We start from the raw sequence: 144179 nt of genomic DNA, 5'->3' as shown, positions 1-144179 counted from the left end.
CTTCTCCTCCTGGCTTTGCTTCTTGACTTCTACCTCCACTCCTCTCTCTCATCTCTACTTGTTTCACTCTTTTCTTATCTCCCATCCTTTCTTATCCACTCTCTCTTTTATGCAGTGGAATAATGAAGTCAAACATTTAATGCCCCCAAAGAGCAGGTGAGCTTTACAAAACGCAAACATTCTCACTACTCAGGAAACTCTCGGGATTTGCATAAGCAAACTGTTAACTGAACCAACAGATAAGTCCTTGGGGCCTCTCACACCTAATATGGGCCTCACCAGAGCCCTTCAAAGTCAAGGGAAGTTCTGAACTGATTTTGAGGAATTTCAACTGAAGCCATTTGTGAACAGCGTTTGCTTTAGTTGCAGTATCTGTATTATGATAACTCTGCATACAGAGTTACATTTTTTTCCTGTATGTATATAAACTGAGAGGATGGAAGGATTCCATCGGATTTATAGCTACTGATAAAATATTTTCCCATCTAAAGAAAGTAGAAACCAAGTCCAAGTTGGATTCATTCATGGAACAATTTCTGTTTGCACAGTATATGTTTGTGCCAGTCTTGCCATGGCCACATGTAACAGCCACATTTAGGCTGTGCCCTAAACATAGCAGCGTGGGAATGAATAGGTAGGTAAGCCTCTCTTTTCCAGTTACGAAGAGCACTAAAACCAGACCTGGCCTGTACATAAACAGAAGCTTACTGAATTTCAGCAGTCTCCTTGTTAGTCAGTATATGACCCCTGTGAAAGGTGGAAGGGAAGGAAAAGTATCCTAATTTTAGACTATAATAGGCATGTTTGTTTTGAGAGACAAAGATAATAGCTGGTTCCAGTCTGGCTCTAGGAGGGAAGGTGCAGGTGCGTGCACGTCATGCGATGAGCAGGGCAAGGAAGCTGATAGGCATAGTTTTTGACTACTAAACTTGCTGGGTAAAATACAGACCAAGCAGTCTGCCCCTTCTCATGGCTTTAGGTAATGCATCACTAGAGCAATAGCATCTTCTTCCTCAAAAGAGCAGTCCTTTTGCCTTGCTGGACCTGCAGACATCAGCAGCAAGAGAATATTCTTACCCCAAATAGCATATTCCATACCCCAAAATAAGAAATCTTAAACCCTGTTAGTTCTGCAGGTTAAACATAACCAGCAATAAATGAACTTGGCTCCTCCTGGTACAACAGCAGCAGCTTGTTTACTCAGATTCGATCCTTGCCACCTGGGCATACTCAGCCACAGTCTGGGCAACTGTCTCCATGAGCTCCAGCTGGCAAACAGGGAGCCCGAGGCCCAAACAGCACTAAGTGCCCCTCCAAGGATGGAGAAGGCAGGAACCCCCCCCAACTTACTCACTGGAGCTCACTCAGAGCATGCAGAAGTGTCAGTTAGGAAAGTAGTTTTCACTTCTGGTCTCTACATAATTTATGTAGGAATTGTCAAGGAAAATAAATGATGACTTCTGAGGAAAATTGCTTTCTGTATATAAATAAGCAAAAAAAAAAAAAAAAGTAATTCTGGGTGTCTGCAAGCAGGATTTTTGTGTGAGGCTGGGACAGTACATAAAATAGATTTCATAAAATTAGCAAGACAGGAAATTCTGTTTTTGCACATTTCCGTGTTCCTGAATTTCTGGTAGAGAAATAGATAAGGGAAGAACTGAATGCTATTATAACACAGTAAAAATTAATCTTAGAATTGGAAATTGTCGCACTAGACCATACATCCATTGCCTACTTCATAATCTGGCTTAACAATAAAAGACAGTATTTTAGAAATGGAAACAACAACACCACCAACAAAAAAATACAAAACAAAAAACATACACTCATTTGGAATATTATGACATAATTGGTAAGAGTTCATTTATATATTGAAGTTTCTTTCTTTCTTTCCTTCTTTCTTTCTTTCTTTGTATACCTAGCATAACACAGCTGTGTCTGAGTGCATGTTTCTTACTGACCAAAGACTGATATTACTGGTGTTCTACTTAATCTGTCTTTCCTTTAGTAATATTGAGTGACAATAATTTGGCTTTGTTTTGGACCTCAATAACGTCTGTCCCTTAAGAGGAAGTAATAGTGTAAAGTAATACAGTAAACAGAGATCCAGGGCTACTCCCACTCTGAGTAGCAGTTAATGCTACAGCTTTGGGTCAGTCACATCTTTCTGTCTCTGTTCTCTCCATCCATCAGCAGCCTAATAATGGCAGAGCAAAGGGAAAAAAAATTACCTTAAATATGATTTTGAAAATATTCTTGCATTCAATTGCAGTCTTTTCAAGTTGGCTTTTGAGAGACATTTGAGTTGACAGGGTCTTTCAGTAGGAGAAATTTCCCCAGTAGAAATTCTATACGTAAAAAATGAAATTCAGTGTTTAATGCAATTTAAATTACAAAATTTGCACCATGTTGGTAAACTATATAAATGGACTAAACATCAAATAACACATGATTATCATTGCCAACCAACCCCCTATAATTTTTTTGGTTCCTGAACAATCTTTTTCATTAATTTGTGACTCATTGGTAAAGAAAACATTTGCTCAGAAATTTACTAGATTCTTCTGAATAATACATGTCTAAGATATTTGCACTGTTCACAACCTTTTAATTTGTAGAAATGTACAATTGGTAATAAATAAAGTATTATGAGTTATTTGTTCACCTCCAAAACACTACTTATGTATGCTAAATGTTTTATTGAAGTGTTGGAAGGATTAAGCAGGACATGTCTGAACAGCATTTTGAACACGTCAGATCTGGAAAGCTATTAGGACTCCTTGAGATGTCGAAGTTTCAGCCAACTTGCACTGAATTTACAAGAAATGATCCATGTCTGAGTCATCCGAGATTTCAAAGATACGATATGAGAGCAAATTTGGTGACATACAAATGGATATGAGAACAAGTAAGAGTGTTCATTTTATCTGCTGTCCATTGTACCTGGAAGTTCTACCTGTAAAAAGACCCTCTTCCTGTCTTTTGAAAGATATATTAAGATAAAGACGTTTATACACATAAGGATTTATCTAAGATTCACACTCCACAAAGTCTGCTTTCTATAACCATATTGTGAACTCTTTAATTATTACAAGAATTTAGTGAAAAGTTTTTCTAGAGTAATGGGTAGGAGAGGCAGAGAGAATAGAAGGGAGAAAAAGCCAGATGAGTCCGGTACTATCATAAAATCTGCACACCACTATCTAGCAAGCAGAAAATGCTAGCCAATACCATAAAAAGAGTATCACACTAAACAGATTGTTTAAAATCTTGGGACAAAATGGAATGCATTGAGAGAACTCCTGTAAAGCTTCTTTCCCTTATACAGGCGGAAATCTGTTTGATATTAGCTAGCCCAGGAAGGACAGATCTACAACATGTCAATTCTTACAAATGTATTACTCCCTAAGTGATGAATTATACAAGGCATATCCCAAGGGGCATAGATGTGAGATAGACAGGCTATGAATGTTCAACAGTCTGTTTCAAATAAAGATATAAGGATACTAGAGCTTATCTCAACTATTTAAGGATTCCTTTTTAACTTCTCCCTCCCATATTCAAATTCAGTTCTTCAATCCCAGTCTAGCTAGTTTTTCCTCTCTTCTTAATCACACTTTTCTTTACAGACAGATATCTGAAAGTCAGTTTGCATGGCCCAGTCTTTGCTGAACTTAGCAATTCGAAAATACTTTTTTTTTCCCAAGCTTAGTCCATTTGAGAATTAATTGAAGCAATGAAAGCATAGAAAGCAAACAAAAAAATAAATTGTTGAGAAATAAAAGGTAAAAATAGACCATACACTGCTAGTCACATGCAGACAGAAACTCTTACTGACTGTCTGAGGAGGCCCAGACTGCACCTCTCAAGAGATTACTCACTTCCTTCCAAGATATGAGTGCATCATGTACAGAGCACAGTAGCTCCTTTGCACAATATCGTTAAGTAAGAGAATTTCAGAGAACAGAAATATCCGTTTAACTGTAAATATAGGTTACAATCTTAATTATTCACATTGTGATTATCTGAATTAGAATGCAGTCAAGACTGTAGTACTAAATACACATTTATTAGTGAATAAGACCAGAGTATTTGGTTGAAATTTATTTATTTTTTAATGGATGTGGAAGACAGGTTTAAGTCCTTCACCTGCTATGACCATTTCAACCACAGCTGCTGTCCTGACAATGTGTGTTAGCTAGCAAACTGTTTGGGCCTCTTGAGCTGGGAGTCTCTCAAGCATTCCTGTTGAAGTTACTCTGTTTAGCCTAGACTGTTAGGGGAATGTTGAAGCAGAGAAAGAAACTGAACCTATGGCTGGATGGCCTTGTTAGACTCCCTTGTGGGAGAATCAGGGTCCTCTTCCTTTCCCTGGGAGGAGGCAGCTTAGCAAGTATATGCATGTCTGCATAGCTTAGAAAGCCCTAACCATCTGTCAGCTGAGTCTGCTTCAGAGCTGAAAATGTAGCCACAGTTGTATGGCATTGCATATGAGATAATTAGACTTGCAGATACAGCTAACTAGCTCCATCTTGGTAATGATCTACGGCTTTCAGGAACTGATGCCTCTACATAACTCTGCATTACATCATGTGGATATGACAGCTGAATATATCTCTTTGCTCTCATCGACTGTATGCTGAAGTCCTGTTCCTAGCCCGTAGCCGTGAGATAACCTAAAGAACACAGCACATTGCAGGATTTAGTCATAAACTACTGGTAATGCTGTCTGTGGGCTTTCAGGTAGGAAAGGGGGTATCTTCCACAGAAGTCTGGGGCAGCCCATCTCTCCTTCACCTCCCTTCTTTTTTCTTCTGCAAGTTTCAGCAGGATTTCAGATTTTGCTGGATTTAGGCTGAAGCAGTAGCCTATTCACTAACAGATTTTGGCCTTGCCATGTAAGAAGCTATTTGCCAAAGAAGCAACTCTTCCCAAGCAAGACAAGGAGAAACTCCTCCAGAGACTCAATTGATGTAAAGGATAAAATTTGGAGTGGAAATATTAAGCTGAATATTAGGAAGGTCCTGCTGTGATACCAGTTACATAGTGGAATAGCTTCTGAGAACACTCTCACCCTTGCTAAATGATGGATGAGATGACTATTCATTTTAAACTATGAGGCTATGATTCACTTAAGAGCAACCCACATCTCCAGTACAACACTACTGAAACTTGTAACACCTGAACAGTCACTGAAACCAGACCTAGGGGTTAATCACACCATGGTGGGATATGTCACTCCTTGGAGACTTTGTTGTACACAAGAGGTGCTTTCAGTCACACAGCCACCAGGCTGAAACTCAACTAGAAGTTTCCTCTCTTTCCTGGAACACAGGTATACTTGATTACTTTGTGTGAAAGGACTTTTGTATTTTAACCTGTATAATATTGATGTTATTGATCATCTCATAGACATCCTGGATTTTACACTCCTCAAGAATTCATTTCAACATCCCTGAAGGACAAGAGATTACCACCAGATGGCCAATTACTAGGTGAAAAATAAGGAATACTTTGAATATGAGGTTCATTCTTAACAGTCACTTTGTGCTCCAAAAGAAACATCAACTTATCTATACTTTCCTTCACTCTGTGCCTTTGTCGTGGAAAGATGGTGCCATGTTCTGGGTTGTGCAATGCAGTTACACAATTGCACAATCCTCACAAGATCAAGATCTTAGAATAATTTCTACTGCTTTGTATACTGCCTCGCAGACTCAGTAGCTGCTTTTAACACACAAAAAAAGAGAAAATATAAGGTTTGATGCCTGACTGAATTCGCCCTTCAGTCACAGGCATTGTAAGCAAATCTATACAAAACAGCTTTAAAGAGTCATATAGTGATCTGCTACCTTAAGTACAATCTTGTTGTCATGTTATTACACATAATAATCACTTTTTAGGATGGCATGCAGTACTAAAAATATTGGAAATGACTATGTGGTTCTGACTTGTTTCTTAAATTCTTATGACCCAAATGGTACTGTGGGGAAGAAATCATAGAAATAAGGGCCACAGGATTTGAAACATGAATATTAGGATTGACCTAAACACATTCTTTTCTGGTTGCCACTACTTTAATATCATGGATGAATAATTTTGTGCCTATTGAAGCTCAGAACCATGAAATATATAACACCTTTTCTTTTAAGTATGATAGTATGGTAGTACAGTAAGGAACAGGTATAAGGTATATCAAGAGTTATGTTCATCACTGAAATATTAACTCTAAAGAGATCTCAAGCAAAATGTACTTACAGTCCTTTGGATGACCCTTCATAATGCTCACTCATGTGCACAGGTTTAGCCATGCAATATTGACCATACAAGCAACACTAAAATACCTTCATGAATCTGAGAGCCACAAGATGAATCATAGGAAGCTGAGGGAAAAGAGGGGAGTTCCACAAGAGGTTCACATGATAATGGCTCCTTCTCCTTTTTGGGGCAGAGCTGAGCTGGGCTGGACACACAGGGCAACTCAGCAAGATTGACCTCAGCCATTCTTTCCTACTGGCAGAGACTCAAATTCATCAGAAGCTTTGGTACCAACAGAGGCTTCCTCATTCGCCATTGCTAAGCAGTCCCAGACTAAAGTCTCATAAGGATCATGAACTACAGTTTGATCCTGTGTATCCTTATGTTTTGAGCCCTGGTCCTGAATGTAAAAACTCAACGCTGGAGTTATCCTCTTAGAGGAAAAAAATCAATTTCTTGATTTCAGTAGAGATTCTTTTTCAATATGAGTGGAAAAATGCATTTTCCCAAGATAAATTTGGTGCAGAAATCAGTGCAAAGCAACAAAAAATAAAACATGAAAATGGCAAACATAAATGAAGTATTCATTTTTGACAGCTTGAACCCTTTCACTTTTTCAAGGTCCGAATACTATTTATCAGGCAGTCTGAGAACTTGTGCAGAAAGCAGTCTGTACTTGGATGTTCAGCCAATCTTTGGAAGATCTATGATCAACATACAACTCAAATGGCATTCAGATGTATCTGTCAGTGACTTCACACTTAATGTTAAAATAAAAGGAGAATAGGATACAAAGTGAAATGACAGAAATTTGGTCTATTCTGTGCTTGAAGTTTTAAAGTTAAGGAGCTTGATTTCCCCCTTTTGGTTATAAAGTTTAGCTTTGTTTAAGAATCAAAACCTATCCCGAACACTTACAAATGTAGGTCTATTTCCAGTAAACCAATATGCATCACTAATCCAAATACTATATTGCCTTTTCTTCCTACCTATACCCCCAAACCGAACAGATTCTAGTAGGGAGAAGAAACTCCAAAGTCTCAAGAATTTCCATAAACCTCAGCTTATCTTCTCTGTTAAATCAAAGACATAACAGAATTTGCATCTCTGGTGATTGCTATGAGGTGGAAAGAGGTGCAAACAGTAGAGAAAAGGTGAGCCTGGAGAGAATTCAGAAACCTGCTTTAAGACATATTCTCAAGTCAGATACGAGTCTGAGAAAGGACGCGAGCCATGATATGGACAGAGAACTCTTTTCTACCCAGCAATTAAAACTGCGTTGTCTCAATCAGTAATCATTTGCTCTTAATCACCACCTACTCACACTCATTCTGGATAAACAGAAATTCACTTCTTAAATTTATTTTTTAATTCAGCATCAAACACATTTGTTTAATTATTTTCAAAAGCTTTTGAAATGGAATCAGAAGCCATCTGTGGGGTTTATAAATAAACTCCAGTTTCCAAATGAACAAACAGATTTTTCTCAACATTCACCTTAGTCCAATCATTTCTTTCCTCTGCATGTGGCTACATGATGAGTGAAGGAAAGAAATAAATAACCATGCCAAGCATTTGGCAATGAACTCGCTCTATTATAGTCAAGAAATTGCACATCAGATGAGAAGCTGCAGAACTTAATTAAAAGGAAACACAGTTACAGTTTGTTACTTTTCTTTTCTTTTCTTTTCTTTTCTTTTCTTTTCTTTTCTTTTCTTTTCTTTTCTTTTCTTTTCTTTTCTTTCTTTCTTTTTTTTTTTTTTTGAGTTACAATTTATTTTAAGCTTTCAGAAATCCTCAACATTCTCTTAAAGGAAACAAAGATCTCAGCAATGCAAACAGATTATAGAAAGTACGAAAATGGCATTCAAGGATTGCTTGGTTTAAATATTCCTCTGTATTTCTGCACAGTTACCCTACTGTCTGGGTTCCCTTACAACTATTGTTATTGTTAGCTTTAGTTAGTGGAGACATTCTTTTAAAGGAGAAAAACTGTGGCAGAAATATAAATGTAAATGCCTGTCATGTTAGGTTTGCCTAAGTATGCTTTTAAAAGGGAAGAAAGAGAGAGAGAGAGACAAAAAACAAAACAAAACAAAAAAAAAAAACACTGAGTTACTGAGTTGTGGTACAACAGGTTTCTTTGTATTTATTTTCATTTTGACATGCAAATGAAGGCTGAAATCTCCACTGTAGCATATATCATAGAAGGACACAAGTACATATATTGAGATTTTTACACTTTACATTTTTCTGTGTGCATGTAAAATAAGCAACTTTATGAATCACCCACCACATATCTGAAGAACAAAACTACAAGAATATGTGATGAGGGGATTCCTGAAGGACTTCATAAGAATTCAGCTATGGCATTACCCAAATTAAGGTACCACTTCTCAGTATCTCTGTGTAACTTGATTCTGAACTCTGTGATTTTTTTGAGGATCTTCATCCTGATCTGATTTACATAAGGAAGGGGCTAAAACTGATCAGCTCTTTTAAGACAAGGGAAATTCCAGACATGCAAAAAGTCACTACGGCTACTACTGACTACATTTTGAAAGAGAACATCCCAGTTTGCTCTCTCTGGTGTGGGGGAGTAGGTATTTGTTCTTTCAGATACTGCTTTACATAGGTAAATATTTATTTACTCTTATGCCTAGCATCTACTTCCAAGTGACTGTTCAGGGATGTGATGTTGTGTGAATGGAAACAGACAGCTATAAAACTGAGAAATTAATCTAAACTTCAGAGGAATGTGAGATTTCAGAAATAGCCCTATTCCTCTCAACATTTCCTGCAATAACTCTAGGAAATGCTTTTTATAGATCCCATTTGGAGACACCTGACTTTCCTTGTCCACTCTATAGGAAACTCTAGGTGAGGTTCTGACTTCTGCTTGGGGAACCAAAGGCCTGACACACTGAGTTATTAGGTATTCAAGTGCTTTACAGGATCTAGCTTAAAAAGTATGTTCATCAGAAATTATGTCAGTGATTCCGACTGGTCTCAATGGGATTATTCTTGGACTTAAATTTGTGAATGAGTTTAGGTATTTTCCTGAATGAGAGATTTCATGTTGCTAACTGATTAATGATTGCCACTGAGGCATTATTATACACAGACTTCCTTCATTCTGCTATTTATAACTGGGCAAAACTAATGTGAACTGTTGTCATTTTATTTGCAGATCACAGTAAACCGCTTTTCAATCTCCCAGATTGGCTACTTAGGAAGGGAGGCAATGGCAGAGCAAGTTTTCTTTTTGTTTGTTGTTGTTGTTTTATTATGAGCTCTGTAATCTAAATTCTGCCCAAACAAATTGCAGTTTTAACTAGTAAGATATGGAAGACTGATATGCAAGATAGGAATTTATGAATTAAAACAAGGTTAGGTTTCGTTGATGTTTTGCTGGATCTTTTTTTTTTTTTTTTTTTTAATATATATATATATACCCAAACAAATCTAGGAAAAACATGAATGTGTATTACAGGGAGCACCAAGCAAAGAAACATCAGTCCTACAAGTCCAGGGTATGAAAAAACTAAAGCCTTTATCATTTTGAACGTGTATTGCAATTGCTTTATACAATCCTAAATTGTCCTTAGGGAACCTGGAGTATGTTTTGAAATGTAGAGTTATTTGACCAAATCATTATAATATTCTTTGATTCCTGATATCTTGGAAGCAGAATGAAAAGTTCATGCTTAGAACACTTTTCAGATCTGTATAACTCAAAAGTGTGCTCAAGTAATCAGACCTCCTTATTTCTTCCAGTGACTCAGAATATGGTAAAATAAGTTTTCCTCTACAACACCACATTACTGCATTTTCCTGCAGTCAGAAATGGAGTGTTTAGAGCTGTGGGAGGCATGAAGAACACCCTGTTTTGCTTAGGAAATATCAGATAGACTGGAGCAATGCAGAGGTGAGGAGCTGAACTGGGAGGGAACAAAGTAAACTGGCAATTAAAGGAAACAGGGAAAGCAATTGTAAATAAGGAAAGTCGACTTAAAATTTGATTTCAGGTGAACATTTCAAATGGTAGATTTACCTGCCAGCCTACAAAGAAGTAAGAGTTGAATTTGTAAAAGGGATTCAGATATCTTGCAGTCTTGTCTCTGTCCCACCAGAGTCTAAAATGCCACAGTAATGATATTAACCCCAACGGAAGTATGTTTGGTGTTTCGCTTGTTTGTTTGTTTTCTTTTCTTTTTGTGTAAGACTTAAAATCTGCATCCTTGTGCACTGTCTAAATAACATAGCAAGGAATCTTCTGACATCACATTATTTTACTGTTTCAACTTCCTTTTTCTATAGTTCCCCCAAATTCCTGTTTCCCCTCTACTACCTACCAGTAATCACACCTCTTCCATCATAAAAAATACCCAAAGTTCTTACCTAAATTGAAAAGGAGGTTCATATTTTTTCAGTCTGTAATTAGGTTTTTAAAAATTCTTGTTAAGTCAATTTTTCTCTAGCTGGATGTTAGGTTAAATTTTGAGTCCTTACAAATTTTCTCTGAAAGATTATTTAGAATTTTAAATTGTGAGACAGTGAGTTACCCCTATTTTCTGGTATTTCCACACATTAAGCAGGCTAGCTTCAGCTTTTGATAATTCTCAGGATACCTCTAATTACTGATAGACCAGAGCTGAAGATAGGTTCTTGTATCGTTGTATGGTCATTAATGGCTCATGATACTGGCTCATCAAGTATCTGCTTCATACTCCAGTCAGCTTCAATTATTCTTAACCACTGCTTAAAAACTACTGATGATTGCACATTTTATTCAGACAGAAATTCTTAGGACAAAAAGAAATTAAAAGAAAAAGAATTAAAGAAATTCCTCTCCCATTGCATATGTTCTTTCCTTTGTTTGATCATTATTGATCACATTTATTATTGATCCTATCAATTTTTATCTGTTTTTTATTGATCCTATGCAATTATTGACCCTATCATTGTTTATTTGATCTCTTCCCCAATCCTCCTGTCCTAAAACATAGAAACTTGGCATATTTTTTTCTATTTCCCACAGCATTTTAAGAAAAGTGGTCATCATCCCTCCTAAATGTCGTTAGAACACTTTCTTTTATATAACTCTGCAATTCTGACTTAGAAATTGAATTGATTCTGTGTTTATAAGAATATGTATTCTCATTTATATTCTCATTTATACATATTCGGATCTTAATGGAAGAAATTATTAGATTAAGCAAGAAAGTAAAGCAGTTCTAATCTGTGCAGATATGTTTGTGTTGAGCCTGACAGTTTCTCCTTCAAAGAGTCAGACTGGATATTCATTTGTGCAATACAAACCAAACAATTCCTCCAAAATGGACTTTCTTGTTGGAAGAGATTAAATTAAAATATTTACCCATCTGTTCTTCCTTATTATTTTGGCCATAGAAAGTCACTGGTATTCTACTACAATTAGAAGTAAATAGATAGGTCAGAGTTGCAAAAATCCTTCACAGCTCTCCTTGTGACAGCACTTTTAAAAAGAGGTGAACTGATACATTTTTTGTCCTCTGTATTGATATAAGTGATACCATTGGCTTGAAAGAGAGTGCACATAAGGAAAGTGATCAGAATTTTACAGTGAGAAAAAGTTCTTAACAATGAGGCCTATACATTCTGTATACCTATACAGGTATACAGTCACCTTCCAAGGGAAATGATAATTGTAATAGAGTCCAGCAAAGCAGTGGGTATACAGAATATTGAAAATATTCTTCTTTGCCAACATCAACAGATTAATTTTTATGTTTATTACACATTGCTTTGGACATCTGCAGATGTGTACATTTCAAAAATGAACTTAAATAAATACACTATTTTACTGAGAATTTGAGATAGGAATTTTGCATGGCTTATGCATGATTACCTCCATGGTAGTTACAAAAAACATTTGTACAGGGACAGTGAAGATCAGGGGTTTATAAACAGACAACGCTATCTAAATAAATACTAATGCAGGATAATTTTGACAATCTTCATGCATGTTTCCTGCCAGTCTACATTCAGCAAAGACCTAAATTATTTCAGTGACCAAGAACATAGACATTATTTAGAAAAAAAAATCTCAGGAACTAACCTGGTATTTCCACAGTAAGAAATCCTTGGAGTTTGTTGCTATTGTTTCTAAATAACAACAGAGTCTGTAATGATTCAAAAATTTAGTAGTTTGTCCACTGGTGCCCTTGATAGCCTTTCAAATATTCACTTCAAGAAGAACAAACAGGTTGACAAAATTTTGAACTTATGTCCAATTTAAGCAAGTTTTACAGGGAAATCTGATGCTTGCTCCAATTCCATCACATTTGGTGATCTCAGAAAGAAAGTGATTACCATACAGAACAACTCATTTTTAATAAACAAAACCACCTGGTCTCTTGAATCCCAGAATCAAAGCTTCACATGGTTTTAACCACAAGACACTTAAGTTACCCAGAAAGGCAGGAGCAACATAATTACTGCCTCAAATTATCTCTTCTAGTCTATATGGCCATATCTTTGCTTTTCTGTTATGTCCATTTAGCATTCTTGTATTTGACCACATAATACTTGTCAATGGTACTCACACATTCATTTTCCCAGAAAATTATTAAAGTTACAAGTTTAGTCAATTGCAGTAATTACATCCTTTTTGCTTTCAATAAGGTGTACTGAAGTATTTTTAAGGAACATATTAACAGTAATTAAACGAGATACTGCATAAAGTTTTCTTCGGTCATTTTAACATTAGGTCTCTAAGCAGGGTTAAGTTCTACCTCCTTCAGCTTAAAAACAATACCAATGAAAATAATGTCTACTTACATGTTTGATTTCAGGGTTTCTGTATTTCTTCTTCAGAGTACTGTATGCTACCTTAGGCATTATTTCAACATCACTTGGTACAAACTGGATGCATAATGTATTGCTCCTTGGTCTTGATAAATAGATGCTGATTTTCAGTCCATCATTAATTATATCTGCTGATCTGGGAAAATATATTATGTTAGCTTACAAAAACTGTTCAGCTTTAATTGGCACTGAATTAAATGCTGGGGCAAGGGAATACTTTTTCATAAAACCAAGACCACTAACAGCAGTTGCTCTAATGGTCTTTTTACATGACGAGATGAAAACTTCTTTGCAAAAGCAATAAAACATCTTCTTCTAATTTTTATCAACCATCATGGAATTGACTGAGAACAAAATTGGCTAAAATTCAGTAAATGCAAAAATGAATCTGTGCTATTTTCCTTCTCTATCCTAAGTAAAATCCAAAAATCAAATAAGCAAAAGCAACTGCAAAAGACAAAATTATTTTTCCCCTCTGACCATCTTCTGTTGTGTAATACCTGAAAGCTGATATCTATCATAAAGTTGCAGACTTTTCATTTTGCATATAAAATACAGATATCCTGTATTTTCAGTCACAAGCTCCATTAATAATGGGACATATTTGCACACGCTGAATAAATGAGTGTGACACTCATTATGAACTTAACTGAAATTCACACTGATGGAATCACCAGCCAGGATGGAAAAAGTGAGGCATCATGGCTTCTCAGATGGGCCTGAGGAAGAAATGCTTTTGAAAGGAAGCAGTTCAGGGAGACTATTGTATATTACTGAGCCTTATTGCAAGATCAGTCAGTTTAATTAATGAACCCCAAATCATTCCCTTGGTTCTGGGAGCACAGGCTGAAAAAAAAAAAAAAAAAAAAAAAAGCCCACATCAGAACTATTTGTTGCTCTCAGTAAGTTACATGAAGAAATAAAGCCCTACTGAGGCCTGTGTTTAATCAGCTTGAGTGAAGAAACATCCTTGTTGGGATGTGTGTGCACAAGGCCCAGGGTTCAATAGTGCTACAGCTACTGAAATAGCTTGGCTGTGGCAGCAGTGCTCAGCATGTCTGAAGCTGTGTAAAGGTTCAGGTAAGATTTTAGCCACTTGCTTCAGTCTGTACTGTCATGGCTGAACCCCCGTCAGTTCCCATACTCCATATGATACATCTAACTTTGGAACATCTACATAGCTTTTTAGCCGTTCTTTATATAATAGCATAATCTTGGGCTTTTCCATCACACTGGGTATTTATTGCACAAGTTTTGGAAGAAAACAGCTGGTGACTTTGCAGAGAAGAGATGTAGACTCCTTGCAAGGAGGTTCAGAAAGTCTAACTCAGTGTCTGACATGCTCATCTAGATCATATTTCACTGCTGTAGTTATATTATAAAGTGCAGCAGCTGGTGAGTGTAAACTCAACAATGCCTTCTAACAGACAAAATAACGTTCAAATGGAGATTCCAAACACTGTGCCAGGACTCTTGAATTAAGCCCTGAGTTTGCCTTTGAAAATAATAACGTTTTTCCTATTTTGTAGCTAGGATAAATGGACCCTCCCACTGACCTAGACAGTCAGACTGGTCGGCATTTTCAGTTTGCCTTTTCTTTTGTAATTAGCATAGAAAATATTATGTGGTTAAAAGGTCAGCTTAATCCCATCTGTACTGTCAAACAGCACATCAAGTGTCTACAATAATTATTAGCAGACAGTCTTTAAAAGCAACTGAGATTTTGGTGCTGCTTCTATGCAGGCCATCAGGGAAAAAAAAAAAAAAAAAAACAATTTTAATGACTCAGTCCTAATAATGAGAAGTTGTAGCCTCATTTCCAATGAAGTGCTGAATTTGCTTTGGAAGCAAAGATAATGCTTAATTGAACAAGACATTGAGCAAAATGAAACAGTTGAATTAGTTTGGAGCAATGCAATTGTTGAAACACGATGGAAAAAAAATTAAAAATATTTACATTTGGAAGGGAGAAACAGAACATAAATGTTAGTGTGTAAATTTTTATTTTAGCAGTTCATATTATTAATTAAAAGAAGCAAATTAAAGAAGGAAAAAAAAATAAAAAAGAGAAAAACATTTCAGACATAAGTTTGGTCTAAGGCACAGATAATAGTACATGCATACCAAAATCTCCTTGCCAGTTAGTTACCAATCTTAAAAAACAAATGCACATTGCTGTTTGTTCTTCGTGGGATTCAGTTTCCTGCCTAGTAAATTTTTCTCTGCTCTCAGTTGTAAAATATTACATGCAGCTGTACTAAAATACAAGGTACAGGCCAACTATGTGAACTAGACTGCTGTGTCTAACTGAACTGTCTGGCCATTTTTATCACTGCACCATGTTTTACATAAACTTTCTCTTTCTCTCCTACTGAGATTAAGAGGAAGATTTTAAATAGTGGGCCAAGAAAACATAGACTTCTCTAGATACATTTCCATTTGCTAATGATGCCCTGTTTACAGTCAGTTTTTCTGATCAGTCAGATTTTGTTTAATTTTCTGGTGTAACACTGACAGAACATGTACAATTTCAGTTATATAAATATACATATGTTGGATTTAAGTGTGCAAGCTCTTCTATTCATTTTCTCCTTTATGCTCCCAAAATTCACTGAAGTGATTCCTACAGATTCTCAACTCTATATGTTTTTAAGCTGTTCCTAATATTACCAAAACTCATTAACAGCTGCTAATATAAGATCAGCTAGACAGACTTTGATCTCCCCCAGCAAACTTAGCACATATCCATGGAAGATGTGGCAGAGTCTTCACTGTAAAAGCCAACGGAGGGCAAAGCAAGAGTCTAGCAAAGACTGTATTAGAATTTCATCAAAGGGGTTGGGAAATTGGTCTGAAAATCAACACCGGCATTGTATTAAAACATCATGATAGTAGAGATGGAAAACAGTTTCAAAACATTCTTGGCTTTCTTATGCTTCTAGGCATTCAGCAAGTTCTTAATGAAACTGTCCTTATCTACTGTTTATGGTAAAGTAATGTAGATCAACATTTTCCTTCCAGCTATTCAAGAAAGCCTACTTTATTCATATAATTCATCTATTCAACTGCAACAGAGATTGTTTAACTAAAACGTTTCCCCTTTGAGTGATTTTTATGTTTCAGTTCCCCTCCCTTTCCTTCCCCTTTTCTTATTTGTTCTCTTTACTTGTTGCATCCACTGAAAATTTCTTGCAAGAAATGTCAAACTTAATATGTTATGCATTTGAGGAGATAATATGGTTCGTTTTACAGTGTGTTTATGTTTAATATGATCTCACAAAGACTCTCTTATCTTGTACAAAGAGCTCTCAGATTTTGGACTTCCCATTTGTTCAGCTGAAGACTTCTGTAGTGTGTAAGGCTGGACAGAAAGAACCAAGCCACAATAAATTAAATTACATAAGAATGATTTATTTCCATTGTAAAGAAATCCAAGATACAGAGGAAAACCAAACCAACCAAACAAAAACACAAACCCATGAATTTTCCTCTGAAGAGTCTACCTCACTGTAGTAACCAAATGCTTTTTAGAGCTAACCGTTGAAAAGGTCAATAATCCTTGATTCTTGTAAATCTGGGGCTTAGTTCCAATCAACCTTCTCATGCCACCACACCAAAGCAGCCCTAGAATTCATGTTTCTATTTGATTCAAATGCTTAACAGGAGCTTAGAAATAATTACAGCAGACAGAACAATACTGACATTTCTACATTTCCATGTAGAAATGTGTAGATGTGTAGTAGATGTGTAGTCAGAATTATATCACTGCAATCTTTCCCATACTAAGAACTAACAAGCCTCTTCTCAACAAAGCACTATTAGAGAGATAAAACAAAACAAAACAAAACAAAACAAACAGCAGCTGAGATTTAAATAATGGTTAAATAATGGTAGACAGTGATCCAAAGGAAGACAGAGAATGCCCCGGCATTCTGTCAGTAGCCTCTTTAGTTTTATTTAGCAAATTCATGAAAGAGCTGTTCATTATTTGAGGTGTCAAAGAAGAACACAACACACGTTTTTGGCCTTCAGTGATCTAGAACCATCTTACTCATGCTAAATCTGTCCTTCACCACACCTCTTGCTTCCCATGCACAACCTTGAAAGCACTACATTTTCTACCTGTATTTTCCTGTTTCGTTCAGGGAAAATGTATCTCCCGAAGAGAAAAATACTGCAGAAGTGGATCCTAGTCAGAAATAGCAAGTGGAAAGTGTCACTGACTCTGTCAGTTCTGATTAAATGAGATTAGATGACTAAGGAGCTGACAAAGGAAAAATGAAGCTTTATGCTGAACTTTTATATGTGCAGTACAATCTATGTTACCTTCTGTAGCCAGAAGTTGCTTTGGCCTCATGTTAAAATTGGTGAATATTAGCCAGATTTTAATGGCTTTTGAACTTTTACTGCTATGAACTGTTTGTCCAAAACTATATTAAGCTGTATAAGCTAAAGTATAACTATCCCAGAGAGGAACACATTATAAAGTTTTGTCAATAGATCAGAGCTTCTTTACCCCAGACACATTGAAGAAAAAATAGTAAATAAATAAACAAATAAATAAAAATTTGTACAACACCCTACCCAGAAAAAATTCAGAAACTTCTGAATTGTTAACATATAATAATTGTTTACTGAATCTGTTAGACTAGTGGGAAAAGGTACAAAATTCACATATGCCTTAGAGATTGCAATTAATAATATTCCAAACATTATTCTATAGTATCCAACAATATTCCAAGAAGTTATTTTAAAAACTATTGCAACTATCAAAAAGCAACAACCTAGGCATGCCAGTTACCAAAGTCTGCATATAAAACACTTTCAAATAAACATTATTATAAACTGGGTATGAATCAAGACTACAAGTTGTCTCTCATTTAGCAACTATGCAGTCTGGAAACTGGAAAACACTCTCACTTCTGGCTCAGATCCATTGCTGAATCTCTTGAGTTATTCCAGGCTGATCTGACTGGTGAGCAGCAAGAGCTAGCACTAGCTTTTAGGTTTTACTGTCTCTTCTGCTTTAAGCTGGGGATATCTACACTGCCAGTTTCTTTCAAGAGTTCTGTTGCCTTTACCTTCCACATTGCACATACGTTGCACGTATCAGATCCATGCCCAACAGAGAATTCTTTTCAACAGGCCCAACAGAGACTTCTTTTCAATATGCAGTATGAGTGAAGATCAAGATATGATCATCACCAGCTCCATTCTCAACTATTAATACACCATACCTTGTGACTATCTCTTCACGCCATCTCTATGTGAGAACACACACCATTGTATTATGAAAGCACAGATAAGGTGGGTAGCAAAGTGGCCCCTTGGTTTCTTGTAAAGAAATATTAAAGGCTGCTTGAAGAATCTTCACAAATATTAAAATGTCTCAACATCAAAAGTAGGTCAGAGGGAGCCAAAGATTTTCAAAACCCCACTGGAGGCTGTCCTAGGGAACCTGTTCTAGCTGACCCTGCCTGAACAGAAGAGTTGGACTAGATGATTTCAAGAGGGCCCTTTCAACCTCATCAGTTCTGTGAGCTGGGCTCTTGAGGCATTGTACTGGGGTAGGGTAGCGACTTTACACTGGCAGCTTACACTGACACAGCACAGCTCTTCCTATTGCATTTCAATCCCAAATTGAAGTTTAGGCCTATTTTAAGGACAAGGTGATATCCAGCACTGTAACACAGCAATGATGGAGTAAATATTGAGCATAGCATGCGTAACTTTCTACAAAGGATTGAAAGTGCAAGAGCTTGTAGGATACCACGTCAGAGATGAGCCCAAGTGTGAGTTGTGCCTGATTGTCCTAGGTCGAATGACCGGGAGAACAGGCACAGGCCCATGAAGCAGTCGAAAGGTATACAGACAATCAGTGATAAGACTGCTTTTAGCCAAAGCAAGTTTAAACCTAAATTTAGGAATAGGTTCATGTGATGTAGATAGGCCAGAATGGAGATGAGGTAAAATCTATCAGAAAAATATGATTAAAAAATTCCATCAAATCTCCTGTACCTAAGAGAGTGACTAAGGGTCACTTCAAAACTTTTTTAATTTGACTACAGAGAACTGAAGCAACCACTTTTAAAACAAAACTAACAATCATTGTCTTGTCTGACTGCAGCAGCTGTAAGTATGATCAAATCTTCCTGCTATGCAGATTCATGAAAAGAATTTAGGCACTATTTATAAATATAAAACCACTGAAATTCCCATTGTAGCAACTCATATGTTCATAAGAATGCCTAATTTATTTTTGTGCTCCTCTCACTCATGGTTCAACTGCTTGCTCTCGATGAAACTAACTTGTTTAACTATTAAAAGTAACTGAATCGATGAAGTTTTCCAGAAGAGGAAGTGATTTTTTTAATGAAGAGTAATATAAAATGAACAAACTGTTTTTTTCTTTTTTTTCTTATTGCTTCAAATCTTCACTTAGAAAAGTCTGAGAGACGCAGATACGTGCATCTGCAGGCATTTCATTTTCCACTCCTAACTGCTGCCACACCTCTATAGAATCACCATCTGGTCCTACTGCTAGGCTGCTTACTAGGATGGCAAACAGGGCCAAAAAATGGAAACACTATTTTTTGTTACTGCCTGAACTACTACTTTTTCTTTTTCCTCCCAAGTTCATATATCACTGGTTCCTTAGGAATATTATATCAAAACAATGTGCAAAAAATTATTTTCTACAATTTACATGTAGACATGGACATGCTCCTTCCAGACAAGAACTATAGTGTTTTAGCTGATATGCGTGATTCCTATGAGAAAGTTTCCCATGTACAGAAATTTGATAGCTATGTTTTATTATTCAAAACCTCTAAAATGGTCACATTTTGTGAACAGTCTCCAGTGCTTTCCAGAAAATTTTCAGTATCTACATAAAAAAGATCAAATCTTCAATATAGCTTTTCTGTTTTCATTCATGTAAATGTACATATTCCTTCTATATGAAATTTATTGTAGTGAAACCTAAGGAATTTCAGATTTTTCACTTTAAAAAAAAAAAAAAGTTCTGTGGCAAGCTTTTTTTTTAACGGTAATTCATAAGCTTTATGAAATGATCAAAAAATGAAACTGCAAAATGTTTTGCAAAACGTATTCTGTTGTTAGTTTTACAGAAATACAAGGCCTTGTAACAGTGGAGCAGCTTCCTCTCTTACTAACATGGAGTTTGAACACTGCTCTGAAGAAACCAGCACTGATTTGGAACAATCGCTCCCTGTATTAGGGTACATTCAGTGAAATATCAAAGCACGTGAGTCTGAATACAATGTTTTGTATTCCCTCCTGAATCTATCCTGCTTACTTCAAGCCTATTCACAACCATCCTAGATTATCTCCTTTTGCATACCTTGATTATACTTTTCTTCATCGAAGAGACTAGACCACTTTCTTATTTTATGTCATTCACATACTCTCCCCTATTCAGCACTCCCCACAGCAAAACTCAACTGTGGCTAATAATGCGTGTCTCCTTTATGACAATATAATGCACTGATAATCTGGAATCTTCTACAAGCATTTTTCCTAAGTGGACTGCAAGGCAGTAATGAAGATAAGATATTTTCTTGGAGCAATAGAGTACATATTGTAATATTTTCTTTATAACACATCTCAGTAAACAGTATTTGCACATCAAAATTCCAGGCAGACTTGGCCGCCCCAGATAGGCCACTATCTCAGACACTAAGACCAGGGAACCATTTCCAAATGATAATGTACATGCTTATACTAGGCAAGATAAGTACATCAAAGAGGTGATAGATAGTATGGTCTGTAGAGGGATGTGTTTAGTGTATAGTTTCTGGAGACTCCAGACACTCAGAACATCTATGTTGGCATGGAAAAGTTGGCCATTTGATCATCTGTGCAATTTATGCTTGGACGTTGCATGGTGAATTCGTGTAGGAGGAAAACAATATTTACAGCTCAAGAGGGTATGTAGAGAAGGTCAACTACATTAAAGCACTATAAAATTAAATACCCATTTAAAGTCTGAGGACAGATTTTTTTTTTTTTCTTGTAATTTAAATAGACTCAGCAGCATAACATTTTCTTGTCATTTGCCCTTTCTCAAACTTTCAGCAGTGCAGTTTGTTAGATACCGAAGGCCAGCAGTTCTCTGTGGAATTAGTATTTTGGTAATTTATACCACCTAAAATGATGACAGGCCATTCTAACTCTTTAATTTTACCTGCTAAATAAACAATTTTTATTTTTATTTTTTTAACTTGTGGGCTCCTCCATAGAAGTGGTAGATATGAAAAGAGAATATTTTTTCCCTCCTCTGTTACTACAGGAAACGCTACTTACCCCACTGATTTGTGGTTAAGTTCACTGCTGTGTTCACAAAAAAAATGAGTCTTGGACAATGGTTATTGAGAGGTGTGTTTTATATGGAAGAGGTAAGTAGCTCCTGCACAGTAGATTAAGTGAACTGGAACCAGGAACTGGCTATTCAGAGACTGAATATGCATTTAGACTTTAAATTTGGTAAGATTTTCCAAGCTTACCTAAAGCAGTTCCTTGTTCAAACAGGCACCTAGTCACAAAAGTGACTTTTTGTATTATTCTGATCTCTAACTTAAAAGTCTTGGGAATACTATGGACTTTTTCTATAGACTATTTCTAGTGGTGGTCTCTTCCAGATCCTTCAAATTCTCCTGTGTGATGAGCAAAGGGATATAGGGGTTCTGTTTGATGGAAAGTTGAATCTGAGTTGCCAGTGTGCCCTGGCAGCCAGGAGGGCCAACTAAGTCCCTGGGTACATCAGGCACAGCATGGCTAGCCGGTTGAGAGAAGTGACTGTCCTGCTCTGCGCTGTGCTACTGTAGCCTCACCTCAAGTACTGTGTGCAGTTTCGGGCACCACAGTATAAAAAGGACATAAAACTATTAGAGGGCATCCAAAGAAGGACTACAAAGATGGTGAATGGTCTAGTGGGCAAGACATGTCAGGAATGGCTGAGTTCACTTGGATTGTTCAGCCCAGAAAAGCACAGAAGCACAGGCTGAGGGTAGGCCTCATGGCGGCCTGCAGCTCCCTCACGAGGGGAGCAGAGGGGAGAGGCGCTGAGCTCTGCTCTCTGGAGACAGCGACAGGACCCGAGGGAACGGCATGGAGCTGGGACAGGGGAGGGTCAGGCTGGGTGTTATGGAAAGGTTCTGCACCCAGAGGGTGGTCAGGCACTGGGACAGGCTCCCCAGGGCAGTGGGCACAGCGCTGAGCCTGACAAAGATAAAGAAGTATTTGGACAATGCTCTCAGACACATGGTCTGATTTTGGGGTGTTACGGTGTGTAGCCAGGAGTTGGACTTGGTGATCTCTGTGGGTATCTTCCAACTCAGGGAATTCTATGGTTCTATAATTCTATGATTTAGTTCTACTATGTAATTACAAGGTTCATCACCTTTGTCATCATCAGTCTGACCCACCATTCCCAAGGTGCTTCTTTACTCTTTCCTTTACCAATTCTTTCTCCATTTTACAGTTCTTGCACTTAATTCCTTTCCTAGTTGATCATTTCTCATGTTGTCTCATATATGATGTGTTTAAACTCTAATAAATAACGCTTTCTGCACTGCCAAATAATTACCTGATTTTCTAAACATAGATAAACATTTGAGTGCCACAACCCCATCTGTAAAATCAATGTTGAAACACAACCCTGCATCAACCTGCTGCCACATATTAAGTAACCCCGTCCTTCAAATCTGCTCTTAAAGCTTCCTTCACTTTGAGGTCGAAATAATGCACCTATAGATATGCAAATATACCCCTTTCTCTGTAAGCATTGATAAAGCACCTGCTTTTCTTAAACCTTAATTTGAGCGATTTTACAGTAATTAGATATAACTTGGTCCTGCAAATTTTTGTATGCTCACTAATTTAGATATCTGGGAAAGAGGTTGATGCTGATTTAAGTTTTGAATTTTAACAGTTAACTATCTTTATATCATGTCTTCACTGCTTTGAACTTTCTGCCTTGTTCCTTTTCAGTTTAAATGGCTAAATGACCTAGTTCAGTCCTAGCTACAGTGCCTATATACTTCTTCATGTCTGAGATGGCTTAGTCTCTTGTTTTATTTCTGTTTTTGTAAGCAGGCCCTTTTTCATTTATTCCCAGCTCTCTACTTACTGCAATATAATTTTGGAGGTAGCTATTATCCGTTTACGCACAGACTCCCTCAAATAAGTTTTCCCTCGCAGAGATAGGAATTCTTGATAGTTTTACAACATTCTAATTAAACTTCAGAACTACCTACATTCAAGCTTCTCAGCTATCTTGCTGAAGTAATTTCTCTAACTAAGCCCTATCCTTTATACAAGATTTTTTTTTCTCTTTAAACTGAAGACCATATTTAAAGATATGCTTTTGTTTATCCTTCCCTTAATTTATAATGGATGAAGCCCCCATCTGTCAAGGCATGTGTGTTTTCTGTGGCCAACCCTTTTATATCTTCTTTGCAGAATGTCTTATTACACACACAAATCAGCCTAAATAACATCAGCCCTTTCTGATTCAGGGAAAAATCCAGGAAGTAATGTGTTAACTATCAAATCTAGGAATGTCTAAGACTCACCATTGTAAGTAGTATAACCTTTCTAATTCTTATTAAGAAATCTAAAAGTTTCAAAGTCATACAATTCCTAAAAGTATTAGGAAGATAGAAATTTGAAAACACCTGTACATGTTTCAGTGTTGTTCTACAATAACTTATTTTACGATTCTTAACTAGGCTTCCTTTTCTCCTTAAGCCATGCTTCCACTTTTTTTTTTCATTTGTTTTGTTTACGTGTGATCATCTCCCATGTTGCATTATCCATCTGCCTTAACACCAGTTAAAGGCATAAATAGCATTTCTGTATATGGCATACCTCTCATTATTCAGTCATTAGCCTTATTCCACCATGTTTCTGTTGTTCCCATGCTGTCTAGTTTCATTTCCTCTACCATCTCAAGTTCCTCCATTGTGTTGCCAGGTTGTGGTATTAGTATATAAATATTTGATTTCACCCTGACCACACCCAGTCTCTCAGATGAGGTGTAGTTCCTTCTGTACCTAAATGGGTCCCTATTTTAGTCTACATGATTCCTCTTGCTGTCTTTCTACCCAACACTCCTTTGTGTTTTGCTGTATCCTTATTTATCTGATTTTTCCTCTTTTGGTGAGCACAAACCAAGCCTAGAAATCATACAGGTCTTTCCCCAACTTCTTCCCTTGATCTTTGTTTTAAAATTATTGTCTCATTATCATTGCAGAGATTTCTGCAGTTGATTATTTAGAATGTGATTTAAAGTAGGTCATCCATTAGCTTTTACCTTTTTACATGGCCTATCATAGCACAGTTCATAATCAGTAATATAATAGTCAGAAGTGCAAGATACCTACTTGACACAAGTATTGAGGCTTCTGACAGGGAAAAAAAAAAAAAAAAAAGTTGTGGAGGAGGTATGTCTACATGGCTTTAGATATAGATTACCCAGTTCCAATTTTCAGATTTGTTCCTGTACTATGTATTTTTAGACATTCGTCCAGTCTCATTTTTGATGTCTACTTTAAAATATTTTGCAGTCTTATGGATATACTTCCTCCAAATTTTTCAGCTCATTAGTGCTTGTTGTACCTCCTTTGCACCACAGTAAATTCCTCTCCTTCTTTGGCATTCACTTGCTTCAGCACTTGTAGACTGTTATCACAACTTCTTCTGAGTCAATATTTTACATATTCTTCCTAAGTCAGTCTTTCCTGACCATAATCATTTTGCTGGCATGGTTTGCTCTAGAATTTTTGCAATTTATCAAGATCTTTTTACATTAGCATGTGACCTATGCAGAATATTCATCTTTCCTTATCAAATAAGCATTTCTAAAATTAAAACAGAATTTGTTAGACTGTCACATCTATTTACCACATCATTTTTGAATGAAGTTATAGAACTGTATTACTCTTCATGCTGACAACTACCTTAACCACTACTAGATTGTTCCTCCCAGTTTTAGTTATGCACTGTCTCATTGTATAGTACACATTTCTGGGATAAGAAAACATCTTTTTCTACAATGCCTCTGGGCAGCACATCATAAGCAGGCCATGCCACATGAGTAGATTCACAATCATTAACCACAAAAGAACATGATGACCACAGCACATTATCTTGTACAAACAAAAAGAACATCTAATACTATTTTAGTTTAGTTTGTTTGTTTGTTTTGTTTATTTGCTTTTTTTCTCCCCCAACTCATCCTACACATGGATGGAAAAAAAGTAGCATAGATAATTTGGTGTCTGCGGAATACCAAATGTGAAAGCTGTGAAAGTACAATGAATCTTGAACAGCTTAATACTGTACAATTATCCAAGGTTTCTAAATTTGCCCTTCAAAACTCAGATGTAATATGATTGCAAAAATGTGCATTCAGAAGCAAAACATTTTGGTCCTAAACTTGTTCTTATATGAAATTCTGAATAATTATCATCGTGAATGTTCAAACATAAATACTAAGTACATTAATTAAAAGTATATTACCAATGTTGTGAGAAAATTAGCTTCAGCAGCGTTCAAAAAAGACCATTGGGATTAGAAAAAGAGGGTCTATGAGCTTGCATTAACCTCCATTTGCAGTATTGATTTACAGAAAAAAACATTCCAGTTTTCTTACTCTCAGAAAACAGACTACAGATTGCAATTAATTTTCCTTTGCAGGGACATTGGGAGAGGGAGAGTTTTGGAAAGGATTTTTGTCCTTTTCTCGCACAGCATTTGAAGTTATGAATTTCCTTGAAGTTTTATTACTGTACACCCAGACCTGGAAAGGCAGATCCTAACATACTTACCATGAAGTGTGTGGTCATCAGCTGTGAAAATACAGATGTAGCATTGTTAATTTTTTTTCCTCCAAACAAGTCCAATTTTTCCTTCATGGACATGAAAAAGATTTGGCATGTGCCTCTTTGTGAATGTGACAGAAGAGAATTTAAACCCTTCCAGAGCTCTGCCAGTGAACTGTACAGGGTAGAGGTTTCTTGTGTTTTATTTGTTATTATTTTTTAAAAAAAAGCAAAAAAAAAAAAAGAGGCAGTCTTCTGGCTTGCAAATAATTAATGGCATAGAAACTCACTCAACCTAATCTATGATTCAATGTGAGTAATAAAATGAGTTGTAGAGAAGAAGTGAACACTTGTAGAAGAGAGAGAAAAAAAATACATAAAAGAAATGTATGAGAAAAGGAGAAAGGAAAGAAAAAAGGGGAGAAAAAGTAAAATTCAAAATCTTCTTAGTGAGTTCCATTCAGGAAATAAATGTATGTACAAATAACTGAGCAACAAATACCAGAGCACTAGCACTACTGTCCATTCAACTTTTCTTGTAAGAGCATACAGTTCCCCCTTGAAATTACCTCAGGCAATTCAAAGGAAATATTGGCTGCTCACAGAAATCCTAAGCAATCTGGAGAAGTTCCAAGACTTTTTTTTTTTTTTTTTTTTTGTCTTTGCCAGCCATTTTGAAACAAAATCTACAGGAGTGAAATCTGGCTTAAGTTCCTCTGCCTGTATGTTCCAGAGCCCAGCAATAACCTTTCCTTTTCTTCTTCCATTCAGTCTAGCTCAGGTTTTCATGAAGTATTTTTAGGTCATATTTTCAAGAAGAATAAAAAGCACTCAGAAAATGCCAAAACATTATTAAAAGAGAATGGAAAATTTTATATATGAAGTTTAGCTAATAGCTCAAATATTCTCCCTACATCTCTGTCTTCTTGGAAGAAAGCCAGACAGGGCTCAATTTCATTTCAGTATTGTAGATCAAGAAAAATGTTTTATTATATGCAGGGAAAGGGGAAGAAAGGAGGGAGACATTGGTTGTGTAGGAAATCCCTTCTACTGAGGAAAGAAAATCTTTAAATAAGTTTTAAGACTCTGAGACAGGAAAAAGAAAGCATACGAGACTGTACCCTGGGTTACAAATTAGTCCTGTGTAGGGAGAAACATATTTCCATTCCACTAAACTTTGAACTAAATTTTTTTGGGGTGTCTGGTGTGTTAAGGTAAATAGTTGGTTGGAAAAAGTCAGTCAGAACAGTTTGGTCATTTCAAAACATAAAAATAGAAATATATTGTTTTATTCAAACATCCATACTTCTGACACTTTTCTTTCAATTCTTCTAACACCCACATACTTTACATTTTTACATGGGAGTGGTTGTTGCATCAGGACCATGCCATATTCCAATCCTATGAATGCTGCTAAAATTGTAAGAGTAATAACTGCACCTCATATACACCCAGTGGCTCTTTGCAGCTATGATTATCAAATATTCCACCTCCACAGGGCATGCCCAAACATGGGGCTAAGCAAAACTTTCATTGAAACTGCCAAATTCCTTGTAGTCACACAAACTCAGAGAAATAAAGAAGGTATCATAGTCAAGGAGAAGACAAGAGCTGACCCACAGATAAGTGGACTGCAAACAGGAGCCTGTTGAAAGATCTCACTGGGAGAGAAGTAGACCTAGGCTGACTCAGTAAGGAAACAGGCCAGAAAGCAAGAGGGAAATTGTGGTATGGAATAGAAGCAATAGAGAAGTTCAGCTTTGTGTTGAAAGATATAAAACTGGCAGCCATGTCCACACTCATATGGTTTCTCTCAAGACATATGCCTTCTCCTGCCAGGAGGATTGCCCCACTGAATGCACAGTAAATTCTTTCAGGATATAAGGCTGCTTTGTGCTAGAGCCACATGGTCATCTGTCACTCCTCGTAAGCATCGGTCTACCACAGATAACCATCACTGTCAACTGAGACAAAAACTGTGATAATACTGAAGATAGTTTTCTGCGAGGCAGCACTTTTGGAGGCTTTTTTTTTTTTTTTTTCATTTTGCTTTTGAAAACCTAGCACGTTGCATATTAACAGCTCTTGTTTTTTAGGTTGCAGGGTCAAGGTTCCAAAATGAGGAAATATCAGGAGTCATCATTCAGTTCTGTTGTGTGCACAAGGAAGCCACCTTCACAATTTCACAGTCATATATTTTCCACCTTCACAATGCCTTATGTAACATACATGCTACAAAATACTCTGGGAAAGGAGTAATGCTGTGAAGTAAAAGTGATTATTGGCAGTAGCACCATTACTCACCATAGAGACTGGGAGGTGTATAGCAGTTAAACTGTGGGACTGAAGGAGGTAAAGGTGTGTTCAGGGTTGAGGTTAAAAGTTAAGTAGTACCCTGTGAAACTGAATCCTGTCTCTGCCACATATTTTCTATCGGGACCTGGAGAACTTGAAGCAAATATACATATATAAACACAATTGAAGGCTGCATGTTGACTTCTGAGTGTCTGAACTGAAGCTTCAGCTCCAGTTACAAAAATCTTACTAGTCTTACTTAAAAAAATCTTACTTACTAAAATCTTACTTACTTGTGAACTACAGCTGCAAATGAAGAGAGAGAGAGCTCTAATTTTTGTCAGGACTGCGTATGGTGGCAACAAATAGAACTGTACTGTCACAAATCAAGCACATGAAGTTAATTGTTTCTTTACATAATAAATCCCATGTGTCCCTCCTGGAGGTAATATAATTTACTTGTCTCAGGGGGTGGTGGTTGGGTGTGGGTTATAAAGACAAATTATAATGCTTGAATGTTTCAAAAGCACTAGTGATGAATCAAAGAGAAGCAGAAGGGCTTCTTGGTCATCAGACACAGCCCCTAAGTGCCAAACATAGAATAATGAGGCATAAACAAAATACTGAAGAGATTCTTATTAAATGAGCACTGTCTATGTCAAGCACTGAGTCTGGGGTCCTGGGAAGGTGAGGAGCAGAAGCAGTGCGTGATCATGAATTGAAGTAAGCACTGTAATCAGAGGTATAAAGAAGCCAAAATTAGGGCAGCACAGACAAAGCTGGTTTTGTTATTTGCTACCTTTTGAATGTTTGACTTCATGGACTGATGTACTGTTCTCTTCAAACTGTATGCCTATACAGCTATATATCCTTTCCCAAATCATTTCAAATGACTTGATCTTATGACACTTAGCAAGGCTTCTAGGGATATCCATTGCCAGGTTAAGGACTGTGGCTTTGAGAGGGAAGCCAGCATATCATCAGCTTGTCAAGAGAGCACGAGAGGTTAAGAGTTAAGAATATTTGCAGACAACCTCGGGTAAGAAGAGAAAACAACCAGCAGTCTCCCTACAACTTCCTGAGTATTTACCAAGTTCACATTTAAGCAAGACAGCCTATACTAGCCAAACTGGCTGCATCCTCTACAACCTCAGTGCTGGCAACATTGTTCTGAATGGACACCACTGCCATTCTTTGGAGTATCTTAAATGCTTCATCAACAACAAGCCTATTTCCCCTCTCTTTACTAACATACGGTCTCCTTTTAAAGGAATGATACTAACAAGTTCTGACTGCACTCAACTGTCTTCATGTAAGCTTGCAAAACTTTGCTGTGATTTTCTCCCCTAAAGACCAATTTCTCTGAGGCACCATTGTTGGACAGAGCAGCAGATATTCTTTCAAATTAGAATGCAACTTTTATATTTCAGCTACAACTTTCTTTTAGACAATATCTGGGCTCTTTAAACTATAAATTCAGTAAAAATATTCCTCCTGCATTGCTGCAGTGTTGCTCAATAAAAGAAAGAGGAAAAAAAAAAAAAAAAAAAAACAGTTCTCTAAAACTCCTGAAGCTCACTGTGGGAGATTTCCCACTCCCATCCCACAGAGGAAGTTTTCCAGTTCGAGCCTCCCATCTCAGCTGGGGAATGCCCTGATACAATGAGTGGGAAGCTTAACCTCAGAGAGTCACAAGGAGACTGAAACAGCAGATCACAAGGTGAGAGAGAAAGAGAGAGATCAACTAAGGAAGGCTCTGCAGACTGCTAATAACACAACTGCATCTGAGTGCAGATATAGCCAGTAGACATTACACCACACGTTTGACTGTAGCCATCATTCTCTTAACTTGAGAATGGGAAATTACACCAAGATGAGAAAATCTTAGCTTCTGCAATTGTTTAAGTGTTTTACTCTTAATTAGCACCCACTACATGAAGACAGAGCAATCATGTTACATATTGGTAACAGCCCACTCAGAATAATTACTAGTGAAGATTCCTATGATTCAGACATGCACATGCATTCGACTAAAATCCTGAAAGGAATTTAAAAATCAGAACTTTTAATTGAATCAAGGAATTGTAATAGTGGGGTAGAGAACCATCCAGTGTAATATCCTGTCCGCAAATTAGTAACAGGTTATACATAATGGAGGAGAGAGGAAAACCCAGCAACACAGTCTTTCAAATACTGGGAAACAAGCTATTTATCTATTCTACTTAAGAAACCCAAGGAAACTAATCTAATGCCATTGCTAATGTACTTGTCAAGTGAGTGTGATTTTCTTTTTCTTAATTAAAGGCCTTCATATTCCAAACTGCCAATGAAGCACTATTCACCAGAAACTTAATTAACATAGTAGCCTCTTAAAATGATGTTCACTTTTCTGCTTAGTTTATATTTTGGCCACATTTTGTTTTTAATTTCCTGATCACTATGTTCCAAGCACCACCAGTTTTGCTTCTAAAGGAAAAGAAAGTTTATTTTAGTTGCTTTCACGTTTGATAGATAACAATTCACGTGATTTTGCTGTTATCTTTTGACTCGCATGAGACATTATCTTATGATGATATTTGGCTTTTGTATCAGATCTACTGTACAATTTGCATCTCAACTTTAAAACTACCAGGTAAAATACAAAATACACCAATATCATTTTCTCTGCCCACAGCAATATCTAATCGTTGTTCACTGTATGGGTATTTATAATGGACAACAATTACTATTTAATTAGCAGTCCATCATCATGAATTGACTGACTACAAAATACATTTAATAATTTGTCTATCACTGCAATACAGCAACTGATTGAGAGCATATTATTTTGACAATTGTTTATTCCAGATGAGTATATGTGAGAATTTAAGGTGGAAGAATGCTGCTACTTGGATTGTGACCAGAACTCTGGGTTGCGTTCTTAAATGCAAAGGAACGTTCATAGGACTAGTTACAGCAAGGTAGGCATTAGCACTCTGTGCGCAGTTTGTTTAGTCCTAACTAAAGCCAAATGCACAGCCAGATGGGCAAAAAAGATGGAAGTGAGTTCTCTGAGTCAGGGGCAGAATGCAGAGAATGAAGTGAGGTCCCCTGTTTGCTATCTCCCCCACAAAAGCTTTCTGCCCATTAGTTAATAGCTTCTTATTCACAGGTAGTGATTATTACATTTCCATGGCATAAGCCTCCTCTTCCCAGTCACACCCTGAGCTCTTTCTCACACCCAGGAAATAAGCCACAAACAGGTTGCTTTGTTGCATTTCTGGTTCCAAGAGTACCTTATTCTGTAACACGTGACTGTAATTATTGCTTTTTTTCTGGCTATTCCCATAATAATTTTCTAGCTTAAGGGGAAAAAAAAAATATTCCAAAACAGGTTTATGATGCGTTGAGGGGAAAAGACAGAGAAAGGATGTAGGAAACAAATGATGATGTCATTAAGTGGCCAATATTCCAAATGGTCTCTGCTGCAGAATATTTTTAAAAATTTTGCTTTACGGAAATACAAAACCAGCCCCCAAACAGTTAAATGCATAGATGTTTTGGTACCTGTGGTTCTTACGCTATGCTTTTCCAGGCTGTAGCTGTGTCCTCATTTAGACTTGTACATTGCATTCTGGCTAGCATTGGTAGGGTTAAAGCATAGAAAATCTGTTTAGTACCCTTGTCAGAACAAAACCCAGGGTGGTATAACTCTTGCTTTGCTCTTTCTGTTGCTCTGTGCCCAAATCCATCCAAAAGGAATAAATTAATTCCTAGAAAAATAGAATATTTTATGATGATTTGAATACGAACTCCTCTGGAGATAATAGGCATAATACATACTTTTTTTTTTTAAATAATAAAATTAATACATTCTGGAAACAAATAGCAGGCATACCTTTCATATACATTTGGAATACAGAGGAGACGAGATCTGAGAAAAAAATGTTAGGTCCAGTGAATTCTTGATTTCAAAAGATGCCGGGTGCCAATTAAGTACTGTTAATTAGGCCCTTCATGTCAGTATTTTTAAGCCTGACATACATGCAGTGCAGTGCCAGGTACATATCATGTGCAGTGCCAGGTACATATCATATAACTGTGTGCTGTTGCAATTACTGTTCTAGTTTGCACAGGTGTTTGTTTCATCTCATTTTGCCTAAAAGCAAACAGAAAGCTATGTTAATAAAGATGTGAAATTGTCCTGAAATAGAGTAAGAGCTTTAAAGACTGAAAGTCTCTATGTCAATCTCTCCCGAATCATTTAATTATATAATTTATGAGAGTGCTTTATGATTAATCCAAAGCCCTGAATGCTCGCGTTGGCTGCAGTAGGCGAGAGTCGCCTTTGCAAGCAGGAAAGTAAAACTAAAGGCAACCTAGCGAGCTGAGACTTGTTACTTCTTACAGGTTGGTTTTGGTGACCCTGTAAGAGTTGAATTAATAACTGAGAAGTTATTAATTCGGCTGCCTCTGCCTGCTGTGACGCTGAGCATGCCTCCCACTTGGTAGTACTCCACTCATGTCACAGGAATGTTAGCAGGACTGGCAGCAGAGCAGGCTGCATGTAAAGAGCACTGGTCTGATAGCCATTGAGCTTGTGTAACTCAGTTTTCCAGAGGCAGTGGAGATGTTTTTAAGCAATTTAAGTGAAGGAATTCAGTGTTTCTAAGTCAGAAAGCCCCAAGCCTGTGAAATCTGGGAAATCCCTGCTGTTCGGTTTCCATCCAGTAACTCTCACTAACTTCAAGACTGTCAAGAGCCATTTCACAAGTACTTAGACTGAGATTCACCAAAAGTAGAATAAGCACTATCTATATTTCTCTCAAGCACACCATACCTGTATGGTATGGTATACCTAAAGCACACAATGACTCTATTAAGTGGACAGATTATTATTATTATTATTTGGCAAAATAGATGTCAGTGAAATGACAGAACCACAACAATATTTACAAATTAATGGTTATGTTCTCCTTACAGTCATTTTAATAAAAGCTTTAATTTTGGTAAATCTAACTCTACTTTGCTCTGATTTTCATATTTTCAAGTGGCAAGAGTGTATCATCGTTCATTTACACTCCAATCACATGGACAGCATGCGGGCAGGATTTTTTTCAGCTTACCCTGTGGGGTTTTTTTCCCTTCTGGTTTATATCAAATGACTGCTTCAGACTCAACGTTTCATAAACAAGAAATTCTGTCTCTTCTGTTAAGTAGCATACACATGAATATGCTCTCTGTCACACAGAAATACTTTTCTATTTTAATCTTTTCCAACAAAATTATACACAAATAGAAGGAGATGCAATCCTGATCTCTTCTGGTCACTTCAGGTAAAAACCTCCAAGTTTTGAGAAATTCAGTGAAGATGCCTTGGACTGTATAAGTCTAAACAAATAATAATTTTTAAACAGACAACGTTAGCACCTCATGTTTTTTAAGGACAACTTTTATCTTGACATATCCTCTATAATTTAACTACATATGATTCATCAATTGTGATAAAAAGTAAATTTATTTTTTTTTCGTAACATGTAGTTTGTATGTAACAAAAAAGTCTTTGGACTTTGTTTATGAAGTTATTCTGTATTGATTTCAGGGTTATTTTTGCAAACTCAAACAACTGGGAAAGTCTGCTGAGAAAGTTGAATTATCTCTTCCTTAGTGTGCATTCTTCAATTTACCTTAAAAACAAACAAACAAACAAACAAAACTGTTTGCTAAATTGCTGCCTTGCTTAGACAGTATGTGTATGAATAGCACTGGCATGACATACAGGCCATGTATTCATTCAGGGTATTCTCTGCCTGTAGACAGACGGACCCCGCCAACAGTCATTCAGCCTCACACTCTCCAAGCTTACTCAGAAGATTATCAAGCACATTTGGGAAAGAAAAGACAGTTAGTTAACTGACTCAGTGAAAATGATCAGATTTCCAGAAATGATCCCTCTGATGTAATCAAGATGTCTTTAAAAGAACAAATGAGTCATGTTGCTATAGCAGGACAACATTTCCATGCATCGTAGCTATGCAGTATAACCATGGAAAACTGTGAGAAGGGGATAAATCATGCTCATGTAACTCATGCTTTTGGCTCTGTTATTATCTCAGCCCAGCTCCATGCAATTCAGACTCCCCTTGGTTTCACCTGCTGTGAACCATCACACATAGTACATGACAAATTCCTTCACTGGCACGTATCATATCTCTGGCCATGATTATTTCACGTAGAAAGGCAGACAGTGGAGCCACAGTGTTCTGCAGTTCCCTTGGCACTTCCAAATGTTAACTTCTCTAATGTCACATTTGAAAAGGGAACAGTTGCAGAAATTGGCGTTAATCATTTAGAAGGCAGCACTTTCACCTTCTCCCACCAAGTGTTATGCCTGAAAGGAAGAAAATAATATATTTACACTGTTTGTTTTCAGGAGATACCACTCTCTTCTGCAAAATGTGCTGCAGGCAGGATAGTTACATTTACTTCAACTGATAAACAGGTGGTCCTTCCTTTCTCTGAGCCTTGAAAAGGTAGAGTACCAATTGCCCATGAGGCAACAAAACAGCAAATGGGTGCCTACAAAGAACTAGATCCAAAAAAATAGCTTCAGACATACCTCAAGTGCAAACCAGGAAGGATTCAGGGGATTTCAGCCAAAGGCTGCTATCTTCAACAATCTTATCTCAACATTTTGATACCTATAGGGCTGTAGTTTGTGTAATAAAATGACTGATTTCTGCTACTGGACATGCTCAGAAAGCTTAAATGCAAAATTCACTGAGATCACAAGAGCTACAAAGGATGATCAGATTTCTTATCAGTGATGGGAAACATTGATTATTGTTCACCTAACACTGAATAGTAAATAGATTTTTATTTATGGGAAGTAATAATTTATAAGGTGTAGACTAACTCCTGAGAACCACCACTCTAGGACAGCCCTCCAGATTGACTGTCTTTGCTTTTGAATGTTGTGTTCTTGGCTACACAGTGGCTCACTTTTATGGGTATAGGTAAAGATAATCAGGTGCCTGTTTATGTTCTAGGCTATCTGTGGCTTTTTTTTTTCCTCCTGGAAGTGTGAACCCTAGGCAGAGGAAAGCACTGAACCTGTGTCTTCTAATTCCTGAGCAAGACTAAATGTTAGACTTCCTTTCAGAGGAATGCCTGATAAAAACCCCACCGCCTCTGAGCCAACATCCTCACTAAGAAGACAAATTGGGCTCTGAACTCTAGAAGGAGGTTTCTCACTGGAAATTCCAGTTTTTAATATACTTCAGGTCATGACTAAAGAAGAATTCCAAGCCCGGGAAAAAGGTCCAATTTTAGAATTACTGTTCTACCAGCCTCTATCAGTCTGCTTTGAATGACCAGGCTGGCTTCTATCCCAATTCTCCAGGCATTGCAAGATGCTTAACATACATCCAAACCAAAAAGGTACCCTTTTTTTTCAGCTGAGACTTCTATAATTAATTTCCAGGCGTTTCTGTAACTTTGACAGTCTAAAAGACTCAGAATCCCATGGAATTGATTAGGAGCATAAATACTGGCACTGGGACAGTTGTGTGCAAAAGATTTATGGGAGACAGTCCTGTAAAAACATTCACCAAAGTCTCTCAGTCTTTCTCTTCTTTCTGAAAGAAACAATGAATTGGATTGCCCTGTTTGGAATCCCATAGTCTCTCAAAACCTGTAAGACAGAGAGTTAAAAGTCAATAGATGCATCATTTGCCTCTTAATATTCAGATGGAGGCTGCCAAGAGAAAATTACTTCTGAATTCAAAGTTAACTGGGCAAGACCATTACAACCATAATAACAATGTGATGAAAACCTTTGTTCTTCAGTCATGTACAGCTCACATTTCCTTCACAATATTTAATTGGAATGAGAAACCTCCTTGTATGCCTCTCTGATGGTAGAGTCTGGGAAGCCTCACATCCTGTTCCCCTCAAAAAGGACCAGGTCCTTCCACTTTAGGTGTTTTGGAAGGAAAAAAACATTGTGAGAATTTTTGAGGTTTGCCAGCTCATGTGCAATAATCTATTTCCCTCTGGGGTTCATTTCCACATTTACCAGCAGCTTCAGGTGAGAAAATCAGATAATAGCACTAGATCATGATCTCTTGATTATTACTTGATGGCTCTATTATGACAGCAGAACACATGATATACTTGCACAGAGACATATGCAAATCTTCTGTTACTGTCCATGGCAAACTTGTAGCTCCGCTGAGGCAGCATATCTCATCCTGGAAAATTATGTGTTGTTTGTTTAAGTGCAGCTAGTCCGACATGACATTTTGCCTCTGGAAGCAGTGGCTCATCTCTTTTTCTGTGCCTGTGTTGATACTGAGCAATAGTCAGCATTTCAAGCAGTTACTTTCAGCAAAAGAGATGTGACACATGCATAAAGGGGAACTATTATTGTTCTACTGTCTTTGCTTCTAGCAAAACTAATTGGTTTCACTCGGCTTCCCCCTTACCTAACTTTCCTGCTGAGCCAGAGTGAGGCCTTTGCTTTCAAAAAAATAAATCTTCCATTAAGGCTTCAGAAACGTGTCTGGATGAATAAAACAAATACCAAAAAAAAGAGAAGGTCCTTAAAATTACCTTAGGAAAGAGACATCACACTAGCTGACCTGTAGAGTTGACTGTTGTCAACTGATGATCAAGTGTATGTACAGCACAGCTGATGACCTACACCACCATCCGTGAGCACCACAGTCTGCTGGAGCATTAAAAAAATCAGATCACAATCCAAATAATTTCTGAACAAAAACTACACACTGGTGTTCAAATGAGTTTTCTCTCTTAAAACTAGTGGTTGATATCTCTCTGTCATTTCTTATAAAGTATAGATTTACCTAGACAAAGTATGGAATGAGGTGTCACGTCTGAGTGGGTTTACTCTGAGAAAGCTGTACTTTAAAGATACTATGGCATGGACTGAAGTGTAATTTAGCAAGTTGATTGAAAAATCAGTTGTTGCACACTGAGTTTGATTCTCAGAGCCAGCTGCATTTAGGGAAATATGATGTTATTCACCTTTGGAAGAAAATTATTAGAGAAACTCCCTAAAGTGGAAATAAAGCCACACACCTCCCCAGAACTAATCAGGGGAGTTAGCTATGCAAACAAATTACATTAGTTATCAGACTGTTTTGGATAATTAAGTCTCATGGGCCAGGGTGTAATCACCGGAAAATTCCCACCCTCTCCCCACCTCTGTGTATGACTTCGAATACATTCCTCATGTGTCTTATTTCTGTTTTACTGTAGCTCATCAATCATACAACACTATTGAAAACAGGATGCAGAGGTGAATTGTTATCTCCCAGATTGAACTGTTAGATCCTAAATAAGAGACTGGAGTTCCTGTGCCATTGAATTTAAGCTCTCTGTGCCTGAATATTTCTGTACTCTGAAAAGACTCTGCAAAGATTACTTAATTCAGCTTTCTGCTCAGAGGCTGGGAGCCGCAGAAGAACCTAGACAGAATACTGCTCTAGCGTTGTGCAGGTGAAGGTCACCCACAGGTTTTGCATCGGGCTTTTAACTGGGACCATGGACTAGCTGCAACAGAGCACAAGGCTGCTAACCATTTCCTGTGGATCAGAATTAGGAAAAGTGTGCTTTGAGCCAGAAAGGAACAACAGCTTTGCAGTTCTGGACATGGGCCCAGTTATCAGGAACAAAAGACAAGTGTCAGACAAGAAGGCAGTGGAGACAGCTTAGAGCAATAACCACAGACTTGCATGATTGACTCGATAGGGAAGCACCTGAAAATGCTGTAGGGTTGCTGTGGCTAGCTTCAAGGCAGCTGTATCCACAGCAAGCTGAAAAAACTTGTTCCTCTTGCACCTGCTAATGAACTCAAGCAAAAGAGAATGTAGGCCCAAACTTTGGGGCTTTGCCATTATCACATTTATATTTTAACGTCCACAATTAAATAGAAACCTTGAAACATTTGGCTTTGTAAAAATATACCTTAACAATAGAAAAGTAATGAAAGAAGAAACCTTGCTCTGACTTGTAGTGTTGGATAATAATGCATGAAAGAAAAAAATAAAAGGGAAAGAAAGACATCCTACTCTAGACTAAATCCACCCTGACAAGTGAATATGGCAATAAAATCAATAAGGACTGTAAAGAAGCTGCACTACTAAAATATTTTTCCAAAGCACATTTTAATATTAGATCACTACCAGCACATTTCTGAAAAAACAACTGCAACAAAAGCCATCAACCACGGCATCAGTCCTTATAAAGGGAGAAAAGAACAGTATGAGCAATTCTCTCCCATTGCTTAGCCAAGACATGGAAAAAAGAAAAATATATATATCTCTTTCAACATTAATAACTTTGGAAGTGTGTTTTGGTTGAAATTGAGGGGAAAAAAAGGAAACAACACCATGCTAGAAACTGTACAGCTTGATAGCTCTATTTTATCTGATTTCACAACTAATAATTTCGTTTGCTTTCTAAGAAAACTTACATGATAAAAGTAAGCATCCTTGACATGGATGCCTTTTTTCTTTATTTAAAGTTTTTTTTTTTTTTTTTTTTTTTTTCTTTCTATTTTTAAAATCAATATTACATTAAATTTCTGGTAAACCATACACTTCTTATGCCTCTCTATACCAGCATCTCTAGCATGGCCCAGGATTAACAGATTACATGATCTGGGGGAAAGTCAGTTCAGACACTGATGGTTCTTAATGAAGGAACTCAGACTTTCAAGCAGTACAGAGGAGTCCAATACAGAAATGTCTTGCCTGGGGAAATACAGTACTTTTTCTAATGGCAGCTGCCATTGAGTCATCAAGTACAAGTGGTTAGGGAGAAACTGTTTCTCAATGCCTTGTACTTCAGTGATTCAAAGGCACCAAGCAGATAACACACTGCTTCCTTTTAAAAATTAACCACAAAGCCTAACAAATATTATTAAATGAAATAACGTAGCTAGAAACTGTATCTAGGGGTGACAAAGCAGACAGACTTGTGATGGATCAGCTGCTTCATAAAAAACGCAAAATAGCTGAAAATATTTCCCTTTTTATAATACTGCTTTTGTATGTCATGACGAGATAAAAGTCCTTACGGGTTTTTTACTTAGAACATTCTAGAAAACATGGCTTTGGCAAAACTGCTGTGATCCTGATAACTAATAAGAATGGTACTTATTGTGATTGTTTGACAGCCATTTTACTACAGATTGATGAATAAGTAATAAGAAGAAAAATTTAAACTGAAAGCTCCCAGCTGAAGTCAATGGAGATGTGTGGGCTGAAACTAGTGGAGAACCAGCACTTTGCTAGAGTGCAGAAAAGGAGTTATACACAGCAGTTCACAGAAGGCCTCTAATAAAAAAATAAAAAATAAATAAGTCAATCTTGCTTCTTATATAATGAGATCACAACCATGGCTGAATACAACACCTGGCTGTTATAGTAATGAGTGTTTTCAAAATGCATAGTTTCCATGTCACAGTCTACACCCCTTGCTTTACCTGCTTTTACAAGAGATGTCCAAATCTGTGTTTTCATGTTAATAATAGTACGAAAGCAAATATCTGTTTTCTTTTGTTTTGCTTTGCTTTTTAAAGTGCAGCAGCCTCCAAAACGCATCTTAGCATCTGCTCAGCAGCATGGAGTAAAATGGCACAATAAGGTTCAAGCAAACCAAACCAAAGTTGTACAGGGATCTTTTTGGAAAGGCTGGAGGCAATTAGTCTACCTGGAACACTTCCTGCAGCGCAGGTCACTACACAGCCCTTTCCCAGTTCTCTGCTTATTCCACCATTCTGCTGTGACAGTCTTGGCTACCTTTCCAGCAGTCTTAAAAGCCAGCCGCTGTAGTATATTATACAGCCTTAGAAACTATTCATGCTACTATTTGCAGAGTGCAGAGAGAGGGAATTTTGCCTCTCTCCTTTCCGGTGGGACAAAGTAGTTAAAATCTTGGTCAGATGTTTGCCTTGGAGAAGATTTAAAATTAATACTCAGGTGTGAAAGACCCAATAACTCATGGAAACAACTGGAGAAAAATACCATTATTAAAATGGCAGAAGTGCTAAGAATAACCAAACTTCTTGATATCATGAGTGAAAGATCACTTGTTTCCATTCAAATCCTCTCATGTTTCATACAAAATATAGATTTGAATAGGCAGCATTTGGGTAATGATAAAGCTGAGACCTAAAATAAGAGTGGGAAAAGAGATTTAAAAATAAGAATAGAAGAAAATAAGAATGGAAAATTGAGAGGCAAACAAAACAGAATGATGTGAGAACCAGTGGAAGAGTGAGTGCCAGGAGACAATATTGGAGAAAACAAAAAGAGAAATGAACTACACTGAGCTGAAGAGGGAAAAAAAAATAAAAAAAGAAAAAAAAAGAGAGAGATCAGGAAAATAAGTCAAGACCTTGGGGAAAGTAAGAGATAAGGTATTATTAAAAATAAGGGTTTGACAAAGAAAATGTCACGTCTCTAACCCTGATCTTCCTACTGTGTCACCTGGAAGCTTTGTGAACACTAATAGACTTACATGTTCTACTGAAATTGTAGAAACTTCTACTAAAAATTTTACATATTTTTCTCAGCTTAATTAGCTAGCTGTCTAGCTACCAAGTGGTTCTGCCATTGTAAAACTGCTGACACTATAAAATACTTTAATCTCTACAACAGTGATATCATGCAGTGTATCAACTTATTGTAAATCTTTATATACTGTATACTATGGACTGGAGGGTAAATACTATATAAAATGTATGAACATACACAGTTAGATAGCGCATCCTTTCTCAAGTTATCCTCACTTTAGCACAGGTTGTCTATCTTTTAAAACAAATCTGCATGTATTTAGCAATGGCTTTGTGAAATAAAAAAGCTTTGCAAAGTTAAATTTCCAGAGGCTACCCTAGCCATGCCAAAACATATAAACACAGTGAAGCAACATTTCATTTTCTCTAAAGTTGTTCTTTTGACTGAACTACTAAAGCTTTCCAGGCCATTCTATCATCCACCAGGCTACTGAGGATGATGGTTACTGATTTTTGAGAGCATTTTTTTACTCACTATGTAGCTTTCGAAACAGCTCATAGCTGCAACATTGAAGTCTAATACTCAGCAGTTATGGACACAACTTGAGGAAGGTCTTGTTGCATCATAACCCATCTCACACTCTTGTCCTTGTTCTTGAAGAAGTAATAGTTGTCCAAGAAATGGATGATCTCCAACTACAACCTGTTAAAATGAATTTAGATTTAGTTTGACTTTTTTTTTTCCAGATGTACACTTGGCAATTCAGTGTATTTCTTCTTACTTAGGCCATTTCTGCTTGCCCTAATATTTGTCAAATGATCTGTCTGAATCTGTCTAAAACTTAGCAAGGCAGAAAGTAACAGCACCCTGAGTTTGCTACACCCACAGCTTTTAGATCACAGGCAAAGTGCTGAGATACAATGAAACTGGTTCTAGTGCAATAAATATACAGTACAATAAATATACAATAAATATAAATATAAAAATCCAATTAGGGTTAAAATGAAAACTAATTTTTAAGGTGAAAAGATGGGCAAGTGGATCCGGTTGTGTTTATGAAGTCTCGGAATGTTCTTACTTTAAATCCCAAACTGGACTTTGAAACAAAGAAAGCAGAGTCTGCAAAAAATCTATCCAGCTCCTATACAAAGCATGGCTCATTCTAGGGCAAAACACTTTGAGTAAATTTAGTCATTTTGGTACAGACCATGAGGCCAAAGAAACATAGGAACTAAAGCTTCTAGATTATTCCTTAATGCTGGTGCGCCAGTTTGAACTCACATTAAAAAATTCCACAGCTACCCAAATGAACTGGAGTAAGAGTGGAGTCTCTTGCAGTGACTTAGGTATTTAGGAATTTATATTCCACTGACTCACGATAAGACTTAAGCTCTTGCAGGATACATTTTTAAGCAATGTGGTCCCATTACTCAGTAACGGGATTCAAATTTATTACAGCACTTTCACCTTTCAGTGTTTTACTTTCAAATTGTACCAGGACACAGCAAACAAGTCCTGATTTCCAGCTAACTACTGGCCCACTAACTTTGCACACAGATCTTTAAGCTACCTTGAGCCAAACGAAAGACCCAGCTCAATGGCTTTTTATCTGAAGTTCATCTTTGCGATGAGTCAGCCGTGCCCAATGCAAGATAAACACATGAAGGAGTGATTCTGGGGAGAGATACAATGCTGGTACGATAGATTATGTCACTGTAAAAAGTTGATCCTTCACAAAGATTGTTTAGCTTGTGCATCTCTGCTATATCTGTATGGATACGCAGTGAAGAGACAGTCTGTTTCTTTATCCAAAAATGTAAAGTGTTAGAAAGACATTTACAAAGAACAACAACAACTTGAATTTCTGAGAAACAAAGAAAGACGATAGTTTGCTTTTGGGCCTGGAGGACACATTTTCACCTTAGTAAAGCATCAGCACGGGAGGTTGCAGTTGGAAGCCATGGTGCCTCGAGGTCTTCAAAACCTGAGGAGAGGGAAAAAAAAAAAAAAAAAAAAAAAAAAAACCCGATTCAGAGCAGTCCCACAAGACTGCACATGGTGGGCCATGTGCTGCTAATAAGGGTCCATCAACACTGCCAAGCAAGACAGGGGATGAGTCTGTGCAGGGAGTCCAGCCAGGAGCAGGAGAAGGCAGAGCCAGAAGCAAGGCCACGGCACACACCTGAGGGGTCTGGCCAAGAGACAAATGGCCTACAAGGAAAATCCAAGAAGCAGGGGCTGAGACAGTGACAGCTACATCATAACCCAGGCCAGTAGTGAAACCTCCTCACCCCTGAGATTAAACAGCCCACGGGCAGAGGGCACGTGTGTGTAGGTTTACATGTCCCAGCTGAGGCAGGCTGGGGCCCTTCAGGCCTATAGCACCCTCAGAGAGGCCTGGCGCTCACGTTCTTCTTCAGGGGTGCCAGCTTGGTCTTTGTCCAAATACAGCCCTCCATGACGCAGAACAGTGTACAGTAACACAGTGCATGGCACAAATGTAGGGGAGATGTCCAAGTACAAGAAGATGAACAGGTTTGTAACTGTGGGACATGGTATAAACACGGGACACACAACATGGCTGCAGAGCTCTTAGACAGGGAGAATACTGCACATACTTTTCCGTGGCTGTTTTGTTATAAATAGAATCAGTAACGGTAGGCAGGATAAAAACAGTTTCTCAGCAAGTAGAGCAAACATATTTTAGAGACTCAGTTGACACTAAATGGAGTTTGGAAGAAATCCAATAGTTAAGTGCTTTTTTTTTTTTTTTCCTTAAATTAAAACAATACATTTTGCACCTGTGCATTTATGACTTTGGTATTATATTAACATTACCCACCTGCTCTTTTCCAGCTCAGTTAGCAGTAAAATTTGAGGCAGCCTAAACCTGAGTCATATAACTTAAAAGATACATGTAATATTATGATTTATGATTCACTTTGTCTTTTTTCTGTTCACAAATGTTCCGTTGCAATCTTGAGACACTCAGAACCTGAGACTTAAAAAGCTAAAGCCTCTGTAGTAGCTTTATTTTGGGTACTTTCTTTTCTACTTGCTAGAAAAAATGAAGGTCTGATTGTAATACAAGTTTTGTTTTCAAGAATGACTTCAAGTGATCTCAGACAGAGTCTACTACGTCACTTGTGTGTCACAGGAGAATCAGGAACTGGTCAGTCAAAGCTAGCAATTCCAAATGTTAAGGGATTCAATAGTAATATTTAATTTAGCAAATATGGTTGCAAGGTGTTTTGTGAAAGAGTCACTGAATTTTCTGAAGTCACTGAACTTCATTATGCCAAAGGTTTCACTGAACTGAATTACAACAAAGGTAATTTTAAACTTTTTAATGAATGCTTTAATTCAAATCCCTCCTAATAAGACCAAATAGTTGTTAATTTGTTAACAGATCACATTTGTTGCTGGTTTAGAAATGGTAAGAGATTTTGTAGCCTCTCAGAGACTCAGGATGCAAAATACATAGATATTTTAAAGCTGAAACCAATCTTTTGTGTCGGAACTGAACTGCAGTGGGGCTTATGAAGCACAGTTGCAATTCACTTTTCTTAAATGGCTCTCTGAAGTATAAGAAGCTTCATGAGGAATGTGTCCTTTAATATGCATAATTCCAGAGTTATTTCTCCATGCAAGGACTTTGCTCCAAGTAACTTGCCCAACAGGATTATTTTTCTGCATCTTCTCTCAATACTGACTTCTTGATCAACCCGAGGCTGTTCTTAGGGAGCTTACACTCTGAAATCTCATTTAAGCACCCTGAAAAGGGCAGCTTTCCTTAGGAGCTCTTTTCTGGACAAGATTAATAAAAATAAGGATAATGTCTTCTGATAGCATCCACTAAGGCCTTCGGCAATATTGCATTTATGATTTACAATTTACCATGACTGCTTTGGAGATATTGTATTATTGCCAAACATAAGATCCAGCCAACAAAATGCTCACAGATGCAGAGAAAAAAGAAGAAAAAAAATGCCTGAAAGTAAAAGGATAAGGGAAAAATGAAACTACTCTGATAGCATGACAGATAGGAAAAGAAGGCCAAACAGTCTGGAAAATAAAAATGAAATATTGGGCTCACAAGGTTCATCAGAACTAGAAAAGTCAGCAACAGGTGTAACAGACGGGTAGATTCTATGGAGCAATCCACAAACGGAGCTCTTCTGTCTACTTCCATACAAACCTAAAATGAATCACCAAGAAACCATCCTGGGGTTAATTTCAGCAGAAATATGTCCCTTGTTCTGGCTTTCTACCCCAAAATTCAATGACCTGTTGAGTAGGAGATTGAGTTGATAGCTCTTGCCTCTTTTTAGTTGCATCAGATAGCCAGCATGCTGTGGTTGATTGCCTCACATTTACCCAGCAGGCACAGCAAAGTGAGCTTCTGCTTTTTCTGTAGTCTATGAAAACCACAGAAAAGGGCCTGGTGTTTTCTTGTTGCCTGATAGTACTGGACCTTGAACACTTGAGTGATGTGCCTAACAGTTGGAAAAGGCTCTCATTTTCCAACCGTCTTTTCCTTAATCACTCCAGCAGTTATAAAGTAACACAGTAAGTTAATATGTGGATATTTTAGTCAGTCTTTGCTATTGGCAGTTCTCTTCCTCCTACATCATTCTGCCTTCTGTCTCTAGTGCAGGCAAATTTAAACAGTTTTCCACACCCGTTGATGCATTGCTTGGTGAAGTAGGTGCTATAGAATATTTTAGCATCAGCATGTGAGGGTAGACCTGTTTAAAATCCTGGCAGATTCACAATAAACAATATACTGTGGAAATAGAGCCTGGAAAGTTACAACTGCTTCCAAAGCTCCAAAAAGAATACCTCACTGGAGTTTAATCATGTTACCTTGGGGATGAAGTATAATAGCATGTATTTAGCTATTAAGGATAAAATCCCTCCTTCTCAAGTACCCACCCTACTAATAATAACCCTCGAAGATTGTCTTCTGTGTAAAATCCAGTGTTGTTTTTTTTTTTTTTTTCCCTCCAACTAAAGAGACAGAAATTTTATAAAATAATCTGCCATACAGAGGATTGATGTCTGGATAATGGATTTGACTCTGAAATGTTAAAATTGAATAGTCACTGGAGAAAATAAAGGCGCAGACTCACTGAAGTCTATTCACCTTGAGAACAGTGTGTAAGTGCATAGTAAACTGCACCGTAGCAAACTTCTGATGAAGACCACTGGGGTAGGTATCTTTTCTGTTAAAGTCGGTTTAGATGGGTTGATATCAATATGTGATGCTGTGAGCAGAAACTCATTTAGGCTCCATAACTGTTAAAATAACAATTGAACAATGAAACTAAACCACTTCTTTTTGCCTACATGTTGCTCAAAAGGAGTGTAAGAGGTGCTTACCTGGGAGAAGCTTTGCTGCTTAGTCCATGCACAATGGTATATCAGAGAAAGAAGTATATCTGCCTTTGCACGTTGTCCTCTACTTGTGGGGTGATGTCCCATACTGCAGACAGTTCAGTGGAGTAGAGGGAAAAAGCTATAGTCTTTTAGACAATGAGAATGGGAATAAGCTTCTTGTAGCCTTGTTCACCATATCACATGTACATAGACTTAATAGACCTTTATTGTTCATACATTTCTAAAGCCTTTCACCAAACTGTATAAGCAAAGGCAAATGTTTGTACCTCTTAAATATATCCAAGGCATAAAGATGTGACCTTTTCTTTCTGGGATTTTAATTAAAATGCTTTGGAACCATGCTCCTGTTCACTTCCCCACAGAAACAGGCTCACGACATCTGCAATGAATACCATGTGTTCACAGCTGTGATCAGAGAATGAAGCATCTCAGAGAGTTCTCCATTGATTCCTGGAGAAGGGTGCCTGTTCCCCAATGCAATACTTATGCCTAATGCATTACACACAAGGCACCAGAAGAGCTGACGTGCATCAGCAGCCAAAAAAGAAAAGCTGCAAAATAACGTATTATTCAGTTTAGATTGGGCGTCTGCACTTAACAGCTTGTCATTTTCCTCTACTTGGGCCACATCGAAGCAACCTCTCATAATGCTCTATAGTGTGACAACAGAAGGCTCACACAATAACACCAATGTATTGGCCAGAAAAGGGGTGCAGAATCAGAGCTATTTCTTCCGGAACTTAAACAGTTTAATTTTTATTAAGTACACCATAGTCAAGGAGTCATTGTTTTCCATCAACACAAACTGCAAAAGCGCCTGGCTGGCATCCCAGGCACAGATTGTCCTTGTTGGATACTTGAACTAGGGCAAACAAGCCACTGCACAACTGCTTCTCTATCCTGTTGATCACAGATGTGTTCAATACAGTCCACGTAAGAAATCTCAAAGACCTGTTGAATTTTATACTCACAATGCTTGGAGAGAAGGCCTCTGTAAGGAATGTTATTTTTACCATGGATAACATCCCTGGATGCAGAAGAGGCATGGGAGGTAAGTACCGCGTTCTGGAGCTCACTGGACAGTTCTGAGACAAGGAGACAGTCCTGAAGCAGGCTGGCCACGAGTCACCAAGCCAGTCCCTTCTCCTTCCATCAACCAGACTTGCTCCGCTTCCTACTGTGCCACCTGCTTGACCTGCACCCCCACTTCCAATATCCATCTTTAGTCTCTGGCATACATTCCTCTTCTGGGAAACTCCATGCCTCTCTTCAGCATGGCCTCTTTCTATAACCTTTTATCTCACTTGCTAGCGTGTATTCACCCAATTATCTTCCTTGGAACATACTAGAAAATGCACGCTCATCTGTTCTAAAAATCAGGCCTAATTACAGACTTAGTTATGTGACTGTTTGTATGAATTACAATCATGTTAATTAATTATTAATTCTTATACCAAATAATCAGTTGGAACAGTACTGGGAAAAGTCTAGTGTATGGCCTTTTATAGCAGTTAAATCTCCTTGGTGTTTGAGATCAAAGGCATGGGTTTGATGATGTCATGCTCTTGGTTTAAGATGACAAACGTAGTGTGCTGTAATCAGCATCAACATGTACCAGCATCTCTTGTTTTTTCCCCCTACTTTTTTTTCTGTCCTAGTGTCAGCCAAGTATTCATTAAAGAAATGTTCTTTCTGAACATTCTTGTTTCATTTTGTACTTGCAGAGGACTTAGGAGATGCCTACCAAGTTATTGTTAGGTTGCTTTGGAAATTCAAGTATGCTCAGAAAAGTACATATCCTTATAATAGAAGAAGGATTTTCTTCCTTTTTTTTTTTTTTAATCTAGGTTGAATTTTTTTTTTTGATTTAAAAGATGCAAATACATGTATATAGAAAAAGCAACTATATTTCATATTATTTACTATGTAATGAAGTTATCCTGAGGAGCACTACTTAATTTTTACATCTGCTCTAAACACAGAACAAGGGAGACCAGTTGTCTTTGTAGTTGGATGCATTTGATATGAAATCAGAACACACTTTTAATTTATCATTTGCAAACATCTTACCAAGTTTTAGGAGCAATTTTTTTTTTTTTTTTCAAGTTCTGGATTTTAAAAAGATTCTGTATTTTCTTTCACGTGCCTCAGTAAATCACTTGGTAAGCACCTGATAAGCAGGCAATCCTTGGAAGTATGGAGTAAGACTCTATTTGTAGTTTGGAGTTTCCAGGAAACCTACACTTAAAACTCAAGTCATCAGCAAGCATTTAGCTTTGTGCCAGGAATTACTAGACAGGACTTTCCTCCTCTTTGATTCATAATCTAAATTTCCAAATTATAGATAACAGGAGTTGATGCTGAAGATTGAGTCAGATTTAATCAAAAGTGAAGATTAAAGTGTTTCTTTCCTGCTGTATCTATTTCATTGAACTTAATTTCACCGCTATAAGTGATTTGAAATCTATCAGAAAGCTAATCAAATTAAGCTATTCTGCAGCAAATCCTTTGCTTCTCATTTTGAAAGTGGCTTGCAAGCTGATTCCTGACCTGTGCATGAAGCAGCTCTCTGCCAGGAACGCGGCAGTTCTAAGGGCTGTGTGTACCACACGTACCTTTATCTCTGGGACATACGCATCTGGTGATGTTAGAAACATGTCTCCAAGTCTAAGGAAGAAATTATTCTCTTTATATCATACATTGTAGTGAGAGTGCAAAAGGTACCTTCAAAAAACAAAACCAAACATTCAATTAAAGTAATCATTCATGCTCATTCTCTAGGGAAATAAGAAACAGTAAGCCAAAACCTAATAGTTTCTCTCCATGCTTACGTGGTAATGAGAGTCAGTCATTTACATGCAAGCCTCAGACTTATTTTAGACACTTTGGCTATGCCACCTGGCCTCTAGCTGCTATTCCAAAAGGGCAGCTATTGTCCCCTATTGCTTTAGCTTCCTTCCTTTTTATTTTTTTTTGAAACCACTTGTAAAAGGCCACCACAGTCCCAACACATAATGTGGGGGAAAAATATAATTAAAGCCATAAAAGCAAATTATAAATCATATTAGCTTCAGCAATGGTGCATTTTACATATCCCTCAGTAAACAGCTTCTAACAGAGTGATTTGGCAACAGGTACCCTGTTCTAAACGCTAAAAAAAGAGTGTAATTTAAATTAATGAGGCCTACTTTGGTGAATCCTGAAGAATTAAAATAGTTTAGAGATGGAAAAGGAATTCTTTTGAAAGGGTGGCAAATCCTGCTGGATTACAAGTAGTGAACGATTTACAAATGAGCAAATAAAGTAATCTTAATTATAATACTTCCTCTTGCTTCACAGGCTTTCACTAGTTAGCTCGAAAGAAACCATTTCAGGAGTTTTCTGAGGAATGCAAGTGATTACAATATTCACAAATATATATATTTATATACACAATGTATAGCCTCACATATATGTATATATATATATATACACACACATATATGTGTGTGTGTATAGATATATATACACGTATATGATATTCATAGATTTCTTACTCAAAGCCTCTATTTTTCACCTCTTGCAAAAGCTGTGAAGACATCTACGAAACAGTTCCTGACATGGGGCTGGTAAAACCAGAAGACAGGTCATGGAGAAGCATTACTAGCAGGGATTATTTGAAGCCAATTGCAAGGTGAAGGGGAAAAAGAGCTAACAAATGAGAAAGGATGGAAATAAGCTCACAGGAGAGGAGGCAACAGAGCTGTGGTTTTTATTTTTTATTTTATTTTTTTTCATTTTGTTTTTTTGCCTTAAGCATATGATTCACAATGTGTCAGATTTCAAGACTTCTTTCTAACAAACATGAGCAAGGACCCTCTAGAACATCTCTACAACAGTCAGATAAAGTTCTGCTTCTGGAATATCCTGTCTTTATATTTACTGTAGTGGAGAAACAATGAGCTTAAAATATTGAAATCATCACAAGGAAAATGAAAATCTAACTTTCTTGTAAGATTTCTCACCTGTAATCTCTGGAGTCTTTATAATATCTCCAGGTAGCTAAACTGGGTGCTTCAGTTTTCTGTTGTACTGTAAGTTGTTTTCTTTGTCTTCTCATAGTACAATTGTTTGAAAGAGATGAGGCCAAGTGCCAGGAGACCTGAGACACATGAACATGAAGCACCATGTGCTTCCCTCATTGACATTTCAGTATCACTGGAAGCAAACTGCAGCTTTTCAAGATATTGTTGGAGACACTACCCTAATGTTTTCAGTCTCTTAGCACCTTTGTGGACAGTCCCAGTAGCATTTGCATTTTATGACTCTGGATTCTATTCACATATAAGCAGGAAAACAGTTACCGATGAAAGAATATTCAGAAAGTCTTTAAAAATTTAACTCCAATACAGTTTAAGTCCTCACAGACTTTGACAAAAGTTGAAGTTTCCCATCTGAATATGCTTTGCATTTTATGCAAATGAACATTTTTGAAATATTCATAGCAATTCTAGCAAAAACATTTTTAACTACAGATATACCTCCATAGTTCTGTGAAAATGACAGTCTACTTAAAAATGGTTTTGGTAGATTAAGCCACTAATTCTTCCAATACATTGAAACTAATCTTAACTAATCTTAATGGGGGGGGAAGAGGGTAGGCAACACCAAAACCAACAACAACAAAAACCACAATGGAGTAAAAGGAGATTAGATATTCTTCTCACCTTTTTGAAGGCCTAGAAAAAGGCTCTTCTTGACATTTCTTATCATAGGTGAGATAGGGATTTATCCTAGAAAACATATTTAGCAGTCGCATACCTTAAGAAAACACTATTTAGAATTGCAATCTATAATTGCTTAATCTGATGTTTGCATATAAAAGTCAGTCAAGCATTCAAGCTAACCACAAGAATAATAGCTAAACACATGCAAATATTTTTTCAACATCACAAAAATTTCAGAAGAACCCCCTAAAAATTCCAGAGTCAGAAGAACATATTCTAGAGTTTGCAATTAGAACTCATGGTTGGTATGATAATTCCCTCTCATTAAGGCTTTTTCTGCTTCTCACTTACAAGGCAGAGCTAAAATTTCCTGTGTTTAATTAACCTGGAAAAAAAAAAGAATGACAATAACAAAGTATTAAGAAAAATAGCATCTAGCCATGCAAGAATCCAGAGTTCTTTTGAAAGTTCCAAGCAAAGTTACTATTTTCCTGTGCTAATCTCTTGCTTTATGTCATTAGGTAGACAAATTTGTATCATTAGATTAAGCATTACCCACTGCTATGGCTAGTCAGTAATTTTTTTAAAAAGCTGGTATTTCCTGAGGTATTGATGCCTGTCTGCTCAATTCTGAAATTACAAGTAAATTGGTAATCAGGTATAGAGCATACCTACAAACAGACAAGCACTACATTAAACAGCCTAAAAATTAATAGGACTCAGGTTTAGAATAGTCCAGAGAAAATAATGGCCAAGGCTACACCCAAATCAGCCCTAATCCCTTTAGATCTCTAGATTACCCTTTCTGGATTTATAGATTGATCAATTAATCAAATCCACTATAAGAGTTGCAGCTTTTGCTTGGTTAGTTGATTGCCTTTTTGTATATATTTTAAACAAGATTAAATGTTTAAAAAACCTCCAAGAGCACTAGACACCTTACACTCAAAGAAGAATATAAGACTTCCCTGTCTCCTCCCTGCCAAGTCAGTCATATATATGTCAGTCCGAAATACCGTGATGAGCTATGCATAAGGGAAAGCCGCCTTCTCACAGATTGCCTCATAGATTCTTCAGGGTATATCTCTCAGCCAAGAGTATCTGCTCCTAGCTATCAACTGTCTCATCGCTTCTGTTTGAGCAACAGATGCAATGTTGCAATTATTTTCTTCAAATGTAATCAGGGCAGGTTTCTCTCAGGCCTGCCCCGATGTTGTACCCATACACATACATTCTCTCACACACACACTGAAGTAGAAATGTTGAAGGCTCAGCAGGGAAGTTCAGAAGCCTGTCTCTGCTCATCCTGCAGCCCAAGCCCAAAAGGTTTGCAAACATTTGTTAAGCAGTAGCGTGACTCTACCAGTCTGTCTCAGCACACACAGATGCACATTTGCACATGCACACATGCATGATGCATAAACATGCTTTAAAAGGGTGGCCAAGAAGTAAAAGTCACTTTCATAAGTGTGTTATGGACTTCAAACTTACGAAGCTATATTTCTCTAGGAATTTACTAAAGATAATCACATGGGCAGAGATCACCTGTTTACGCCTTATGGCTTCAAAAATCCAAGCATTCCTTGATAAGCAATAAAATAGAGATCCTATGCTACACAAAGAAAGATGACCAAATACAGGTGACAAAGACAACTACCTTTTGACTTTCTTTCATCTCCTCTACCCTACACAACAGGGACAATCTTCCAACATAAAGGATACCTTCCTGCCTGTGTGCATTCTTTGGCAAAATACCCCTCTCTCTCTAGGGTCAAAATCTCACCCGATATTTAAGCCACATGAATATAATTGAAGACACTCCTGATAGGTCAACTTAGTGTTGTGAATTCGTAGCAGCATCAATGCTATTGTTAAAGCTGAAATCAGTAACCTCCAGGTAAACAGTGAGTATTGACCTTCATATGCATCATTCTTCCCTTTAATACACCGAAGTGTGTCACAAAGTAATGATTAACGCAGTTGTCACAGCAACAGACAGCTGGGAGAAGCTGACTTGTTTCAAAACAAAAGTATTAACTCGGATCTGTTGTGGTAAAACTACAAGCCTGTCCTTCAGCTCACAGTCAATGAAACTAGGTGCATCGTGGCTAAAGACACTGGTATTGAACAACATGTCTGTAAGAGGAGATGATCATATTTCTTCTTCTTTATGAACTTTTCTTATTTCAGTAAGAGCACCTAGACCCATTGTTTGGGGTCTTCCTCTGCTGATTTCAGAGTGGTTGAAGCCTGATAGCATACAAATATACAGGAAAAGCAGATGAGGATGTAGGTGCCTTAGAGTACTGTTTAGGATAATTTAGCACATTCCAAAATTTCTCTTCCGTTCCAGGCTAGGAGTTGCTCAGCATCATCAGCACTTGTTACGAGTTTAAGCAAGACATCACCTGCTTTGAAGACTATGAAAACTAGATTAGGCTAGGAATGGACAGAGGAAGGACTCCTAATCTGCCCAAAAAAGATGCAATTTCTGTATTCATCAACAGGAAAATGCAAATTGTTACCACATCTGATAATGTCCTGTAAGCACGACCAATTTATTTGAGAATTGATTCCAAAATAAGCCTGTAGATAACTTGTCTCTATTTTTTTTTTTAAAGGAACAGCTTGAAAGTTATTTTCATTCGAATCTGTGTAGTGCTTATACTATGAAGTGAATAGTTAAGGTGTTCTAGAGTCTGTCACAATGAGAAAATGCATAAGCAATGTATTACACTCATCACATGTAGCTAACATTTAAACTTTGAGCCAGAAGTCTTACATTTTGGAAGAATAAGAAGAGTTTCAGAAGAGGATGCAAGTTCCTCCATCAGCCAGAAACCCCATTCCAGCTCCTATTTTCCATACAAAGAAGAGGAAACAGAGTGATGCTGTCTGCTGAGACAGAGAGAATATCAGAGCACACTGTTAATGACAATTGGGATGTAACAAACTATAAGTATCCACAAGGCTAACAGCCTTCATGGGTATTTAAGTTTGTAATTTATTTGGCAGGGAAGAAATTTGAAGTGCACCAAAGCTGCAGAATAAAACCGAACTACACAAATCTTCATAAGAAAGGCAGCTGAATTGGGAATTAGTTGATGAACTAGGTTAACAGAGAGTATCCTGTATGGTTCAATTGCTTGAATCCCTTCAAAGTGAAGTGAACAGCACCCTATAATGTTACATAGACAATGCAAAAATCATGAAACTTTAGAAGAGAGAATATCTACTGCACTAACAATTGAATATATTTTTCATACAGCTGCGAACAAAAATAAAAAGGATCACAGCTGTCCTTTCTTCGTATCTAGCTCTAGGCCGCAGGAAAGGAACTTTTTAAAGTATAAAAAAGAATCTTCTCTTGATCTCTAATCTTTAAGGAGATAAACAATGGTATTTATTGACATAGCATGAATCATCTTCCTTAGTACAGGTAATGAACAAACAGAGAAGTCTGTCATTTTCCAGCTAGTCATTTCTGGTAATGACACAAATGTTTAGCTTGCCAGGACAATCATTAAGTAGAGAGTGAAGAACAATATGGTTATTGTATCTGAATAACTATCTACCTTGATACCGTCAAGTCAAAGCAAAACAGACGTCAAAGGGAATACAAAGTGAGTACTTTACAAAATCTTCTTAACTAAAATTGACATCCAATCCTCCAGTTAATGTTTTGTGTCCCAGTTTAATTAACACATGCGCCTTCTCCTGAATCTCCTTGATTCCTGCAAAATTTACTAGCTAGCATGTTTCTACAAATCACCAGCAAGTTATTGTGGACATCCAACTGCTTTACTCAAGCATGATTACAAAGGTAGAAATCATGGGAGCATGTAACTTTACAGCTTATGCTTAACTAAGGACATATTGAAAGGTATTTTCAACTAAAGTGATCATCAGTTTTTCCTCTGTTTAATCTACTACGGATGTAATTGCCATGCTGATGTAAAGGCTCACTATGCCTTCAACGTTTTAGGGACAATTGGAATATAATATCCAGTTCTGCAGGAAATGCCATACAGCTACCACGGTTTCTGCCTAATCTTAATTCCAACAGACCAAGGCACGTTAGTATTTACTATTCCTTCTTTATTTGCGTCAGGTGCTTACCAAAAACTCTTCAAAAACAAACACTGAATCATCAAGCTAAAGTTTAAATTCAAGCATAATACCTATGTACTAAAATAGTTTAGTGATTATTTGCAGAGACCTTAACAGAGCCAGACTCTCAGAAAAACAGACTGCTCTGTCTGCCCTCTGCTGGCCTTTGTATATTTCAATTTTCCATTTAAAATGAGTCCTTGACTGAAATAGCAGAAAATAGCAACACCATCAAGGCTTATACCAAGTAGATCCACCAGCAAGGAGTGCATCAGTACCTTGATTCCTGTTTTTGAAGAACAATTCAGTGAACAGCTACACTTACAAAGATGAACATGCTGATTAATACACCTTCCTGGAAAGGAATTTTGCATAAATATGCACATTTCTGACAATTTACAAAATAAAGCAGTTTATATATTAAATATATTATTTATAATATATATAATATATTAAAAATATATAGATTAAAAAGTGCACTTCACATGCTTGGCTGTCAAACTACAAAATTCATTTTTCATGCTACATTAACATAGGCAGAAAGGGAACTAGTAGGAAACACTGAAGATTTTTCTCTATTGTGCTAATATCCTTTAAAGCTACTGCATCAGTGCTCATTTTCATTGCATCCTGAAAACACTGTTATGCTTATCTTAGATATAATCCTTCTGCAAGAACAATATCTACTCATCTGAATTAAAGAAAAAATAAATCATGTTATAAGTTTCTAACAACCCAGTATGCAAAGACTAACAGTAAAACAACAACTTTTGAGATACTCAGAAAGGGTTACCGAAACACTGACTGGACCATCATTTTAACTAATATTTGGAAACTTCAAGGATAGTGAAAAAATATTGTCGTAATAACCATATAAAAGAACACACCCTGAACAACCATAATTTTTCTCTCTTTTCTGCAAATACATTGTGTTTTGTGACTATTCACATGGTATTCAATCCTTATTTAAACAAATAATAAAAAAAAAAGAAATACAAACAGCAGGCTACAAACAGGTATTGGAGTATAAAAAATTGTAGGTGCTAGGATACTTCCTGAATTATACCGCTTGACTGCTTATTAGCAACCTTCAGGGTAAAGGAAATTAATAGCTACTTATTTCTGATCCATGGTGTACTATAGCACTAAATGAATATTTCTCCTGATCTAGAAAACCTAGAAAATTGAGAGCATATGGACAGTTAGTTAGATTTTACTAGTTGGGCTTCAGTACTTCATAAATAGTAGTGAAGGATATTATATTTCAAAGCCTTGGGAAACAACAACAACAAACAAACAAAACCAAAAACCCAAACATTCTCTAAATAGCATGAACCAGACTTGCCAGTTAAGTCAGACATGATCAAGAGACTTAAAAACAGCCCTTCCACAACGTGGAAGTGGTATAGATGGTATAGAATGTAAACTGAAATATTACCTATGAGGAAGACAACAAATTTCTCAGATTACTAGAGTAACTGGTACAATGATGTAGTAAGTGACCTTGTAGCAATAAAAATAATCACCAATAAAAGCTCAATTTGAACAGGTAACTGAAAAGAAGTTTTATGTGATACATAATGCAATGAAGGATGGTCCCTTGCTGCACTATACTATTGAGAATCACTCTCATACAGTTAAGCAGTTTCATTCAAATTCCCCATGTGGTCTGACTCCTAAAAGTTTCCTTCTAAAAACAGCACCTGACTTGCACCAACGTTGAATGTCAATTTACAATCCTGAATTGAAGTTGTATAGGATCACACAACTGTGTGTGACAGAGGAACATCGTGCGCATTAATCTGCAAATAAGACCACCACCACTACTACCTGTTTCAAAGAATGCTTGCTCTTTATCTAGCACTACCACAACGTACAGCTTTGTGGCTTACAGGAAGGGGCAGCTTGGTTGAATACCAGAATAGAGCCTGTCTGTCACAACTATCAATCTCCTGCATTCTTTTCTAGCTTACACAGCTGTATGGACTATATGGGGTCTGGAAACAGATCAAAGAGGGTTTTGAACACACAGATACCACATTCCTTGATAAGCAAGTCAGTGACGTGCATCGCTGTGAATTCTTAAGACGATACTTCTACATTTTAGGAAAGGGGAAAAAATTCATCACCAACAATGCAGACCCAAGAAACCTGGATAAAAACAGTAAGGTTAAAAAACCACAAGTCATAAAATGACCTGCTAGGTTCAGTAACCTATACATCTTGTAGTGTTATATAGCCTGCTTGCTTACAGAAAATTGCCTCATTGGCAAGAGGTTTCCTTGTAATATGGCCTCCTTCTGCCACAAGACAACATTTGGATACTTTTCAGCCCCCAAAGCTTTTAAAACTGTGTTTATGGTCATGTTTGCCGCATCAACCGCTCAGCTGCTCCTTTTTCTATCCGACGTTTTTAGTTCCATGATACAGATTTTCACATCCTTGAAGTGGAGCGGTTGTAAAAGATACTGGGTTGTCCATTAGTGAGACCAAAATTCTTCTCCATAAAAACAACAACAAACATCTGTAGCAGAAATGACAGAAATTAAGATTCCCAGTTGGCTGCTCAGGATCTTGCCCATTTTTGGTAAAGCATACAAATAAATTGTTTTCCTTACTGTGATTAACCCGTAACTGAAACTGCTAGGATAACCTGAGTAGTATTGAAAGTGGCTTGCAATGTGTGCATCAGATGGAAAAATCACCAACCCACCAATCCAGTTGACACTGGTCATTGTGCAACCATTACTCACTATACTTTATTTCCCTTGTTCTCAAGGAAATTACAATAACATACAAAATTTTCAATGGACTTTAGAGAGGAAAAAAGTATTTATGGCCTGAAATAACACATAAAAAGACTCAGTAAAAAACATAGAAGTCATGAGAAAAACCAACTAAATAAAAAAAAGAAAATCTACTTCAAACCTACAATTTATCACCATAAAACTAATCAGATGACTAATCCAAAAGGCAACTTTATTTTCTTTCACTTTATGGCACCGCCTATTGCATATGAAAAACATGTCAAACATGACACTTAGTTCCAGTGATTCTGCATTAGTTTCCCCCTAATTGCAGTTTCAATCTGAAATGACATGTACTTTAATGCAATCAAAATGCAACTTGCTGTACAATGCAGCATATAAAAGCATGTATTCTGGCTTTGTCACATTTATAGCTTGCTGATCAACTTTCAAATTCTGTTGTATCCGATGGGACTAATCTCTGGTTGAAATAAAAGTGTCTATTTTGTATGAATGGAGATGAACATGTGGACAAAAGGATTAGGTGGAAATAGGACTGTGCATTCACTTTGTAGGAGTGAGGTTCTTTCAGGGATAATGTTCAGAAGACTAATTCCAGAAAATTTATTTTAGAAGGAATATATTGCAGGAAAAAAATATCCCCAAAAGTCAGAGATTCTGAGAGCATAATTAGGGATTGAAACCTTACACATATAGTTCATGACTTGCCAAATATCACAAGTCCATAATAGCTACCCCATAGTTTTTCTAACTCTCTCTCTTTCAAGGAAAATTATATGAAGAAGGCAATTTTCACCAAGCATATCTTAAAGGCAGATATCTCTAGCAGACAACAGCATAGTCATCAAATTTTAATTGTGTTTTAATTCTTCAAAAGGTTAGATGTGTTCATGGTATTTCTTGCTTAGGCATGTAGAAGATGTTAACAGATGTCATTTTAAAGAACAAAAAAAATATTTTTCATACATGAAATTTTTACTTCAACTAACTTCAAATGTAAGTATAACCATTTCATATGCTTCACTTTCAGGTCCATTTTAGTCATGGCCCCCATTCCCAAATCCCTGAATTCTCCACAAGGATATTCATTGTTTAATTTTAATCCACATGAGCAACTCGTTAGCTCCCTTCTGCTAAAACTGTAGATGTTACCGAATGGTACAATTACTTGAGGAGAAGCATTTTGGGGGGATCTGACTGCTATCATAACATGATTGAATTCCAGAGAGGTCCTTCACAGGCTGATGACTGACAAATCACATACATCCGTTTTTCTGTCAAATGACAATGTTGGCAAGCAGGCAGATGTAAAGAAAACAGATTTAAAGTTTTTATTTGCTTTACTGAGAGACTGGCCCAGTTCAAAAGTTGCAAGGGTTTAATTAACCTGTAGAAAAAGTTGCATTGTCTTCACGTGTTTGTGTTAAATAGGGCAAGTATTAGCACCCACATGAATGAGACAGCATGATAAATGCAGTACATATATGCAACACTGCCTTCCAGTGGCTCCAGAAAAACGTTAAGTAAAATACGCTGACTTGCCCTACATGAACTCAAGCACACACACAAAACTGTAGATGTGTATACAAATCAGTCATGCAGCCCTTCGCTATAGTCAGCCAGAGAGCAGAATACACAAATGCTGGGGAGCACACACCAACACTACAGTGTACCTTGTACAAAAATGAAGATAACTGTATCAGGTTTTAAATTAGCCTGCAAACTCTCGTGCAGATTTACCTACATAAACAAATGAAAACTCATTAAGTACAATATATTATGGTTCCCTCCTCCCCCCTCAAAAGTACTATGGGATTAATAGACAACTTTGGAACAATTCATGGTCAACCATTTAAAACTGCAAATAAATCTTAAGTATGCAATTGTAAATAAAATTTCTCAGCGAAAAACTCCTGGAAATACCAGTAGATTACCATTATTATACAGTAAACTGAACTTAGTAATCAAAAGTTTATTCTCTCTTTACTGTTAGATTAACAGTTCATGAAATTTATTGTATTAGAACAAGCTAAAGAAACAAACTCATGTAATGAAAACTCTCAGCTCAGTATTAACTAAAAGTTTTTCTCTTGCAATTAGCTTTTTAAATTATGGCAGCAACTCAACAAACAAGTCCTCTGAATCTTAAAAAAAAGTACTTATAAAAAAACAGAATTAGACTAACTCCCAGAATACAACTGAATTTATATTTTCACCAGGTCCTGTAAACACAATTGTTTCATTACAAATTCATACTTTGGATGGTTCCACATTCACATGCATTCACTCAAACTCATGGCTCCATATTCATACACAGGAAAAAAGAACAATCCATTTCTGTTCATTTAAACTTCAGGCCACTGCATTTATGACTGAGTTAAAATTCAATATACAACTAATGATGAAACACTTTGTATTTACATCTTTAATCTATCCATTCAAAGAACAACATTAAAGAGCAAATTTTCAGTGTGCAGAATTTGACCTTCCATACTGCAGCCTCCGTGAAATTAAAAGATCAAAGCCAGTTTTTCATCATAATATTGCTGGCACAAATAACTTGTTTTTTAAGCTAACCACAGTGTATCACAGAACACCTGAAAACAGTATTTTTCATATTTTGTGGTACTGAAGAGGAAATTTGAGTTGGGGCAACTTTGAAGGCAATAATTTTTATTTTTTTTAAATTAAGCCAAAGAAAACCTGTTACTAATTAATTGTTGCTGTTTTCCCCAGATATTGATAACATCAAAAACTGAAATCAACGAAGCTGAGATTTCATCATTTCCAGAGAATACATTTATTCTGATATTCTGATTCTCATCTCTGCACTCATCTCAATGCATGAGATTAAGCAGCAGTCTTAAAAATACTGAAAAAAAATAGATGCAGCCACAGTTTAAATGTGTTTTAATGAGATCTAATTATATGAATGAAGCTGTGGATTCTATCAGACTATTTCATATTTTGAGAAATTATTTTTTTCTATGATATAATTTAGTCTCTCACATTTTCCAGTCATTTCTTTTCCCCATTCCTCTCTCCAGTCAACCTGTTTTTTCTCCTTGCAGCTTGTAGTAAAGAAGAATGAAACCAAACAAAAACTTTTTTTTGGTTTATAACTTCTTTGCTCTTATGTAGGAACCCACTGAAATTTCTGTCAAAAGCTTATGAATCTTATTTCAATCTTATTTGGATGGTACAACATGCCAGACAAGCATTTTGCAAACTGAAAAACTACGGCAGCAATACAAATTAGCTACTCCACAACCTCAGTATTGATCAGGAGTCATAGCAGCACATTGCTGAATTATAATTCTTGCTTACCTCACTATAAAATCTAGATATTTAGCCCTTAGATGAAGCACCTCACTCCCTTTTAAATTTTATTAAGTTTTCTTAAGCTTTCTTTTACAGAGGAGATTGACTTTTCTATGCAAACATTATGTCCTATTAGTACTAAATGTTTAAAGAAACGTGGTATGTTAACTTTGAAGTGTTTTTTTAGCTTTACAATATAAAACCTGATCATTGGAAATGACTAAAAGCATGAAAATTAACAGTTTTTCATATTAATTCAATAAATTAAATATTTTAACTGTTTATCTCACACTATTTACTCCCCTCTAATGTACTTGGGGGTGTTTTTCTGTAACAGAGTTCTCTGTGTTGTCAAAACAGGAAGCAATCTTCACTGAGTTTAACACAAGGCAAGTCGTATTGGATTCTCGAGGTTTGCTTTTAAGGTCTCCAGAAACTTTGAAGCCAGTTCATCATCTACCACACGACCATCACTTGAAAGAGTCACTGTCATGAGTTGATGCTGCTTAAGCTTCTCATTCCCTTCCTCATCTTCCACAACTTTGAGCTCTGGTCTTGCTCGACCCACCGCTAGGATGCAGGCCTGTGGAGGGTTTATGACTGCAGTGAAATCGTTGATGCCAAACATGCCCAGATTGGAGATACTAAATGAAAAAGAAAAGAGTTATCAGTAATGTCAGAAATGACATCTCCTAGAAGAAGAAAGTCTATATCCAAAGACTACTGTGAGCTAATTTCTTTCTGAACGCCAAACTCATTAACTCACTAAAAAGATCTGAACTGAATTTCAGTTAGGCATATTCAGACTCTTGGAGATCTGGGATTTTTTAATTACAACTAATGCACCTTTTTCTAGAGTTCTATTTCTTTACAGGAATACATCATTACATTACACCACAGTGATCACAAAGGCGGTTACAACACTTTTGCTGCCTGGGAATATACAGTAACATTCACAGTTCCTTTGGACAAATAAATGCATCATCTCCAAGGAAGCACTGGATGTATTGCAAGATGCCAGAAAGCTACCAAAACAAAATGACTCGTGTAATTTCCGTCACTGGAGCTCTAACCACAGATTTAAAAAAAAAATAACACGAGAACTACCTGGCTTTCAAACACAGTCCCCACATGATAACATTTTAAAATGATTTTACAGTGTATTCATGGGCCCATAATGGCCTTTTTCAAAAACAATGTCTTCAGAGTACAGAAAAGAGCAAGAATAAAAAGAAATATGCTGAAATTCAGAAAGTAGACAAGCTTACTTTCATAAATATGGCTGACAGGAAAGCAGTATCTTCAAATAAAACTTTGCCTATCCCTATTCTAAGCCAAATGCCTTTTAAATGAAACCTCACGACTTCAAGTTACAATAGCCAAACAGTATGTTTTGGGCATTTAGATTATCACTCAGGCACAGAAAAGCCTTATCATGCCTTTCTCTCTTGAAAACTTTGTCTGTGTCACCAGCTGGGAAGTGGTACATAAGGAGGGGCTGGACTCTTGTGATAGACTGTTCACCAGAGAAAGTTGGCCTACCATCTCCTCCTTCTGTTAAAGTTACTGCAAAAAGTGGAAAAAGATAATCTGTTATTCTCTCATGGGCCATTTGTGTTTAAGACGACATCCATGCCTCCACTGCTGCATTTACATAAGCTTTTTATGCTGAACAGCTTACAAATTTTTATGACCACTCCTCCAGCATGACACAGCCACTTATTCCAGACACGTGCAGCCCAGGCACACTCTACTATATATTACAGCAGTATTTCTGCAGAAGAATGTCATTTCTAGCAGTATTCTCATCACAATTTTTCCATTACAGAAGATAAGAATATTAATGATGAACATTCAGACTTAGCTTTTAAAAACTGACAAAAAGAGAGGTAAGCTAAAATTTGTGTAACAAAAGTGTTCCTTGATGACGCTGTTTGGCAAGAAACACTTCACTTAATAGAAAAAAGTTCACTTAACAGAAAAAAATATTAAGTATATGCTACTATTTAAAATCTATCTGCTTTGGTTTTGATGTTTCAGTTAAAAGCAAACTGCAAGAGTTAGCACCACAACTTTGCTATAGCACTTGTTGCCCCTCTAGAGACATTCTTCTAAATGAATTAGAGACAAACAGGGCATTACTGTATGCTGTGCTACCTCTGACAAGGAACTAATTTTTAAGTATTTATTTCAAAAACTATTATCAATGCATTCTCCTAATTAAAGGATGCAATTAAAGAAAAACAAGCAAAAAACCTTTCTTCTGCAATTGCAAAAAACTAAGTGCGAAAACAAAAGTCAGAACAGTCTTGGTATGAAAAACCTGAATTCATCAAAAAATGAAAAGCCAGAATCACAGCAGGCTCTGATGAAATAGACTTGTTGAAAACCAGTACCGAGATAATACTTTCTCCCAATACATGACATTCAGCCTAGGCTTGGCCCTCATAATCATCCCATGGAGTTTCATCCTAAATGAAACAAGATTTTAAAAGGTAATGCATTAATGGTAATGCATTAATTTAATGCATTAAAATGGCTGAGCATATAGCAGTTCTGAACCCACATTGCTTATACTGAACACTGCTAGAGAATGTTACCTAAAAGATCCTCCCTGGTACTCTTCAGGTAACAGCTTTCCATCTCTTGCTTTCTTTGCTAGAGCCTAAGGAAAATGAAATAAGAAAAAGATGAGGAACAAGGAAAAGAAATTAAAGTGTCGTAAGAGTTTTGTTCTTTTTACTTCAGCAAGACATTGTAAGTACCATACAGCCACAAAAAAAGTCATCTGCTTTTGGATTGTGGTGAGCATTTTAGCAACATTGTTGTTGTAGCTGCAATGATTTGACAAAAAAGACTAGGACACAAAGCTTCATTTTCCCAACTATATCAGCTATTCAATAAAAGCTGTTCTCTCACCTTACGAACTGCTTCAGTTTTCACAATGGAACCAATTAGTCTTTTCTCCACAGTGTTTTTATATAACAGGAATATCTAGCAATATACTGATGAGACAAATTCACTGTATTCCTCAACATATTTGTCTAAAAAAAAATGCCAGGTACTGGCATACTGTTTTAAAAAAAAAATGCCAGAACTTTCTAGTAGATGGAGAGAGAATATAATTCTTTCAGCTAAGTATTCAGCTACCTTCAACATAACTAAGACTGCCCTTCCTGCAGCCTCCATTTCATTCATGAGACTTTTCTGCATCTAAACACAACAGAAGAAACTCTCCGGAAGAGTTTTCTTTAAAACACAGCCCAAGAAGTTCATACCATGTTCTAAGGTGATAAGATCACAGAGAAAAAGAACATTATGCATCCCCTAGCATGTTTCTAGCTTAGTGGACTCCTTAGACAGAACCGGTGGGAATGATGATGAGTAATTCTTGCAGTACGTGTCACATCAGGAGGAAAGGACCCTGTGGAGCCCAAAAGAAATGGCACCCAAAAGTGGGTCAAGAGCCAGTTATTCAAGCCAGCAAGCTGTTCCTACACCTTTGTATAGAATCCAATGGAAATGTGCAGGGTGACTTCTCCATTAGTAGCAATCTTTTCCAAAGTAGGAGCTCTTCAAATGACAGCATAGACTGACATGGGAATATACAGAAGAGGCGATCTATCTTATTCACATGCAATACATTTAGTGCTTTTGGCATGTAATATATTTATTCTGCAGGTGGAAAAGTGCATGGAGAATGTCAAGTTGTGACCGTTCCAGCATTATGACATCGTAAGACAAAAATAGCCATTTCCAAAAGCACAGTCAGGGAAGTAGGCTCAGATCTCACTTACTGGGGAAGACTGATAAAAGCAACAGTCTGTTTGCATTTTCCTCCTTCTGCTCAAAATAATAAAAAATTAATTATAGTTTCCAAGCATTTAATTATGCTAGGGAAATACAAGTGGAAGTGAACGGAAAAAAAGAGTCTGATTATCACCTCACGAAAAAAAGTAATATATCACATCTATGAAACTTTCTTGGAGAAAAAGATTCCAGGAATCCCCTCTGTTTTCTAGGAATTTTCTTCTTCCTTTTTAGGAATTCTACTGCTGCTTTCTATGATTTTTTCCACATCCTTTCTAGGAATCACCCTTCTTTCCAGGAATTTACCTTTCTACCCCACATACCCTCTTTTTCTTTTTTTTTTTTTTTTTTTTAAAAAAAAAGCCAGATTTCTGGGAATCGCTCCCTTTGCATTCCACAAGTTTTCTACATGCTTTCCATGAATATCCTATCAAGTGCTCTCCAGCAATATCTGTGTTTTCTAGAGATTTTTAAAGCGCTTTCTAGGAACCCTCTCTCCCACAGATGTGCTTTCCAAGAATCACATATGCTTTCTATGAATATCACCATCCCAAGAGGTAATTTCTATGAACCCTCACTGCCCTTTTTTCAAGGAATTCTTCCCCACCATGAAGAAATCCCTCTCTGCTTTCCAGTTTTCCAAGTGCTTTCCAGGCATTTTCCATGGGATTTCTAGAAGTCCACCTCCCTTCCCCGATAGGCTTTCTAGGAATTTTCCATGCCATTTCCAAGACCCCTCTTCCCTAAACATGATTTTTTCCAGAAAAAAAAAAGAAATAAATCACTCCCCTTCTACTGTCTAGGGATTTTCCATGTTTTCTCGAAAATCCTAGATGTTTCCCAGGGATGTATACACAAATGCTTTCCTAGTCTCCAAAACAAGCTCTGAAGAAAATATTGTCCATCTATCCAGGTAAAAGCTATACTGAACTAAAGCATTCCTACAAAAACCCTAGGAAACAGCATTATCTAATTCATTCTGTTATCACTAGAACTACTAGCCTGATCAAACAGGAGTTTTCTATCCCAGTGCTACAAAACTGTAATAATTCCAGGTGCCTACAAATATCGTGTAGTGTTTGGTGCGGTGGTTACCTGAATATTCTCAGAATATAAACCAAAAATAAATCAGTTCACCCATGCCAAGTTGCCTTTAGCTAAATAAATTGAATCAGCGACTTCATAAAGGCATGATAGGTATATGTATATATTCACTTCTTTTCAGCAGGCAATCCCTCTTGAATTACTAAACATTGTGGTTTCCCCTTAAAAGTTAGTCTGAAGCACTAGTGCTAGGCAATGGAAACTTAAGTGCTAAAGTAGTTCATAAACAGAATTTAAATACAATCTACCTTAAAATCTCAGCAATTCCAATGGGACATCATCTTTAAAATAAAGACTAAAAAAGGTATTGCTGTTGTACTATGACTAGCAAGAAAAGCTTTTTATATACAGAAAAGTGTTGTTTAGGTGTCAACTTAAAAGTAATATATTAACAAATAAAAATGAAATAACCATGAAGATATCTTGTTACCAATTACTTCAATGTTTTTAAAACTAGATAGAAAAAAAATAAGTTATGATTGCTTTTATGTATTGAACAGTGATTTTTTTTAAATTAAGCTCATAAGCAAGGTATGTACAACTATTTTTTTTTTTTTATAACCCTTGCTAGTCATGAAAGGCAGTTCAGTTTTCTCCAGTGAGGCTTGATTCTCAATTAACAGCAAATATGGAAGAAACTCTGACTGTGAACTTAACTGTGGATCCAATTATTCTGTTTATTTAAAATCTTTGTGTTTCTACAGCATTTCCTTACAAAGGGCTCCATAAGCATTAATATAATAATCCTTGAAATTCCTTCTAAGGTGTTCATACCTTTGTTTTTACCAATTTACATCTGTACAATGTCTGGAAATTATAAAACAACTATTATACTTGCCACTGGATCTGACATATATCAGCAATATAATACAGCTCCTAGTGGAATACTACTACTTATGTATGAAAAGTTATATTACAGCACAAAAAGGGATTAATCCATGTCACAACTATAACTACTAACCAATTCATTATCTGTGAGGAAGTTTATCCAATCTGGACTCTACTTCCGTTCACATGCAAACAAAAAGAAGTCAATTCCATCATAATTTCCACTTATGACAGTTGCTTTTATCAGTTTCTACCAAGTGAAACAAACAGACTGCTTAATTGTGTTGATGGGTATTTTCCACCAGAAATAAAATCTTGGCACATCTTCTTGGACTATTTTGTAAGACAAGCCCAACCAGTACATGGATAGTAACATCCATGACACTGTTGGTCAAGGTAAACAACTGTCTTCCCTATGTACATTTCTAAACAGCTTCCAGGCAAGGATCATAAAAGGCCACAGTAGTCCAACAATTGCAATGCCTTCAGCTTAAAACTAAACAGCAAGAAGTTTAAGGAAATCTCCTTCTAATGAATCGACCACTAAGTAATTCAAATTTACGCCAAGTTTTCAAAACTATGACACATTTTCTATTAACTTAAAAGTTAAAACGATACATTTAATTTTATTTTAGGCTTTTCTTCATCTCTGAATAATTATTGAACTAGGAGTTAATAGCCATGTGAATAGTGTTCACAGAATAGAGTCAGTATGAGCATAATACATATGTGCAATTGTATTACTTGAGTGATGAAAATATGGTACTAGGATGCATATGACCTAGAAAAAAGTTAGATTTAACATGCAGCAGGAGACACGTAGGTAACTAACAAAGAAAACAGCTGCCAAAATACAAGGAAACCAGTGGAGAAACAGATGCAGTTTCACAGTTTGTGCCTTCAGAGCACGTACACGTGTGAGGGGTACATATTTGTTTCAATAATTCAGTGAAGAAGTTGAAGAGCAAAATTTTGTTGGCGTGGATACCTGCAATCTGTCTGATTCAATGGCTTTCATACAGAGTAGTTGTGACCTATGTTACACACGTTCTATTTGAAATGAAAGGGAAATTGAAATGCTTACTTTATCGTTGCCTATTAAACATAACGCACGTGTACACTCTCATCGTGGGAGCTGTGGAACACAATTTCTGTTAAGAAAGGTTTGCAACACTGTGTCACAGTACTAAGGTATTGGGGATGAAAATTGAAGCATATCCTGTATTTCACTTCTAATAATGCTTTCCTTCTTGCCATTCTATCACTAATCACAAAATAATTGAACAATCTCAGCTGACCTTCTTCCTTGGCTGGCTAGAATATTAGTGAAAGGATTTACTTTCACAACATGTGGAACATGAAACAAGTCATATTGACCGGAAAATCTTGAAGACATCTTATTCAGAACATTGTGTGTGATGACAAGTCTTTTTTGTTACAACTCTGTTAGCTGTTTCCTTCTGCTTACACAGACTATTATGATTTCTGTAGTTTTCAGTAAAATACAAAAATTTAAAAAGAATAGCTTCTGTCTTGTTTTAGGACACTTTCATGCCCTAGCAGCTACTTTCATTGCATTCTCCAGATACTGCAGGCCTTACATTAGCACACATTAGATGACAAAGAAAAGCTCAGGTTAGAGCATTTTATCATTCGTTGTGCTTTTGCCTGTCACAAAACACTTCCGCTATGGCTGACAAGAATTGCCATGGCTTCAAGTCACCAGTTGGCAGCTGGCCTGTGAACACTATACTGCTTGTTTGCACGAGGAGTTTAATGTTTCCTTTGGGGTGACATTCTCAGCATGAAAAGCTGAAGACAGTAATAAGTGCCATAATGTAACTGCATAGAACGTAACATGAGCAGCTACAAACAAATTTCTGGGAAATGTAGGAAAACAAAACACACAAAACCTCAAACCTAAAGATTGGAAATACCAGAAATTAATATTACCTAGTTTTCTCATAAGGATTAGAGAAATACTTTGATGGCATCAAAATGCAGATGTCTGTACAGTTTTATTTTTCAAACGGGCTAGCAGGCCATCACGTTGTTTAGTTGCATGGTAAGTCATTGTTCATTAAAAATGATAAGCTGTAAAATTAATAGTAATTAATAATTAATTCTAAGGAATACTCAAACAGCTTTAGATCCATTTTGAAAATGCTTTTTTTTTTATTGATGTGTATCTAGGTCATGCTACATTTTTCACTACAAGAAACTACATAGCTATTATATTTCTCAGCCTACTGTACAATGAAGTCCTACCTTTGCAGAGGCAGCAATTTCCTGTATTCCCTTGGCAGCAACATCTTTTATGATTGGCGTAATGAGACCTCGGTCTGTTGCCACAGCAATAGAAATGTCAATGGACTGCAGCTGCCTGCAGCCTTCTCCATCCCAGGTTACGTTCACATCTGGCATTTGCTAGGAAAAAAAAAGACAGCTGGTAGAAGAACAATGGTGCAATCAATTATCAAGAAAAAGGAAAATCCTTTAAGACACATAGCACGATACAGGCATTCACCAAATTAATTAGTGCATCACAGACTGCTGCGTGTAAATGAAGGCAAAAGATCAGGTCACATCTGTCATCAGGACTGCTACAAGCAGGACAAAAAAATAATGAAATCACTGTAAAGCTCTAAGAATAGATTTACATGATTAGCTTGATTTAAAAACTTACTTTGACAAAAAGCATGAATATACACTCCAGGAACCAAAATAAACAATGGCAGGGGACCCAGAAGGTTTCTTTTTGTGCTACTGGAGAACTAACAAATTAACAAAAGCCTCTAAATTCCTTCAGGAGTCACTGACACCACCTTACAGACACCCAGAACACAAAAACCACAAAGCATTGTAATTTCTGCCCCCAAATAAATCACAGGATATTGACTTTAAAAGCATAGAAAACAGAGATCTTACTATACCCGTGTGTTGTTTTCCAGTTTTGTCTCAAGCCTTACCCTCAACAAATGAAGCTACAAGCAGAATGTGCTGCGGGTACGCTCATTGTTATTAGGATGAAGTTCTCCTAAAATGCATCAGAAATCTTTCTGCATAGACCTCCAATTAAAATTCAAATAATATTTACTGATACTTTTAATGATTTGGTTTTTTTGAGTTTATCATATAAAGCCGAAGCAGCTCAGGGGAAAAGAAAAACAACAAACTAACATATAGGTGTAGTCTCAGGTAACTGATCAGAGATACTGTGAAGGTGCTATTTCCAGTAAGTCCAAGATTAGTATTGAGTGACCTTAATGAAACTCAGAATTAGGAAATTGAAAACTGACACCGCAGTGCAGAAGATATTCCAGAAAAAGAGTTATGGGAGGTACACACAGCTAAGCTTCATTCATGGAGACGCTAATTAACACTATCACAATTTCTTTAATGGAAAAAAAGGAAGAAAAAAATCAAGTACAAAACTCAAAAAACAATCTACATCCAGTCCGTGCATAGGAACTCACATCTTTTGTTCCAGTTTTTCTTCTCTAACATAAGAGAAGGGGTAACTTGTCACTTCAGCATTATGGGTATAACTCCTGTACCATTAAGTACAATACTAAATGACTGAATGAACGATATTGGCCATATAACATTAAGCAATATATTTCAGACTAAACTTCACATGCCATTAGGAGAAGATGGAAACTATGTTTGTCACAACTTGTCTAAGCCATTGTTGGAATGTTCTGTAAGTGAAAAAAAAATAGAAGAACGTGGCCTGAAATCAAGTGTCTTAAAAAAGCCCCAAATTGGATAATCAACCTTAAAAATGGTTGACAAGGGTTGTAATCTAAAAACTATAATTAAGAATTTTAAAAATCAAGACTTTTTTTTTCAAGAAACTTATTTCATTATTTCAACTACAGCAAATAAACCTCTAACTGTATTACAGAGGAGTTTAGATTGTCTAACCCATGCATCTATAAATAACGTGGTTTTAACATTTCACCCAAACCAGGGCAGAGGTCTTTCCATATGTGTATCTTTAATAACATATGTAGGCTGCTATGCTCTTCACATACAGGAAATTTAAGTCTGTTTTCAAGTTGAGCTTAAATGTGAATTTCTTTGAATCACAATTACTCAAAGCTAGATTACTATTTTAGATTTATTACTTTAGATACATTTAAAAAGTAAGCTTTTTAGGAAAAAGGGACGGGAAAGGGGAGAAAATAATCAAAAGAAACTTCAATGTGGAAAACTAAGCATTTGAAATCTTATCCCCAAATGAAAGGAACAAAGGTCATAATGTTACAACAGAAAAAAATTACTTAAATCAGAAGAGATAAAATGAGAACTCCGTAACAAGTTTACATGAAAAGAAAAAGCTTTTGTTCAATTGTAAAACCCACTGTTTCCTTTGTCATCAGTGGCTAAGAGTATATATTCACATCAAGTACTAGCATTTAACACAGTACAACAATGTAATGTGAATAGCAATAGAGAAAAATGTGTTTATTTTTCAATATTTTCTTAAGAATTCTTAGTCATTTAATAACTGATTGTCAATTATTAAATTCAATTATTAAATTATTGAAGTCAATTATTCACTTACCTTCAGAGTAACTGCTGTCGCCTTGATAATAAAATCATTTACAGATACTTTAATGTCATCTGCAAAAAGAAAAGAAAAATCACTGCCCTTAAGATGTGTTTATCAGACCTGTGTGATGACAAGGTTCCAGCAATTCAGCAGATTTGCTTCTTAGGAATATTGTCAGAAAGTAACTCATCTTTAAATTACTATCATAAAGGTGAGAATACTTTTTCTCCCCTTGGAACAAAAGGAATATCAAAAAAGAGAAGTCTCCTCAGCAGAGACATTCTTTCTAGATTTTGATATAAAGTCAGAGTAGCTGCAAACTTGAGTATTATCATTTGTTCTAATGAGAAGTATTCCATGTGTGTTTTATGTTTTACATATTTACTTTCCACGTAGAAAACTATTGTAGGATCTAAATACACAAAGATAATACTGAAGACTGCTATTCTTTATGTACTGTAATGCATAAATGGAATAATTGCAAAGATCAGCTTTTATTCAGCTATGAATCACAAGTATGTAATTCTCCAGTGACCCTTGTGGCCCTGCAATGTAAGAATTAGCAAGGTGAAGGTATCTGCACATCCTTAAATTGAGTTAATGCTATATTTTAAAGCAAGCTGCAAAATAATATGCAAGTAAGCAAGTTAATAAAAAAGCAAAACTACGCACAAAGAAGTCAGTATTAGCTAGAAACATATAAAATAACCTTAAGAGGACTAGATGACTGGATTATTATTATTTTTTTTTGACTTAAGCATAACAAATACTGCATATCACTTAGTATATTTGCTTGCTTCCCCCAAAACTTGGAAGAAGGAAGGGAAACAATGGCTACATATGCTCTGCATATGTTTTTCAAAGCTTTAGGAGACCAAAGTACTAATAATGATCATGATTGCCAACAGAAGCAAAGCCTACAGACACAATGCAGAATATTCCATAGTTGCTATAGAATTATCCTGAAGATATATGATATTTACACAATATTAAATTCATCATGCTTATAATAAAAAAGCTAAATTACTCTGCTGCCATTGTGACTACTGTCAGCTGAACAGATCAAGCAGCAAAACTACTTAATTTTTGAGACTGACTTATGGCATGTAATAAATATACATATCTTTAGGAATGCTTCTCTGATGAGAAAATCATTCATAGATAATTATGTAAATTTCTCAAGTGATCATTAATTTAGAGGAATTAACCAAGTGACCATTTGCCACATAATTGACTTGCAATGTTAGCCATGAATAGCAATCTATGTTTAAGAAAAAAACAGAACTCTAATATAACACCAGGGAATCTGCAAGTACCAAACTGGATTGACAGAACTGCAGCATGAGAGACAAACCTGCCTTTTTAAATACATGTCAATTGTACTTTACTGATGTGAAAATTGGGTAGAAAGATTCTAGTCTGCACTGTTAATTTTGAAAATATTAAGAAGTCCTATTGCACAGTACACTCAGCCGATTTTAGGAAAAACAAAAACTATTTTAGTAATATCAAAGCAATCTTTGATTATTACCTTAAACTTCCACAATATTTTCTAAATACACCATTTCAGTGAATACAAGTTGTGACAAAAAGTGAAAACTTTATTTCTTAGTCTTATACAAATATATTTTTTATAAATAAAACAGTGACACATGAAAATTGGAATTTCCACATGACATATACTAAGATTTATAACACTTGATTCAATTGTCAATGTGTATTTCAAAATTATCCAGTTCTCTGCATGAAAGATTTCTGTTTACCTACCATCTTAACATAGCCTTAAGCATGTATCTAAGTTTTTCATTGGAAGAGGTAACTGCCTTACTCCCATTAACACCATTACTATCTATCTCAAAGGGGAATTTACCATGCACTGGCTGGCAGGGGTTAAGAACTTTCTCTTCTTGTCATGGATAAAGCTATTCTCAACCAGAATTTGAGAGACTGTATTAGCTTTCCTTTTTCCAATAAATTCAGTGAAGAAGCCAGCAAAAGTAAAAAATTTAACTTCGTACCTGGAAGGATAGCACACGAGGGTATTTTAATTTAAAGCTTCCCCTGTTATTTTTCACATGAAGAATTTGAGTTTTTAAGCCATAAAAAAATATCTAAATATTGCTGTATCTGGATGGAATGAAACAAAAACCAACTGGACAATGCATAGTCCTCTGCAGTTGTCTACAAACCATTGTGTTAGCTGGCAAAGTAACAGCTCTGTCTTCCTGTATCTTGACAAGCTATCCAGTTCCACTAATCACACAGGACTACAGCTTGAGTCTGACATACAAAACACCAAAAAATACCATCGTGTTCTGTCCACACAAAATCTACACCTCCTGGACACAAGGTGATGTGAACAAGGCAAAGTACACATTAGTACCACATGCAATAGTAAGTCAGTTTAACCACTAACCTTTGGCCAGTTCAGTTCTTAATTTCAAAATAGCATCAATGTCACAGTCAGCAGCAGCATATGCATGAGGTATAGTAGTTTTAGACTCTGTTAATCTCTTAGCAATAACTCTTCGGATGTTGCTAGCTGGGATTTCTGTGAATGTGCCCTGAAAGAAATCACATACTACACATTAAATATCAAGAGAGCAAACATACATTCCCTTTGCTGAAACAAAACTCCCAATACTGATGCATTATCATTGGTGGCTCCCGTTCACTTCAAACTTCACCTATGAGGATCAGAAAGCAGCACATTCCAACTACAGAAAGTAACATGATTAAGATCAGTGAGTGTTCTAGTCTATTCCACTGAATTTGGATTAATTCAACAGGTTTTACAGAACAAAGACAGTTTCACTTTACAGTATAGAATTAATCCTAGAATTAATTCTAGCAGACGTCTTCAAAAAAATATGTCCAAATATTCAGGCTTCAGTTCTCAGCCAGGGTATGTAAGCATTCTTCCCCATCTACCAGACCTGACATATTGCTCAGACTATGCTTTGCTCCCTATAAATTATAATAAACATTTCCTCAGTAAATTACTGCGTTTCCGGTTCTCAGAGTAGTTGCTTCAGGCAGGTTTCACTGCATATCACAGAATTGAAGTGGTTGGAAGGGACCTCAGAAGATCACCGGGTCCAACCCCCCTGCCAAAGCAGGTTCCTTAGAGCAGGCTGCCTAGGTAGGCATCCAGATGGGCCTTGAATATCTCCAGAGAAGGAGACTCCACAACCTCCCTGGGCAGCCTGTTCCAGTGCTCCGTCACCCTCACTGTGAAGAAGTTCTTTCTCATGTTGGTGCGGAACTTCCTGTGCTCTATCTTGTGGCCATTACCCCTTGTCCTATCCCCACAAACCACTGAGAAGAGGTTGGCCAAATCCCTCTGTCTCCCACACCTCAGGTATTTATACACATTGATGAGATCCCCTCTCAGTCTTCTTTTCTCCAGGCTGAACAGACCCAGGTCTCTCAGCCTTTCCTCATAGGGAGGATGCTCCAGGCCCCGTATCATCTTTGTGGCCCTCCGCTGGACTCTTTCCAGGAGACCCCTGTCTTTTTTGTACCGGGGAGCTAAGAACTGGACACAGTACTCCAGGTGAGGCCTGACCAGGGCAGAATAGAGGGGGAGGATCACCTCCCTTGACCTGCTGGCCACGCTCCTTTTAATGCACGCCAGGATCCCATTGGCCCTATCGGCCACCAGGGCACACTGCTGGCTCATGGTCAACCTGTTGTCCACCAGGACCCCCAGGTCCTTCTCCTCAGAGCTCCTCTCCAGCAGGTCGTCCCCCAGCCTGTACTGATACGTCTGATTGTTCCTTCCCAGGTGCAGGACTCTACACTTGCTCTTATTAAACCTCATTTGGTTTCTTCCTGCCCATCTCTCCAGTCGGTCCAGGTCTTGCTGAATGGCAGAGCAGCCTTCTGGTGTGTCAGCCACTCCTCCCAGCTTTGTGTCATCGGAGTACTTGCTGAGGGCAGACACTATTCCCTCATCAAGGTCATCGATGAAGATGTTGAACAAGACCGGACTCAGCACCGACCCCTGGGGAACGCCGCTAGTCACAGGTCTCCAGCCGGACTCTGCGCCGCCGATCACCACCCTCTGAGCTCAGCCAGTCAGCCAGTTCTCAACCCACCTTACTGTCCACTCCTCTATCCCACACTTTCTCAGCTTTGCTAGCAGGATGTCATGGGAGGCAGTATCGAAAGCCTTGCTAAAGTCAAGGTAGATGCCATCCACTGCTCTCCCACCATCTACCCAGCTGGTGATGCCATCATAGAAGGCAACTAGGTTGGTCGAGCACGACGTATCTTTTTCCTTATTCTTCCTCTCTCCCTCCAGATACATTCAGTAATGTTTCAGTGCAAAAAGTTTCCCCAACTTCTTCACAGAAGCAAATCATCTTTTAAGAAAGCAGTGGCTTTCAGCACTAAGCAGCAGTGACAATATTTACGTCTAATAAAGTTAAGGACTTAAAAGAAACATTACCGGTGCAGCTGGTTGTCCTGGTGTGGAAAGCGGTGGAACTGCTGGCCTTGGATAAGCAGAAGTCACAGCTGTTGCTTGCGAAGCAGAAGGCACTGCACTAGGCTGGGGAGGAGCTGGAGAAACCAGAGGTTTCAATTCACTGGGTTTGCCCTTCTGCTTCTCTTGCAGAAGTTTGAGAGCATCCCTGGTGATTAAACACAGTGAAATACTGACAAAGAAGAAAATTTCAAAAATTCCCGAAGTATTACTACTCCATCACTAATTTGTTGGCAAACTTTGTGCATTTAAATTTCTGTTGGTAAACCAAACGTTAAGAAGATGATTTTTAAACTGATACAGTTACCGTCTCTTTCTTGATATCTTGAGTTATAGTAAATTATCTCATTAATTTCTATTAATAAAGTTTTTTTTGAATATGCAGTAACAGAAAACATTTGTGTCAGAAGCATAATATTTGTCATCACTAATCGTCAGTGTACAAGACGATTTGTAAATTGCGCTAACCATTCTTGTAAATAAGGTATCAGAGTACATTTACTTAGGTAATAAAGTTCTGAAAATCTCAAATACAAGCTATTTCATTTGTTATATTTGGGACCACTTCAACTAAACAAATTAATTATGTCATGATAGGTTTCTAATGCTATTTTATAAATAATGCTCACAGGAAATTAAGCATTACACTTATCAATCATTTCTCTGTACCTTCCTGACATAAATATGCACAAACAGGTATAGGTAGTATACAAGTATACACCTCATATACAATATACAAGTATACACCTCATATACAGTTTGAAAGATAGCACCATACTGAAGACATACATACAAGGAAAACTCATATCCTTAAGCTACAATCCTATACCTACAGTAGGTGCATTGCATTTACATAGCTACATGCTAAACACTGTTTGCACGTATGAGGTGAAACGGATAAAATTATATTTACACCATTACTGCCAATTGCAAGTAAAATAAGCTATGCTAATAAAATCTGTCTCTACTAGGGATTTGGCAAAAGAGCTGTATCAGTCATGGATCACCTATCTTTATGCTCCAGATCTGATAACATAAGCTTGTATCATGTACCCTACATAACCCTCTATCACTTCATGAAGACATCATCACAGTATGTACGCAAAAGTTTATTACATAAATTGGTAGAGGAAGTCAAAAGCAAGTGTAAAAATCAGACTACTGACAACCACAGCATGGCTTCTAAATATAAGGCACACCAAACAAAAAGGCTTTCTACTTTCATTAATTACTGCTCAAGGGAGAGTTTATGCTTCAGTGAGTGTCAATAGTTTATATGCTATTAATTTTTTATGAAGGGGCAAAATCTCAGAACCACAGAACAATGTGAACGGACTTGTATTTTTCTTAACGGTAGCAATCCAGAGCCAAGAATTAAAACCTGAAAAGCTCTGTGTCTTCTATATATCTATTATTCATTGCTGACTTGCTTCAATTTGTTCTTTTAGCTTCAATATATACTTCAACAAATTATATTCGAGAAAATAAACAAATCTGAGGTCAGGATGTAAATTCATCACTAAAGCTGTTACTTGTTTTTTCCAGAATTACATGGTAGCATTTCTTTTAAAAATATTTAACATTTAACACAATTACCACATTGGGGGGGGGGGGGGGGAGGGGAGATGATTAGATTTCACTGAATGAAAACCATCCTCTAGCATTACAATTTCAGATTAAAAAAAGTAACTACATGATGTAATGCAACTTTCCTACTTAACATACTAGAAGCTACCAAAAATTACTTAAGGGTTTTAACTTGGCAGCCATAAGACAGACCATCTGCTCATTATATTATTCCCATATTACATAGGATAAAGCTTTAATAACTTTTTATATATTTAAAGTTAAGAAAACGTTTTAAAATTACTTCCATGTATTATGCAAATGGCATATGAAACAGATGGCCCTACCTACCATAGCCAAGTCAAAATGCTTTCATGATTTTGATGGCTTTTAGTGTGTTAACTGAAAAATTTATTGCTAGAGTTGAGCTTATTTTTAGACTAGAATATTCACTAAAGAGTTTTTGAATTTCGCGCGAGTACAAGATAGACATTTTTTATTTTTTTAAACAAGCTACTCCACGACTTAACAGATTAAGAAAAATAGACACATCAATATTATGACCGTCATGAGTGCAAGATTGGGAGCCTGAACATAAGATGGAGGCGGCACCAAAACATATCAAATTAAACACTTCTGTACAACGCCAAGAAGAGACATTTCATCAGAACTGGAAAGGAAAGATGTGACTATCCCTTCCGAGCTACTTTATAAACCCCTATCAATACAGGATAGTAATGGAGAAACATGAGAGGAATAGAGAAACACGAAAGAGAGCAATCTGCCCAGGGAAGATACCAGAGCTTGGTGTGACCATTTGTTAAACAACAGAATGCTATACCAAACTGTTATTATTAGAAGTATGCAAATTATGGCAACTCTTCAGTTTAACCACTACTACAGAAACGTGCAGACTAACACTTTCTACTCCATCATGTTAGCCAAAACACAAAAAACGGACGAAGTAAACTGTATTTTGTGCTCAAAATATACTTTATATCCTTTAACTTGCCCATTTCACACACATGCCTAATAATCGCTGAAGATCCAGTGTTGGCACCATGAGATGCACATTCTGACAGCAGCATACCCTGGTGGCAGTTATTGCTACTAAATTTCCTGTCTCCTTTCACCTGAACATTTGATTACTCTATTTATAGATGTCTTGGGAGAGGGAAAAGGTGAGCAGAGAACGTTAAACAGCTTCTACTGCACCATCAATGTTATACAAGGAACTCATTCCTCCATAGTGACAGCTGATAAGCTGTATGAAGCACAGATACCACTGCAGGTCTGCACTTAATAAATACATTCACATAAATGACTCATTGGAAACCCATCGCTACATAAGTGTCAGATATCTTACTTGCAAGGGGAAAACATAAATGCCTGAGAAACTCTGAAATCCTCAATCACATCTAACTTAGTGACAGCAGGTAGGAAGGTACAGATGGAACGAACATGGCCTCAGAAGACCAGTTACTGCTGGTAACTAACATGCCCACCTTTTACTGTTTGCATTTACAAATTCCTACATCATCAGCAAATGTGATGAGAAAGGGCAGAAGCAGTCTGAGACAATCAACAATTTTAACATAGCTCTCCCAAAACCAGTGTCTGAGCTGATGACTAGAAACGTGGTGTAACAGAGGTTGACTTACTTTCTGTTAATACATTAATTTTCTAGCATATTTCTGAAGAAAGCACAAGCCACTGCTTAAAGAAAATAAACCACTCCAGAATAAAACCAAGCAGAACAAGGAATATAGTACTTAAGACTTGAAAGAAATGAACTATCAGCCCACTAAGGGAGCAAATTGTGACAGAGAAAACTATCAAGTGAAATCACCTATTTCTGTTAATAGTAATTTTTACAGTGCATTAAATCTAAAGATACAAAGTTGGGGGAAAAGAATCTTGCTTTCTTACGTAACTCACTATCCTTCTTTGTTTCTTGTAATCTGAAACTTGGATTTTAACAATGTTAAAAAGTCTTGGATTTAACCAAGGAAACTTGGTGTTTAACAGTGAAAATTGAACCTGCTACACTCCCTCAAAGAATCAATCACTAGTCTAGTTAAAAACAAGACTATGAGTCACTCAGCTATAAAGTATGGCATGTATTTAACAGGAATCTCAAGTTAGCAAAAGTAGTATTTCCCTGAATGTCTGTAGCAGCTTTCTACAAAAAAATCTGCAAACATTTCATTTCCAAGTGTAATAGCAGAGCCTGGAGGCACCTGAAAGGCTAATACTATTTCGAAGCAATGGTTAAAAAAATCTGTCTGCATTTTAAAACGTATTTTCAAACTCAAGTCTTGTTTATGAAAGAGATGTTTTGAAAAAATGATTGTTAGTCAGAACATTTTGAATCTGAATTCGTCAAAGAATAGGAGCTGAAGAAAAAGTCCGCAGTTACTTTGTTTTGGCTCTGTATCTCTAAGTAGGGATAATACTTTAAATTCACACAGTAGCTAACACTGCTGTCAAGGCACTGATGGCCACTGTTAAATGTGACAGCAGTACCATACAATCCACATTGAATATAAAAACAAAATCTATTTTATTTGAAGTTAAAGGCTTCTTAAAGTATCTCCTAACCTATTCTCCCCATCTGCTTGACAGGTTCTTCAAATTACACTAGGCAACTAATCCAAAGAAAAATCTGGAAGAAAAGACGGCTTTTATGAAATAGACTTTTCAATTTCATGGAGATTGCTCTTGGTTCAAGGAAGAAATAAAGGAATATGAGGTTGTATGTTACTGAAATATCTACATACTCTTTAGTGAAGATTCCTCGAGGCCCAGAAGGTGTAACATTGCTTGGATCTAGTCCATGTGTCTCCAGAATGTTGCGAGCTGCAGGACTTAAGCGAACCCTAAGGAAATGAGGAGGAAAATTAACTATTTAAAACAGTAAGGTTTACTTCTTTTATTTACTACAAGAGAAATTATACAATTTATGCTGTATTGTGCAAGCAACAGCTGGGGGAAGAAAACAGTTCGATGCAAAAGCTGTGATCCTAATACTAAAGACAGACTCTTCCCCTCACCAAGCTTCAATATCAAGTTGAATTTAAAAGCACAACAGTGACTTACAGGGACCAAAATAAAGAGTAGAAAACCCATCTTCAAATTTTCCTTCCTCAGCAGTATAGTGGGAAAGGGTTATCAGTGCAGAACCAAATACATTCTTTAAGACTAGCTTGTAGTAACATAAAAATGAGTTTCAGGAACTTGGACAAAAGGGTTGCTCATCTCTACTATTGTGTTGGCTAGTTGGCTATGACTAATGCAGTTTAATTCTTATTATAACATTATTTTTTTCCCTAGCTTCCATTTTATTTTATAGTATTGATTTAATGAAGCAGATGTTCTTTGGGAAAGCAAGTCGTATAGATGTAGCTGCATAATTCAGTATCTGCTTTGGAAGACTAAATATGAATTCATCCCACACTCAAACATATCTATTTGTTATTTCCTGAAGGAGAATATGTTTGCACTACATCGAATTTAAGGACTGTCCATACGTCCTTGTCAAAGGACACACCATAAATGATCATTTGATGCCAAAGATGCTAATGCATCTCTGGAATTAACAGCTGCAGAGAAACAGTTGCACTTTTGACAAAAATACAAAACTTAATCCTTTCAAGTGCATGGATAATCGTCCTCCTACAGGTAACATTTGGGCATTGACCGAATGACCACTCAGTTGGTTCCACGCGTCTTTCACTTCCATTACAATAGCCCAAATGATGGTATCAAAAGTGAACATAGCAAACCAGATTAGCAAAGTAAGGAGGTATAAAAACAAGCAAAAAAAAATCCACATAAAAAAAAGGCACAAAACCCCAAACAAATGAAAACAACCCAAACCAGAACAGTTTGAGTAGCACATGCTGCCAAAATGAGAGTTCCCCATTCTTTTCTTTAATAGGCTGACTTCACAGCTTTTATGTTATCATAATTCACTCCAAGTGGGGAGTAACACCCTGGCTGACTTGATATTTTGTTTGCTTGTATAACGACATATCCTAGTCAAAAATCTCCACCACAGTCATTTATAAGCTCTAATGTGAAACTGTTGTTTGAATAAAACTCTTCAGTTTGGATTATCTGCAGCAATGTCTAACGTGCAGCCTGCAATACAACCCTGTGACACATAGATTACTGTTACCTGCCTAACACTTTGGAGTTAATATATTTGCCTTCTAAGATGTTTGCAAATGCTTTTCATACCCAAACATATAAAAAACAATCAACAACAACAACAAAAAAAAACAACCTAACAAAGAGCACACAAACTCACGATCTTGAGTTTTTCACAATTCTGTTAGGAAAATGAAATAATTTCTTCCTAATATAAAAAAGTGGAAGAACTTAGCATGTTTGGAGTGAGCTATTTGTTGTTGCTTGTCTTTTTTTTTTTTTTTTTTTAGGAAAAAGATAAAGCAAGTTAAAGATAAACTGATCATCTGATGATAAGTATCTAATGATAAGCATTAGCATCCATCAAATGTAAAAACAACTTTTTCCTCATCTAATCTTAGAATACTTCATAAGCAATTATGTATCAGAATAAAAGCACATTAACAGAAGTTGCTCTAATAAAAGTATGTTGTTTGAATTGACTTTTTGGGAGTACAAGCAGAAAAATATTCTGAGAAGGCAAGCTTTACTACATCACACATACTGAAACACTCTCTTAAATAATAGCTTAATACTAGGTAAGAAAGGAAAAAATATTCTTCTTGGTTCAGCTCTGCTGATCTAACTGAATAAGAGTTCCATTTCATAATGAGCACAGAAACTCACTGCAATTTTCCAGGTGGATGTTCCAGTTTAGGAGGAGGGGCTGAAACTGAAGGACTTGCAGGAGTTGAAGTAGGTGCAGCTGCTGGTGGAGCCAGAGAAGATGGATCACTAACATCAGCTGGTATTTCAACCTGCTTCCAGTCCTGTCCTTCTTCTACCAGCAGACCAATTAGTGAGCCCAAGCGTACATTTTTGCTTCCTTCTTCCACCTAAATTTAAAGCAATGAGAACATTAAGTTATATATTGCATTGTCTAGACTAACATGACTAAAAAGGGTAGATGTAAAAATTTCAGGCATATTAATGACACTTCATCAGGAAAATATATCCCATTTTATTTCTACTATTAATAATGAAGACTCATGACAGAAATTAAGTACAGCTGCTATGTTAAGGTGAAAGGGAAATATTAACTTACATTAACACCTCAAAATCCCATACATCTAAAGTTAGCTAGCATTCAGAAGTTAAAGTGAGGAAACTCAGAGTACCTCTGGGGAAAAAAAAAAAAAAAAGCCCTGTTTAGCTACTGAAAATGAGTGTGGATGCCTAATCTTTGGGAACAAAGTCTGAAAATTTTGCTAGTTATGTACAGCAAGATACTTTGAGATATCCACACTGTATCTAGCAATGGTACTTTTTAAAAACACAACTTTGTAAATTCAGAAGCTAAAAAAGAGAAGCCTCAACCCCATAGCAACAACTTAACTTCTTTTTGAGAAAGATAACACTTGCTTCATGCTATCATCCACTGCTAAAATTTGTCTATTTTAACATAACTGGTGCCAAATAACAAGTGTGTCCCAAAGAAAATGCCAGCACTTATGCGATATACAATTCACTATTTCAGATAACATCTGAACAGAAATCTTACAGAAAGATATAATGTAATTAAACCAGATAAGGCCAATCTGTTCCAGGTGTTCTTTTCAAATTAAGACGTATCTGTACGACAATCAAAATAGCTTTTTTTAATGATTTCGCAGATAAAAGCATGGACTTAAAAAAAAAAAAACAAAAACAACAACATTGACTTAATAACCTAATGAAGGTCTCCACAATAGGGTACTCCCATGGTCTTTGGAACAGTTGTAGAAGCAGAATTCTTTAGATCCTCAAAAGCAGTAATGTTTCCAGGGCATCATGCCAGAAGTTAAAATAGCTCTTGGGACCCACAGGTAGCCACATATAACTTAGACTGTACCAAGCCCAAATAGAGTTAATTTCCAACAAAGGAAAACACACTAAAGCTCCACATAAAGCCATATTGCACAAACATTTGCCTCAGATGGAGTTAGTACACATCTACCCGCACTGCTGACATTTTGACCAAGAAAATGCAAATCACTATCAAATGTTTGAAAGTCCAAACTAAAAACAAGACACAAAATAAATAGAGACACATAGCACTGAGTATAATATTGTTCTTAGTAGTTTCATCAAGTTTTGTAGACACCTAAACACTAATAAAGTAGAATGCTGTAAAACTGTAAGAAGTGTACTAGGCAGATGCAGATACTAGAACATTATTATTCAGGGAACATGGTTGTCTGCACACTTACGTCCTCTAACAGAACGCATCAAATTTCACTGGATTACCTGTCCCCCTCCCTAGAAGGGCCAGCACTAGATGTAAGAATGAACAGCAAAGCCAGTCTGTTCTGAGTATATTCTCATAAAACATTTCACATTTACAGCTTTGTCAGTGCACTTCGTCTTCTCCCAGGAACATTACATAAATTTTGGTGTAATACTTCTTTTTAAACGAGCATTCACTACATGAGGAAAAAAAAATCTAAGACAAATATTTCTTGTTCTGATCTCTCGATGCACTTTTTTCCATTAATACTCTGAAAAGCTGTATTTGAATAAAAAAGTCTGAAGTGCTCAAGATTTGACTTTTTTTTTTTTGAGATGAGTTTAAAGTACCTGGGAATAACAGAGTGCCAAGCAAAACTCCCGAACTGCTTAGTGTAAGGCTGAAAGACCCTATCACAGAAAGGTCCATTGATAAGTGCATTTAATAACTGCATAAGCTTGCAGTATTGCTACCACTCATAGCCAAATAAAACAGCAGCTTGAAGCGGATGCAAACATAACCTACCTAACATAGCCACTGAAAACACAAAAAAGGGTAAAAACAAGAGAAATTATGCTATAAAACAAAAAAAACACTGAAATTATTCACTCTAATAATTTTACAGCATTATCTTATTTAGCACTGAACAAGGCACTTAAAAACCTCCATTTGTCAGAATAGGAATCAGATGTTTGATGCTGAATACAAGATTCATGCCAATGACAACACAAAGAAATGTCCCACAAGTTCAAAATACTTCCTGTGTTAATATGTAGCAGCATTTTTTTTTTCAAAGTGAGAATTAAACATTTTTTTTTTGCATGTTTTCATTCCTTTGCAAAGGCATGTATGTACAATAAAGAACAGCTCCATTTTGAGAAGCAGTCTACATATTGTACCTGAACAGAAACCGTAAGCACTAGGATATGCTTGTGGTGTTAATTCTTCATTGCAATTTTGGTTTAAGAGTACTTTAATGATGCTACAATTGCACATGCAGAAATCCAACAGGGATGGTTGACTATTCAGTAATATAACAATTCTACTAGTCAGAATTTGTTTATAGACCAGCATTGCATGAGCATTCAAACCCACCAACAGTCTTCATAGTGAGCCTATTGTGCTTTTGTGCTTTTTCTCATATTCATTACTCCTCAAGATAAACAGCTGTGAAAACTCCAGCATTCCTTAATTTCCAGTACAAGTTTCCAACCCAAATGAATGCACAGTTTATATTTTTAAAAACACGTACGTTTAAAAATATTTTCAAAAAATAAAAATACATGCAAACAGCTTTTGCAGCTCAGAACTGGAAAAGAGAGAAAAAAATATATCAATTAACTTTTCACCTCCTGGATTTTTAATCACATCTTCTACATTTCCAAAATTCACAATACCAGAAGACCCCTTGCATAAGTCTCAGTGAACCCTGGAATCTCAGATGTAGAAAGAGCTAAAATAAGTAGTTTCACAATATTTCTATTACTCTGTGTTTAAGTGTAACCCAGAAGATTCTAAAAACTCCTAGCTTAGCTGACAAATCAGCAAAGCACAGCCGAGCCATTCCAGGGAGAAAAAGCTGGAGAAGATTACTCCTCTATGCAATTAAAGTTTCCTCTGAGCTCGTGCCACTGCAGCACAGTGGCAAGTAAGGTGGACACAACTCATGCTGGCTGACTACAGTGGAAGTTTTACACAAAGTAGTTTCTGTTCATAGCAATTCTCATTTAGGTCATGAATGAGAAAATGGTAATGGATTTTAAATAAAGCTCTTTAAAACAATCATTCATCCTCTGTTTTCAGTCCAAACTGAACTAAGTATTTTAGGCAAAAAAAAAAAAAGTCACAGTTAATTTAAGAACTAACACTACTGAAAGAATAATCACTTTTCCAAAATTACCCTTCTAAAATTTTCATTCACTCATTTAAGTTTTTAGTGCATTTTATACCAAATCAGATGTGATCATTAAAAGACAGATTCAGAGAGAAAAGGAATGTATGCATATGGACCTATTTTATTCTTAGCCTGCTCTTTCTTATATCATACATACTTGCAGCATATAGTCATTAAAAAAAAAGAACAAAAGGGTTAGAGAAGCCTGAATTCCTTCAATCTAATGAACCTTATCTCTTTAAAGGTAGAAAACCACAGTGTTAGTTTGCATTTACTTGACTCAGTTTTCCGCTCAGTTAACATAGTGCAGAACTGTAGCTGGAATCAAACAACGTAAAACCGTTGCCTTGTTTCTTTTAGGAAATGAGTAAACTTCAACTGATTTGACCACTTAAATGCATTACACTTGTTCTTAATTCCCCATCAACTACATCACATCTGAAACTTTTGAGATGATCTTTGAAAGGATAGCCTTTTCAATATGAAATCATCTTCCCATCCACAAACCTGAGCTTAATGTCATAAATTTTGCACAGAAGTCTCCTGAACATCCAGTATAGAGCAGGATACTGCAAAAAGACTATTAATAATTGTACTCAAGCTAAAAAAAAAATAAATTAAAAAAACAGCAAAATCGCATCCTATTGCTCCCCTATTATTTCAGTTCCCAAAAACGTCAGGTTCATTCTATACTTTTTAGGAGACTGGAACAAAGTTTAATATCTATTCTGTGTTACAATATTTAAGCCCACCATTTCCAGATTCCAAAATGGAGTATTAACACATTAAAAATTTGTTTGGCATAATAATCAGTTCATGCTACTCCAATAAAGCTGCCTCTCTTCCCTTAATCTGAAAGACTTTACAGCTATTATCCCCCTTGAGACATCTCCTTCTCAGACTCAGCTTCCAGTGTATGATTGTTATTGGATGGTGTGGATGTCTTGGCTAAGGTTGAATGCCACTGCTAGAGAATCTAACTGCTGCCACTGTTGAATGTTGCTAGAGTCTGGTTTGATTGATAATTTAAAAAAAAAAAAGGTACCACAACAGCAAAATACACATAACGAAATTTTGGAATCTGGGATGTTTTTGGAATACAATGCAGGGAACAGGAAAAACGCAGTTTCTGAAATACTAATGCTACCTGTACTCATCATGAACCACTATTAAAGATGCTTGCAAGTCAGCACTGGAGTCTACTATCCTTTCCTTTATGTCTCTTGGGCAAGCATACTTTAAGAATTTTGACACAGAGAATCCCCACGTCTCCTCTTCATATAATCTCACAAAGCAGTATCTGTAAATGCAGAATAGGTACTTCCTATTCAAGAAGAAAATGAAGAGGTTGCACAATAATTTTCAGAAGCATTCAAATCTGAAGACGAAAGAATTAAAAATAGTGAAACCATTACTCATCTACCAGTTATGAAAATAACAATATGAAGACCAAAAAAAATCCCATGCTTTTGGAAGTGTCTGCTGTGAGATTTTGTTCTGGAATACCAGAATGGATTCTCTGAAAATTACTAGATGTGCTGATATGCAGTTGAATGCAACAACTAGAGAGTTTTATCAAGGTGCTACCAAAAAAAAAATGGTCTAGGGAAAATTACTATTTAGCAATGTAATTACAAGTAGGAAAAGGTTTACAAACTTCTTATTTATATGAACTACTGCTTGAAATGCAAGTTTTCTTGTAGAAATTGCACACTAATAATAATTTCTTATAAACCCTGACAAGCTTAACTTGCAGCTGCATTCCATCCTAGCTCACTTCTCCTCCCAAAAACTCCTCCCACCTATTTTGATGCATTCATTTTTGCAAAGAATATTCCCTTTGCTCGTACAAAAAAGGAAGATGCTAAACGGACCATCACTTCTTAAATGCTCCCACAAACAAAGGCAAGTACTCGCCCCTTTTTGCAGAGGGTAGCTACGCAAATACATTCTGCTACAACTGCATTTTCGTACAACAGCGACAGGCAATGTAATCTACCAACCCAATTAGCTTTTGTAATAGCAACACAAACAAGTCTCACTGTGGGCAGGGTAGAATTTCGTCTTGCACGCTGTTGGCTCTAGGAACTAGTTGTAGCTACACCCTTTCTGTAATTTCTAAGTAGCTAGATTACAACTAGTAGCAGTATGTCTATATACCTCCACAACCCCATCTCTTGACTAGATATTCCCTAAATGAGACCTCCCTGACCAAATTACATTTTATCTACTATAAAAATTTGTCATCAACAGCATTCTCTTTCAGAGTGCAGTCCCAGTTCTCATTAATTGTAGGGCAGTTACCAGAGTAACACTGTTTAGCTGACACCAAGCATATGGGAAAGTTATCTCCTGCCACTTTAATTAAGCTATTGTTTCAGAGCAGGAGCCATCTTTCACAGACCTAGCCTTAGTAAATGGCATTAGAAAGAACTACTGCAATCGTTATTTTTCATCTTCAGGACAGTACCTAAGAAAATTGGTTTTACCGCTTTGTAAGATTTTAAGAAATTGATAGAAAAGGAAGGATGATACTGTGATTAAGTCAATGAACTGAAACTTAAGACAAAATTCAAGTCCCTGTCTATATGTGAGTCTTTGCTTTTACCTCACTGAAGCAGCACAAGATCTCTGCTCTTTAGATGCCTACTTGCAAAACAAAACCATTTAAAAATGGGAAAAATATCCATATGCCATTGGCTTGAAAATCCAAGGTCAGTCCTAAATCTGTTTCAAAGAAGGAGTATTTATTCCTGTACTACCACTGTTCTTCAATTCAAGCAGTTTATCCCCTTGGTGTGGGTGCAATCAAATACTTTGATTTTTTGATTTGCAGTCAAAGCAAATCTACATTGCTAAGCTCGAGCAACCAAGATCCTTCCCAATCACAGCCAACTCTTAAGTAACTTTGCTCAGCACCCTTGCTCTTCAATTTATCTTTAGTAGCAACAGGTAACCAAAACTGTTTATAGGAACCCAAATAACATCAAAATGCCACTCATCCTCTTGTATTTACTTCTCCATCTCTACATTTTGTCCACTCCCGTCTTTCCCAACACACCACTTGAACTGTTTCTATAAAGGGTTTTCATTATCTATTGCACATATAGGACAAAACAATTTCTCAAAAGTTCTTATTCAAAACTGTTCCAAGTCACTGTTACTGTGTAGTTATTGTGCATGGAGGGGAAAAACATCTACTATACTCCACCAGCACGAACCATTAGATAGTTTTGAAAATTTCAAGTAGTAAGCAGTTTGGGAAAGAAATGCATAAGAAATGGGAAAGGGAGAAAAATTTTGGTCCTCCCAAGCAAACCACATGGTTGGATTCTTTGACTGTAAGGAATGAAGCCTATAATTTATCCATGGTATCCATTTAGAATGAGGTAGAGACTAGACTATAAGCACCAGGCAAATGATGCTTATAAAAAAGTGTGGTTTGCAAGAAAGAGTATGTTACAGCTTTACTAAACATTTCACAAACAGGAACCACAGAAGATCACTACTGTATTGTTGGTTAAAGCACCACCCAAAACTACATATTCCAACTGACTGTCACTTTTTTCTCTGAGAAAGAGGAGTCAAACTGCAATGTTTCACAGGTGTAACTCATAAGGAACAAAAGATATAAATTAATACAACTCAATTGGACTAACCAAAAATCTCTCTCTAGATATGTCTAGAAATTACAAATACAAGGGGTCTGGTATATGTACTGATATAAATAGAGCAATTATTTCTCACTAGGAAGCAAATAAGTGCATTATACTAAGAGCCGAGCAGACTGAAAGCTGTCTAAACTAGTTTTTGAGGCACTATGCTAAACAACAGTCTCAAGAGAAATTGTAACATCCTACTCAGACAGAATTCCTACCAGTATTTTGCCAATACGCCATCATCACTCGATTCCATGGTAACCACCGCTTTGTCTGTTTCAATTTCACACAATGCATCCCCAGCATTCACCGTTTCACCTGCAAAATATAACAGAACTTAAGAATACTTAGACTAAACTTTACTTCAGAACTATTTAACCATGGAAGACAGACACTTAAACATATTATACAGGCACTTTACATCCTTAAATATATTCTATAGCTAGCAGATTCCCCGTCATGATTTATCGTGATATATTGTATCTTCAATTCCAAATATGAACACTAAAATTCAGGAGACAGAAACTGCAGCAGCAGAACACTAACATATCCATTAAAATTCCAAATAGCATTGTTTATAGCAGGCTTTCCAAAAGGAAGTACACACACACACACAAAATGAAATTTATTTGCACGAGACCATCAATTAGTAGCACTGGCACAATACAATCCTCAGGCCTTCCATTTCATTGGCTAGCCATAAGCCTAAGCATGATGTTTAAACCTGTAATTATAGAATAATGGTCTTAGTCAGCAGCATCTGTAACTAAGTATTACAGTTTCATAGTTTGTATCAATATTATCAAAGATTTAAGAAAAAATCTCAGGAACTTGAATCTTTTTGGCAAGCTTATCTGCAGGCTTGCTTCCTCAATCTCATGCAATCAAAAAAGGTCTTATAGAAATGCATTTACTTTGTGAAATAAAATAAGCACAAATGTTAGAATCTGCTTTTGCAACATTACAGAAATCCAAGTAGAAATAATTTTGAAGTCTACCCTTCCCCTGCTTTTCAAGTATACCTATAACTGCGGGCACATGATAAAATTACAATGGGTCTGGAATCCTTCAACACACCAATACTGACCAGATGGCCTACATTAAAACTGAAATTACACTGAAGACTTTGAGGTAGTTGACGCTTTGGCCTCCAACAAAATGTGATACTTTTCTTATAGAGCACTGAAAAAAATGGGGTCAATATGTACAGTCTAACATGTACAGATGTTAATATTTCCCCAGTACCAGAACTGCTGCAACAATATATCTAAGCACTTAATTCGTTCTGCTACTGATGCTTAAGCATCAGAACACACAACCACAAAAAAAAAAAAAAAAAAACTTGTGCAGGTACAATCTGTATTTAGGTAGATGATACACTTTTAAATTTTATTATTAAATTCTTGTCTGTTTCAAAACTACCTCATTAGAAAGGAAAAATAAAGCATGATTCTTGTGATCTCTGCAGTAACAAACATAAAAGCATTCAAGCTCAACCAATTACATAGTTTTAGGAGTCGTAAAAATTCCTATTGTGGAACTTGGCTGGGGAGGTCACAAAGTAGCACCTGATTATTTAATTTATAGCTCTAATTGCCGCGCCGCAGTTTGTGATAACTAGAGCATAAACAGTCTACACAGGAAACTAAATTTCCAGGCTTTATATCTGTGGCTTATCCCATTGGATCATTAATTCAAGTGCCTATATATCCTCAGATCATTAGGGTAAGTACTTCACAGATGTTAAGAAAGACCAAATGTTGGGTAAATTGTGCAATCTGCAAATGCTAACATAGGCAAGCAGAAAGGAACGTTAATTCCATGTCTTATCTCTTCTTCTCCCAGCCTGTAATCAATCTGTAAATGTTCTGCACCTTAAAAAGAATCTTGCTATTGAGGCTGCTTAGCACTAGCTTAGCACTAACCTAACTCTAACGGTGCCAGCTAGGCAAAAACAAATTTCATGTGATGTCCCTTACAACTTATCTCATAACTTAGATACTTAGGCTTTCACAGAAAGGTGAGGATTCCCTTACACAGGGAAGACAGAGGAGGAATCTTCAGGGAAATGGGCAAAACCACTTTTCCATTTACTTTTTGTTTTGTTGTTTCCCTTCCCTATCCCAGTAAATACTGGCAGCCAAGAAGTGGTCAAAAATTGGAAGGAAACTGTTCATATGCAATTTTCAAGAACAATTCATAGCAGCCTTCAACATGTCACGGGGTTTCAGTATCTTAGTGCTATAGAAAGAATCATAGTTATTTTCAGTAGACTGCAAATTGTGATCACTCCTAAATAGCACCCACTTTGATGTCAATTACAAATCAGCTTTCCAGCAGAGATGATTGGAATGAACAGCTTTGCAAAATATATCTGTTTTATGCTTTCTAATGAGAAAGCAGTGTTTCCAACAGAAGTTGCCTGAATGGTATCTGAGATTATATAATGCAATGAAAAAGCCTTTTATACCCCTGTCTCCGTCCCCCCCCCCCCCACTTTTTTTTTTATAATTTAAGTGATTAATTTCTTACAGCTAGAATGATTAGTATTCCTGCTGAAGCTGAGTTTCCTTCGTGGAAATCATATCCATTTGGCATTCAATAGCCTGCATCCTCCATTCAGTTACTTGCAGACAAGTATCCAAAACACAAGATACAAACTGCATTCCTTGGTACTCTTTGCAAATCAAATCAAAGTTGACTGAGCATAGAGACTGAACTCCCTGGAGGTGACGTCTCATAAGAAGGCCAAGTTACACTGCATTGGGAAACTGCTAGCACTGTTGCCTGGTCTGTTTCCTGCCCATGATAACACGAGGGTTTTAGTCTCCAGGGCTGTTAATCCACCATCTTTCATCAACATTAAATTCATACATAATAAATACAAGTTTTTAGAAACACAGTTTTGTTTTTAAGTGAAGGACTTTATTACCCACAGGAATCAACATAAAACTGCATTAACAATGAGAGAGAAGAATAAAGCTGTCAATTAAATTCAGCGTTTTTCCTTCTGCTGTACTGAAATCATCTGCCATCCTGTGAAACTGTAAAATGAGAACATTTGATACTCAAACAAAGAGCAGAAAAATGATCGAGTAGTATTCTACTGACCCCTGCTGGTTATAGTGGAAAATAACACTTGATATGCAATCACCAGCCTTCTTCTGCCAATTGCTTGACAATATGTATTTTCTCAGATATGAGATTATCAAACATTTATATTCAATTTTTTATATTCACTTTTTAATGTTTTTTTTTTATTATTTTCCAGACTTCCAGATGGAAAAAAAAAAGTTCGTTGGCACTTCTGTGACCATAGTTAGTTCCTAACAAGGCAATATCTTCTACTTAGATTTGGTCTTGCTTTGAAATGGCACATATAACAATGAAAATCCTGAAATAGCTTCTCAAACTCCAACCATCAATTAAGTATTAATTCTAATTTAGTTAAAATACTTTTATTTTCCTTTTGCATTGTGTTTGGAATGTAGCGAGAGAAAAATCACTGTATAGCAGTTACTTCCTAGGACCAGTTTATAGGAAAACCGATTCATCCACGTTTTATGGACAAACTATCATATTCTTCCTCGTAAATTCTTCAGAAATTCTTACCAGAAGCAAAAGATCATGTCCATTACCAGAGAATCTCTGAGCTATAATGCTGCCACCTACCTCCCAAAATGTATTCAAACCAGATACAAGCAAAGTACTCCAGTAATACAGCGATGGAGGATGTACGAACACTTAAAAGGCTAGCCAAAAGAAAGAAAGGACTTACATTGTCAGAACAGTCAAAGTGGATGTTTTGGTTAAATGGTGCCCATCAAAGCTAATGGACTAAGAGAAGTGTTTTACTCCAAAATGTGCCCGCTTCTTCCGTAAAACCAAAAATGTCTGAGTACAAGATCTCTACGGTCATCTAAAACTTCACAGTGCACCCTATACAAATGGACAACTGCCACCTGGAATCCAAAACTACGAAGTTCAATTTTAATATTACACTGGAGAAGGAGGAAGGGTAGGAAGATGAAGAAGTTTTTACTGACAGAATAGGGACTGCTGATCTTTTTTGCCACTTAAATACGACCTATGTCAAGACAAAACGTACACTCAGACTAGTTATCTAGCTACTCCCACATATTTTAACAGAAGCCTATTACTTTTCAGTTGTTAGACCACTAAGATCCCTAGATGACAAGTTTTATTTTGGGGGGGAGGGTTGGGGATTGTTGATTTTTTTTGTGCATGTGACATATTTCCCCATTTGGAGAGCAGGCTATGAAACAAATTTAGCTTTTCCTGTCAGTTTTAATTGTTAAACAAAAAGATGTTAAACTCCTAAAAAGCAGCTATAAAAAAACATGCACCTTTTAAGTTATTTCATCACCCACCAGAACAATCAAACAGAAACCCTCCCTAAAGTCAAGGGTTCTCAGGCTTCTAAAGTAACTGTCTGTCGAAACAACATCTGGAGTTAAAAGAGAAAACAGCAACAACAACAAAAAAAAGGCACGCCACTTACACCCTGGAATAACCTAATGGAAAATTTTCAATATATGGTCAAAGCAACCTTTTAGAAGACAACTAAAGGAAAAATGTTTAAAGACAACAATTCTAAAGCGGGGTATTGTTCAAGAAGAAAGCAGCCACATACCAAACATTTTGCTTCAAAATAAGGTACAACCTGAAAGAACAATCTTATTCTTATAGAAATATAGCTGAAGAATTACAACTGTGGACCTAAGGGGGAAAAGAAGTCTCACCTTCCTTTTTAACCATTTCACAATGTTTCCTTCTTCCATTGTAGGAGAAAGGGCAGGCATGAGAACCTTAATTGCAGGCGTACCTGTAAGACAAGAATATTATTTAGACTAGATACTTTTCCAGTACAGTTATTTTCTCAGTAAATTGCTTAACTCAAATGAAACTACAAATGAATGGATCTGAAGAACAATTGAACAAAATATTCACTACGATGCTCTTTTTCTAGAACGTACATACAAGCATGCACTGTAAACGTACTCCCAAGAGCACCAAGGGAAGCAAAGCACAAAGCACTAAATCTGTCTGTTACACAGAGAAGAGCCAACTTGAATATGAAGCCATAAAAATATAAAGCTTTAAATAAATTGAACCCTGTCTTAAGTAAAAATACGATATAGACACTTTAGGTCTGATGAAGGCGACTTCAGACGCTCATGCTGCTTCAGCTTTGAAGCAATTAGTTTTTAAGGGAAACTTCTCCTAGGACTAAGACTTAGTGCATTATTAAAAATAGACACTAGTATTTCAAGTAGCCCTCAGTTCAGCTTGACCTACTGAACAATGCTTTGGTGGATGAAAGTGAAGCACAGTGATAAGACTTTTGTCCAACAGAAATATAAACAGAAAAAAAATTTACGACTTAGAGCTCCAACTATGTGGATGTTACCATGCATCGAATGAAAATGCAACAAGAACAAATAACATACCATAGAAGAATAATCAGCTATCACGAAGCTGTGAATTTTCTTCCTCAAATAAATGTCACAAAATTCTAAAGCTGAGCCACCAATACCCTCTGCTTCATGCATACCAGAGGCATAGGTACTAAGCCAAACTGGGTTTCTTTTTTTTTTTTTTTTTTGGTGTTTCTACATGCGGCCCTGCATATGCTTAGTTCTGCCCCATCAGAACTTCTCTGAGCAAAACCTTGGCTAAAATGCCGTGCCATAGCCTCTCATTCACTCCAGGACACACAGGCAAACAAAATGAGTCTCAAAGACAAGTGAGCAGGGAAGGGAGTCCAAATGTAAGACTTGTCAGATATACGCAAACCCAAAGGAAAGAAAAACACCAGGCACACAAGTGTGCGTGCACACCAATCTCAATCCTTAAGAGAGGCCAAAACTGCTGCAGTCACAAGAAATTGGATGAGAGGTATTGGTAAGTTACCCGTTGGTGTACCCTGATGGGCTATGAAGGATCGGATACTCCATCCACCAATGTCTCAGTGGTATTCAGCAGCATTTGTCTCTCTAGTTATGCAGTCTGATTACAAACATATGAGCACTGTACCTACAAAGCACCTCCTGTTCTATCTCAGAGTGTCTCTCTATCCTCAGATTTCTAGTCATGGGCATGTGTGTGAGGACAGAGTGGGGTGGGAATGTACAGAACGTATCTAGCCAACTGTCAGAATCATTTCTCACTCTTAACCAAAGGCGAGAGACTTCTAACTTAATTATGACCCCTGCCTTAATGCTTAACTGCAATATTAAGAGCGTGCCAAGGCAAAGCATGTAATCCCATTCCCTGAAATTCATAGTCCTGGATTCCAAGACCAGACGTTTCATCAATTTTCTCAAAATCTACCACAAACACTGTGTGTTCCTTCTCCTCTCCACTTCAGGCTTTGGAATTTTTTCCAAATGACAGATTAAAGCATATTTTTTAAATTAATAAAGCCCCCCTGATCCTAGTACTCTAGACAATGATGATCTGCCTCCTGCACTGATAAACCGTTCCAGCATTTATTTATCCCTTTTGCTAGGAAACCATATCTACTTTGCAGTCTGAAATTGCCCAGCTCCAAATTTCAGTGATCGGATCTTATGTCTGTTAAAAAACTTGAAAGCTTTCTCATTCCAGAGACCTTTCACAGGTAAGCATCTCTATACAGGGACCAGGTAAATTCTCAGCCTTTTCCTTCCTGTGACGAGCCAAACACAAAGATCTGCAGAGTGCCACGTATTTAAGCAATAAAGACCCCAGCCTCCCTGGCCATGACACATCCACATACTTGGCACGGCCGGCCAGGAGATCACTGCCACGAGCCAGCCAGCTGAACCTTACCAGGGCACCCGAACACAGCTGCAGAAGTGGCCCTGCACAGCCGAGCTGCGTGACACCCACGTGGGACTGCGAGCGCAGGGCTCGTGCCACAGCCGACGCGGGGCCTGCCCAGCATGCCGCCTCCTGCCCTCTGATCCTGCGCGCCACAGGTGCACGCAGACGTCCAGCCTGTGACACCGGAGATACCCTGCTGACCCTCTGCAGAGAGTTACGAGGCCAAACAAATACACCTCTTTAGGTGCTATTTTGGAAGAGTAGTTTTCCAGTGCCTGGTCAATTTTTAAAGCCCTTTTTGAATTATTTTTATCAGAATTTGTATTAAGTTAAAGCACAGAAATAGACAAATAGGAAGAACACTGCATATAATGGCAAACATAATTCTGCTTCATATTCCCTTTTCTCTGTACCCTGTCAACAGCATTAAGGTTTATCAACAATAGGAAGCAGCAGCACATTTCTCCCAGTTCCTGTATTGCTTAGAACAGGAACAGCTTTAAAAACTTAGGAATGACCCCATTTTTTCCCATTATCCAGAATAAAATGGGCAATGAAATAAAATCAGGGGTTTCAGCTAAAAGGCCAGAATGAAAACGTTTCCATCCTTACTTCCAAGTCCTAAGAGTTACCATGGTTAAGATCTCAGAGAAGACAAAGACAAAAGGAAAACTTCAATTAATACACAATGTTTTACAGGATTTAAAAGCATCCACCTCTGTCCTGTAATTAATTAATGTTAATATATCCAATAAATCTGCCCTTGCCTGTCTCACTGCTTCAGGATTATGAAAGAATTAATTATTAAACTTGTAAAAGGTATTAAAACATAAATATTTCAGAGGTTAGGTAGAGTTAAAGACATTACATAGTTTTTCCATTATTGCTGGACACAATGCATTTTTAAAATGCAAAATTGAAATATTGTATTGAAATATCTAATAACCTCAGCAGCCATTAATGACCTCGCCATTTTAAGAGGCACAGAGAGCAGAGAGTGAGCTATCTATTCCCCAAAGTCCCCAGGACATCAAAACAATCAGGGTCGCGCTCCCCAAAACTCTTGAACTGTGGAAATGAGCCCAGTGTATACATGGTTCATGTTTCCAGAAGACTACATGAAGAAATACACATATTTCTTTCAGCTGTCTATTCCCTGGGTAATTTTCCTTTTCCAACTCAGCCCTAGAAATTGTTCCATTCTTTCTGTGATACTGAAACGCCTTGTCAGGGTTGCATTATTCATTACCGTAGTCCTTAGAAATGCATCCAGACAATGTTCTGGGTAACACTGCTAGTCCTCATCTGAACTTCCTCCAAGAAGTTTTTTTTTTTTTTAAGTTTCTTTTACAAGCTCTCATCTTGGACTAATACACATTAAAATGATCTACATTAACAATGTATATTATTCTGTGAATTCTTATCTGTGCTCATTTACCACATCATGTTTTATCTATGATTTTTTTTTTGTAACACTCCAAGTTAAAGCATGAGTTTACTTTTCTTTATGCTATGTACATTCACTGAAATACATTTATAGGTAACAGCAAGTAGAAAATACATTACTGGAAAATTTACATGAGGTAAATAAATGCTTTCCATTTCATTTGTCTAACTTGATAAGTCAACTTTGATGATCAAATACAACAAACAAACAAAAAAAATTACTTTGAAGTCATATCCCACAAAAATCTAGGACTACCTAGAACTTGGACATCCTTCACTGAAAAAAATGAAAGAATTCCACATTTCTAATGAGAAAAATATATGTTTTTAAACACAGCGTGTCATACTTTTCGTTTTAGTAAAGAGTTACTTGACCAATTCCCCACAATATGCTCCATACCATGGCATAAACCCAAAACTGAGCAACAAATCTGGGGTACCGTAACATTTTCCTTTTCCTGTTATGAGCAGCTACAACAATCCATACAGTCCCTTGTGGTCCTTTGAAGGAATCAAAAGACAAGATCCAGCAGCAAGCATATATGAAGTACTGGAAAAGTAAACCAGAGACAAAGCAGAAGGAAGAATCCAAAAATTGAGGCATGCATTAAAATACATCCTCTGAAAATGAGAAACTGTTGTGCCTCATTGCAATAACGGAAAATGCAAGTGAGGAGCAGCATTCAAACTGAATGTGTGAGGTGTACGACTCTGCCTTTAATAGTGACAAACAAACAAAAATTCTACCGTCATGGCTCTGCAAAAATATTTAGGAACCGTAACAACAAAACCTAAGTTTGTGAAAACTAATCCTATGCTCCACTTTCTTTGAAGATGTACTGCAACTTGCAGGGCCTATACTACTACTTGGAATGTAGCTGACCTTTTACTTCATAACAGAATTCTATATTTAGTATTCTGGGTATGAAATAGACACAGAGTGATGGGATTCCAGGCTGGAAAAGAAACATCTGGCTGTAAAATTCTGTGCATTGTCACTCAAGACTTAAAATGTATTGCAAAACAACTGTTGATGTTTTCTTTTGGACTGTTGAGATGTTTTCTTTTAGACTGTTCACCTGAAAGTTCAGCAAGCTGTTTAGATTACAAAACAATTTGCATATGGAAATATTTTGATCACAAATACATTCAAACCAAAAGAGTTATATAGACACATCACAGGTCAAAACTTAAAAGGAAAATACGAGTTTACTTGTAGTTGCTAGGTGTTAGCTCTTGAAATTTTTCTGCATCTTCCTACATGGACGTTGCATACATTTTAAAATCCATCTTATTGTCTGGGGTAATCTGGGGCCTTGGCCAGCCTGACCTAGTGGGTGACATCCCTGCCTACGGCAGGGGGCTTGGAGTTGGATGATTTTTAAGGTCCCTTCCAACTCTAGCCTTTCTATGACTCTGTGAAAAGGAATCATCGTATTCACATAGAGAATTCCACTGTACCATAAAAGCAGTCCTTATAAGCGCTCTAAAGTAAATATTGTTGCTCTTTCATTGCATGTAAACAGAAAGTTCTGGCAATTCACACAATCCCATAAAGATGGGGCTCACTCAGTTAACAGAACGTAGAGCTCTGAGCACGTGAAAATTCTCAATTCCCAGTCTCCATCCACTAATTTTACTGCTATCAATTTGAAGTGTTATCATTTAACATTTACCTGACTTTAAAAAATGAAGGAAGATCTAAAAAACTACAACAGAAAACCTTCACATAAATTGTAGCTACTATTTTAAAGATAACCCTCTATGTAGCCAAGAGCATTTTTCTTGGAGATATATTTTAAGAATTATGTCAAATGTGGGCATGAGACTTCTGCCTCCTCCTTGTAGAGATTTAATGCATCTTTACACTGTATATTTAATGAACTAAAGAGCAGACCAGTAGACCTCTGTAATAGGCTATTAGCCACAGTCTGAGAATCTTGGTGACAGTGAATTTTGTACTTAAACATATCCAACATAACTTTGGTTCATTGCCTTGTTTGACCTCCTTTGATATGGAAACAGTTACAGCTTTGTCAAAACAAACAAAATGATTTAACGCGCCCCACTGGTGAGCTGTTTCACAACTTCCTAAGTAATACTCCCTAGTGACAACAGGTTTAAAAGATTTACTCCAACCTGACATAAATGATAAGACTAAGGAATACTAAAAAACTAACACAAGAAAAGATTGACAGACCTCTAATATAAAGGTTGATTCTATTTTTCTTTCTATGAAGAACGTACATAAGTGCTCTAGCCTTACACCAAGTCTGCTGTCCAGCTCCACAAAGTTACTAGAGGGTCAACTATCTGTCCAAACCTAAGTAATTTATACCAATTTGCCACTATTTTGAAGCAGATCTAAACACTGGTAGTTCAGCTAATGTAATTAAAGACATCTGAAAGCCTACGCATAGACACCGCTGGAATTTCACATTTTTCAGCTTATGGAGATGCACAGTGTGACCTAAGAGATAACAGAGGGTTAAACCAACAGCAGAAGTTATCCAATTTTTGCTCCCATCACCCCCTTTTTTTTTTTCCCCCTCCTTGACCTCCCCTATAGGAGGGAGGTCATCCTGTGGCACATCCTTCATATTCCACAGGCAGGAGGCAGATGGTGCCCTTTAATACAAATAGATTAAAGCAACGTTGTTCTACTCGCTGCAACATAATGCACTGGCAAGGCCTGCCAGCAGGACAAAAGAGAGATGTCACAAGGTATCACAGAGCCCTTGCCCCTAGCTGGACTACAGTGTTGCAATTACCAATTAAGAGGGAAAGAGCTATCCTATTTCCTTTAATAAAAATAAAGCTTTTATAAACAGATAACTGCTTACAGGCAAATCTAAACCACCACTTAGTCTTTAGGCATATATTTAGACAAAAGGTATATGAAGACCAGGAATTAAATGTCAGAAAAACAACTAAAGAGAAACTGTTCTCCTTGATACCCCTCACTGTTTTCCAGAAAGGTGCCACACTACTGCACTGCCTGCCTAAGCCAAACTGCAGTGAGAAAGACCCCTGGTGTGATGCAGGGGCATGAGTGACATGCCATATACATAAGCATCTTGGTTCACTCCCCCGTCTCACTTACCAGCTAATAGCCAAAACATTATGGAGAACATCCCCAATGTTCACCTGCTTTAATGACACCTAACCTACCTGAACAGCCTGTCTCCTTCACCTAGTCCAGCCTTTGCCAACAGCTTTATGCATTGACTTAGCTTTTCAGTGAAGGCTTAACCAAAAGAGCAGAGGCAATACATGGTTTGCTCTTGGTACATTTCACTGTGTAACTGACTAACTCTTATTTCTCATACTAATTTACTTACAGACAATTTCTTTGATACTTCTGCAAGACAAGAACTGCATCATCTTTATGCCTTGACCTTCCCAAATTTGTTCCTACACTCACTCTCACTCCCGTAATTTCACCAGATTTCTGCTGTACGCTTTCTTGCTTTCTTTCCAAGGCATAGATGAGTTACCTCTTTGAAATTGACCTGTACTTACATTTTCTTTCTTCCTTTATCTGTCTGCTGTCTGCCTTTTTCCATGTTCTGTGTAATTCCATAACGTTTACAGCGAAGAATGAAAAGTATAAGTTTTCCTAAAAGTTTATTAGATAATGTTTTTAAAAGTGTAGATACCAAAGGCTTGAATATTACTATCCTAGATGTCCTACAAAGGAAAACATATGTGGACTCCTAGGAGAGTTAGGATACAAGTTATTTTTAAAAATGCATAAACTTGAGGTCTGTTGAGACAGTTACCAAACGTAACGTTGACAATGCATATTGGAGAACTAGCAGCATATTACAAAGGCGCATCCATAACCAACACAGGAACTGAGCCTGGCAGCCCTCACCCGGCGCTGAGGCCAAGAATCCACCTTTGGAATTAAGAACAGCATTTCAGTATAAACCCTAAATTTGACTCCTAAACTCGCATTGAAAAACAGAGCATCTGGTCACAGACAGGAGCAGCTCTTATCAAACCTGCCGAAACGCGCTCGCTAACAACTCGGCTCGGCCCGGCCCGGCCCCACCGGCCGGCCCCGAGGCCGGCGGGCCGCCCGCAGCCAGCACTCACCGCGGCGCTGCCGGGAGCCGTGCAGCAGCCTCCAGCCCCCGCGGGCGGCGGCGGCGCCCAGGGCCGGCCGCCCGGCCAGCAGCAGCCTCAGCGCCCCGCCGCGGCTCCGCCACAAGGAGGCCGCCATCTTGCCTCGCCTCCCGCCCCGCCCCGCCCCGCCCCGCCGCCTCGCCTCCCGCCCCGCCCCGCCCGCGCCCGCCGCCGGGCTGCCCGTGCGCTGCCTGCGCCGAGCGCCGGCCCGGAGTGCTCCGTGTCCCGGTGCCCCGTGCGAGGCCCCGTGCGAGGCCCCCCGGCTGGGCGCTATGGCTGCCGCCAACGGCTACGGGTCCGGGCGCGACGGCGCGCAGGTAACGAGCGGCCCCGCGCAGCCCCGGCCTTTGGGGCGGAGCCGGGCTCGCCTCGCCTCAGCCGTTGGGGGTAGCGCTAACGGGCGGCGGGGCTGGGGCGTTGGGAGCGCGGGGCTGGCCGGGGGCAGCTGCCAAACACCCGGCCTCTTAAAACTCTTTAAAGCTTCTAATTGTTGTAATAAAATGTAAAAGTGGCGTGCAATAAATAAATCACCAATTCCAGCCGGGGATCTGTATTCACTGTAAACGTTGGCAGCTAGAGGCTTCTAGGCAGTGCAGGGATCCTCACCACACTGCCTTCTAATCTCCCTTACAAGTATTTCTTCTTCTCACTTAAAAGAAAAAATCCCTTCTGATTTATAAAGTCCCCGTATAGTTTTGAAGGTGTCGTAGGAAAACTTTTTTAGAGGATCATTACGTTATTTTGCTACTTTGGTTATTTAACAAGTTGCTATAGACAGATTTTAAGCAGAAATCTCCAAACTTACTAATGCTACTTTTCTTACTTTATACGTAGTGTAGCACAGATCCGCATTAAACTCAGCTGTTCCAAGAAATAATGATTTGCTACATGTCAGTGTGAAATACCAGCTATATGACTCCATCTATGCTTCTTTCTCAGGACTATATGTTTTTTCTAAGCAATTTGTGAGGGATATACATACATATGTGTGCCTCTGTATATATATATCTGTATATAAATATAAGGTACTGCTTATTTACTGTAATATCCTGAAATAACCACACTTCAATTGAGTTTTACAATGCGTTTTTTCCACAGGTAGCCTGGGGCCACCTTGATTTCCATTATGTTAGATTTACATGATATCACTTTTTTAGTTTTAATAGTACTAAGAATAATAATTCGGATAAAATAGGAAAAAGCTATTTTTCCTTGAGCAACCACAGTCTTTTTGCAGAATACAATAATCGTTTTCTGAAAAAAAATTACTGATGGAAATAGTCTATATTTTAAGTGAGTACTTCCAGTCAGGTTCTGTTTTGAAACTTACCAGCAAACTTGTTTCAAAAAAAAAAAAAAATTAAAAAAATATGGATTGAAAAATCAGTCACTTCTTTTAACTCATGAAAATTTGTGAAGTTTTCCTTCATACCTAACATCATGTAGAAAGCTCAGGTCAAGATGATAACAGCACAGCAGCAAAGAAAGCTAAATTGCCCACATTGACTGTGTCAGAAAACTAGTGGTCTAGATCCTGAGTTGGAGACCTAAGGAAGAGAAAACCAAGTGCCATCCATCCTTCAACTTAAAAGTCAGTTTAAAAAGTACATTTCATTGAAATTTGACAGAGTGATCCTGTGGTTGCCTTCTGCTGTCACAAGTTCACTCCCAAGCTTGTTACAGTAAATAACCTTTTTAGATTAGAAAGGAGTGTCATCTTTATTATCAGTAATTTTAAACATGAAATACAACAACATTTCTGTTCAGGTAGTTTGTGGTTATAATCGGTATCCACTTATCCTGAAAAATATTAAACTCTGAGGATTGATTTCTGATCCTGGAGTTCTTCAGAAAAATAGTCAAAATTTCTGGATGATACTTATTTTTATATGTTTTTGATGAAAGTAGCTCCTGAATTTGAACTTAAAAAAATATTTCTAATGATTTAAAGTGGCAAAAAGCACGTATATTCTGCTATGAATGTGACTTTTGTGCTAAATGTCCAGATTCACCAAACAGGGAAAGTCTGAAACAGTTTGGAAGAATGTTATAATAGATTTTTTCACAGCTGTGTACATTCAATAAATAGGGCAATATAAACCTGTTTAATAGGAGTTTGTTCCATCAAAAGTAGAAGGGATAGATGTAATTTTCTTTGAAATGAAAAATTCCAGCATATTCATGGGTTAGAACTAGTCAGTGATGTTGTGTTGAATGAAAGTCAAAACAAGACGCCATGGGACTCAGTTTGTGGCAGTCTGTAACAATTAGAACAACAGAACGGGGACCCATTGTTTTTATTTTTTAAATATATTGAAGGAGACTCTAAAGAACAGAAACAGAACAGGCAGGATTAGCATTTGAAGTGAATGCCAATTCTTTAAATATAACATTTTCATAAAGAAGTGTCATTGAAGAATATGGTGCTACACTGCTAAATTGAAGTATTGATCAGACTTTACATACATATTTTAATATATACAATGGATTATGCAAGAGTTGGCTGCAGTATCCAGGGTCAGTATTTGATGACCTATGGGTCTTTTTTTCCCAAAATAGCCTTCCTAAAATTGATCATTTTTCTGATGAAAACAGTGGCAATGCGGAAGTACCATGTGTTAATTGCTGATTTGTGTCACACATTCATATGAGAAACAAAACCAGCTCTATTACTGGGGTGTTGTACTTACAAGTCTTACCCCATTCCAGGAGATACATTTATGTGAAAGTACTTCTCTGTTTCTCTGCTGTTTTATATCCATTACTTGAAGGGTTCAATTATATCAGGATCTTTGTGAAAAATACATATAATTTTTGTTTTTACAACGGGTAAAGCAGGGAGGCTTTGATGGTTTTTATTCTCTAAGATAAGATAAAAGAATACTCAAGTCAACATGCAAATGTGTAAATTCAAGCACACTGAATAAAGTCTATCTCACAATTTTCTCTTTATATACTGGTTATTTTCTCAAACAAATTATTTCCAACATTCAAGATCTTAAATTCTCCAATACTTAATTACTAAAGACTGTTACGTACCTGTTATGTACAGCTTTCTGTTTTGTATGTTCAGTGCAAAGAATGTTTAGAATTTCCAATAAATAGTTTTGAGTTGTACTGTAAAGCCATTCTGGTTTAGGTCAATGACAAATGTATCTTTGCCATGACAGGTACCTTTGGTTAATAGACAGATAGATAGATGTATATATCTGTATATAAATGGGTATTTATATGTGTAATATAAGTAGTATATGTTTATATATGTAATAAACAACGGAATGTGGAAAAAATAAATAACCTTTTTCCTTCTGAAAGAAATATTAAAATAATGCAATCTGCCTTCTGGCTAAACTGCTTGTGAGGTAACCTCACATTGTAAAAGTGCAGGAATGTGAAGTTCATCAAATAATTTGCCTATCTTTTCTATGGTATTTTTGACTGCTGTGTAAAATAATATTAACAGCTTAAAAATTATATTCTACTGAAATTTGTAATAAGTATGCATAAAATCATATTATAATTCATAGTTAAACTATGAAATTTCAAAGCTAGCAAAATAAGCGTACAGAAAATTGATAGAATGGAAAAACAGTAGAGCTTTTTCAAAGTGGATGAAGTTATATACATTATTTTCCATATAGTCCATGATGTGATCTTGTTGGTAATACCGTGGGCCACTGCACTTGGATAAATTTGAGATGAGACTATTCCTGTGAAGGATAAGCAGCCATATTTTATTTCAGAGTTTTTGTTTGTTTCAAGGTGTGAATGGCCGCAGCGAAGCGAAAAGGACATTGTACAAAAACACATTCATTTTGTAATTGAAGCTCGTAAGCGTAAATTAGACTGTCATACTGCAGTATGAAAGCACTACCACTTAAACTATGTTTCAGAATTGAAATTCTTGGTTTTGTGATGTTTATGAGGCTTTTAATTTATTTTTTTAATTTATTTGCAGGAAAAGTTGCATCCAAGAAACCTTATCCCAGAACTTTGCAGACTGTTTTATGATTTAGGCTGGTAACAGGAACTGGTGGAGGAATCAGCTTGAAACATGGGTAAGTAAAGACCGAAGAAAAAGAAACTAGATGATCTTTGAATGTCCCTTCCAGCCCAAATCATTCTATGATGGGTATAGAGACAGGGTAGCTATATTTAGTGTTTGGTGAGGCCAGTTCAGTTCCATGACAAATGTTTGACTGTCAAGTGCATGTAAGAAGGTAGAAAGGGAAATGAACAATACTACAAATTTAACCATACAGAAAGGAGGTGTCTAGCCTGAATTAATTACTGAGGTTCTTTCAGTGGAGAAGGAGAGGCCAACTTCAGAGAGTTTCTTTATTCTGTCCTTTTTCTATCTTTAAGGTAGATGAATTACCTTCAAAGAATAATCTGTTCTCCCTTCTTCATTCCATTGACTATGGAATCTAGATTAGGTTACACCAGGCTATCAAATGCCTCTAGTTAGATGAGATTAATCCCACCTTAGACATGTCGCAGACAAGACATTTCCTTCAATAAGGAAATCACTGTTCAATTGAGATAATTTCTAGGAGATATTCTTGGCATATAATTAAAGCAGAACAGGGAAGAGCAAAACAATTGTTGGTGTGTATCCGAGGAGCAACACTGCTTTTTACCTGCTCATCAGCCCCTGTTCATACTTTCCAAGCTTCTAATGGAGACAGAGCTCCTCTCAGTGGCCACTGAAAAAAAGAGAAATGATCGCTGCAAAATAGCTTTCACAGTGTCTGCCACCATCCCGTCACGGGGTGTTGTGACGCTGTAACTTGAAAGTGACCAATCCCTCATTTTTCTGACATACCCTTCCATGCAGTGTATGTCAGAAAGAAAACAGTTATTAGCATTTAAATATATTATATATGTATAATTCAAATAAACACAGCCCTAAACACTAATATTTGTGATATTAGTGATTATTAGTGATATTAGTGATTATTGTGATATTAGATTTGAGCAGGTCATTTCACTTCCCTGCCAGATTTTGCAAACAAACCAATGGCAATAAATAATCAGAGGAATGGTGAGAGGGTTAATTCTTGTTTTCAAAGTTCTTCACTTACAGAAAGATCTTTCTAATGCTACTTTCTCATCAGTAGCTAAATGTAGGCTATTTTCTTTGCTGTTTCTGTGTAATTCATGTTCATTGTGACAAGACAAACGTTGTCAACAGTGAATAAAGGAACGTAGCATTGTGTTCCTCGACAGTTCTATCACTTTATTGCTCAGACCACACTGAAATACGTATTTGAGTTACTACCAGTATATCATCTTACTATGGTAGGAGCGGTAATCTTTATAACTGTACTCATGCCTACAGCAGCAGTAGGTATGTTTCAAAACGAATGGCCATGAGGGCAAAGAGTGGACTAGCCTAGAATTGCTCCATAGGAGATAGCTAAAGAGCAACTGAAATTCAACTGAAATTCTAGCAACTAATCTTACCAACTAATCCTGATCAGCATTACTCACCGCACAATTACAGAATCTACTCAGAAAAAAGATGCCAGTTTGGATATGGTATAGCATTATTAAAAGTGGATCTAGAATTCCGTCAGGTATCCTGTATTTCACAGTCTGTATTTCATCATCAGATTTTCCTTGCATGACAAATTTCTAAACAAGTGGAAAATAAATAAATAAATAAACATTTCATGCTTCTTAGCTATAACTGTAACTTGAGTAGTTATTCACTAGATGTCTCTGCGCTCCTGAATTTAATACATTGCTGTTGAAACCAATAGTGGTTACATGTATAAGAGATAGTAATCTGATTTCTTTGCTGTTATTGAAAATATTTCAGATGCCATCTTAAAATCATTTAAATCAATTTTTGTAGATTTTATTCATGTAAAACTTGCAAGAAGTGATGAATTTCTACTTAAATTTGTCACTTGATTGCATTGAATTTGATTTTTAACAAATGCAAATAAATATATAATGCATTTTAAAACTATATAAACTAGAGAGTTACAACAAAAATGAAAATATTTATATTGTATAATAAAGTAGACAATTTATACTGTTTATAGGTAGTCCATTGATTTTTAAGTAGTAGTTTTGCTACAGCTCGGTATCTGATTGCAGTTTCTTTTGTATAATTTTTGTTCTGAATTCTGAGGTGTAGAGTTCTGTTTTCCTTTACAGGGAAAACAAAGTTGCATTTCCTGCATGTGTTTCAGATTTCTTAACAAGTTGAAAACACCGTCTGGTACTCATGTATGCTAGAGAATTGATATGCGCTTGTATGATCCACTTACCTTTAAAAAAAAAAAATCTACCTCTGACTATATTCAAGGAGCAAGAAAGTTGTTAAATTTTCACAGACTAGATTTGCTATTTCCTTTTCAATGTATCTACAGTTATGATGCCCATGCAGTTAAATAGATGTGTTTTTTATAGTTTTTTCCTTTCTGTAACTTTCCTTAGGAATGAAATCTACATTGCTCCTTCAGGAGTCCAGAAGGAAAGAATACAGGTATGTTGAACATTATTTTTACCTCAGACCTCGTTTTGAGATGGGTGGAAGTACCTTTGTTTAATGTTTCATTTTTCCTTATGTAAAGTTAGACACTTACTATACTATTCATTGCGTTCTTGTAATAACTGTGGAGTTCTCTCCTTAGTTAAGTACTCGGATAACCTAGCAAGCCAATGTTTGTTTCAGTGGCCAGTGTGGGTTAAAACGGAGAGATCATCAGGACTAAATTAACTCAGAAGACTGAAAGTTACTCTAGACCAGCTGTTTTGTTTTTCAAGATTAAATGGCTGTATAGATATCTGTCTACAGTTTCAATAACACCTATCTAACTAAGCATTAACACCTCCTTTCTATTTCCAGTCATTTGAGTGATTGCTAATCTTTCTCTTGGTCTTCTCAGAAAAAAGATGGGGTTGCACCTCAAAAAGGTGACCTTGGCTATTTTATTCCTTCCCTGAAAAAGCAAAATACCAAAATATAAGTGGAGGGGGAAATGGTAAATGATAACTATTTTATGACAGCAGGAACTCCCCCAGATATTTATTTTACAGGTCTGAGGGAAAATACAATGATGAGTGAAAGGAATCTCTTCACTGATAGAAACTTGCATAGTGCCCGATAGGAACATTAGCAAGATAAGCAAAAAATATGACAAGATGGTCATGTTTTGTTCCTCGCTGGCAGCAGCAGTGGACTGAGCATAATGAGCAAGGTGATCTCTTGTGACTGTATTTCCTGCTGATTTTTTTAAATTAGAAAACAGTTTTATTTCTACCCTGAACAATTCTCTACTGTGATGAGTAGCTGATTGATGCAAAGGTAACATTCCTGTAAAGCTACTAAAAGCAAGGTTAAAATACATAGTTTTACAAGTTAAATATATTTAGTTTTAATTTATTTCCTTTGTTGGTTCTTAATGGTTTAAAGGAAAAGTACATCTACATTTCTTTTTTTTGAATAAGTTCCTACTTTTCCTTGTGTGTTGATTGTTATTTAGTTAGATGTTAGATGATTGTTATTTTGATAGATTTAGATAGATGTCTCCTTTCCTAGAAATTTTTAGTTTTACAAATATCTGCTCTACAGCAGTCTGAATAAAAGAGTACCTAATATTCACTCACTTTAGACAGTGGTGATAATTACTGTTAGCAGCTAGAATAACTTTTAAATTTCTAATCTTTTAATCTTTTAACTTTTTCCAAAGTTAAAATTGCATGCTATAATAAATATGTGGCATTCATATATGTATATATTTCCCTAGAAGGAAGACAAAACTGTTCAAGCATCACAAGTAACAATATGTTCTGTCTTACAGCCAGAAGATATGTTTGTTTGTGACATGAATGAGCAGGACATCAGTAGTCCCCCACCACACAAGAAACTAAAGAAAAGCCAGTGCACACCTCTTTTATGAATGCCTACACTATGAGAGGTACGTAGCAAATCTTTTTGGTTCAGTGATGACTGAAACACTATATATATACACACACAAAATCAAAATTCAGTACCAGATTCTTCATACATGAAAGTCACAGTGAGGAAAAAAAAAACAAAAACACAAAAACCATGAAACTACAAAATAAATTAATTTGTACAGGAACACATACAACGGAAGGTAATCTGTGGTAACATCCCATGAGTCTCATTTACACTTTCTTATGTAGGTATACCTGTGATCGTCATCTTTTCAGCACTGATTTTTAGTGCAGTCTGTTAATTTAGTGTGGTTGCAGGAGGGAATGGGGTGTTTACACATTTTGCAAGGTGTAAGATATCCTTTTACAAATTTTGGCTATGGTTAAAGGCTCTAAATTATTGATAGATGAAAAGTATGAGACTTTTCTTTAATCACATAGTGACTGTAATCACACTGCTAGTTTCCAGTTAGGCATCTGTTTCCTTTTCTGGTGTCAGAGATGTTAAAAAAAAAAAGCTCAGTTGTTGCAATTGCTTAGTACATTTAGGTAGCAGTATGGCTTGCAATCATACATTTGGGAAAAGCTATTGGGGGATTTAGGCTGCAAATAATGTTCTGTGCGTTTCTCTGGCATGACTGTGCTGGAACATCTGCAGATGGACAGTAATAGACAGCTTTTGCTATTGTGTAAGATTACATCTGATACTATACAAAGGGTTTAGGGTGTCTCAGCTCATCTTCCCCCACAAGAAACTTGCATTTGTACCTGAGGAAAACTTGTATTTTTTGGCAACATTGCAGCCGTATTAGTAAAGTAAATTATAATTATTGTCTATCCTTCTGTCATGGTACAATAAGATAACAATAAATTTTTCAGAAAATCAGTGGCTTATTGAGGAAGACTACTTGCATAAAAATAAAGTCTTTAGTCTTTCACAAATAAGTTTGGAAATTCTCTAGAATCACAGATTTCTGATGAACTTAGAGTGTTTTAGTCTTTGCAGTGCCTAAAGAAATATGCAAGGAATGTTTCTCTTTGCTTTTGTGCAAGTAGTTTTCTCGTAGAATTTGTCACTAACTAAAATTTTACACGGGTACCACAAGACAATCTGTAATTATCCTTTATAGATGAGTAATTATTTCCTACCTTTATTTAGGCTGCTGTATATTTTTTCTTCTACTACAGTAGATCACCACTTGCTACGATGCCTAGCCAAAGGAAAGTATGAAGCATGTGAATAAAATGTTCTTAATAGATGTATTTTAAAATTATAAAATATGTATTTTTCTTCTTTTTCTCTCCTTAGGAGCAGGCGCAGTGATCCATACTCACTCCAAGGCTGCTGTTATGGCTACCCTTCTTTACCGAGGGAGTGAGTTCATTATTACCCATCAGGAGATGATAAAAGGAATACAGAAGTGTACTTCAGGAGGCTATTACCGGTATATCTTTAAGAACAGAGGCATGCTATTTGATTGCTTGTTTTCAGCAAAATAAATAGATGACAAGTAATTTGAGTTATGTGTGTTCAAGTGTATAATATAAAGTATTAGGAATAAGTAGTAACAAGACCTCTGGAATAAATCAGTCATTGGCTTCCCCTACGAAGGTCTTAAGCCTATGGAAGAGATCTGAGATAAAATCTTGTAATGTCAAAGTTCCTGTGGTCTGTTGAGCTACAGAAACAAACCAAATAAAGAGCCATGTCCCAACAAATATCTCAAGAACAGAGATGTTAACACATCTATACAATGTTAAACTGAAATTGTAGCCAGCCAACATTAGGTTAGATTGATAAAGCACAAACTGCATTTGGGTGGACTTCACATATCATTGCCTGTGCTAGTTTAGGGCAAGTTAAGAGACTAGAGGATTTCAGATTTTACTTGACAGACTTTGAAAGAAAATTCAGAATAAACAGCTCATTAAAGATAATGTTATTACTTTTCAAGGATGAGCTCTGAGGTAAGTGCTGAGTTATTCCAAATTATGTGTGATGGCTTGTTTTGAGGACTCCACCCACAGAGTGTTGAATTGAGACCAGCAAACAACATTTATATAATATGTGACAATTAGATGAAAAATTGAAATGCTAAATTCTTTCCACTTTTTGATGTTAATTTTTGTAACTAACAATTGCCCTTTGGCAAGGGAGCAAGCAGTATGTTTGACTTGTGATTTTATGCCTAGGCATATTTTATTCAGAGTTTTGGTTGACTTGCCAGCTTTCCCCTTCTTGACAGCATTAGCATTTGTATTTTTCATGTGGCGAAACTTCCTAGTAAAAGACATCCTTTATACTGAATTGTCTAACAACACTGGTTTAAAAACAACAACAACAAAAACGAGAAACAGTTTCTTTTTTTTTTTTTTTTTTTGGTTTTGCATTGTGAGTTTTCAAAGATTCCTATATGTTAGTCAGGAAACACTGTATTTATTATGGTCCATATCTACAAGTTGTCCTATGCCATCCTACGAATTTACCAGAAAAAATAAAGAAAGCAAAGCTCCAGATTACGTTTGCTAAGTTCATGTTTGCTAAGTACATGTTCATCCACCCTAGATCAGTTCTGTTGTCTTACTTCACACCAGACTGCGCATTGAATTCAAAAGAAATTCTATAGTGCAGGATAGGATCTTAAAAAAAAACTAACAACAACAGGGGATATTGAGAATGTATTTTTTCTAATTGCATAAACCTTTTCTGGAAGCTATCCAGGAAAATGTTACAGATAGGATAATCAGAAGTATTTGTTGGCCTAAATATGATCCTAGAGATGCCAGAATAACTTTACCTTTGACTTCTGTAGACGGAGAACTAGATCTGTAGTAAATAGCTTTGAAAGTCTCAGATTGTCTCAAAGTATTTTATATAAAGTTTTATCTGAATGCGGGTTCCTTATCTTTCAGTAAAATACTTGATATCTGTTTAGTTTAACTCATTCAGAGTCTTCTATGGGTTTTATAGATAACAATTCCGGCTGAATATGAGAGGGCACTTCTTTACTGTGAGGGTGACAGAGCACTAGAACAGGTTGCCCAGAGAAGTTATGGAGACTCCTCTGGAGATACTAAAACCCACCTGGATGCCATCCTGTGCAACGTGCTCTAGGTGATCCTGCTCGTCAGGGGGTTGGACTAGATGATCTTCAGAGGTCCCTTCCAACCTCAGCCATTCTATCATTCTGTAAATCTTACTAACAAGGTTATGATTGGGAATCAGTTTATGGTGTTTATACCTGCTTCCAAACTCAGGTCCAACTAGAAAGCAGGAAACCAATCCTGTAGCTGATGTCATTACTAGTAGCAAACACTCCAAATCTAATTTTAAGTAATCAGAATATATGAGAGTCAAAGTAAACCTATAAATACTTAAGTTTTCTTCACTCAGTATTTTTTAGACTTCCTTGGGAAAAGTATCAGCATAGAAAACTGCAAGGGATGAGACCTCTTAATTTTGTGAATATGTAATATTAAGTACAGGCTATATTATTTTTACCATTGCTTCCCCTCTGTGTTTTTTAAGAATTGTACTAGCATCCACTCATGAAATATCTATGAGATCTCAGTGATAAATCTGCATGTGAACTGGGGACTTATTAAAAACTATTTAGACAAGTTTCTGCCAGTGTTAATTAAGGTTCAAACAATGCCAAATATCCCAGTCCTCCTTCACAAGAAACTGTTAGGCAAGTTCCATTGAATAACATGCATCATCTTGTCTTTGGAACTGGGGTTCTCAGGCTCTCTTAAGATCACATATAGCCCACCAATCACTCTATCACAGAGAAGAATTTATTTTTCATGTGTTGACTCTTTCTATTTATATGCCTTAGAAGGACAATCTTATTTCCAGGGGCTTTTTGGACTACCTAAATTAATTTTTTTCTGGTCTCCAACAAACAGCTTAATTTCCTTCTTCATGATGTGATTCTTTTGAATAATTTGATCTGAGATCAAGCTTGTAGGTGATGCCAATACAGGATGAAGAGAGTCTGAAAAAGTTGTAAAGGGACCCAACAAAGTGATGATATGTGAACAAACAACTACACCTAATACATTAAAGTGTTACTTTCTTTTTCTGCCTCAAGTGCGGTTCAGATATTGCCAGCATGGCATAAGTTTGGGAGTGCGAGATATCTCTAGAGTTCATATGTTACAGTGCGACTAACAAGAGAAGAGCTTAAAACTCTGTAGTGTTGAGAATTCAACATCTTTATGCAAAGAGAATCTCTTCCTTATGGAAGAGCTAAAGCATAAGATAGGTCACGCTTCCAAACATAGCATTTTTTAAATATAAACATCTATTTTTCTCTTAGATATGATGATACACTAGTGGTTCCCATTATTGAGAATACACCAGAAGAGAAGGATCTCAAAGAAAGAATGGCAAAAGCAATGGAAAAATACCCAGATTCTTGCGCTGTATTGGTCAGACGTCATGGAGTTTATGTATGGGGGAGAAACATGGGAAAAAGCCAAAACAATGTGAGTACAATTTACAAATATGGTACATTTTGCCATTATACCTCAAAATTTTAATGACCCTAATATTACGTGTATTTCTGTTAATTGTTAATCATTCAGAACATTCATTAATTTCTGGCCTCACTGAATGTGTTTGGTAATGGTTTCATCCGTGATTTCCCTGATTTTTCTTCCTAATCAGTGCTGACTGACAGAGTTCCCCATGTTTGCCTTTTACACAGGCAAGTCCCTTCCCATATGAAACCTGAAGACAATCTCTGCTTTTGCTCGACATCTACCAATATTGTTCCCAGTCTTCCCTAGTCCTTTTTCTGGGGGGTATTGCATTCTTCATTTGCTGATGGAAGTGCAACAAATCAAGTTCACATAGCAAAAATGCTGGGCACCAGGGTGTCCTTGCTCATTCACCACATTGCAGTGGTGGAAATAAATTATAACAGCTGTCCAGACAGACCATCACATTGGTGGTGTACAGTTCAAGAAAGAAAACTAATAACTTTCAGAAAATGTGGTAAGACTTGAGCCTAACTTTACGTTTCACATATTCTTCCTTTTAATTTTAGGTGTGAGTGTTACGATTACCTATTTGACATCGCAGTGCAAATGAAACAGCATGGACTAGATCCTTCAAAACATCCAGCAGAAGAAAATGGGATCTTGTAAATGACAATATTCAGGTGTGAATTTGTCTGTACAGATGATCTTTTTGGAGGGAAAGACTGTAGTTGACACCATCTGTTCAGTCTGCTTTCCCAGTCAGGCAACAGACTAGAAACTTCAGTACTCTCCCCTTCCATGCTCCATTACCACTGCAGTTGTATCTATGCCAGAAATAATGCTCCCTTACCATGCAGTGCAATGGAAGGATACGTATTAAGCACGCCCAGTGCCTCTTCTTGCGCGTACATGTGGCATGGAGTGAATTGCTTTTGAAAACTAAAGTATATCAAGCATTACCTGACTGAAAACAGTAAAAGAAAAAGCCCTCATCCTAGTAAGCTAATCTATACAGAGACATCTGAACACCTACTTTTGTTCTTCATCTTGTGGGATCAGGTTTGGTTTCAGTCTGTCTCAGTGGTGTTACTTATTTGGTGTGGTTTTCTGGTCTTCAGCAGAAATGGCTGATTATAATTTGATTGTTGTGTTGATTAGTGGCACCTGTGTGACCTGTGTCACAGTGGATTTCTGTTTGTAACCAGTGTTTCGAAGTAAAAGCACATACATAAAGTGACCAGGCAGTACTTTATGTAATTGAAAGAGAAGGAGTTCTGAAACAATTCACATTTAGGCTTTATACAGCTTCGTATGGCAAAACACAGTGGTAGCATGATGTTGCAGAGTCTGGGATACCTCTTCCTAATATCTAAGCAAATTTAAAGATACTGGTACTGAGATCATAAAGGAGTTCCTAGACCAAAGTAGTGGTCTAATTAAACAGGATGGGCTAATTTCTTGCACAGAGTTGGCCCATCAGATAATTTTCTCCACCCAGCATGTTTGCATCAGAAGAGATGAAAAATGGCTGCTTAGGCAGCATAGGAGGTTACCTAGACCAGCTGGGTACTCAGAGCATTAGCCATTATGCCCACACTAGAGAAGGAAGCAGGAGGACAGGAGGCTTGCTGTCAAATGAGTCCTTGTCTGAGGAGATATTTGGAGAGCTGCCACTGTGTTCAGGGCTGAAGACATGCTGCCTACCACACCTGCACAGAGCTACCCTATGGCCCGTGAGAAGGGTTCTAAAATTGCTCTTCAGCTCCTGAAATTGAATAGGTTGTACTAACGTGGCAATAATCTTCCTTTGCCTATTTCTTATGTCTAAAATACTTAGTTTTAGAATATCTTTATTTTTTATCCTGTTTTCCCTATACAGCTATCTTCTTACGTGGGAGTTCCAGATTCCACGCCTCACCCTGTTGAAACCAGAAGGGGGTGCTGTTATACTCAGTTGATTGACAGATGTTAGCAGTCAGTTTCGACTATCAAACACATCAAAGAAGAAAAGCAGAGTTAAAACAGAGATCCTGGACAATTACTGCTATTCATGAGTGCTATCAAAAGCTACAGTAGAAGGAATGAAAATTCAGATGCAAAAAAAGAGTGAAAAAAGCTACAGAGAACTAATGTGACATTTTGTTTGTATGCTTTTTGTATTCCAACAAATACGCGTTTGCTGATCCTGCTCTACTGCTACGTCATTTAACTTTTTCTAGATCTTCATTTCTGAAAGATAAAGTAGTCCTTATTCTTGGGAAAAATGTGGGGACCCCCCTTAATTTAAAACGTTAGGTATGAATTTTAAAGGATTGTTTGAACTGTTGTTTCATTTATGCTATGTTAATAGGATTTCTGTGAAATTAAGCCTGTAGCATATGTATTTTCAAATCATATTTTGTCATTATAATGAGTAGGAAACTCTTAATTTTATAGCATGCATTGTGAATTTGAGATTGCTCTGGGTCTTGTCTGTTTTTTTTTTTTTTACCTCTTACAATTCTTTCACTTTCAACGTGATTTTGTTTAAAACTATTACAACTGTAAAATATTTTTGTTCTGAACAATGATTATCCAGCCTAAGGTAGGCTTAATCAAACAGCTCATTAATAGTCTCACATATTTATGTATCTTAGTGTCTCATTTCAAAATCTCCTGGAATAGCCCCCAGTGTCATCAATCTAAGCCATGATTGACCAACTTTCTGACTGAGCATTGAGACTCTTCTCCCAGGGAAGAACACCGATCGACCAGCTTACACTGCCAGAAGGGAGAGGTCTTGTTTTCCCTCTTGTTTTCTGCTAGGGGCCATGCATTCCCACCACTTCCCTTGCATCATCTCTGGCACTTGTTTGAGCTTCTGTGAGGCGAATTAACTCATTAACCTAAGAGAAAACTACTGCAGGGGGTAAAAAGAAAATAATTATATTTTTCCTAATCAGCCACTTAGAATGTTAGATCAACTTAGAGGTGGGTCCAGAGTACCAGAGCTGTGGCAAAAGAGATAGCTAACATCAGAGATGGAGAAGACATTCCCATATTTGATGGGGATGACTGTTCAAACTTAATCAGCTACTTCTGGAAAGGTGTTTTACTAAACGAAGAAGTCAGGAAGAACTTTTTTTTCCCACCTATTAAAAAGCATTGACTTTTTGTAGTTATGTACATCAGACTACCGATCACATCACAACATAAGCTGTTGGTCTCTCATGTTACTGGTGATTGTTTTATGCTGACCTTGCACCAAAAAAAATAAGCCATCCTGTTTTGGCTTGGTGGATATTTGTGTGCCCACTTAAGTCTTTCACTGGGCTCCAACAAAACTCTTTTTCAGTAAGGCATCTTGCTATAAGTGAAGTACCTACTGACCAGAGCCAACCCAGGTTGGGCAACAGCTGTTTTTCTAAAGCAATAAAATGTGGTTACCTGTGCCATGACAGCCTGGTGCAGCCAACAGAGTTGTTGCTGCTATGTCAGCAACCAAATGCGTTGTATCTCCACATCCTCGTGGCAACTATAGCCTGTCTTTCTGTGCCAGGCACAAGACAGCATGTTCAACATCTGCTGCTACCAGACAAGACCAGCTATCAAAGAAGGAATCAAGACATCAAGTGATGAAGATTTACCATTTGACAGGACCGAGGCGTGTAGGGAACGATGTACCACAGGAAGCTTGCCAGCAACTTATCTACCAGTATAACGTACCCTCACCTTGCTGGGAGGCTTCAGGTTTTCTCAGCAGAAAATCCCTAAGCTTTGCTCTCAAATTTTCCTGACCCTGTCAGTCACTTAAGAACTGAAGAATTGTTAATGAGAATTGCCACACAGTTTGGATAGCCTCCCCCTGCCTGGTGATTGGGCTGTGAGGCTCATCAGCATCCGTTAGAGCAAATTTAAGTGAACAAAGTCCTTGCCACTACATTCTTACATTAAAGGATTAACCAGATATAGTTCTTTCCTTTTTTGAGTTTTGTGTCATTCACTTCATCCTCTGAACTCCCTTCCCAAGTGGTGCTCCCTGACTCTTACAACTCACGAAAAAAAGCAGTAGCATCATGTTGACGGACCAGCAGGTTTCGTTATGAAAAGTGTCTTTTGACAGTTGGGCACATTTGCCCTTCCCTAGGGGAGGTGGAGGTGTACCGGCAGTGTGCGACCTTTAAACCTCAGGGGGAGGGTGGCCTTAGTTGTGAAACTGCTGTTATCTCTAAGTTACTGCAGGTTGCTGATTACAGTTTTATTGATACATTTTTTCATTATTAGACACTTATTTGTCAGTGATAAATACCTTGTGGTGACTAACTACACATCCTGTGACTGTAGCAAGAACTTAGATGAAAAGTGTGGTGTTTTTCAATTAATGAAAAAAATTAATTTCATGTTAATGCAAAAATCTACTTACTGTTGAAATCTAGTTGCCATCTACTGGTTATGATATTTGATTCCTTCTTTAAAATGCTAGATTTCTGCAAAAAGAGAATTTCTGCAGTATTCTGAAGATATTGTCAGAAGAAGACGTAACTATATCATTCCCTAATAATGATGTTTTATAAGGATAAAGATGATTTTATGCTTCTTGATGTTTTGTTCTGCATATTTAATAATGACAAACTACAAAAGAACACTCAAGGAAAAGTATTTTTGCCAAATATATTCCTCTGGGGTCATATGTTAAATACAAATATTCACTTCCTCACCCAAATACAATTTGTAATTCTTTAGCCTTTCTAAAATTTGCGTAAAATAGGAATTTTCTGTAGTAGTTAAGTTCTTTCATAGGGGATTTAGAGATACTCTGAGTCCCATTTCTGTATCACTGAATGAGCTAAATATATTCTTCTCACATCTGTGTGTGAAATCTCAACAAAGAAATCAGTGATTTGACAACTGTGGTGGCTTCACAGACCCGTGAAATGATTACTCTCTCCCAAAGTGTTCATAAAGCTCTTACAGTTCAGTTCCAATTATGTAAAACAAAAATATTAAAAATTTCCTACATGATTTATAGCTCCTAAATTCCCATCATTTTGAAGTCTAGATAATATTCTCATGTGAATTGTAGACTAATAAGCCAGCTAGATGTGTATGTTTGCAACAAATACTTGATCTCCATAGAAGCTGATTATCTTGCTTTAATATCACCAGATAGGATTATGTAAAAATGCAATAATTCCCATTTCAAGTGGGTCATCCAAAATACTAATTAAGTTCCAGTATTTCTCAATAAGAGTAATTTCCTAGCTAACATCCTACTTGCTTTCCAAGAAGGAAATAAAACTGCAGAATGCAGCATATACTAATTAATATCAAGTGATAGAGCTATAACTTATATTGGCATCATAACTGCTCGCTTAAGTTCTCTATGATGCTGTAATGCCTGAACAACTGCCATTCTATTTCCTTTAACTGAAATCATCATTTAAAAATTAACATCTAAAAATCCTACCGACTAGCGGAACAATAGGGCTGCATTAGTATTATTCTTGTAAATTCTTTGTTGCTATTTAAATGTGTCTAACAATTTTTTGTGCAATCTTTAGAGGAGATGACAAATTGGCAAATAAACCAGGAGCATTTTCGATGGATTACTTCTGTACCAACAGAAAAAATATATATATATAGGTTGATGTTAACCCTTATTAGTTTCAAAATTCTACAACAAAACAACCCAAACCCCTACTTCTGGGCTGATATAAGTTATCCTTACTGAAGGGAGTTATTGGCAATATACTTCACTGATTCATATGTAACCTAAAAAAAGTAAAAATAGGAGAATGCTTCCTTTTTCAAGACCCTTTGAAATTCCCTTTTATTATAAAGGGAGGTGAAGAGGTGAATCCTTGTAGGCTTTGTTTTTGTTTTCTTTCCCAACATGTAAGGTTAATAAAATCTGTGACTTAGAGACCCACGTTGTGCACAAGTACAGCCCTCTGAGTCGTGGTAGACTTTTGTAACAGGGGTACACATGACAAAGCTTTGATACCAGCTAATCAAAGCTTTCATAGAAGTCAGTGAGTCTGCATGCTTGGTTTAGTTTTATGTCAACACAGTCCCTTGATGATTGGTAATGCTTAAAGCTTAAAGTTACTCCAGAAGAGTGCTACTTGATATGTTTTTTAAAAGAGCAAGTTTCTATGTCCTTGTGTCTAAAAAATACAGTCTCGGGCATTTATTCTGGAAGTACACAAGGGTTTACCTCATAAATCAGATGCTAAATAAAATCTGACTATTTTTCAGTTGACTTCATTAGCGTGGAGACCCATTTCTGCTAAATTTGAATACCAGTGATTCAATATACCAAGTTGCAAATATACCTTGCAATTACCATTGCAAAATTATTTTGGATATGAAACCTCTAGTGAAGCCACAACTGTTGGCTATTTCTTAGGATTTTATTCTATTTAAAACAAAATGAATTCCAAATATTTCATTTCTGAATTTTTCACTGTCTTCAAACTTTCCCACATCTGCTAGATTTTGCTAGAGCTCAATCAGGAAAAAAAAAAGGCAAAAAAAACTAGTGACTGGCTAGTGTGCAATACTAAGAATGGACTGAATGTGTTTGACTAGATGAAATTTAATGGAAAAAATCACAGAAATGAAATCGCCTGAATAGCATTTGCAAACACCCACTCTCTGTACTTACGTTTGTGTATTGTTTTGTTTTAGTCTAAGATACTGCGCTATTGTACTAGCAAGTTTCTTCCATCTACAACAGATAAAATTACAGAGTTTAATCTCCAGAAACTAGCTCAACAAGAATTTATGTAAATAGTTGAGCATAAATTCTCGCTCTTAAATGAGCCTCAGATTAGCTCCAATTTCTCTAATGGTAATTTCTGATAATTACAAACAGAATACACTGGATATAGAAGAAAGAATGGGTCTTATATTTAAAGCGAAGAGCTGGAAGTCTAGATTCTGTGGCTGATTCAAGTGTTACCTTAAGGTCATGCCTTGAACAGTTCACTTTGATGGGAGTTTCAAAAGAGCTTGAATGAATCAGATACTACCCGAAATCCCACTGGAGATTTAGGCGTGAAATTTCATCAGGCTCCCCTGGAACTCCCAGGATTTCACTGTCTGCATTTAAGATCAGGGGATAAAAAAGAAAAGGAGGCGGGGGGCACCTCAAGTTCTGGTTGCTAACTTATCACTTGTGTATTCCACATAGATGGCAAATAACTAGCAGGTATTATTTTTCTAAAAAAAAAAAAAAAAAAAAAAAAAAAAGGAAGCCTTATTGCACCAGAAACAATTACTTTAAGGAAAAGATTACCTCAGATAACTTCACATCACAAAGATTTACAAAATCAAGGTCAGAATCAAGCTTTCTTGCTTACTCAGATGTGTACATTAATGCTATCATAAGTAACATAAATCAATTTTTGTGATTTTAATTCCACCCCTCCCAAAGGATACTAGCCATCTGTCTTTCCAGATTAGACATCAGCTTCTCACCCTTAAATTCCTGTTCTCCAGAGAAAGCAGTTTACCTCCCCCTCCCCCAGTCCCTGCTTTGGTACAGTTTCTGAAAACAACACTGCTGTGCTACGCTTAAGCACATGTATATGCATGAACGATGATGGCAAACTACCTGGGCTCAGCTGGTTGCTGTGCATTTAATGATTGCATTTCTTTTGTCTTTATGCTTTGTCTCATTTCCGTGTCTTATTCAGTTTTAATCCTGCTTTTCTGTTAGATTTTTCTCCCTCACCTGTTTTTCCGTACTGTCTTTGAATGTGAACTCCATACCATTTGCATTCTGGTTGAACTTTCAAACCCAGGAACATTTTTGTGTTAGGCAGTGAACAACTCAGCTCTTCCCTGATTCATCTGCTACATCCCTGACATATCCGAGCATGTCCTGTTATTTGCATGTTTGCAAAATGTTGGTACTGAAGGGGTTAAAGTGCCTTTTGTACCTCAGACACACTAGGATTTTGCAAGCAAATGTCTGTTGGTTGCGAGAGCATATGAGCAAGTATGAGACTAATTTCCTGTTAAGGAGTCGCTACATTAAAAGGATATTTGCATAATCATAGACTAAGATAATGTAGGGAAAACCCCAGAGATCATTCTGATGCCAGGATTAAGCCAAGCCCAACATGTAATTTATTTGAATGCATGAAAGCTGCTTCTTATCATTCGCTTCTATCTCAAGTCCCCAAGCACTTTAGTTGGCAGCAGCAGGCTCTCACTCCTCCTGGCTAATTCATTATCCTCAACAACTTTTAGAAGGGTTATTTTAAGTTTAACTTAACAGTCCCTGCAACTTAATTCATACAATAAAAAATTATTCTTTTTATGACTGGTGTCACATGTTCAAAATCAAGCTACCACATCTCCTTCGGTCATCACTTTATGTAATGCCCTCGCCTTCAGGTTATGATAACTTCTGAAATATCGCATGCACCACAAAAATAAAGGTCTCGGAATACATCTACGAAAAACATAGCCAAAAACAATGATATTTCATAACGCAGGTATTTTTTTTTTCAACTTGTATATAAATAGTGTCCACGTAGGAGTTTAACAGGAGGCCCTCAAGAGAAATCAGCAATTAAAAAACAAGGCACTTAAATGTTTCTGAATAGATTAATACTTAGTGCTGGTTGTCTCTGACTCACATTTTGAATACAGTTCCACGCTTTAATTTTTTATTTGAAGAATCCCAAGTAAGGAATTTGTCACGCTTGTCAGGTGATACTTCCTTCATGTAATCAGGCTTAGAGGCTTGTGGCTGGGGTGCTGTAGAAAGGCCTGAAAGATTTTTATTTATTTTTTAACCGAAGTCAGATGGGGAAGTTATCTGAATCCTTAAGTCCAGATGCCAGAAAAAAAGGGGGGGGTGGAAGAAAAGAAAGGCTACTGTAATGTTTGTCTCCCATGGTTAAAATTAAAGGGGATACAAAGAAACGTGCAGGAGCAGGAAGAGGGCAGCTGCTCTCTCTGAAAAGCATCAGAGGGAGGAGAAATAGTTCTACAGAATTTCGGTGGCAGCCTAGCGTATCAAGCCTCGAGCCACAGCATAAGAGGGGAATAATCTTTCAAACAAAGTGAGGGGAAGACGAACATTATGATAACAAATGATTTAGTTAATTGTAATAAAGGCAAGAAGAGAAGATAATTAAGACCTTAAACACCTAACTAAGAAAGCATCTAGCAGCAATGGCAGCAACATTAGCAGACAAGCACCATTAAACAGGAGGATCACCGCTGTCTATTTGAACTGAAGCATTAATGCAACGCTTTCCTTGTAGTAGGAGGTAGTACCTTGTTTTACTACTCTTTTAACTATCATTAAAATAGCCCGATCCCTGTAGCCTGGATGCAGTCCATTATTATTAACAAAAGAGTCATACCTTGCACGTTAAGACGTATTTGAAGTTTCTTGTGCTCAGTAAAGAGGACTGCTATATATTAAAGAAAGCCTGGACATTTCAAGTTGTTAATAAACACATTTTCCTCACAGATTTTGGAAGTGCTAAAACCAAAATTATCATGTACTGAAGATAATAAACTAAGCCTAATTAGACCAGACCAAAACAATAGTCAATCAAGTAATCATAACAGATAACTGTGTGATACCTGAAACTCACATTTCACAAAATGAGTTTCCAAATAAAAAGAAATGACAATGCATTACAACCTGTTCCCACAGGGAGACAACGGATAGAAAAGAGTCATTTCATCTGTATTTAAGTTTGATGTTTCTCTGTAACATACGGTCTGTGTTTAACTCTAACTTGACAAAGTTTCCCAGGCTGCGACACACAGATCAAAATTGGGGCATTATGTCATGCAACACAGCATTACTCAAGTCTTGAGTTTTCTTTACTCATGTTTTTGTGTGCGTAGAAATCTATGCAAAAATCTATATGTAGAAATTTATCAGAACACTTAATCTCAGGGGAGGGGGGCAGGGGTGTTAAGAGGGGGGGAAGTCCCCAAACTACCTTGCTTGCTTACTTTATTATTAGAGACAGGCCATTCCCAGTTTCACTTCCAGAAATCCTCCAGAGCTCTGTAAATCTCTGTTCTTATCTGCCTTACCTATCTTTACAATTCTGTTTTTTTCCTCGTGTAATACTCAGAACCGATCCTAACACCACAGGGAATAGTTTTGCAAAGATTTCTCGAAGGAAGAGGTGTCCATGAATGAGAACTGTGTTAGGATGAAAGAAGGAATTCAAAATATTCATGTGCGGTAACGGGATTTCACCAAGAGCATGAGGAATGAGCACAAGATTCCTGAACAGAGCAGCATGCAGAAGATGAACAGGAAGGAGAAAACTAAAACAGGGAATTGGTGTTAGTATTCTAGGAATTAAAGGTAATAAGCCAGGGACTGTAACAAAATCATAGTATCATTCAGATTGGAAAAGACCTCTACAATCATCTAGTCCAACTTTAATCTAGCACACATTGAAGTAATCTTACACATGAAAAAAAAGGAAAAAACATGTTAGAGAAAATCGGCCATAAAGCACTCAGGAGAAGTTTCATGAAGTTGACAGATCTAAACAGCTAAATAGCCAGACTTAGCCTTGCACCATGGATGCCAGCTAGGTCAAAAGAAGATTTCCCATTACAGGATTAAGTTTATCACACAATGAGCTGTAAGACACAAACGCATATTTTATGTGTTTGGAAGCCAATAGAGAGATCAAGACCTTTATGGTTCATGCCACAAACATTAGCTTTGTTACACTTGTAATTACCCTCTCATTTAAAAAAAAAAAAATCAGGATGTTTTTCCCTTTGCACATTTTGTTAAAATCCTTAAGTTACTATTTTGAATTACAGTTGACTGAAATAGATTTACTTTCCTTCCTTATAAATGTCACATGGAGATTTTCTTTTTTTTTTTTAAGAGAATTTTTCATCCTCCCAGAAGTATCAGTCTAGTGGAAATGACAGAGCTGAGATTCTGCAAACATGAGAAGAAACTTATTTTCACAGAAATAACAAAAGAAAGGCAGCTGAAGTACAGTAGGGGTTTTTGAAATGTTGTTAGCCAGGAGAGGTTAAAGTCAGGATAACTTCATGAGTCATATTTTCACACTTTGTCAGCTGTGCACTGAAGTTTTAAATTTCAAATTTAAAGTACTTTTAAAAACTACTAATCTCTACAGAGGAAACTCACACTGTCTTCTATACTTTTAATATAGTGTACAATGACTAAAATGCCATAAGGCTAAGATTATGCCAGAAATAGTTTCCCAGGGACAGTGAATAGTGCAAGTAGCTGATGCTTTTCTTACAAAACTTTTGCATTTACTTTACAAAATATTAAAACTTGAACATTGTTGTTAGGGGCTGAGCAAGAGACAGTCATTTTGGAGCGTCCCTCAGAATCTGTAGATGTCCTCGTGACTTAGCTTCCATAACTTCAACAGTCTCTTGTGGGTATTTAAAATATTCGCTTTGGTCATTTCAACTTCAGGTGAGTACAACAGCCGTATAAAAAAGAAAATCACACTATCTTCCCAAAACTGCGATTTCCATGCTTAAATTCTTAGAGGATAATGATGTGATTTCCCTCTGTTGGGTAAAGTCTTTTCCTGCCCAGAGAAGTAGTATCAGGTCTTAGACTCATCTCTGATCAACTTAAGCTCTGCGTAGGCTTTACTTTCTTATACATCTTTCAAGAACTTATACCCCCTCCAAGATAATAATAATAATAAAAGGTAGTTTTTTGATGCTTGTAATGGACTTCCTTGTAAAGACTTCTGCATTCAAAAGTATAAAAAGACTAAAGTTTTTTTTTTTTTAAATACAAGCTGTGTGTGTGAAGTAGAATAAACAGGTAACAGCAAACAAGAATAAGAGCAGGTCTTTAATCTTGATCCATGTCTGAGTGTTAGGTGACTGAACACAGCAGAGAATAGCCTCCTAGTTGAGAAATCTCAGCCTAGAATCCATTCCTGAAGATAGAATGCTAAGCCTTGACTTTGAAAATTAACCATCTCTGGCTACGTTTTATTTCTGAACATAAGGAAGGAGTCCCAGCTCTTTCATATGGTACCCAGACAGTAAACGGTCTCATTGAGGACGATGAAAACCCAGCAGCTTTTTGGAATGAAGAGGTCCAGCTAAGTTTCTCCCATCTCCATGAAGAGAGCTAGAATTTGAGTTATTCTAAATTTGTAAGGAGTACTCCCATTTCTTCCTATTGAAGGTGCTCTGAACTACTAACTGGCCCAGCAAGAAACAGCAATGGGCACTGATGAATTCTCAGGCAGCTGAGAGCTTACTTATGTGGAGAAGGGGAATCTTCGATTCTAATCTGCACTCCTCATCAGAAGAAAGAATTGAAGTGAGGTATAGGAGATTTTCAATTCATGTTATTTATATAAAAGTGAGATATAAAATGTTACTTTTCTATGTCACTACATTGTGAGAAATTTTATTCAGAGCCTGATCCAGGTGTGCTCGTACCCTACAAAGATACATCAAGACTCTGGTTTCTGTAAGGGATCAGATTGGATGTAGGTGCTTGGTTGCCCACAGCTTTATATTAAACATTATTCTAGGAGAACTTTATTAGATAACAAGGGGAAAAAAAAAGTTACCTTGGGATTAAATGGTTCTAATAGAAATACTTAAGATGCTTGAAAATAGCCCCTAGAGGTTTGGCTAAACACTTTAGAACAAATCTAAGGAAATGAGTAATTATAGCTTCCAGGCTTCCCTTTTACCAAAAAAAAAAAAAAAAGCCTTTTTTGCTTTGTGTGATTCTTACAGTCTTCTTTTGGTCCTGAAATAGATGACAGATGCTTTTACCAATCATTCGCCTTGGCAAATTTTTCATTTTTCAAATTAGTAACCTTTAATAAACACACCCCTGTAATTTGCATTGATAATCCTTTTCCCTAGAAGAGTGGGTGTTGCTGCAGGAACATGTCCAAAGGTTGCTCTCCAACCACTTACTATTGAAAAAAGCACCACGCCAGTAGCTATTATGACTCAATAATAGATTGAAATCTCTTGTTATGCTTTAATATGGGATAACAACTCCCTTAGAATTTCCATTAATAACGAAGTACCTCAACGAAATACAGACAGAACAACAGCTACTGCGAACTTCTAGTAGGTAATATTTCGGCAAGATCTCTATTACGTTAGCACTCAAGACGCTGCATCCCAGACTTCCAGACACAGTATCCTGGTATTCACCCAGGAAAAATGATAACAGGCGCAATTCAAATGCTGACATGCGTAGAAATGATTAAGTATGATCTTGAGACAATAGAGTAACACAGATATGTTGTGACTGTGAATAGGGTAGTGTTACTGCCTTAAACTCTACATTATTCTGAGTAGAAAGGGGTTAAGCTGAACCAGGAAAAAAAAAGCAAAAAGCTCATATGAGAGTGTCATATTGGAGCAAGGGAGTCAGTTGTACCCATGCAATAGTGCCACAGTAACAGGTGGAGCCTCTGGTCTAAAGAACTGACTTAGCATTGATGAGTTTTTATCTTGGAATAGCAGTATCCACTTCAGGATGAGAATAACAATCTCTTATCCATGCCCTACTTTATTTTGATGTTGATCCTGATATAGATGAGGTGTCACATCCACCTTCTAGATGACAGAGACTTAGGCCAGGACCTAGTTCTTTCTGTCCATATTTGAACATGGATGCTAAAATCTGCTGGGAGAAGAATTTGATTTTATTGATTCAAAACTACTTGGAAAAAAAAAAAAGAAAAAGGGACCAAAACCAGTTCTTGCTTTAGTTTTAAGACGGCTAGAGTTTATTTTTCACTTTTCTCAACTCATTCCCATGTTAAAACCTTAGAGTCTAATTTTTAGATGCATTATTAATTTCCACTACTATTAACACAAGCTGATTCTACCCTGCTCTCAGAAATATAAGTTTAAGTTTGGAGATTTAGAGGTTGTAATAAGTCAAAGTGACAGGACAGTGGTCCTTTTGCTTTGTGAATGAGATAGATCTAAGCTTATGTTTCACCATGTAATTCAAATAACCTTCCCTCATCCAAATAATTTACCACAGAGAAGGAGAACAAAAACAAAGATTATTTGATCTTCATTTATACATGTCAATCAAGTACCTCTTTTCTTCCTTCTCCTCCCCCAGTTGTGCATCTTTCCCCATTGCCCTGCAGCAGAACGTGGGTGGAATTCAATGAAGGCACTTATTCTATTCCCCACCACCACTTATTTTTGAAGAAACTATGATAACCGTTGTCAGTAATGTTTATGGAGATAGTAGGAGTAACCTTTTCTTGCCGTGTTAGCTTGGGATTTTATGTGCAAGCATTTTTCCAAAGTGTCGTTTTGTTTGCACACCAGTCAATTACATGATTACTGGAAAATAGCAAGCACTGAAAGTGTTATCTCAAGTTAAACAATCAAGTTACTGCCACTGCTGATAGAGTCCATGGAGTAGTTACCAGCAAATAATTTTCTTTTATTTTTCTACAGTAACTATGCAATTAACTTGTATGCCCAGTGTTATTTCAAGACGGGCGTACTGTTCGACTTACCTGAATTATGCAATACAGGTATTCTGAAGTTGATGAAACATCCTGTAACTCGAGATCGTTGCCACCTATTTGGGTGGAAAGATATCCATTCTGCAAAGTGGCCAATGGGTAGCAACCCTAGGGAATAAACTGTTCTCTCTGGAACAGCACAAAAGAAAAGAGAAAGAGAGCACACAGAGGGAAAATGTGTGAAAGAAAAAAAAAGGAAAAAAGATGACCAACAGCCTTACATCAGTGGGACTCGTGAGAAATGGTCTTAAGCCTGGAAGCATCTAGCTTGCATGTGAATTAGGTCAAGACACTGACTGGTCAGAGCCCTGTTTTCCTTATCTGTGGAAGGAGGATAAAACTGCTTTCTACCATGCTCTGCAGATTGTGACTAACATAATAGGACCTCACGTTCAATCAAGGCAGCTTAAGTACAGTTAATAAATAAATATAATACTAGAGAAAAGGAGGAAAACTATACAGGAGAGAATGAAAGGAAAAGAAAGAAAAAGGAAGAGACAAACCTATTGAAGATGACAAACATGACAAAGACTCAAAGATATCAAGAGGACACAAAGGTATCCATAGAAAATAAAACATTAAAAAGAAATATGGGACAAAAAACGTAGAACAAAAGTATCAAAAGGGCAGAAAAACAGCTGAGATTAGGAAAACATTTACTTTCTAAATATGGGTGATAACAGAAAAAACAGTGGCTGTGTCATAAAACAATGAGTGCCCTGTGGCAGGCCAGCACTGTACTATCCATTTCTCCATGCTGGAAGAACAAGTTTCTTCCCTCTCTAACTGCTTGCATTGCTCTTGTGGTACTGTTAAATGTCCTGGGCCCTCCGGAGTTGATGAGAGCTCTACAGGGCAGAGCCCCCAAGAACAGAGTAGGTGTCTGTGAGCCCAAAATACTTGCACAGAAGTGCTACTAATAAAGAAAGTTGCCTTAAGGGCTAGTAAGTTTAGCACTAATTAAAGTGGCTGATTAGCAGCTTTGAAAAATGTGGTTCCCCTTTTCCACAGGACAGGCACACAGAAGACTTTGACTGTTAGTTTCTGTATATGTTGTGCAGCTAGCAGGTCATTCCTCATCCCCTGGGGTGAAGGTAATTCCTTTTCTTCCTTCTCCGTCTCTATGAAAACTACCAAACTTTCCAGTGTAATGGAGTTTAGGTTTTTGTTGGTCTTCTCTCTTTCACCTGTATTGGCCCAGATTCTGTGAGCAGACATCAGCCAGCAGCAATTGAAGTGAGTGGCTTGAATTGGGAGCTTCATGCTATTCTAAAAAAAAGCCAGAATAAGCACAGGGAGATAGTACCAGATGGTTAGTCACCAGTTCTTGAGGTAGGGAATGGCAGGGACTTCTAGCTCAAAATCGGAGAGGGAGAGGGAGAGGGAGAGGAGAAGAGCAAGCTCAGGGAGAGAGGGCAGCAGCTGGGAGGAGCAGCCTGCTGGAAAGAAGTGCTGGAAGAAATCTGGCTGGGAATTAGCTACAATTTTGACACTGAGTTCTCTCAGTCTCAACTGGATAATGCAGTGTTTAATAGGAATTTGGTGGCAATACTAGCAAGTCAGGTCCAGAAATTTTTGATTTTTTTCCCTCCAATAAAGAGGATAATTTTGCAGAAGAATAAACAAAGCCTTTGAGAATTAGCTATCACTCCACCTTTCTCAGAATACTGCATTGTTTTGTAAAAAAAAAAAAATAAATAATAAAATCAAAGCTTTCCAAAGTGACTTCTAGTTTTATTTGCCCGCATCTCATTCTACAAGTCCAGTGCCTCTTAATTCACACAAATTTCTTGGTGCAGCAACTATACGCATGAAGCACGTACAAAAGCAACATGTATGGGGTGGCTAAAAAACAGTGATCCAGTGAAATAGTGACTGTAACAGCTTTCTTGAAGGCACAAAGCCAGCTTCAGTAAGCCAAGTAAAAAAAGGTTGAGAACAGATAATTTTGTTTCATCCCTGAGGATGGCTGATCAACATCCTGGAAGCAAAGAGTGGCCCCTGACTTTATTTTAAAAAGTCCTACAAGAAGATAGAGCAGTCAGACCAACTAATTCAGAAGTACTCATCTATGGAGTGGGGAAGGATGAGGATCTAGAGGGGGGTCTGGAAGGTTTTCTTAAGTCACTGCAGCTCTGTGCCAACACATTTATATCTTTCTCCTTCATATCAGACTTACAGTGAAGTTCCCTCCCCCTTCAGGGAAGAAAAGTGACTGTCAAACATTAATGAACTGTCCTCAATTTGTGCAAACAACCAGTAGAAACAGTCATATGAAGTGGGACATACATGTACAGCATGCACAGGTTTTTCATACAGAGCAAACACATAAACAAATTATTCCTTACTTGACCTAGGGAAACACCACGCCTACTCCGCACACAATTATATCTTTTATGTTCTGCATGAAAGAATATACTGCAAATGAATCTTAGTACAAAGTTTAAATAAAGAATTACCAAGTAATAATTAAACCAGCCTGTCATTTATTATGATTAGACACTAAGGTAAGGTCTGTTTCTTTTAATGCTTCTCAAAGAATGTACTCATTTTAGAACAGGTATGACCAGTCACACAGAGGTCTCAAAAGACACAGTGTTCTCCTCCTAGCTTAGTGATGCACAGTGTATTCATTTTTATTGCTGGTTTTGACCCAGTTATTGATATCACAGCCAAGATGACATGCTAAGAGCCTTGTCACACTGAGGTTATGACCCAGGACTTTCTCCTGTGACTTCTCCTATCAGGTTTGACTAATTATCTCTTCACTTCTGTTATGACACTGTCACTGCAGGACAAAATAGGTTACTGTGGTTCAAACATGAGGAACTCCAGGTTACATATTCCTAAGCTACATTAATGTGGGAAGCTTTTTGGCACAGATGGCCAACCACAGGTTAACAACAAACAAGAAATCAGACCTAAATCTGGGAAAGTGAATCTGCTGATATACCAAGAAGCATCTTACAATGGAAATATTTTTTGTTCTTTCTAGTCTGCATGGTGTTTTGGGAGCAAGTGCTGTAGGCTTACACAGGCACAGTTCTGCAAATCTATTGGCACTGCTCTGTATTAGAGATTGGGATTCATCTAGTGATGAAATTGTGCTGCAGCAGCCCAGTGGCTTGTCCACTGCTTAGCTCCTCTAGTGTGCCGAAAATCACCTACTCCTGAAGTCCTAACTTCAGATTTTTGGGTTACAGATGATGCTAATCCTACAAAGTTATTATTTACTATTTATACTACAGTTGCACATAGAAACCCCAAATGAAAGGATCTAATTTAATTTGGTGTTTTGCAAACAATAATACGAGTTCCTGCATCTGAGATCTAACAGTGGTCTTATCGGTGAGGATAAAAGCTGTGGATGGAACAGATAAACCAGAGGTGGGAGTGGATTGGAAAGACTGAATAACTGTAAAACAAACAGACTTCACTACAGCTCACTACTTGCCTAACGATGGGAGTGGTTCACAGCATCACAGAAGAAAAAGGTTTGAGGAGGGATTTAGAGAGGGATAAGGCATCAGCTTTATGGCTTTTGGCAAGAACCGGTTTCCACTGCTAGGTACTGCGGCAGAGAAAAGATTTAAGACTTCTGTGTCTCACTGAAAGAAGCACAGCTGCTTAAGAAGTTTCACTAGGTGACCACCCCTCACTTTAATACATTAATTGCTATAACATATGGTGAAAGATAGTTTTGCTAATTGACTTGAGCCCATTTAACATCTGTGAACTGGAAAACAGTTTCAAATTTTCATCTCCTGTGAGTACATATAATTATATCCTCTCTCTGTTGTTTATCCTGAAGTTGATCACGCTCCAGTACAGTTACGCTCTCTGGACTTCAGCTGTATGTTGAAATGAAAATTGCACAATAGCCATCATCACAGAGACTTAAAGGGAAAATTGTGAGATTTATTATAATCTCATATGGCTTTACAGGATGTTTTAAACCAGCAAATACAAAAATAAAAGTGAAATAAAGTATGACTGCATTTCACACACACACACACACAAAATAATCAAATCTGTTCCATTGTGGGTTCCACAAGACTGTTACTTTCCCTCTTAATTTTATACTTTTGGGAGAGACAAATGACATCTGTATTAACAACAGTTATTTGGAAGCAGATAATACTGCATTAATTGTATTGAGTTTTATTTATGTTGGTCTGAAATAGACACCTAGGTTTAAATCTCCTAAGAATAAAATTAAGCCCTCCTGAAGCTGACAGGTATGCCATTGTCAGCTGCAAGTTCTCCCCCCACACCACCCTACTCCCAGGGACAACTGGCTGTCTAGGGTCCCTGAATGCTACTAGGGGCTTGAGTGCTCATCCCTTAGCCCTGCAGCCCTGGCAGGAGCCTCCCCTCTCCCATCAGTCAGGCACTTTCACCCACCTAGTCGCCTTTAATTGTGTGTTTAAATCAAGACCAGATTTGTTGCTCAGGTTGCCTTTACTGATGTAGCATACTAAGTGATAAAGTGTGCTGCAAGTCAAGCTTTCCGGTAGCTGAACCAAAAAGTTCATAGGCACTCCCCCACCCCTTTATTTGTATCTAACCTCTTTCTTTTACACTTTGCCATGCACTTCCTACTGCTTAGCTTCTGCTGTCAATGGGCAACATATTTTTCAATTGATTAATGACTAATCTGTACAGTATGCACCCATGCTAGCTCCAGTCATTGTCCGCACCGTGTTCATGTCATAAGTATTTGAAGGTTATATTTGGCCATTTCCTTGCTTCATGTCCTTATTAAAAGGCACAAATACAGACCTTTGATGGACTATAAATAGCCTGCCAATTCACTTCCTCCCTAGCAGCTCAGTCACCCTCACAAGCACCCCATTATTTTGGTTGCACAGTTCCAATAATTAAGTCTCATATTTTTTCTAGGCCTCAATTACGTTGCTTTCACTGACACCTATAAAAGCTTATTTCAGGAAACAGGAAAATTAACCACAATCTTTATTTATTTACATCCACATAAAATAAAACCTAGCTAGAGTTGTTAAAGCACCTGGCACAGGTTTAGAAACATAATTACAATATTACAGAATCAGTCAAAACACCAGCTGCTCTTTCTTTCCTGTATCTCTTCCATCAGCTACATATCATTCACTAGTTACTGAGAAGATTCAGTGAAGATTAAAACTCATCCCAAACCCTATCTATTACGCAATCGTATCTTTACCTTGCTGTTATAGCTAAGCATCTCTTGTACAATCTTTGGAAAGAAGCTATGGGGAATAAGTAAACAAATAACATCTAAAAAGAATTATTAATGTAGTCTTCCATCATGAAGCCCAGATTCCTGCACCCATGGCAGTTTGGCCATTTCTATTGCTCAGAAACTACTTTCATGTAATTTTAAGAAGTGCATTGAACAAAAGCCTACCCCTCCCACTGAGCTGAAAAACAAAGCAATTAATCATCCAAATAAGATCTAAAATAATTCCTACCATAAAAAATTTTCTGATAGGTAGCAAAGAATATTTTTAAAGGTCAATAGAGATGGGGAATGTAGAATTAAATACTGATTAATCAGGATAAGATTGGTAGTTGATACAAGAACAGGTTAACCACCTAGTGCTGTAAATAATTACTGGTCTTACATTTAACATCCTTGAGTATAGCAAGAGAAGCATATCTTCAAATTATTAGGCATATATATATATGTGTGTGTGTGTGTGTGTGTGTGTGTGTGTGTGTATGTGTACATGGCTGAAAAAGGATATAACCATGTCCTTGCAGGCAGCCTGTCAGGCACTGGCTGCTGCCCACGTGGTAGTTGTGGGAATATTTCAGTGGATAGTCTTGCAGTTTCACCAAGGACACCTTCAGGCCAGCCAGGATATTCCTGTTGATCCAATCTGGATTTGCATCAGATTGCATTTTGGCTGTTACAAATTCAGAAATTTGGAAGGGCCACAACAAGATTCTTGTTGTCAGTTAAATAGACCAGGAGTTTTCCATGAGCATGTAATCTGTATGTTCACTTTGGATGCTCTTCAGAAGGTGTGAGCCTGGAGGACAGCTTCCATATTAACTTTACCAGTAGAGCAGGACTGAAAATAGGAATTGTGTTTTTCAGATATAAGTTTTGTCATGACACACAAACGCAATCCAGAAACTTTAATAAGCAGGTGCTACTGTATACTTAAATTAGATGTTAAATATAGTGATTGTGATATTTAAAAGACAGGCTTTATGAAATGTTGGGTTCATCCAATTATACATACTCTTATTTCTTTTATTAGTAATATATACTGCACTGAGATTAGTTAGTACTTATCTGCAATGTACTTTCCAAACTGGCTAATCATTCCCTGGATCAGATAAGAGGCTGCAGCATTTTGACCCCATTTGATAGTGGAAAAACACATGCAAACATTTCTTGGTCATACTGGTAAACCTATGATGCCTTGATACAACAATGGATTGGAGCGTAAGAAAGGTTCTCCAGGCCCACGCCTGGTCTGTATGCTCCCAGTCCTGTCAAAGGACTGAAAGCTTTGATTAATCACTTGACTGACTGCTTGACTTCCCCTTTAAACACAAAGTTCAGCTACATCTCCACAAAAAGACCCTCCTCCACATTTTTTTTTAAACCAGCTTAAAAACGATAAACATCTGACAACAAGCAGTTCATCACATAGCATGCGAAGCTTTGGTATATCAAAGGGCAAGAGATCATAGAAGAAGCATTTGTCTAAAATGTAGCCAGATTTTCCAAAGAGCTCAAGGATAATTTTTTTCAAATGCTCGGCATCCACCTCTATAGGCAAATTTTCAGAAGCGCTCAAAGCCATGCATGCTAAAAGTCTCTAAGAATGTTGCTTGTTGTTTTGGTTCTTAAACAGAAGCCAAGCTTTTTGAAAAGCCTGTCCCCTTTGAAATATTTCTGTTAAAGGATATTACAGTATACCTCAGTTATTATTTTGGGTTCCACATGTATCTGTACATCTTTACAAAATAACCATAGTGTAAAACCAACTTTTTGTTAAATGAAAAGCAAATTCAGTCACTTTGGAACATAAGTCTTTCATTTGGTTATTTGTTGAAATGGCTTCATAGGCAGCCTTTCTATGAAATACTTCATCCTTGTTATTCGGAAGCATTATATCATAAGGACTTGTCAAGTCATTTTTCCCATTACATCTATTTATAAAGTAGGCACTCTCTTTTCTTACTTTTTCATACAAATATTTTTCACTAACCTCATGCCTAATCTCCTCCTCATAAATACTGTGACTTTCACAAAACAGAATTACACCTGACATTATGTTCTAATATATTGTTCTGTAGGGTTTTTGTTTGCAGTACTACAACTGCATTTTACTAAATCCTTACTTCTGAATAAACTGGAGAACGGCCCCAGAAAATGGTGCTAGTGTAGTTATCAATAAGAAAATTCAAGAAACCATCTGGAAGAAAAACAGAGTGCAATTTAATAACAGGGTCAAGTGGAAGATCTTACACTTGTACAGACGTGATCAACTGTATAAAAGCAGAATGAGGAATGACTGCCCAGAAAACAGTTTTGAATACACTGAGGGATATATCTGAGCATAAGCTGCACTTGAGTAAACAACATCATGCTGCCACAACAAAGAGAAAGAGGCTGGCATCACCCTTGGATGTGTACAGCGGAGCACAGCCTGACAAATGCATGAAGTATTTGTTTTCAGCATCAGCAAGGTTTTACCTGGAATGCTAAGCACAGGACCAGGACCCCCACTTTACAAGTATGATATCCAGAAGCAACAGAGATCAAGAAAAATGGGCAGGGGTCTTTAAAAGACTGAAGGAGCTAGAACTTGTTAGCCTAACAAAAAGGAGCCTGTTTGCTACACTTGCTGTTGCAAGAAGACAAGGTATTATCTCTATGGGTGCCACCTGCAGCTGGGATGACTGCAATCCCAAGGTAACAACCAAACCTGCCAGAACTGTGAGATGTATTGATCTATCACAGGGAGGGGCACCAGTACGTGCCTGAAATATCCAGTGCCAACTGAGATGAGCAAGAAAGTCTGTGCTAGTGAAATGGAGAAACCTTGGTGCCCATTCAGCAATAGGAGAATAGAAAAAACAGAGGAGCACTGAGGAGGAATGAGGTATGGGGGCACAACAACCAAGTTACCTGCATCTGAAAGTCAGTCTCCTACAGAGGTGTCACTGATGTGATCCAATTCATGGATCATGACCAGAAAGAAGAGACACCATGTCCTGTAGAAGATTGCACGTTTCATATGGATAACACAGACAGACTGCACAATGTGACTCCTAATGGTCACATAATGTTAGATATTTCATCAAATAACAGAAACTTTTCAATATTTGATGAGATGCCTTTCATAATATGATTGAATTCTAAAGTGTTTTAACATGAGCATATTTTAAACATCTTCTTAAAATGTCACTCAAAAATGTTCTTTCAGGTTCATCATTTAATACTACAGAAACAAAATAACTCTGGACAGGGAAGCAAAACCCAGAGAGGGGAGAGAACTTGATGATGTTCCTCTGACCGACACTGGAGAAGCCTGTGCTGCCTTTCAAAGCTCACGAGACATCCTGCTTAGACTTCAAGCTGCCCCCTTTTGCTACTGCTGTGTCTGCTTAAAAACGTACCTCAGGTGTAAAATGCATCCCAGCAGACTACCAAGTCTAAGATCAGGATCTGACTGGATATAAAGGGAAAAAAAAAAGCGTGGAAATGTAGTAGTGGACTAGGTCACCAAGAAAAGCTGTGGAACATGTGTCCTTGAGGGTGCTGAAGGGACAGGACCAAGACCTGAGCAACGTGGTCTGCATTCAGGGTTTATGCGGCTCTGCAATGGCGGTCAGGTCAGAGAGCTCCTCAGGTCCCTTCCCACCTCTGTGACTGTGCTGATCCTGGGAATTCACCCCTCTCAAGGCAGCTAGCCTCGCAGGTGACTTTTCCTCTAACCAGAAGAGGAATGCATTAGCCAGAGAACACTTCACAAGCCAGTGGGTACCAGGAGGTCACATCACCAGGGGCATGCGTTTTGTGGGCATGCACACGTCTGCACGTCAGTGTGTCCATGCAGGGACACACGCCTGTGCGCAGGGCACCAGCTGGATGCTATGTTCAAGCTTGGAGGCTCTCCAAGGCCCAAATGCCCATCGTTTAGATGGACTTCGATGGAAGATTAAAAGAAATACTTGTGTGTTGCTTGGCTCAGAACACCCAGGAAGGAGAGGTACTATTCAGAATCGCCTGCGGGAGTTTACAACTGGGAGCAATGGGGTAAAGTCAGGTAAAGAAAAACAGTTTGAACATCAGTAAAATTTCCTAACTGTGAATGTTATTAGACTGGAATAATCTCCCCTTAGGGAAGCAATAAAGACGACATCATTTGCATCTTTGCAAACTAGACCAGACAAAGCACTGGGAAATATACTGTGGGGAATAATCCTGTAAAAAGATTGCACTAATTTTTCCCATCTATTCTTTCTTCATAGGATTGCTTCATACACACAGCGTGCCATACTCCTTTTCCTGTTACTTTATTCCCTTTCCTGTGGGCTGAATAATAATAATAAAAACTGGGGCAAATAACACCTTTCTAACTGAAGCATAACATTAAGACAATTTGCCTTTTCACTTAAAAAAGATGTATTTTTCCCTTAAAACCTAACCAGTGGTAGATACAAGATCATATTCTCTAGGGTAATGACACACTTCAGTACAATATGCAATTAGGTTTGCCTTAAATTAATTATTGTTTGACATGCTGCTCATACAAATACTCTGTGTAACAGGAGGAAGTGAGCCTGACCTTAATTATTGCCTGTAAATAATCCCCGAGTTGTAACTAAGTAGTGCCTTTTAAAATGTAATTATTATAATACCAGAGTTACAGAGCTCATTGATTTATAATTGCTTAATTGTTTATACCCATTAAACCACAGCTGTGATAGGTTCATCATGCATACTTGCACTTCTCTGAAAACTGATGAAGTATGGCCAGGAACTTGGACCAACGTTATCTCCCACAGCTCAACAGCTAAATAATCATTCCAGTCCAGTCAAGGTCAGTAGCATTCAACAGATGGCTGATAAGCTGTGGGAAGTGAGCTGGTCATTTCAGTACAGATCCTTCAGAACAGCGAGGAAGGAGGGAGTGGGGACACAGATTTAGGTACCTCTGGGACCCTAAGCTCCCACCAACTTTCTAATTCAGAGCAGAACTTCCCCCTCCCTGTAAGTCTCATTTTACACCTTTAGGCTCATAACATATACTAGTACACTGCTGGAAATACTAGTAGCTGTGCTAGTGATAAACATGATAGTTATGCAACTACGAAGTTTTCCTCTCCTTCAAAAAAAAGGGGTATGCAGTTGTTTGTGCACTTGCATGCAAAGGAGAGCCTCTGATTTTTGCCTGTCATGCCTTGCAGCTTCCCACATGTGAAGAGCCTTTCATGAAGAGAATTCAAGCCACACACGGTCCTCATCTTCAAACTGTTCAATTCTTTCTCTGCCACTGTCTGGTAATCACCATCTAGACTACTGCATTATATTACTTGTACTATTCCACTGTGAGTGGGGGGAAAAAAAAAAAAAAGCTAGCATTTAGGAGTAGTCAGCATGACACTTTCATTGAAACTGTAGTACATCCCACCTGTCCGAATGGAGAAGCCAATGTCTTCCTCTGAGAAACTGGAATCTTGCACTTTGTTGTAAAGATCCTAATTTATATTTCCTCATAAAAAGTGGTATTTAGAAATAATGTGTGGATTTTATGCCATTAAAAATTTGGCTAAATATAAATATATATATTCCTGCTATAATTTTCTTCAGTATGTCCAAAATAAAGTGGGAATGAAGATATTTGTGCAAGCTGCACACATAGTTTAAGGTTAAAGCAATTAACCCGTTAAGGATATGAAGACCCCATTCCAATCTCAGGCTTTCCTACTATGTTCAGCATGAAGAAAACAACATCACCATTTGTCTCAATTTCTGCACTCCTAAAAAGGGAGTATTAGTCATGTAGGTTCACCAGTCTGGTTATATCTAAATTCCCCATGGTAAATGAGACTAAAGAAATGCAAACTATTCTAGTGTTGTACAATCCAGATGGAGCGATAATGCCCTGCTTGTTATTACCAGCATTCCACAGCAATTAGGGAATCGCAGCAGAATCCTAAATCTATGGGAAGAAAATCAGATTGCCTCGAAGTGTGGTCCTGTCCCGTCATGTGACTGAAAGTGTAGGATTAAAGGCATCTCTATCTCAGCACTTCTTGTGCACTATCTTTTTGGTTTATAATTGAAAGTGTTGGTTTTTGTTGTGCCCCCCACCCCAAACAGTCAGTTATGCAAATACAGTGCAGGTCCTGCCCTTCTGCGTACCCTCACCAGTCATCAAGGCTTTGCAGCCAAATTCTGCTCCCACTCCTGCCTGCACAGACCTATTCCTACCAAATAGACAATGTGTGAAGGACGACTGCTTTAAATGTAGGAGCCATCCATTCCTGATTCCCTTGGAAAGGCGGCGGTGGTGGTGGATTAGCTCCTCTTAGCTATTGTTAGTTTGCTTTTTTTTCCCCTCAGATATAGCATGAAAAAAATCATTCAATCACACAAATGTCATTTATCTCCCTTAGCTGCAATGCCTATTGAAGAAAATAATGTTTACGTTGCTGACAGTTTGTTATTTTCCTCATCTGTGAACAGCTGACATTTCTTATCTCATGCTTACAATATATAAACTCTGCAGCACAGGCACCATCAGATCATTCCATATTTCTCCGTCATTACAGTCAGTGCAAGAACAGTAGGAAAGACGACAGCTTTTTTTTTTTTTTAAATGCAGAAGTGTTTTGGACTGTTTCAAAGACTAGTTGGTACATGAGATATATCCTGAAAACGTAAAGCATTATATAAATACCACGGACAGATGGATTCTTCCTAGCTCCCAAAATTTTGAGTATTATTTTATTACTGTGCCTTGGCTGAGTGCAGCACCCAGCTAAAACAATCAAAGGAACTTTAACCAATAAAAGTAATTGCAGATCCAAATACAGCGTTAGAGGTTAATACTTTAAAACGAGGCAACACAAAGCTGCCTTGTGTAGGAAGCAGAAGAAAAGAGTAAGCAAGTCAAAATACTCATAATATAGAGAAGATAGGAAAAGATGCAGTTGTGAACTATCTGTAATTAAATACTAGCTATACCGTAAAGAAATTTACTTCCCTGACTTTCGAAGAGCAAAAGGAAGGAACAAGTAAAATAAAAGCCTCTTATTAGAAGAAGTTGGCCTGATTCTGTGCTGGTAACTCGGGGACAGAACTTCTGACAAGCCTGACAACAAGAACAGCAGGCTTTAAAGGTTTGTTTTGCAGGATCGGGGGAGTTTACAGTATTTTTGCTGAGCATTTTAGAACAACTCCTAACCGAGGTCTGTGAAGAGACAGTAAATTGGCTCTCAGTTGATCACTGAACTGCAGTGAACAGCATTTTTGGTTAAAATTTAACTGAGGCAGCATAGGGTAACCTTTAAGTAAATTGAAGAGCTGAGTTTGCTCCCCCAAATGACATTCAGGAATAAAAAATAAAAGGAAAACCAGGAAATTTTGGAGCCCTGTGACTGGAGTACACAAACTGAAACACTTTGAAGACCTATTTTCATAGATTACTACTTCACACTAAAAATAGGAAACCAGAGCAAACAAGCAAAACAATAAATACTAATCAATACCAAGTAAACTGGAAAAAAAAAAAAAAAACAACCAACAGATGAAGCACCCAGAAAGAAAATTTTCCAGCTCCATTGTAAAGTTTTGTACTGGGATAAGTTACATAAATAACACCTCCCCAAAAATTCTGAATTTAAATTAATTATTAATTCATTAAAGAATACCCCCTGACCTTCCTGGAAGCAAAAGGGACATGAGAGTGAGGCATTCCCCAATTCTGTTATCAAGCCCTGAGCCCACCCCACCTCAAGCAGGCACTCGGGTGTAGGGTACCTGTGCAACCTGTAATAACTCTTTGTGGAAAAACCACAAACACACCAAAACAGCCCTCTGCAGATGGGGATGCACAACCTTAGGGAGCACTGCTCCCCAGGGGGGAGTCAGGCAGAGCGATTGCTGAGGGAAGGTCCAGGAGCACAGACAGAAGGGCACTAAGACTATTTGACACTCTTCTAAGCATCTCCTGAAGAAACCTACTCACCCTAATTCAGAGGCTTGCTTTCCCCTCCTCCAGTACTACATAAACTCACTCCATTTATCAGAAACATCACCTGTATATAAAAACCTGTGCACAAAAGTATACTGAATGCATAAGACTAACTGATAATCAACAGTCTTACTGGGGACACTGAGCACCAAACAGACAGACATCTGCCTGTATTTCACTCCTCACTTCATCCTCCTGGAGGGGAGGTGCTGCAGGCAGGATTCCTTGTTCATAGGGACTTCGTAGTGCAGGATCTGGCACATTTTGAACCCTCTTCTAATTGAGATCTGTAAGTAGTAAAGTACAGATTGGTGTTGCTCCTAATTAAGTACATCTGTTTCCACCCAGAGCATTTTTCTGTCAGCTCAAAGGAACACCCAGGACTGGCAAAAACAGACACCTCGAATTAGCACAGAGGTCATATGTGCTGACATGCATAATATAAGCAGATTGTCCCACTTTCCCACCCACTGGATTCTTGTTGCTAATCTAATTGATACCTTCTGATTATTTCAGATGGTCACTTGCAAGTTACAGCAAAGATAAAATGCTGGGGTATCTTGTGACACTTACCCAGTTTGTCTGCCCTACTTCCAACACAGTTTTCTCTGCTCTGTTTGTCTCTCCCCTCCTGTCTCTCCCTCCTTACCATTTACCCCAACCAAACATGCTGCCTCCTCTTCCCATGTTTTGGGAGGAAGGTGTGTATTGAAAAGTCCAGTTGAATCTGGAAGCTTTCTTTTCCCTACATCATTTCCTTTTTTGCCTCTCTTCTCCTCACTGTCCCTTCCCACTTCTCCCATCCCCATGCTTACCTGCTTCTCCCGTCTCCCGTGGGTTCTTTCACGCAGCCTCAGTCTCACCCATCGGCACAGCACAGAGCTGGGGGCTGCAGCGAGGGCCAAGGTCCTGCTGCACTGGCTGCAGCCACAGAGCGGGAGGACAGCCCTTACCTAGTGACCCAGCGCACTAATTAAGCATTTGAGGACACCAGGAGTGAACCAAACAAGGAGGATAAGAATTCAGTATAAGGTAAAATGTGTATACATGCTATTTATCCATTTTCATGGATTCTACAGAGAAGGAAGAGGCGCTGAAGATGTAGGTGGAGGCTCCTTTGCATCGCACAGAAGGGGATGTTCTCCCCGCTCATTCTTCTATTCCTTCGCCTCTGGCTGAGGTCAAAAACCATGATGAAAATACCAGGGAAAGTAATAGAATTTTTGGACTTGAAATAATCTGGAAGTTTTTATTTATCATTGTTTTTGACATGTTTTCAATAAGAATGGAACAAAAGAAATTAAAAAATGGTCCTAGTCCCAAAGAGTTCCCTTCCCAAAAGGAGGGATACCAAACAAGACCCAAATGTAATCCAAGAACAACAGTTAATGGGCATGTGCACGTAGTAGATCTCACAGCAGCGGCTTTCAGAAAAACTTAGTCACAAAGCATCCTCAAATTACAAAGACTTCTCAAAAAGTTAAGCATTACCTACTAAGACAGTGCAAGGAATAAATCTAGTTACTATATTTTTTAACCTGAGTTATGGATACTCCCATAACAAGAGGGCAGGCACGATATGACTAAGCACGTTTGCATGAAAATATAGAACTTATATTTAAATAAGGAAAGACTTTTATTTTTTTTTTTAATAAGAGGACTAGTATATGTGTGTATTTTCTTTTGTACAAACCGTTCTCTAGCAGAACGGAATTCTTTAACAAAAAAAAAAAAAAAAATAAGGTAAAACCAAAACTTTACCAAGCCCAATGTTTCACTAAGCTCTTGTTATGCAGGAAAAATTTAATATGCTGCTGGCAATAAATATAGTAACTGTATTCAGTCAGAAAAAAAAAAAAGACCAAGGACTTGAATTCTTCATCACGGTAGGTCTTACACAGATGAAAAGCGTTCCCTCGGTAACTGCGCTGTCCTATTTTCTCTTTGGGAAGTCACTAGAGGGCATCATCACCTACTCAATCCTGCCTGCAGACCAGGTCAGAGCACTCGTACCCTTCTCTCCAGAGGCTCACCACGAACAGGATGGCTGCACCTACGCTGCCCGTAGGATTGTCCTCTGCACTGCTCTGAAAACCCAACTTTCCAGAGGTGTTCACACAGCCGTGGCACAGGGGCACCCACATGGCACCACAAAAATGGCCTGCCTGAGATCTCAGCAGAGAGAAAACCTCATGAGCACTTGGCTCTCAGCACCCCTCAGCATGCAGCCAGGG

General features: G+C 37.3%; 2 protein-coding genes and 1 long non-coding RNA gene across 4 annotated transcripts in view; 1 reads left to right on the top strand and 2 right to left on the bottom strand.

The window, feature by feature from the left end:
- Positions 1 to 61455: 61455 nt before the first annotated feature.
- Positions 61456 to 101883, bottom strand: PDHX (pyruvate dehydrogenase complex component X). Its single transcript, XM_040558141.1, has 13 exons — positions 101757 to 101883; positions 89600 to 89699; positions 86870 to 87046; positions 84354 to 84365; positions 83551 to 83620; positions 82250 to 82458; positions 80212 to 80310; positions 75830 to 76013; positions 73793 to 73940; positions 71389 to 71447; positions 69087 to 69245; positions 63677 to 63741; positions 61456 to 61720 (listed from the first exon to the last, which is right to left on the bottom strand). The coding sequence occupies exons 1-13, from the start codon at positions 101881 to 101883 to the stop codon at positions 61456 to 61458; spliced, it is 1674 nt and encodes a 557-aa protein (XP_040414075.1).
- Positions 101884 to 101945: 62 nt separating this feature from the next.
- LOC121071135 (APAF1 interacting protein) lies at positions 101946 to 118137 on the top strand. Its single transcript, XM_040559152.1, is given in 11 exon segments — positions 101946 to 102103; positions 105745 to 105805; positions 105808 to 105844; positions 108237 to 108285; positions 109604 to 109691; positions 109694 to 109720; positions 111013 to 111148; positions 114026 to 114164; positions 114166 to 114194; positions 114758 to 114871; positions 116071 to 118137. Coding segments are annotated over 10 exon segments (711 nt in total). The 5' UTR covers positions 101946 to 102058; the 3' UTR covers positions 114858 to 114871; positions 116071 to 118137.
- Positions 118138 to 138139: 20002 nt separating this feature from the next.
- The window catches only part of LOC121071428, a 6628-nt gene continuing 588 nt past the window's right edge, over positions 138140 to 144179 (bottom strand). Inside the window, exons 2-3 of one of the 2 annotated variants that reach the window (XR_005820595.1) lie at positions 142993 to 143184; positions 138140 to 142232 (exon numbers count right to left, since the gene is read on the bottom strand). This is a non-coding gene — a long non-coding RNA (uncharacterized LOC121071428). The remainder of the gene's footprint in view (positions 142233 to 142992; positions 143185 to 144179) is intronic. The other variant, XR_005820596.1, reaches the window with a different exon arrangement.

This window comes from Cygnus olor, chromosome 5 (assembly GCF_009769625.2).
Source record: "Cygnus olor isolate bCygOlo1 chromosome 5, bCygOlo1.pri.v2, whole genome shotgun sequence".
Lineage (NCBI taxonomy): Eukaryota > Metazoa > Chordata > Aves > Anseriformes > Anatidae > Cygnus > Cygnus olor.
The sequence above is the reverse complement of the archived record's forward strand: the minus strand, read 5'-3'. Positions and strand labels throughout refer to the sequence as shown.

What these genes read in the sequence shown, in the direction of transcription:
- PDHX (XM_040558141.1), bottom strand. Translation starts at nt 101,883, where the DNA reads ATGGCGGCCTCCTTGTGGCGGAGCCGCGGCGGGGCGCTGAGGCTGCTG. An exon ending in CGGCTCCCGGCAGCGCCGCG is followed by an intron (nt 89,700 to 101,756) that starts GTGAGTGCTGGC and finishes TATATTTTGCAG; the next exon opens with GTGAAACGGTGAATGCTGGG. An exon ending in AAGAACTGAACTGGCCAAAG is followed by an intron (nt 71,448 to 73,792) that starts GTTAGTGGTTAA and finishes TTCTTTTTGCAG; the next exon opens with ATGACATTAAAGTATCTGTA.